We start from the raw sequence: 121,896 nt of genomic DNA on the forward strand, positions 1-121,896 counted from the left end.
CAGAAAATAACCGTTGGGGATGTTGAAATGCCTATAGTTATCCTTGGAGACCCAGCCTACACCTTAATGCCATGGTTCATGAAGCCATACACAGGCAGCCTGGACAGTAGTCAGAAGCTGTTCAACTACAGGGTGAGCAAATGCAGAATGGTGGTAGAATGTGCATTTGGACGTTTAAAGGGTCGCTGGCACACGTTACTGACTCGCTCAGACCTCAGCCAAACCAATATTCCCATTGTTATTGCTGCTTGCTGTGTGCTCCACAATCTCTGTGAGAGTAAGGGGGAGACCTTTATGGCAGGGTGGGAGGCTGAGGCAAATCGCCTGGCCGCTGATTACGTGCAGCCAGACACCAGAGCGATTAGAAGAGCACACCAGGAAGCGCTGTGCATCAGAGAAGCTTTGAAAACCAGTTTCATGACTGGCCAGGCTATGGTGTGAAAGTTCTGTTTGTTGAAAACCCGCCCCCTTGATTGACTCATTCTGTGTAAGCAAACCACCCTCCCCCCTTCAATCACAGCTTGCTTTCAAAGGAAATAAAGTCACTATCGTTTAAAAATCATGTGTTCTTTATTAATTGATTATAAACATAGTGAGAGAACTGACAAGGTAGCCCGGGTGGGGTTTGGGAGGAGGATAGGAGGGAAGGAAAAGGCCACTAAAAAAATTCAAAGTAATGACAGCCTTTTGCTTGGGCTGTCCACTGGGGTGGAGTGGGAGGGTGCACGGAGCCTCTTCCCCCCACGTTTTTACATGTCTGGGTGAGGAGGCTATGGAACATGGTGAGGGGGGAGGGAGGTTATACAGTGGCTGCAGCGGCACTCTGTGATCCTGCTGCCGTTCCTGAAGCTCCACCAGATGCCGGAGCATGTCCGTTTGATCACGCAGCAGCCCCAGCGTTGCAGCCTGCCACCTCTCATCTCGAGCATCCCTCATGGCCTCACATTCACTGGCATCTTTCCTGTACTTTGACACCGTGTCCTTCCACTCATTCAGATGAGCTCTTTCATTGCGGGTGGATTCCATGATTTCAGACAACATTTCGTCTCGCTTCCTTTTTTTTTTGCCGCCTTATCTGAGATAACCTTCGGGACGGAGGAGGGAGGCTTGAAAAATTTGCAGCTGTGGGAGGGAGGGAAAAAAGGTAGAGAAATATTTAAAAAGATACCTTTTACAGAACAATGCTTATACTCTTTCATGGTGAACAACACTATTCACATTACATAGCACATGTGATTTCGGCACAAGGTCGCATTTTGCATCTTAATATTGAGTGCCTGCGGTTTTGGTGTTAGAGAGCACAGACGCAGGTCCGGGCAACAGAATTCGGCTTGCATGCAGCCATGGTAAGCCATTGTCTTTCGGCTTCTGTAGCCTTCAGAAAAGCAGCGCCCTCCTTTCCCACATACCAAGCAAAGCCCATTGAGTGCTGCAGTTTTCCTGTTAACGTGCAGCAGCAGAAACCAAACTAACCTCCCCCCCCCATCCAAGTCTCTGGGATAATCGCTTTACCCCTCCCCCCACCGCATGGCTGGTATCAGGGAAGATCCCTGCTAGCCAAACGCAAAAAGCTCAGCACCAATGATCCCCGCCGCTTGGTTAACTGCAGGGAAGGATTTCTTTTCAGCCACAGGCAAACAGCCCAGTAGGAACGGCCACCTCTGTCCCCTTAATTAAATTCCCGTATTTCAACCAGGTTACCATGAACGATATCACTCTCCTGAGGATAACACAGCGAGATAAAGAACGGATGTTGCTTGAATGCCAGCAAACACCGGGACCATACGCTGTCAGGCTTTGTCATGCAATGATACCAGTTTACTTGCTACTAGCATGGCGTGTTCAAGTGTCCTACCATGGAGGACGGAATAAGGCTGCACTGCCCAGAAACCTTGTGGCAAGGCTTTTGGAGTACCTCCAGGAGAGCTTCATGGAGATGTCCCTGGAGGATTTCCGCTCCATCCCCAGACATGTTAACAGACTTTTCCAGTAGCTGTACTGGCCACGAATGCATCCCAAGTCCTCAGGGCAAATTAATAATTAAAAAACGCTTGTTTTTAAACCATGTTTTATATTTACAAAGGTACACTCACCGGAGGTCCCTTCCATGGCCTCATTGTCTGGGGGTTGGGAGGGTACATCAGTCAGGCTGAGAAAAAGATCCTGGCTGCTGGGGAGAACGGAGTGCTGTGTGCTCTCTGCAAGCTCATCCTCCTCATCATCTTCCCCGTCCGCAGAATCCTCAGGCATGGTTGAGATTACCCCTCCTCGGAATCCACGGTCAGGGGTGGGGTAGTGGTGGCGGCCCCCCCTAGAATTTCATGCAGCTCAGCGTAGAAGCAGCATGTCTGCGGCTCTGCCCCGGACCTTCCATTTGCTTCCTTGGTTTTCTGGTACGCTTGTCTGAGTTCCTTAACTTTCACGTGGCACTGTAGTGAGTCCCTATTGTGGCCTCGCTCCATCATGCCCTTGGAGATTTTTTCAAATGTTTCTTCTTTTGGAACATAGTTCTGCTAGCACGGAATCCTCTCCCCATATAGTGATCAGATCCAGTACCTCCCGTACGGTCCATGCTGGTGCTCTTTTTCGATTCTCGGACTGCATGGTTACCTGTGCTGATGAGCTCTGTGTGGTCACCTGTGCTCTCCTCGCTGGGCAAACAGGAAATGAAATTCAAAAGTTCGTGGGGCTTTTCCTGTCTACCTGGCCAGTGCATCTGAGTTCAGATTGCTGTCCAGAGTGGTCACAATGGTGCACTGTGAGATAGCTCCCGGAGGCCAATAGCGTCGAATTGCGGCCACACTAACCCTAATTCGAAATGGCAATGTCGATTTTGGCGCTACTCCCCTCGTCGGGGAGGAGTACAGAAATCGATTTTAAGAGCCCTTTATTTCGAAGTAAATGGCTTCATTGTGTGGATGGGTGCAGGGTTAATTCGATTTAACGCTGCTAAATTCGAACTAAACTCATAGTATAGACCAGGCCTAAGACGTGACACAACACCACAAGGCAAAACATTATAACCACTGTTTTCTACAATTGAAAATACACATTTATTTCTGCCAACTATAAATTGGGCAATAGTTTATGGAGACAGAGAAATTGTATACAATTATTCGTATGCTAGAGTTTTATACAAATAGAAATTACCTTAGACTACTATAGATTTTTATGTGCAGTTCAGTATGTCAGTGTTGTCTTACTTATTCTTTTCTCTTTAGATTTTACTTTTTAATTTAAAAATTGCATTTATATTCAGCATCAGAAGTTTAAGTTCTCTCTAATGACAGAATACAAGGCGTAGTAGTATTACATGCTTGTGTCCTGCAATATGTCTTTTAGATATAGGCTCCAAGTGCAGCGGATGCATGCCTGATTAGTGCTAAGTGTGATGGTGATTTCTTTGATGTGGACACGTTCACTGAGAGCTAGGCTGGGACAGTGAGTTGTTTCCAACTTTGTAGCGATTTTTCAATTCTATGATGAGATTAATAATAAATATGAAATTCATTAGAATGCTATTGAAGACAATCTACAGTAAGTAGCTTAGCATATAAAAAGTGCTTTTGGTGTCTGGATAGATGATAGGCCAACAGGACGAGATTCGTGAAAGGAGAAAGATGTAAATGTTAAGAATAGGCTCAAAATTTACATCTGTAAATGTACTTAGATCATCTCCATGTTTGGAGGTGTTTGCATCTGAAATTTGGTTTTGAAGCGTCTCTAGAAGATCTTTGTATTTGTTTATTAAAATTTGACTGAAAAAATATAATTCCATTTCTTATTGAATTTACTCTGAAAATGTAATGGATCCTTCTAGTGATACTTAGGGAAATTCTATGTTTAGACAATCACATGTTTAACATTTAGGTAGCATTTTTGTCTTCAAAGCACTTTATAAAACTAATTTATAACTTTATTAGAAAAAAATCAGGCAAGTCCTAAATATTGAATTTTATTTTTATATTCAGTACTTTTATATTCAGCACAATACAGTGATTTTCAATAAACAGTGAAATACATTGATTATTAACATTTAGAAGTGGCTAGGAATACTTTTCTGAACTTGAACTTTATGAAGTCTCAGACTACCCCACCTCTGTGCAACCTTCACAGTCCCCCAGGTTCACCAGTTCATGTTCAAATAAAGTTTTGGATGATGGGTCAAGTCAGTTCCTCTTTTATCCCAAACAGTTTGCTCATTCCTAGACCAACTGGAGAACAAGAGGGGAAGAGGGAAAGAACTATATACATTTCTTCCCTGGGCTACTCCTGAGTTAAGGTTAAGGCACCTTGCTCTTGGCTGAGCCTAATAGCTCAGTTAGCAAATAGAGTTTTATACTATTTGATACTTTGGAGCAATAGGTATTTCAGCATGTGTCCATATATGCAGTAGGAATCAGATCCCGGAAGCATTAGCGTTTCCTGGAAGAAGTAGATTTTTTGGACTATTGGTGGTTCATGTTAGATAGATGTTAGCAGCAGCATTTCTCAGGACAGTGGAAAAAAACTGATAATTAATTGTGGCATCACTATAAAGCTCTTTTATCAATTTCAGTCACCAATCTTTCCATTCACACATGTTCTAACTACTTCAAACAGAACTATTCTTACAAGGCAGAAGAGGAAAGAGACCAAAGGGAGAAGAGGATCATAGATATGCTTTCTTTAGAAATCACACAAATAAAGTTAAATCGTCTGTGACTACCACATTTTTGTCATAATTTTCCCCAATGAAGGTATTATACAATGATGTTATAGTATACTCCTATTATACCATGTTGCTGCTATTTACAATAATTCTATATGCTATATTGGGGGAATGCTATATTAAGAAAGAAGTTTCTGTTTAAATGTTTTTTGTTGTCCAATATCATGAACATGTGTAGTAATAACTCGTGTCATAGAATATTAGGGGGGGAAATGCCAGGATAAGAATACATCATCCCTTTGCTTGTTATTGTTGGTCCTGGTCAGAATTTTCAAATCTGGGTGCCTAAAGTTAGCTTCCTAAATCCATATTTAGGTACTAAGTAGAAGTGGACTGATTTTCAAAGGTGATGAGCAACCCCATATCCCATGGCTATGGGTGCTCAGCACCTCTGAAAATCTGGCCTCTTCTCTTTAGGTGCCTAGTTTATTAGCCTAACTTTAGATACCAGGATTTAAAAATTTTGGCTTCTGATTTCCAGTCTTTCCTTTTGTGATTTTATCATGAATCCCACAATATTTGGTGTTTTCTTAAATCTCCATCTCCTGAAGTCATGTTATTACATGAGAATCTCAGCTTTCTTTTTTTTTTTTTTTTTTTTTAATGTAAGTTTCTAGCCCTCATAGTTGTAGAGGTAAGCTTGAAAATGTGACCACTACAGGCTCAAAATTTTTAAAATAATCTCATGATTTTGGGGGCCGATTCCATTTTTGAATGCTTGTGGTTGGCAGTACTGGATTTCACTTTAGACAGTGTTGCCACATCAACTTATCTTTCAAGTTACAGTGTAAGAAATCACAGCAAAACTTACTAGGACTCAGATCCTTGGGTCTGGTCTATCAGGGCTCAGTGTAGGACAAGTGGGAGGGGAAAGCTACATGCCATCTTTGTGCCTCCTCCCCCAATCTTGGGGCCAGTTTGGATCCCACCAAAATTTAAAGTAGGCCCAGGTTTAGCCTAACTTACAACAGCTTGTAACTGTCAAGAGGCCATTTTGCTGCCCTGCAATTGCTGGAACACAGCAGTGCTCTTGCCATGCCTCCTTTCCTGACGCACAGGAAGGTTCTGGCCCAAAGTGACTTGCCTCAGTCCTGTACATGGTGCAAACTGTCAAACATTTTTTGGCAGCTTGCACTGGTGGTTTATTGGCTGGGGTTTGTTGAAAGCTGATTAGTTCATTATCCTACAGAGTAGTCGGGTATTTCTCACTCTTACATTAGTAATCATGCCTATAATCTTTTGGTCTCTTTTATGGAATGTGGAGATTTTTTTCTGTCTGCCCTAGATGGAGACTCTATATGTAAAACATTTTTACTGATGTGAAAGGTTGGTGATGGATTTGCTACTTCCCAGGATTTTTTAGATGTTATAATCTCATGTCATTTTATATGCAATTTGTGTTGACTAACTACATAACTATTCCATTGAATCTAATTTTTAAAAATTAGAGTTGGATCATTCCATATGCAAATCTCCTACTGATTTCAGTATGAGTTACGAAGGCTTGAGGATCGTGAATAGGAGGTTGTTTTTAGGATAAATAAATGCAAAATAATTATTAAAAATGTACTTAGATTCAAAACAATTTGATAGCTTTTGATTCACAATAGGACCCTAGTTTAAGGCCTATTGAAGTCAACTGAAAAGACTCCCATTAATTTCAATGAGTTCTGGATCAGGCCATAAGTGTTTTAATAACTGATATCTGACGCATACAATTATTACCTTAAAATACTGCTAACATTCTCAGTGGATGGTAATTAAAGTCTTTTCTAGCCTCAGTAGATAAACCCATATTCCTGACTTAATTAAACTATGGATAGGCTGTGACGAAGTGGGAATGTTCTTAATGTTTTCTCTGAGTGCTGTGTGGGTGCCTCAGTTTCTCCTATGCATTTCTCGAATGTCCAGGGGTGTGTGATTGTTGCAGAGCCCTGGGGGGCAGTGTGATGCTGACTTCACAGAGAATGGCCGACACCCTGTCTCCTGGCAACTAATGGCCTGGGATCCTCCTCTGCAAAGGTCCCAACTGAAGGTGTTGGAGAACAAAGAGATCAGGTGACCTCCTGGCCCAGGAAAGAGACAAAGGCAAGAGGAGGGGCTGGAGAGTTTTCAGTTTGGAGCTGGCGGGGGAAGGGGAGGGAAGCCCAGACCTGTGTCTGGGTTCCCTGGCCCCAATATGGACCTGACTGAGGGGGTCCTGTTGTCTGTACCTGCAAGCTCTGTTTTGGACTGTGTTCCTGTTGTCTAAATAAACCTTCTGCTTTACTGGCTGGCTAAGAGTCATGGTGAATTGCAGGAAGCCGGGGGGGCAGGCCTTGTCTCCCCCAAACTCCGTGACATAGGCTAAAGCAAGTATAGTCACTCACTTCCACTTTTGGTTGGAAAGGGAACCTTTTAAAACGTTATGGTGCAAGCACAATAAGGTCTTTCTATCCCATGTAGGTAATATGTCATGTTTAGTACTCTCTGCTGGAACTATTTATACATCTCTTTAATGTAGAAATACGAAGCTTAGATTAATTTTTCTCTTTCATTATCGTTTTATATTTTATTCTACTTCCTGGCTCAGGCCTGAAAACTCAGAATTTTAAATTTTTCTAGCAAGTTGCCAGTAATAGTACACTTCAAAATGTTTGCAGGATTTTCTCCAGACACCTGCTGTCAAGTACCACATGTAAGAGGCTTATACAGTAAATGGCCTCTCACTAGAGAGATTTGCCGTATGCCATCATAAAGAAACCTATTTTCTGCTCTAACTTTTTACTATATTTTTCTCAGGAGTACAAAAGTGCGAATGATTTAATGTTCAGATATGCTCCCAAAATATGATTTTAACAAATATTTATCAACAAAGCGGGACTATTTTCTGTTTGTGAGAGAGCAGTGTCAGTGAGCCACAACGTCCTAAAGGTGATGCTTATTCCAATTTTCGTATTAGCACAGTACACAATGTTACAATGTTCAAAATGTATAAATAGCATCTGCTGACTTGTTTATCTTGAAATACACCATGTTACAGTAAAACCAGTCATGGAATAATCTGAATCCCATCAGAAGAAATTTTGCAAAGTAATCTGACATCAAAAATAGAAATAAATAAACAGGTATTTAAAGAGAACCATAGCTTACATACCAGGGTACAATTCTCTGTTTATTACTTCTGTAAAACATTTTATTCCAGAGTGTTGATGATATCTGGATTGCTTGTAGATTAAGTTATATCAGCCAGATATGGAAAAATGGTCAGCACAAATGTTTATTTCATTGTGCATACAAGAGTAAACATAGACGAGATGCCAATGTCAATGTCCCACTCTCAATAAGGCTGTAGAAAACTCTACTTATAAAGCCAAAAAAGAATAAGAACTGCCATATTGGGTGAGACCAATGTCCATCTAGCCCAGTAGCCGGTCTCCAATAGTGGCCAATACCAGAGCTTCAAGGGAAGTGTGATCCATCCAGTCTTCCCATCCTGGCTTCTGGCCATCAGAAGTTTAGGGTTGCGCCAAACATGGGGCTGCATCCCTAACCATCCTGGCTAATAGCCATTGATAGACCTGTCCTTCATGAACTTATCTAGTTCTTTTTTTAACCCAGTTATACTTTTAGTCATCACAACATCCAATGGCAATGAGTTCCACAGCTTAATTGTGTGTTGTGTGAAAAGGTACTTCCTCTTCCTCTTGTTTGTTTTAAACCTGACACCTATTTATTCATTGGGTGACCCTGGTTTTTGTATTGTGGTCTATTCACTTTTTTCCACACCACTCATGATTTTATAGGCTTCTATCATATCTCCCCTTAGTCATATCTCTTCTCAGCTGAACAGCCCTAATCTTTTTGTCTCACCTCATACACAAGCTGTTCCATATCCATGGTCATCTTTGTTGTCGATCTCCAAACCTTTATCAGTTTCAATATATCATTTTTGAGATAGGGAAACCCAAACTTGATACAGTATTCAAGGTGTGGGTGCACCATGGATTTATATAGTGGCATTATGACATTTTATCTTATTTTTTACCCCTTTCCTAATTGTTCATAAAATTCAGTTAACCTTTTTGACTGCTTTTGTCCACGGTGAACTCCAAGGTCTCTTTCTTGAGTGGTAACAGCTAATTTAGACCCCATCAATATATATTTGTAGTTAGGATTATTTTTTCCAATGTGCATTACTTTGCACTTACTAACATTGAATTTCATCTGCTATTTTGTTGCCCAACCACGCTGTAACTCTTCGCAGTTAGCTTTGGACTTAACTATCTTGAATAATTTTTTATCATCTGCAAACTTTGCCACCTCACTGTTCACTCCCTCTTCCATACCATTAATGAATATGTTGAACAGCACAGGGCTCCAGTACAGATCCTTAGGGTACTCTGCTGTTTACTTCGCTCCATTCTGAAAACTCACCTTTGTTTCCTATCTTTTATTCAGTTACTGATCCATGAGAGGACTATCCCTGTTATCCCATGACTATTCAGTTTATATGGCGATATACCTATCTCATAGAACTGGAAGGGACTTCAAAAAGGTCATTGAGTTTACCCTCCTGCCTTCACTAGCAGGACCAAATACTAATTTTTGCCCCAGATCCCTAAGTGGCTCCCTCAAGGACTGAACTCATAACCCTGGGTTTAGGAAGCCAATGCTCAAACCACTGAGCTATCCCTCCCCCCTGTTTCCTTAAGAGCCTTTGATGAATGACCTTATCAAAGGTTTTCTGAAGTGGGCTGTAGCCCATGAAAGCTTATGCTCTAATAATTTTGTTAGTCTCTAAGATGCCACAAGTACTCCTGTTCTTTTTGCGGATACAGACTAACACAGCTGCTACTCTGAAACCTATAGGGACTGGATCACCCTTATCCACGTTTGTTGACACCCTCAAATAATTGTAATAGATTGGTGAGGCATGACTTTCCTTTACAAAAGCCGTGTTGACTCTTCCCCAGCCAATCATCTTCATCTATGTGTCTGAGAATTCTGTTCATTATTACAGTTTGGATAGTTTGGTACTGAAGTTAGGCTCGCCAGCCTGCAGTTGCCAGAATCACCTCTGGAGCCCTTTCTAAAATTCGGTGTTACGTTACCTACCCTCCAGTCATCTGGTTCAGATGCTTCCAGTTATTCATATTTCACTAATTGTAGAAATCCCACAATGTCTTTTTTAAAAAGACAACTTCTAATACCATTGAAGATGATAAGTACCAACATTCAGTAACCAGTCTGAATCTAATGATGGGAATGGCAGCACGACAATGTGTACATTGTGATTATGTTGTGGGCCCAATTCTGAGCTCTTTTACTCTGTTATAAATCAAGGCTAACTCCACTAAAGTCAGCAGAGTTACACCAGTCTAAACTTGGTGTAAGTGAGAGAAGAATCAGATCTGACGAATCAGGCCTGCAAACACTGCATACAGATATACATATATAGATAGATGTATATATATTTAGAGAGAGATTTATATATGTATAAATGTATGTACATAGGGGTAGTTAGGATGGTGGAAGTGTATCTTTAGACAGATGAAATGAAGAAGCTAGGATAGAAGACATCCTAGAATATTGTTAACGAGAAAAATTGCTCTCTTTAACCTCTGAGGAGGACATGAAGCAATGGGCTTAAATTGCAGCAAGGGCGGTTTAGGTTGGACATTAGGAAAAACTTCCTGTCAGGGTGGTTAAGCACTGGAATAAATTGATTTGGGAGGTTGTGGAATCTCCATCATTGGCGCTTTTTAAGATCAGGTTAGATGAACATCCATCAGGGATGGTCTAGATAATATTCAGTCCTGCCATGAGTGTAGGGGACTGGACTAGATGACCTCTCAAGGTCCCTTCCAGTCCTACAATTCTATGATTAATAGATTTCAAGGCCAGAAGGGACACTGTAGTGGCTTTGAGTGGTTTCTCCCAGTCAGCTTCAGAGGGAGGCCACTCTGCCTCACTACACCACCTAGCTATTGATTGTCAATTGGTAGGGGATTAGCAAAGTATAGTGTCAGTTAACGGTCTAGGGCCCTGGCCCCTCGGACTCTGGTCAGGTAACCAGCAGTCGGTCATTCAACCTCCCTCGCTTGGGAAGATGGCAATCACAGCCAGGTTCTAGCCCTCTGGGCGGGACAGAGCAGTTAGCAATCTTTAGCTCAGCTCCCTGGCTTGGGCAGACAGCAAACACACACAGGCCTTCCAGCCTCAAATGGTTAGGCTGCACTCCCCCTTCCTCATAGAAAATATATACTTGTCTATTAAATTCTTCTATTTTTAAAAAGCTATAGAAAGATTATTAATTTTCAATTAATTTTTTAAGACTTTTCAATATGAATCATGCTCTGATGGACATATTGGACAGATCTTCAGCTGGTGTAAACTGGCATAACTCCATTGAAGTCTCATGATCGGTAATGATTTACACCAGCTGAAGATCTGGCCCACTATGTTGGAATCATTGCTGTCTGGCTCACTTTTTAATTGTCCTGTGTAGATATTCTCTCTCTAGAATCCCACTCACTATCGTACGTATAAAAATGGCATGTGGTAAGCAGTGCAGGTGGATAAACACTAGCACAGGTAAAGCTGTGTACATTTGGCAAAACAACAGTTCAGCTTGTATAGTATCTGCTAACTAGCCAAAAAAGATTCTTTATTTTTGTAGGAGGATCCTCCACAATTATTTCAGAGAAAGTGAGAGCTGTCCCACAGTGAAGCTGTTAGTAATAAGGAAGGGTTGAATTGATTTTGATAAATTAAGAACATACCCTTCACCCAAAGCTCAAACCAAACCCCAGACTGTTCTGTCTGCTGGTTCTATCTTCCCTTCGCTAGCAAGCAGGAAATATTAGAAATCCTTGAGTCAATGGAGCTCCATTGGGAATGGATCACTTGATGATTACCTGTTCTGTTCATTTCCTCTGGAGCACCTGGCACTGGCCACTGTTGGAAGACAGAATACTGGGCTAGATGGACGTTTGCTCTGACCCAGTAGGGCCATTCTTATGTTCTTACATTAATTTATTCTAGCTGAGGATACAGCCTCTCATGAGAAAACCTCTTCATATGATATTTCCAACCCAATTTTGTAGTTCCAAGAACTACTGATAGTCCAGTTAATCAGCAGGGTCCAGTCTCTCAGCTGTGACAGAGAACTTGGTACAACTCAAGAGGAGGGGGAGCAAATATAGCTAAAGAGAAGGCTGTTCAATCTTCCTCCAGATACCAAATGTCCCCCTGAACACCTCCCAACCACACCCTTCCCCTCCCCCCATATCCCTGAAGCAGGATTGAGGGTGGTGATGTAGGAACCACTAAGGTGTCTACAGAACACAGGGATTCCCTCCGTTGGTTGACTGGCTTTAGTGCCTGCACTGCCAGAGTGGTGCAAAGCAGCCTAGAAGCAGCAGAGAACCAGGCCCTATAACTTTGGAATATACATCTAAATGGACCTTTAATGATTTTCCTACTGCTACTGACAGTCTTCCTTCTACAGGACAAGCGCCCTTCTTTATCTTCTTCAAAGACTGTATGTGAAGAGGAGGGGGCAGTCCACCACTGCAGTCTACCAATTCAACAATAGCCAGCTAGTAGCTCAGCTGAGTTTTTTCTACATAATATTAAATAATAAAATAATAACATGTACAGAGAATTTTTTATGATCAGACTCTTTACTAACAATAATTACAGTAATTAGTAATGACAAGCCAAATCTTGCAGGTCTGACTCAGGCAAAATTCCCATTGACTGAGTAAGATGCAAGCATGTAGTAGTCCCAGTTGACTGGGTCTTCTGCAGCACAGAGATGGTCTGCAAGTATTTTAGCTGTGGTACATAGAGCCACCCTACTTGTAAGTGGACAAGCTGGTACACTGATGTTCACAGATAGCCAAATTTGTTTCAAAATTATTTGGGACCCCAGTTGCAAGAAAGAGCACTTGCATCATAAACCAGCAGAAAATGTGGGTTTGCTATTCCAAAGGCCCTCTTAATCAGTCAGTACATGGCTAACCCGCCACGGAGGTTAGGAAGTATGTGCGATCCAAGAAAGTAGGGTGGAGTCCGCTGAGAAGAAATTGTTAGTTGCTCAAAAGTGCAGCTTATGCCAATTCAAGAGGGAAAAAAATAGAATAATTTCCAAAAAAGAGGGAGTATAAGTGAAAGTCCCAGTTTGTGCTTAAATCCATTTACGTGGGATTTTTCATTGCAGCATGTACTGTTGTTTTCTCGGGGTAAGCAGTGATCACCATAGCAATCTCCACATCACATGAGTCCTCTGGAAACGCCGTTTAATAACATGTAGCATGCATTAACCCTGCAATGCACAGTACCATCCTCTAGACAGCTTCACATCACTGTCTGATAGGATTTTTCTTTTGTTATTTTTAGTATTTCCTTCAGAGCAGATAATTGTTTCTCTCAGAGACAGTATTAAGGGGTGTCAGGTGCAGCCCCTAAATCCCTACAGAAGGGTCCTTCTCTACACAAATCTCCATGTTCAGTTATAGGTAGGGACTCAGATTCCACTGCAGCACCATTCCAATTTCCTCTGGACTCCGCGGAGGGTGATCTGTGTGTCTGGTGTCTATGCAGGAGAAGTGGAGGCCAGAGAGATTCACATTATTCTCCTTCTGGCCCAGCAGAGTGCGACAGGGTCTATCAGGCCTTTTCTTCCCCCCGCCACCCCCTCCTGGAGGTTCCCAGAAACCCTCCCTGCTCAGGCTGGGCTACCAATAAGACTTGATTCTCCAGATATCTAGAAGGGCTTAGGGCTAGGAGACACTGACCAATCGGGAGCCAGAAGGCTAGTTAAGAAGACTTGCCTGCCCCTTCCCAGGGGCAGTGTGGGGTGAGACGAAGAGAGAATTGCTCCTCCGTGGTAGTCCAGAACTGCTGGGCCAGACCTGCAACTAAGCACTTGTCTTTGAAGTTTTGTTTGTTTATTTAAAAGTAAAGGCAGCCAATTTCTGATCTTTTTATTTTTATTTAACAGTATCAAGCCTGATGGTGAGCTTACTGTATGGGCCAAGCAAGCAACCAATACTTGCGGACCAAGGCAGGGAGTCCCTGCAGTACCATGCTTGGCCAACATGAGTCACTATAGAGCAGCCTCATCTGTGACAGAGTTTGCAAAGAAGAGGCACGCAGCCTGAGCTACCTCCAGGGTGGAGATTTCCAAGAGGAGGGTCATAGAACTTTTATGGAAGTACAGAGCCTCCATGTGGATACACAGGCCTGGTCTACACTGGGGCGGGGGGGGGGGGGATCGAGCTAAGTTACATTACTTCAGCTACGTGAATAACATAGCTGAAGTTGACGTACTTAGATCTACTTCCCTTGATGTCTTCACTGCGGTAAGTCGACGGTTGACGCTCTCCTGTCAACTCCGCCTATGCCTCTTGCCCTGGTGGAGTACCGGAGTCGACGGAAGAGTGCTCAGCGGTTGATTTATTGCGACTAGACTAGACGCGATAAATTGACCCCCATTGGCTCGATCGCTGCCCATCGATCCAGCGGGTAATGTAGACAAGCCCTTACATGGCCCTGGCCTCTTGCTACACCGCCAAGATCTGTGGGGTTTGTGGTCTGCTCAAAGTGCTCCAACCTAATGGAACAATGTGGAAAAGTCTGCACATCATAGAGTTTTCCTCCTCTGAGCCCCATCCCATCACACAGGACAATCTTACTACTACTATCCTTATTTTAAACTTAATTTCTAACTTAGTTTTAATTCATCATAAAGAAATGTCCTTTTCTCAAGTATCTGAGGGACATCAGAAATTCAGCGGCACAGAATGTCACACTGTCTTTCTCAAATTCACCTATCATCCATGCTGCCACTTGTTTTTAGTTGTGAACTTTCTGCAAAGTTCTATGTTTTTGGCCTCTAATGAACAAAGTGCTGCAGAAATTCCAGCTGTCTCTAGATGGCTTGTTTCCTCAGCAGTATATTTGATTTTATATCGCTTATGTTTTCTCAAATCTCTACCCACTACCTCTCGATTCCCAACTTACCCAGCAATCCTTATGGGGGTGATGGAATAGAATGGTGTCATATTGCCTGACCCTTGCATAAACATTTATTTAAAATACCCATATACAATATTTTTAAAAACTAAATTTTTGATCTTAAACCTTCTTGTGGAACAGTCCAGACACTTATTCTTTAATTAAAGAACTAATTCTTTAATTAAAAAACTAATTTTGCAAGCTTTTTTTTTTTTAGTATTAGCAAAATGTCCTAACAGTGTCCTTACTGTAGTCTTGCATGAAAGTAATCACTTTTCTGTACTTTTCCTATGACAAATTTATTCTTGCTATATGCTTTTATTGGCTGGTTCAGCTGGCACAACTTGACTGACAATGAGCCAGAAGATGTGAGTTTAGGGAAAACTCACGGCTCTCTCAACCGTTGGCACAGTGGAGGATAAGTGCACAGCAGAAGTGATGAATTCAAGCACAGCCCTGGGCATTAATATTGCCTGTCTGCCAGCCAGCCAACGGGTACTGCTGACACTGGATGTAAAGGCAGATATTCACACCCTTGTAAATTAAAGGAAGGTGTTAACAATTAATTGGAGAAGAAAGATGAGGCAAAGTGTTACAGGTATTCTTCAATTGCTAGAGCAAGTGAGCAGCTGTTATCTGATCCCCCTTTTAACAGGTGAAATGAGTTGCTTTACAAATTAAAATAACTCCTGATCCAATTTAAGAATTTTCTTAAAACAGAGCTGTTATTAGGAGGGAAGATTATGGAGTCACTGTGGACAAAATAAAGTAGCTAGATTATCATGATACGGGTGATATTTTATTGAGTGTTTATATCTGTGTAAAAAAGTGTGAGTCTCAGACATCCGTAACTTCATGTGCTACTGTCACCTGGGATCCTATTCTTGAATCATGAGCCACTCCAGCAAAATGTCTGTTAATCACCATTTTAATAATATCTGCTTTTTGCCAGTGTAATATGATGCCACAGGAAATACCAACCCTGTTGGTATTGGGTTGCACAGTTATATCCCACCCCTATTCTTCCTTATCTTCATTCTTCTCCTCTGCTAGCACTCACAATATACTGTAAGTATGGAATAAAAGCACTGGCCACCTTTCTGCAGTAAATATGACTCACTGTGTAACTATAATCTCTAGTGATACTAAACCATAACATTACTGGTCTTACATTCTATGATTCATTGCAGAGAAACATGAAGAAATGAAGTAGATAAAGTAATGAGGGCACGGCAGTCACCACACTTCAAAATTCTCAGACTTTATATTTTGTCATTGTGGTACCACGGTCAATAGACCTTTTCTAAAAATGTCTTGGCCTAAAGTCATTAATATAAATACCCTCAGCATGCAATTCACCCCTTCCAGAGACCCTAGGCACTACTGAAGACCCATGTAAGACCTGCAAGACAAAACTGGGGCTTAAATGGTACACAAGACCCTGTGTTGGTCCTCTGTTCTGGGATATTCAACCCTGCATGAATAAAATATGTCCCCCCGAAAAAATTCTCAGTTAATTCTGAGGTATCACCTAATATAGAGTGTGAAACTGTATCATTAATTACAGCAAGGGAAGATATTTTGAACTAGTGATATTTTTATGCGTTAGAATCATAGAATGTAAGACCGGAAGGGAACAACAGACATTCTAATCTGATCTCCCCTATATCACAGACCACCAACCCCACCCAGCACCCGCACTAAACCCAACAACTGAAATTAGATCAAAGTTATTACAGCTCGCAGGAGATTAGACTATTATAAGAACGGCTATACTGGGTCAGACCAAGGGTCCATCCAGCCCAGCATCCTGTCTGCCAACAGTGGCCAATGCCAGGTGCCCCAGAGGGAGTGAACCTAACAGGCAATGATCAAGTGATCTCTCTCCTGCCATCCAACTCCACCCTCTGACAAACAGGCTAGGGACACCATTCCTTACCAATACGCATTAATGGACTTAACCTCCATGAATTTATCTAGTTCTCTTTTAAACCCTGTTATAGTCCTAGCCTTCACAACCTCCTCAGGTAAGGAATTCCACAGATTGACTGTGTGCTGTCTGAAGAAGAACTTCCTTTTATTTGTTTTAAACCTGCTGCCCATTAATTTCATAGAATATCAGGGTTGGAAGGGACCTCAGGAGGTCATCTAGTCCAACCCCCTGCTCAAAGCAGGACCAATTCCCAGATATTTACCCCAGTTCCCTAGATGGCCCCCTCAAAGATTGAACTCTCAACCCTGGGTTTAGTAGGCCAATGCTCAAACCCCTGAGCTATCCCTCCCCTACTTCTTATATTAAGGGAACAAGTAAATAACTTTTCCATATTCACTTTCTCCACACCACTCATGATTTTATATATCTCTATCATATCCCCCCTTAGTCTCCTCTTTTCCAAGCTGAAAAGTCCTAGCCTCTTTAATCTCTCCTCATATGGGACCCATTCCAAACCCCTAAACATTTTAGTTGCCCTTCTCTGAACCTTTTCTAATGCTACAAGCAGAGAGTAGGAGTGACCGAAGTGCACCAGTGCCCAAGGTCCCTGAAATGTCAGGGAAATTATCAAGTGTGATATACCCAGATAATCCTGACAAGTGACCCACACCCATAGGCTGCAGAGGAAGGCAAAACCCCTCCAAAGTCACTGCCAATTTGACCTATCTATTCTCAATAAATAGATGCAAACTCAAAGGAAAGATCAGATGTGATCCATGGCAGCCTAAATCATCCAGAACCTACCAACAGTGTTGTGGACACAGCCCTTTGTGAAAACTGTGGGAATTCTGCTTCTATAGATCCGAAGTGGCTTCAACCAAGAATGAATCTGAGGATACACAAAGATAATAGTAATAATAATACTTGCTCTAATATAGCACTTTTCATCAGTGGATCTCAAGGCACTTTACAATCTTTAGTGAGATGGCAATCCATATTCAAATCCTTTCTCCAGCTCAGGTGGAGGAGTGACTTGAACCAGGGGTCTCCCACATCCCAGGTGAGTGTCTTAACCACTAAGCTAAAAGTTATAAGGGTGGGCCTCATCTCTGGGGCTGGTCTGTGCAAGTTCACCTATAAGTGCCTAATCCAATAGGTGAACTCTGAGGACACTTACTAGCTCTGGCCCGACAGGGAAGTTAGGCAGAGGAACACCTATCTTCTCCCAGTTCATGAATCATCACAGGGCTTAGGCATCTAGATGCCTGGCATGGATAGCAATGGATGTGTCCAGAAGCAGTAACATAGACACTTTTCAGCAAAAAATGTAGGTGCCAAGTGATTTTTAGCCACCTACAGGGTTTGGCAGCAGCTGAATAGGGGGTTGTGAATCCCAGTGGCAATGATACTGGGATTTAGGCACCTAGAATGGCAGTTAGATGCCTAAATCCTTTTGTGACTCTAGTCCAGAAAGGCTAAGTGGCTTGCCCAGTGTCATGCAGGAAGTCTGTGGAGGAGCGTGGAATTGAACCACAACCTTCATAGATGAAGGAGACACCTGGAAAAGAACCAAGACTTGCACTGACACTGTGAAATGCAAAACAATGATAATGCTAGGTGAAGGGCTAGTGTGATCACTAATAACAATGTATTAACTTATTTACCTATTTAAACAAGATGACTTTTAAATTGTCTGGAAATATCAAGCTGTGCACTAGCCAGCCTACGTAGCATTGTAATCCCATTACTGTTACCCTCATTCCACCCCTCCCTTTCTTTGGATTATTTGCTATAGTCCCTTGTTGTATCTTGTCTTAAATTTGACCGAACTTCATGGCAGAGCCTCTGAGCATTCCTGCAGCACAAATGTACTGTAATGTAATGCCAGCAGATACATTTTCTTTGTATTATCTGTGCTTCAGCAATTGAATACCTCCACCACTCCTGTTACATATGGACTAGTAACTAGGGTAACCAGACAGCACTGCTTGCCTCAGGATAGTACTGGTTTTCAATAATCGTCATAAGAGCAACAAAATCTATTGGGAGAGGGAGTTATATATATTACTCCATATTACCTAAGGAATATTCCAGGTCTAAAGTGTTTATACCAATATCTATACTAGTATCTGACAACATCTACACTAGTATCTCTCCCGTCGGCATAGAGCGACTTCACCAGACGAGCTGCAGCAGCGCAGTTACATCAGTACAGTTGTGCTGCTACAGCGCTGTACGTGTAGACATGCCCTAAGTGTCAGACAGGGTGCAAGAGGTGGAGAAAACAGACAAATGGGTTGAAGGAGGATGGGAGGATAATGTAATAAATGAAAAGAGTTTAGCGGAACAATGGAAGTCTCGGTGGTCCAATTGCCTCACAGGGGTGATTTATAGAGGGATTTAGAGGAGTACTTTGACTTTTCATCTGTGACTATCAGACACTCTAGACTGGGTTTTCTTAAAAAAACACCTCCTCCCTTTCCTAAATAGATCCTAGATATGCTACTGCATTCAGCAGAGCATCCCAGGCAAACACAGGGAATGCTTAAAGCAGGTTTGCTTTTGGTTCTTTGAAGAGGAGGGGGAAAGCCCACCTTCCAAATTAAATGTGAATTCAATTTGAATCAAGAAGTTTGGGTGACACATTGTGTCCATAGTTTTAAAAGGTTTCCAGAAAGAATAGTGGTGTTCAGAACTATATACATTTGATAGGAGAGGGATCAGATATGTAGGCAAGCTATTTAACTGTTTGGGAAATAAAGGCCCTGTCCAGCTCCCATAGAGTCACAGAAACTTTTCATGGACTTCAGTGGGAGTTGTATCAGACCTGAAGTCTATCTCACAGGAGAACAAGAAAATAGATTCTGTGTCCAGAGGCAGGATTTTTTCCAGGAAGTATCAAAGAAGACATGGACAGAGGAACATGTACAGTAAGATCAAAGACATTTTCTCTAGCATCACTGACCACAGGAACCAAAATGAATATGACACACAATTTTGACGTGCATAGGTCTCACGGTACAGGATAATCAGCCAAGAGACTCAAGTTATTTAATAATGTGTATTTAAAATCCACTAATGTGGTTGAAAATGAACGGAGAGGAGGAAAATAAGTGGATCTTCTCCAAATATATTTTCAAATACACAACAAAGTTAAAAGTGGTAAGAATTTTAAAACTAAGCTATTTGTGATATCTTTGAGAAGTGGGAAATGACAAGTAAGTTTTTGTGGTAAGGAGTTTATTTTAATGAAATAGCAGTGAAAGAAATGACACAGTGGAACCATTTTGTGTGGTCCTGTTCATATTTCCATTGGATAGACAGAGTGCTGAGTCCACCATAAGCTTTGATTGACAGCCAAATCTGACCAAATATGATTTTAAGCTAAAATATTTATTCAAAAAATTGTTTATTATTTAAATTTCAAAACAAGCATAGCATTCAGACTAAGAACTAAGCTCTCACCAAATTTTATAGAATATATCCTTACTATGGTTGTAGATTAAGCCTAACTCTAAACATTTTCTCAATGTACTATGTTGAGAAAACAGTTTTATGTTTTTAAATTTTATTTCTTAAAAAATACTAGCACCCATCCCTCAAAAGGTAGCTATTTAGGGGCAAAGCTGTACATTTTACCAAGATGCTGAATACTTTAAGAACTGAAACCTATTAAATATGTAAATAATATATTCAGCCTGATTCTTCTCTCACTAGTTTTACAGTGGTGCAGCTCCATTGATTTCAGTGGAGTTACTCCTGATTTACACCAGCATGAGAAAAGAATTAGGCCCTAAGGCAGGGCAAATGCAAGCTGCTGCATCTGGGGAAAAGAATCCAAATGTAGAAGCCCCGGCATAGGCATCCGGCCCTTCAACTTCTGAAGATTATCGCATGTGGCTCGGAGGGTCAGTAAGTTTGGCCACCCCTGTTACAGTGTTTCTTTATGTGTGTCTGGCAAGACCATGCATACTTTTGTTCAATTCTGGGCATCTCAACATTAGGAAGATATGGGGAAACTGGGGAGAATTAGTGAAAAAGTAGAAAATTTTTAAAAAGTTTCTGTAGGAAGGAAGCTTAAATATGCGCAGCTAAACACGAACACTTGTACTGGAAGATTAGTGGGCTTGGCTAAAAGATGACTAATAGCTGCCTATGAGTATTTGTAAACACCAAGGTCTCGTTTCAGTTTAAGCCGCAGTCCCACACTGGAGGTGGTACAGAGGGACAAAACTCTGCAAGTGCTCACAGAGAGGGCAGCCACTACACCAGTGTGCTTTTTGCAGTGCATGGTCCTTCAAAGAGGGCCACCTCAGAAGGCTGGTGTGTAAAGAAGTAGAACCATGGCCTTCCTCCCTTTACATCTGGATTATTCAAGGTGCTGAATAACTTCTGGAAGTGCTGAGTGCCTTCAATTTACATTGGCTTCAATAGGAATTGAGGGCACTCAGTCTCTCCAGGAGTTGCTCAGCACCTTGCAGAATCAAGCCCTTGGGTCTTGTCCATATGAACACCTAAGCTGGGGTGTAAATCTATGTCACGCTATCCTGCTGCTCACTAAGTGTCAGTGTGGACCCTGATGCCACACTGTAACAGCTCCCTATTATGCTTTGATCTACCCCACTTTAAAACTGAAGTAGATCAAGAGCGCACTGGGGAACTGTTAGTGTGCAGCAGGCTAGTCTGGGGTAGTTTTACTGTTCATGTAGACAAGCCCTTAGAGAAGGTAGTGCCACTGTGGGGTCATTTCTTTCCTGTCCTAAGTGCACAGACTGAAATTGTATGGGCCTTTCTCCATGGATCCAAAGAGTGGAGGGCATAATTTTACCTTAAGGAGGAAGAGGAAATGTTTACAGTTTTGGCCATTAGGATCTACAAGATAAAATTAAGAAAAGGTACATTTAGGCTGAATGTTAGGAACAATTTCTTAATGGTGAGACCTATGACCTGTGGAATAGTTTTGAAAGGGAAACAATAGTTGAAACTCACTGCCTGAAATATTTGAGTCTGGTCTGAGCAATATACAGGAGAATATACTCTAGTGAATCATTCTGCACTGGTAGGTATATGCACTGGATGACTCAATAATCCTCCGTATCTCTAACTTCCATGATTCTTTGTCACAGGAGATGTGTCCTAGCCATAAATACTATCCTATGCGTGATATTGTACCTCTGGAAACATGCCCAAAAGAATACAAGGGTAGTGTTGAAGACATTTGAAATATTTGATTTTGTGGAGTAATTTCCAATATTAGAAGCTCCCCATTAGAGGGTAAGGGTCCTATCCTGCTCCACTGGAGTGAATGGGCACTTGCCACTGACTTGAGTGAGAGCAGGATTGTACCCTGAAGATGCTATATAGAAAAAGGAATACACATCATGCTCTGGGTGGAATTTTTCTTAGATTTGAAAATATTTTTAAAAATTAAAAAAATCCTATGCTACATATCACTTGTTAAAAATCAAATACTTCAAGATTTAACTTTTCAGTGTTCGGTAGTTTTTAGATGTACTTTAATTTTAATCTATTGAATGCAATTGTAAAAGCATTGAGGCCAGATCCTCAATTGGTGTAAATCGGTGTAGCTCTAGTGAATTCAGAGTTGTCATTTCATTGAATTTGCACAGCAGCAGAAGTGAATTTTCAACATGCAGTGCAGATAACTGCATGATATTCACAGTATGAATTTATGTACAGTGCCAAGTGTTTGTTTTCTAGCATAATGTATGTATGTTTTTAGTGTGTGTCTTTCAGATCCACGTCTTAGCTTTTAATGAATATATTTTCTATAGCATTGCATTCTGTAGGCTCTATGTGCTCTCACATATAAAAAATGGCTGGGATTTTCAAAGCCAATATCCTTAACAGTACTTCAGACCCTTACGAAAAATTCATATGAATGTAGTTTACTTTTTACTTGTGAGGGCTCCTCGGGGTTTAAATTGAAAGAAAGCAAGGTGGGCTAAATACAACTGTTCCGTTTTAGTGGAATACACACAAGAACAGAACAGAAGGGAGAATTCTTTCTGTTAAATGATTGCTAATCAAGACCCTAGATTATTACCTTTTCACAAGTTCACTGGTTGTCCTGGAATATGTTATTAAATGTTGTTTCGAGAGGTGGGTAGAAAGAGGTGGGTGGAATGGATATCAAATTATTTTATAGGCTGCTTACTCATCCACTGCTTGTAGGTTGAAAATGAGATCAAACCCCAGTACAGTATATGTGTTTCAGAGAATATTGAAATGAAATAACTATCAACTACATATTTTGTTTGGACAGAATCTGCATTCTATTTTTTGTACTACAGCGGTAATATAGCCAATAATATAGCCTCAAACAACTCTGTACTCAAGAAAACCAGGTAACTCCTTTCTTTAAACATTTTCTGTAGACTTGGTTATCCTGCAATTAAAGAAATGTTTGTTTTTCATTATAAAACCCATTTTGAGGGGTTTTCAGAGGTTTTGAGGGGGTTCAGATAATTGAATTTACATTTTCTTGAAATGTTACAGTTAAACCATTTTCTCTGGTTCTACTTAAAGTATCAAAGAATGCCATTTTCCTGTTTCAAATACTTTTTGATTTCACTCAATAAACATGAATATTTAAAAATACTAAAATTTCTGTTTGCCATAAATGTGATCTGACATGTTTTTCTATTTAAATTTCTATGTAAAAATAAAGTAAAACTCAGTTTTTAACATTAACAAGTACAGAACAGTCTCAGAGTATCTAGAGAATACTACACATTGACATGTTATTCTTGCTCAGATTCTAATAGCACTTAATAAAGCCAGAAACCTAGATTAAATTCTCAGTTAAAATTATGTTAAACCAAGAATACTATTAATGATGATGATGATGATGACTGTAGCACCTAGGAACCCCAGTCATGGACAAGGACCTCACTGTGCTAGGAGCTGTACAAACACAGATCCAAAAGATGGTCCTGACCCAAAGAGCTTACAATCTAATATGATAAGACAAGAGATGACAGATGGATACAGACATATTGGGGAGTACAAGGAAACAATGAGACAGTATTGTCTAAACAGAAAAGATGGACACAGGGGGAGGAAACGGGTAATACACACAGCAAGAGCGAACAATGTGATGGCAGCAAACATCATATTAGTTCCATGATTTATTTTCTTTCTTTTTCTTTGTTCTTTTTTGGAGGGAGGGAATACTTAGGAGGGGATCAGCTAAATCAGGGCTTCTCAAACTGGGAGTTGAGGGGTCACACGTGGGGGTTGCAAACTCTCAGCCTCCACTCCAAACTCTGCTTTGCCTCTGGCATTTACAATAGTGTTCAATATAAAAAAAGGTTTTAATTTATAAGGGAGGGGTCACACTGTGTGCTTTCTGTGTGAAAGGGATCACCAATACAAAGGTTTGAGAACCACTGAGCTAAATGGAAAGAAAAAGGAAGGGATGAGGGAGACCAGGGTAGGGGAGGAGAGGGGCAGGTGTGGCGTAAAGCTGGGGTGAAAAGACTGTGAGGGAGGGGGAAAGTTGGAGCAAACGGCCAATCAGCACAGGGCAGAGAAAGTTTGGACTGGAATTTCCAGAGTCCAAAGGTACCAGCTTTGGCTGCTTCTGGTGGAATCTCTGTCTGACTGCTCTCCTGCAGTTTGCCTGTAAGATCATAGCCCGGGATGGCGAGGAGGCAGTCTAGGTTCTAGTGTCCCTAGATTGGGGAGTCTCTCCTGCATAGTTCTGGGTCCAAGGGGTTCCTGGGAGGAGGGGTGGCCCCAGTGAAAGGCCTAAACACCATTCAAGTCTCATTTGAGACTTCAGAATAAGGCTTACATGGTGCATAGGCCTTCTGCTCTCACTTTAGACAGGGATGAATTTCAGCCTGTGAGTTTAATGAGTATTAGAACCCAGATTTCCAGAGATGAAATGTATTGACCCTTCATGCCCCATGGCATATGTATGGAATTTGCTCCTTATGGAATTTTGTATAGTAAAATGTGCTTTAGAGTGAGATTTTCAAAACGTGCTCAGTGCTGGCCTAACTCTGCTCCCATTTTCATCAGCGGGAATTCTACTACTGACTTCACTGGAAGCAGAGTTGGGTGATGTTTAGCGCTTTTGAAAACGCCATCCTTACTCTCTTTTATCATATGTAATTCTGTCTGGATTTGTGTCCTGTCTTTGATAGGGTTAACAACATTCAATATTAGCACCATTTGCACTGCTTGGATGTTTTTGCTTATATAAAAACATGCTACAGTTATGCACTTCCTGACTGGCTGCTCAGATTGTTCATTCTTCATAGGTATGAAGAAAAGAGAAAACCTGTTACAGGTAATTGTTAGGCTGATTCTTAAGGCAGCTTCTTGAAATGTCAAATGCTACAGCAAGCATATCAGGCAAAGGATTACTTACATTTACTTTATGAAAGAGAGTGTTTAACGAGGCTTTATAAAAACACCTTACAGATCTAAATAGGTATTTTTTTAAGTATTCCACCACAACAGTGGACCACCCAATAACAGTGATTGGAAGCCTCAGCAGACCCATCCTTAGAGGGCTAAGTATATACCCTTAATTTTATAGAGAGTTTAACTGTATTTTAGGTTATTACCTCATGCTCCAGAAAACACCTCAGTATTTAATAAAAATGAGGGTAGAACACTGATGTAGTTAAAGCATTTAGCAAAATCATAAAATAACTATGCTTCACTATAAGTGAGTGTTTAGAGTTCATTTGCCTTAACATGTACTGTTATGTTATAGTATTTCATAACTGTTCACAGAATCAATACTTAATATTCATTTACATATACTGACAAAATATGAGAATGTGAGTCCAAAGGTTGTAACTCTACCAGCCATGAACTGACTGAGTAAGTTAGGCTCCTGAAGCACAGCATCATGCTCTACTTCATCTTACTTCCATTCATTCTGGAGTGCCCAAGCCCTCACTCAGGCAAAAGTGACGATGGAAGCCTTATTCCAAGGGTTCTCAAACTGGGGGTCATGACCCCTCAGGGGGTTACAAGGTTATTACCTGGAGGGTCGGGAGCTGTCAGCCTCCACCCCAAACCCTGCTTCACCTCCCGCATTTATAATAGTGTTAAATATAAAAAAAGTGTTTTTAATTTATAAGGGGGGTTGCACTCAAAGACTTGCTGTGTGAAAGGGGTCACCACTACAAAAATTTGAGAACCACTGCCTTATTCCTTCCATGCTTAGTCACTCAGTTACCCGGGTGTAACTCCAGAGTGACTCCAATGATTTCAAAGGAGTTTGGGGAGTTTTACTTGAGTAATGTCTGAGTAAAGGATTGGACTGTAGGAATTCAGGAGACATATTTAAAAGTAAAATAGATTATCTCCAAAGCAAGACAGGAGCAGCAAATAGTGACTCTCTTTTCCAGAGTTAGGGTTGGGACTAGATTCACAAGGAGAACTTTGGCATCTGCCAGTGTAGGTGCCTAAGGCTGACATTTAGGTGCCACTGGCATTCACAAAACCACCACTCACCTGCTGCTTAATACAGTCACTTATAGTCCCTAGGCTCCTAAGTTTCCACAAGTAAAGTCCTGTAGGTCCCTAAACATCTGCTGGTGGGTATGTACAAATCTGCCTAAATCCTGACACTGCCAAGCAGCTTGGTGACCAACTCCCAGTGGGATTCACAAACTAGACATTCTTCTACCTGCCGGACCTGATCCAGTAGGCATGATCAGAACAGGGACTTGCTCCCAGGACTCCCATCTCCGAGGTGATTACCTAACTACTCAGCTACGTGAGGGTATTCTGTGGTCAGTTTCTCTCACTCTCTGCTGTTGAAGCTGTTCCATTGTGTATGGAATACTTAGTCACTGGGCCAGAAAGAGCATGAAAAAAGATGGTTACTCACCGTTGTAACTGTTGTTCTTCGAGATGTGTTGCTCATATCCATTCCAGTTAGGTGTGTGTGCGCCACGTGCACGATCGTCGGAAGATTTTTACCCTAGCAACACCCGGTGGGTCGGCTGTGGAGCCCCCTGGAGTGGCGCCGTTATGGCGCTGGATATATACCCCAGCCGACCCAGCGCCCCCTCAGTTCCTTCTTGCCGGCTACTCCGACAGTGGGGAAGGGGGGCGGGTTTGGAATGGATATGAGCAACACATCTCGAAGAACAACAGTTACAACGGTGAGTAACCGTCTTTTCTTCTTCGAGTGCTTGCTCATATCCATTCCAGTTAGGTGACTCCCAAGCCCCACCTAGGTGGCGGGGTCGGAGTGAGACATTGCTGTGTGCAGAACCGCTGACCCGAAAGCAGCATCGTCTCTGGATTGTTGCACCAGCGCATAGTGAGTAGCGAATGTGTGGACCGATGACCACACTGCAGCTCTACAAATGTCCTGGATCGGTACTTGAGCCAGGAAGGCAGTCGAGGAGGCCTGGGCCCTCGTGGAATGAGCAGTGAGGCGTGGCGTCGGTACACCGGCCAGGTCGTAGCAAGCACGAATGCAGGACGTAATCCAAGAGGACAGGCACTGTGAAGAGACCGGTGAGCCTTTCATCCGGTCGGCCACCGCAACGAAGAGTTGCGTCGTCTTCCTAAATGGCTTTGTACGGTCAATATAGAAAGCCAGGGCCCTGCGAACGTCCAAAGAATGTAAACGCTGGTCTTGACGAGTAGCGTGCGGTTTCGGATGGAAGACCGGGAGAAATATATCCTGGTTTACGTGGAAAGGTGACACCACCTTCGGAAGAAAGGCAGGGTGGGGGCGAAGCTGCACCTTGTCCTTGTGGAACACCGTGTAAGGGGGCTCGGATGTCAGCGCCCTAAGTTCCGAGACGCGCCGTGCTGAGGTGATGGCTACGAGGAAGGCTGTCTTCCAAGACAAGTACAGGAGTGAGCAGGTCGCCAATGGTTCAAACGGAGGCCCTGTGAGCCTGGAGAGGACGAGGTTGAGGTTCCACGTCGGAACCGGCTGTCGTTGCTGTGGGTACAGCCGGTTTAAGCCCTTGAGGAATCTAACGACCATCGGGTTAGAGAAGACCGAGGACGTGAGTTCTCCTGGGTGGAAAGCGGAAATAGCGGCGAGGTGAACCCTAATTGAGGATGTCGCCAAGCCTTGCTGTCTTAGGGACAGGAGATATTCCAGTATCAAGGGGATAGGAGCCTGCGAGGGAGACGTAGCTCGTTGCTCACACCAACAGGAGAACCTCTTCCACTTGGCTAAATAAGTGGTCCGCGTAGAGGGCTTTCTACTTCCCAGCAGGACCTGTTGGACGGCCTGCGAGCATTGCCGCTCTGAGCGACTCAACCATGAAGCATCCACGCCGTGAGGTGGAGCGACTGCAGGTCGGGGTGACACAACCGGCCGTGGTCCTGAGAGATGAGATCCGGACTCAAGGGGAGCGTGATCGGCCTCTGTACTGACAGCTCTAGCAGTGTGGTGTACCAGTGCTGTCTCGGCCAAGCGGGAGCGACTAGAATTACCCGTGCCTGGTCCCTGCGGATCTTGAGCAGCACCCTGTGGACCAGCGGGAATGGGGGAAAGGCGTAGAACAGATGGTCTTTCCATGCCATGAGGAAGGCGTCTGACCGAGAGCCCGGGGCTCGCCCGTGTAGGGAGCAGAATGCCTGGCACTTCCTGTTGGCCCGAGATGCGAACAGGTCGATCTGGGGAAACCCCCACCTCTGGAAGACGGAATAGATGATGTCCGGGCGAATCGACCACTCGTGCGTCTGGAAGGACCTGCTGAGACGGTCCGCCAGCGTATTCTGGACTCCAGGCAGGAATGACGCCGTGAGATGTATCGAGTGGGCGATGCAGAAGTCCCACAGGCGAATGGCCTCTTGGCATAGGGGAGATGAGCGGGCTCCGCCTTGCTTGTTGATGTAAAACATGGCCGTGGTGTTGTCGGTGAGAATCAGCACGCAACGGCCCTGTAGGAAGTTGAGGAAAGCCTGACAAGCCAGGCGCACCGCCATCAGCTCTCGGACGTTGATGTGCAGGGCTAGTTGGGACGCGGACCACAGGCCTTGGGTATGGTGCTCCCCCAGGTGAGCGCCCCAGCCTAGAGATGAAGCGTCCGTAACTAGGTGGAGGGAGGGCTGTGGGGCGTGAAAGGGCACTCCTGCACAGACCGCCGTGCGATCCGTCCACCAGGCGAGAGAGGCCAACACCGAGGCCGGAACCGTGACCACCATGTTCAGGTCGTCTCGATGAGGACGGTAAACCGATGACACCCAAGTCTGCAGTGGGCGAAGTCGCAGCCTGGCGTGCCTGGTTACGTAGGTACACGAGGCCATGTGGCCCAAAAGGGCAAGGCATGTTCTTATGGTGGTAATTGGGAAGGCCCTGAGTCCTTGAATGACGCTTGAGATGGTATGAAAGCGGCTGTCTGGCAGGATGGCTCGGGCACGTCTGGAGTCCAGGATTGCTCCAATGAACTCTATCCTCTGAGTTGGTACTAGAGTGGACTTCTCTCTGTTGAGTAGAATGCCCAGCTCGTGGAAAGTGTGTGTCACTATGTGGACATGAGCCTGCACTTGGTCTCTGGTGCGGCCGCGTACCAGCCAGTCGTCCAAGTACGGGAACAGCTGTATCCCTTGTCGACGAAGGAAGGCCGCGACGACTGCCAGACACTTTGTGAACACCCTGGGAGCCGAGGACAAGCCGAAGGGAAGGACTGCGAATTGGTAGTGCACCCTGTTTACTACAAATCGCAGGAAGCGTCTGTGGGGCGGATAAATCGCTATATGGAAATAAGCATCCTTCATGTCGAGGGCGGCGAACCAGTCTCCAGGATCCAGTGAAGGGATGATGGTCCCCAATGACACCATGCGGAACTTCAACTTTACTATGAATTTGTTGAGTCCGCGCAAGTCTAAGATGGGCCTTAGACCCCCTTTTGACTTGGGTGTCAGGAAGTAGCGGGAGTAAAACCCCCTGCCCCTTAGCTCCGATGGAACCTCCTCTATGGCCCCCATAGCGAGGAGCCCGAAAACCTCCTGTGTAAGGAGTTGCTCATGAGAAGGGTCCCTGAAGAGGGACGGGGAGGGGGAGTGGGAGGGGGGGGGCGAGGAAAACTGGAGGGCGTATCCCCTCTCCACCGTGCGAAGGACCCAGCGGTCCGATGTTATAACAGACCAAGCACGGTGGAAACGGGAGAGGCGATCCCGGAAGGGGGGAACCGAATCCTGGAAACCGGTTGAGGTGCCGTCCTCGACCGCACCTTCAAAAGGTTTGCCTAGGCCCTGAGGGTGGCCTAGGCTGGCCCTGGTTCTGACCAGGTTGAGGGCCGGTCGACCTTCGCCTACCGCCTCGACCCCGCCTCCTAGCAAAGTCTTGTCTTGGACGAGGCGGGGGAGGGTAGAACCGCTGAGGCTGGGGCCTGAAGGGTCTGCGCTGAGGCCCTGGGACATGCATCCCCAGGGAGCGCATCATTGTCCGGGAGTCTTTGAGATTTTGGAGCCTAGAGTCCGTCTTCTCCGAAAAGAGGCCCTGGCCCTCAAACGGAAGGTCCTGCAGGGTCTGCTGCAGTTCAGGTGGCAAGCCTGACACCTGGAGCCAGGAGATTCGTCGCATTGCTATCCCCGACGCCAGGGTCCTAGCGGCCGAGTCCGCTATATCAAGGGAGGCCTGCAGGGAGGTGCATGCCACCCGCTTGCCCTCCTCTACCAAGGCCCCGAACTCTTCCCTCGATTCCTGGGGAACCAGCTCTTTAAATTTCCCCATCGAGGACCACGTATTAAAGCCGTAGCGGCTCAGGAGCGCCTGCTGATTCGCTGCCCGCAGTTGCAGCCCGCCAGCCAAATAGACCTTGCGTCCGAACAAATCGAAGCGCTTAGCGTCCTTCGATTTGGGCGCAGCAGCCTGCTGGCCATGGCGCTCCCGTGCATTGACTGATGAAACCACCAGTGAGCACGGTTGGGGGTGAGTGTACAAGTACTCATGTTCCTTGGAGGGCACAAAGTACTTCCTCTCAACCCCTCTGGCCGTGGGCGGAATAGAGGCCGGGGTTTGCCAGATGGTGGTGGCGTTCGCCTGAATAGTGCGGATCAGCGGTAATGCCACCCTAGATGGAGCATCCGCTGAAATGATCTGCACAATGGGATCATGGACCTCCGCAATCTCCTCCACCTGGAGGTCCATATTGCGAGCCATGCGGCGCAGCAGGTCCTGGTGGGCCCGAAGGTCTATAGGAGGCGGCCCAATGGCGGATGTGCCCGCTACGGCCTCATCAGGCGAGGACGAGGAGGATGCCCCCGGTGGCAAGGGGTCCAATGGCTGATCCTGCTCCAGGTGTTCCTGGAGTTGGGCATCGCCTGCCCCCTGGTCCAGGGCCTCTGCTGGTGTGGGCACTGGAGCCTCCACGTCCCTTGGAGGAGGGCGGGAGATGGTGGACTCTGGGGCCCTGGGCTCCGAACGGCCCGAGCGGGAGGCAGATAGCAGAGCTCCTTGTGCCTGATGGTAGGCCCAAGGAGTCCAGAAGGACCAATGCGCAGGTCCTTGCATAGGGTCGTCGGTCTCCTGCAGGTGGCCGGCCTCCACTGCATCAGACGAGCGCGACGCCAATCTCGACGGCCACGGCGGTGCCGAGCCCGATGCCGTCGGCACCGGATGGTACGGTGCTGATCGGTGCCGGCCGTAAGGCGATCTGTCCCTGTGCGGTGCCGGAGAGCGGTGCCGGGATCTGGATCGGTGCCGGTAGTCCCTCCGGTGCCGGGATCCCGATCTGGAACGGGACGACGATCGCGAAGAGGCGTGGTACCGGGAGCGGCCCCTCGAGCCCGAGTGGCGCTCATACCGGTGCCGGGAGCTGCGTCTCGAGCCCGATCGGTGCCGGTCGTCGCGACGGTGCCGAGATGTTGAACGGCGCCGCGAAGAGGATCTGGGCCGCGAGTACGACCGGTGCCGAGGTGATATTCGGCGCCGGGACTCCGAGCGGCGTCGGGACCTGCTCCGGGATCTGGAGCGGTGCCGAGAGACTTGAGCTGGCGACGGTGGGCGCATCAGGGCAGGCTTGCCTCTGGACTGTAGCACGCGTGGAGCCACCGGTGCCGGGAGTTGTGACGGCGCCGGCTCCGTGAGGGCGATCAGGTCCCTCGCCGTAGCAAAAGTCTCCGGGGTGGAAGGGAGACAAGGTTCCACCACCAACCTTGGTGGTGAAACAGTCCGCACCGGACTCAACGGCCTCAGTGCCGGAGTCGACGGTGTGGCCGCCTGCCTTTGGCGGTCCAACTGCGGACGCGGCTCTACCCCCGGCACCGGTGGGAGCCGGTATCTTCACGGCGGCAACGTCCCGCGCCTTGCTGGCCTTCTTATGGCCCGGAGAAAGGGATCGGCGCCGAGGCTCTTTAGGCGGGCGTGGTGCCGACGTCGGTCGGTGCCGAGCTGTCTTTTCCGCCGCACCGGTCGGGCCCGCCGGGGCGCTGCGCACCGAAGCGCTCGGTGCCGGGACAGGGCGCGCCGAGGGAGGATCCGGACTCACAGCCGCCTCCATCAGGAGCTGTCGGAGTCTAAAGTCCCGCTCCTTTCTTGTCCTTGGCTTGAAGGCCTTGCAGATAGGGCACTTATCTGCGGGATGAGCCTCCCCAAGGCACTTCAAGCAGGAACTATGCGGGTCGCTGGTTGGCATATGCTTCCCGCAAGACGCGCACGGCTTAAAGCCAGGAGCCTTGGGCATGGGCCCGGCTGTGCGCCGGGGGGGAAAAGGGGAAAACACCCCCTAAACCCCCGATAACAATATTACAACTATATATACACTACACAACTAACTAACTAAGAACTTGAATAACTATATATACAACTAACTATAATAACAATAATGAGAAGCTAGGGATAGTGAATAGCAGCTATGCCGCGGTTCACTGTTCCAACGACCGTCACGGGCGGTAAGAAGGAACTGAGGGGGCGCTGGGTCGGCTGGGGTATATATCCAGCGCCATAACGGCGCCACTCCAGGGGGCTCCACAGCCGACCCACCGGGTGTTGCTAGGGTAAAAATCTTCCGACGATCGTGCACGCGGCGCGCACACACCTAACTGGAATGGATATGAGCAAGCACTCGAAGAAGAATGGCTCTATAACCAGTGGTTAATGCACTCACCTGGAAAGTAGGAGACCTTAGTTCAAGCCCCTGCTCTAAATCCATCAGAGCGGGGATTTGAATTTATGTTTCCCACATCATGTATGAGGGCCTTAACCACTAGGCTATTGGTTATAAAGGGGGAAGGCACCTCCTCCTGGCTGTCTATTTTTGTGGGTTAGGTGTTCTCCAAGTTCAGACACCTTTGGGAGAACTTAGTTAAACTTACTTTTATATTAAGCTGTGCTTGCTTTCACATCAGTATCAAGAGGTGGCCTCTTGGATACTGGCTCAAAGTGACAGTATATTTTCCTTCAGACCGCCCCGTCCCATTCCTACGGCCAATTAAACAAAAGAATCCAACTCTCCATTGCTCCTTCCAAGATGCTCTTTTATGATTGAATTTGACTTGCTCTTTAATGAGGATATCCAAAAAGTCTCTAGGGTTCCTTAAGGTCCACAGCATTGGGTTCTGACTCTTATTCATCTTTGTTGCTTACAGGACATGGTGTGTTTGTGCTGGCATTAATAGGCATTATCTATAACCCAGTTCTACCATCCAGACTCACAACAAATGGTGTCATACCCTGTAACTAGTCCAATTTACTTTATGACATGTTAGTAAAAATGCCTGAGCCTTTTCTACACTGTACATTTAGGACTGACACAGCTGCACCATAGCTGGCTGTGGCTTTAAAACTGATCCTAATTTTTTGAGTGTTGACTCACCTTTATAGTGAGATCTTGATTCTCTCTTAAATTAGATCAGGTTGAGATTATTTGCTGCCACTCATGTGGTGATTAATAGGTAGCTCTCCATGGTGTTCCAGTTTCTTCAGTCACTGATTTACTACATATTGAAATGCTCATGCATTTTACAAGTAGATTTTGGCATTCCAGATACTTGGCTGCTCACAGTCTCTAGCATACAAATTGACCTCAAACCCAAATTCTGCTGCTTCAGGTGCTCCCTCTAAAGTTTCACTTCATAGATGTGTCCATGCTGTAACTCAGAAAAGTATCCTGACAATCACACCTGGCTGAAAGAAAGCAAAACATCCCTTCTTAAAAATCCTAGTGTATTAGTAGACTAGCAAGGAACTAGTATCATATGATGGGCCATTTAACAGGTCTTTCCCTCCCCACACACGTCCTCAAAAAGGAGGTGATATACTGAGTGAAGAAAATAGAAAGAGAAGTAGAACTTTATAGGAAGAGATCCTTGCCCAGATACAAGATTTACTTAACTTTTAAATCCCTCATTATTAACCTGTTTTTTTTCTGGGTCACAGAGCAGACTAATTCTCAGATTAAGCAGAATGTTGCCTGGACATTAACTACTTTGTTAAATCAAATATCTATCTTAGTACTAGGCATAGTGCCTCTCATTTGGGTATGCTACCACTATTCAGTATCCAGAACTAAGACGGCTAGTATGAATGTTTGGTCTGTTCTTCTAGAGTTGTTTGAAGACTGGTTGTGCTTTAATCTTCAGAACTAAATGCTATAATTTAGAACCCTAGGAGAATATTGGAAAGAGAAAAGTTTAATATTAGATACTTTAGTGTTGGATCATGTACTGGGTACTTCTGAGAAGGGACAAAAGTCTGTATATGGTGGAAGGAATTAGAAAAAATGCTATCAGTAACAAAGTTGATAAAAATATATTACATTTTCTGATAGATAAAATAAATACTAGTGAAATGTTCAGTCTGAATTTTAAGAGCAAACACTGAAGTGTGGTTTTCTTCAGTACAGTGATTTTGCTGTTTTATAGATGTTGGATCCTGCAGTCAATGGGAGCTTTGTCCATGTAAAGACTGCATTTGCAGGATCAGGCCTGTTATGAAAGCGATATTGGGTACTAAATTTGGCTGGAAACATCTGTTCAACCAGGCCAAAGAAAAACCAGTTTGTCCCTTCACTTTTCACTATGTTATCAGCAAAGCTGTATTTTAGTAAATATAAAGTATTCACACTGATACCAAAGTAATGCATGCTGTCGCATTAAATTATATTTCATTGTATTATTAAAAATAACAAATTGGTTTTAATCAATCAGATTGAATAAATGGCTGAACATTACACAGACAAAAATTTAAACAGAAAAGCAAGCAAAACATTTCAGGCATTCACAGAGACAGAGTTTCTTCCTTCATACTAGCACCAGATTTTCAAAAACTGGCCTCTGGTTAGAAACGTGCAAGTGCAGTTTTATACTTCTAATTATTTGTGTGTTTAATTAAAGTCCCTTGGCATGTAACTACTTTTAGTTGCACTCAGGTACTGAGACGTCCAAGTGGAGTTAATTATTCCTGAAAAGTTGTCTGTGCGCCCAGTTAAAGCTGGACTGGAAATGTTGCCTGATATCTGAATTACCTAATATTGTAGCAAAATCTATTGAATACTATCTCTGCACTTTGTAAGTTAATACTTAAAGTACTGTGGCTGCGAATCCAGTGGAGGCAGGATTAGTAGAAATGGAGAGATATTGTTTCCAGATCGGACATTAGTTTTGTGCCTTCCTGTGGAAATGCTGATACTGAGCAAACATCTAGTGTGAAAAAAAATCCAAACCTATTCATTTTATCCTATTTCTTCACATAAAGGATTGTTAACCTCATTACTTAAGCATAACACCAATTTGTGGAAGAAGAAATTGAAGTGCTACTCTCTGATACATTCTAAGCATGTCTTAGAAATTGACAGCATGAAAGCAACTGTCGATTGAGGGTGAGGACTTTAAAGCTGAAGGTGGTGGTGAAGATGACTTTTCAACTACATTAATCTCTTCTCCTGGAACTTTGAATATTGATAGCCAGGTTCCTAACACTCCCCATCTCAGTATTCTGCATATTGGTATCCACCATAAGGACCCCTTCCTCTGTTATGCTTGGATGACAAGTATCAGAGCCATTAAACTGTATGAACTTACTTAAGAGTATGTGTGGGCACCACACTTTAGGAAAGATATGGACAAATTGGAGAGTCCAGAAAAGAGCAGCAAAAATATAAAAGATTTAGAAAACATGACCTATGAGGAAAGGTTAAAAAAAAACTCTTGAGAAAAGATGACTGGGGGGGGACCTGGTAACAGTTACACTAACAAATACGTTAAGGGCAGTTACAAAGAGGACAGTGATCAATTGTTCTCCATGTCCAACAAGGCTAAGACAAGAAGTAATCTGCAGCAAGGAAGATTGAGACTAGAAAGTGTCTCCTAATATCTAACTATAAGGATAGTTTAGTACTGGAATAAGTTAACAAGGGAGGTTGTGGAATCCCCATCATCGGATGTTTTTAAGAACTGGTTAGACAAACATCTGTCAGGGATGGTCTAGGTATACTTTGTCCTGCCTCAGAATGGGAGGATGGACTAGATGACCACTCAAGGTCCTTTACGGCCCTACCTTTCCATGATTATTTACATGGCACCACATATATGCAGGGTACTTTAGAGACAACTTTATTTTTTAAAAAAATGATAGCTCTCTGTCCAAGGAATTACAATCTGAAAGCCCAGTTTTACTCTCACTGGCATCAATGAGAGCTTAGAGTTGAGTCCAATGAGAGCTCTAAACTAGACATAGAATACATGGAATGCCAATAAGCAGAGTGGAGGGATGGGGGATGGGAAGGTGTGGGTTCCAACAGTGAAAGACCATGAGATATGCTCTTTGTTACATAAGTATGCCTCTCATTAGTTCCTTTTACTGCACTTGCTGCCACAGCCTGCACCTTTTTTATTCTTAAATGTTCATTAAAATTTGCTAACAGAGTCTGAAAAGAGGACAGGAGTGGATGGCACTCCTGTTATTCTTCTTCACACTTAGTTAATACAATGAAATCTGCAGCTGGAACCCTTCCAATAGGCAATGCTTGTCTTTAGACAATCACTTTCAGGTATCCCCAATGTTTCCTGTACAATTTCATTTGACTTTAAAGACCAGTGTCATGGGGCACTCTACTTACCGCTAGGGGCACCTCCTTGTAGCCACGTCTGGGGTGACCCACCCTTCTGCTGCTAACCCTGCCATCTATTTCTCATTCCCTGTGACTCAAGCTACTCTGTCTTCATGGTTTAGCCCGCCGGCCAGATCACTATACTCTTCTGCTTCCGGGGTGGCTTCGGGTGAACACCCCATCACCCGATGGTAGTAGACCAGCCTCTACTAAGAACTGATTTTTGCTGATAGCTTTGACGTACTCAGCAACACTTTTTATACTGCATTTTAAAATGGCTCTTATTTTTATTTAATAGTTTAGCAGTATTACATTTGATGGGCACAATTGTCCCATCTGTTGGACAACACAAAGTATGGAAAAAAGTGGAATATGCTCTGAGTGCTTAATATAAGTGGGCAAATTATCCAAAAGCAAGAAGTCCTAGTATGCTGTCCCATGAGTAGGCAGTAATGCACAACAGCTGAGCACAAGTCATAATGGCTGAAATTCACCCAAGAGCAGGGAGCTATCTCAGGACCTACGTATCACATCTGAACATGAGCTCCTAGTGCAATGCTGTGGTCAAAAGGGCAATGTGATCCTTGGATGTATAAACACGGGAATACTGAGTAGGGAGGTTATATTAACTCTGTATTTGGCTCTCATGTGACCACTGCTGGAATACTGTGTCCAGTTTTGCTGTCCACACTTCAAGAAGAATGTTGAAAAATGTGAAAGGGTTCAGAGAAGAGGAAAGAGAATGATTAAAGAATTGGAAAACATGCCTTATAGTGACAAACTCAATGAGTTCAATCTGTTTAGCTTATCAAAGAGAAGGTTGAGGAGTGACTTCATCATAGTCTATAAGTACCTACCTGAGTAACAGAACCATGGTAATAGTGAGCCCCTCAATCTAAAAGATTGGAAGTCAATTCAAACTAGAAATAAGGCACCTTTTTTAAGAGTAGTTAACCACTGGAACAATTTTCCAAGGCCTGTAGTGGATTCTCCATCACTGGCATTTTTAAAATCAAGACTGGCTGTTTTTCTAAAATCTATGCTGTAGTTTGAACAGAAATTAATTCAGGAAAGACCTATGGCCTCTGTTATGCAGAAGGTCTGACTGGATGATCAAAATGGTACCTTCTGGCTTTATACTCTATGAATTTATAATCGGAATCCTGCTCATTAGTAGAAGAGAATCTGAACCATGAACACTGGAGCTAGACCTGAACCCCCTCTGCAAGGTTTCAGAGGGTTTGGCTCCATTGTTCAAGTCTATTCATGATCATTAAAAGTTATCATAAAACAGCTTTCAGTTTAGAGTTTCTAATAGAAAAGCAAAGCTTCAAGTTGTTGGTGAAGAAGTAGTGCAATCTACAGGAAAAGAGGGATTAACGAAGTCAGAGAAACGGAAAAATGCAAATAAAATCATTTAAATTGGAAAAAACAAACAAACAAAAACGTTAACTGCTATTTCCTCCTCTCCTGGCCACATTCAATATGAGAAAAAAAGTAATTACCAAAGATAACATTTAACAATTTAACTTTTAACAGGATGACATTTATCAAGAGCCATATATTATAATGGCATTAAGACATTCCAAGGGTGTTTTACTGGTTCATGTATATATTACTCAAGTGGCTGAGGGCACTTGGTTTCATGGTGCATCCAAAGTACGTATTAACAGGGTAGCACAAAGGAGTATCTGAAAGCTACATTTACTGAGTCACTTAATCTACTTTTTGGAGAACAAAAGATCAAGCATATTCCTGTTAAATCATATGTGATATCTTGTCACACAGACCACTTGATATGTATTTTGATGGCCATGGCCCCCAGTTCAGGAAAGCATTTAAGAACATGCTTAAGTCCATCCCTATTCAGCAGAGCACTTAAACACAAGCATGTGCTTAAGTGCATTGGTGTACTGAGATGACCTGCTGAATCGAGGCCTAAAAGATTCATAACTTAACATCATAGAGGAAAGTTCTGTGAGAGTAACATTGTTGTTTCCCATTCCTTAAATGACACTTTTCTCTATAAGGGATGATGTGGACCTAGCTAATTAATTTAACAGAATTCTTTCCAGAAGAATAATACCCAGAATATTTTCACATCTGTAGGAACGTTTCTGAATGGAATAATGAAATAAATAATAATCATTCTTACCACTTAAATAGAACTTAATATTTTCAAATAATTTCACAAATCCCCCGTTCTCTAATTTGTATTAATAACAATGATGATCCAGGCGTGGAGGGCTCTACACAAACGGATCTCTCTCTTTGGAGGATGAGGGTACCATTCCTCTTCCTCCCCGTGCCCCCTCACTCCCCCAACTTTGTGGAGCCCCACAAAACTTACATGGAAAGCTTAATAGAGCCCAGGCTATAGTAACTTTTCCCCAGTTTCAACACCTGGGAAGCCACAGCCAGAAGGGATCCCTGCCAACACCGCTCCACTGAAGTCATATTTACAGAGAGCCAGGAGTACGGATAGTAAGGCTACGTCTTCACTACCCGCCTGAATCGGCGGATAGAAATCGATCTCTCGGGGATCGAATTATCGCGTCTCGTCGGGACGCGACAATCAATCCCCGAATCGACGCTTGTACTCCACCAGCGCAGGTAGGAGTAAGCGCCGTCGACGGGGGAGCCGCGGAGGTCGATTTGCCGCCGTCCTCACAGCGGGGTAAGTCAGCTCGGATACGTCGAATTCAGCTACGCTATTCGCGTAGCTGAATTTGCGTATCTTAAATCGACCCTCCCCGTAGTGAAGACGTAGCCTATTAGTGTGTGTGTGCGGGGGAAGGGGAGGAGGGTATAGTGCCTCTTCACGGCTCCAATTTTGAATGGCTTTTCCACAGAAAGGGTCCAACCACTCCCACAAGATAACACTTGGGAGCAAACTCCAAGAGGGATTCCTTGTGGAATTTTTTACAAAATAAGCTTTTCATTCTGGAGAGGACAATCTGGCCAATAATAATAACACTAAGCACTTACACAGCCCTGAACATCTGACTATCTCAGATACTTCATAAGTATTAGGGTCAACATATTCATAAGGGAGTGCTTAAAGTTCAATTCCTAAGTTCACATTTAGGCACCTAAATAAGTGGCCTGATTTTTAGCAGAGCTGAGCACGGAGCGCTCTAAGTTTGTTATTCCCACCACTGTGATATTTAAGGTCATACTGCTGCTCCCACAAGAATAAAGTTTGCATAATATCCAAAAGGAGTATAAAATGAATGCAGTGTTTTCCCAGTTGTTCTCAGTATGCGAGAGACAAAGTAGGTGAAGTAATATCTTTTACTGGACCAACTTCTGTTGGTGGAAGGTACAAGATTTTGAGCTACACACTTGAAAGCTTGTAACTTCTACCAATAGAAGTTGGTCCAATAAAAGATTTTACCTCACCTACCTTGTCTCTCTCATAAAATAAATGTGATGTAGAGCTCCAGTAACAGATTGGCGCCTCATTGTGGTTTGTTTGTATGTTTGTTTGAAATGCTGTGGTGAAATTACTGGTTAGGAGGAAGTAGGGATAACCAGGATAAGAATAAGTGTTTAAACTGACAACCTTGCTTCAGAAGTGCCTGGAAAAACAATGACGGACAATTCACACTTCAGACAGCTGCAATCCTAAAAGCACTCTTGATCTCAAGAGTGGTGTGAGTTTGCATGTCAAAAGACAGCTTCCTGTGTGGGAAGAAGGGCAGGAAGAAGAGCTCTATCTGCCTTTAAAAATCCCACAGCTGTCTGTAGATAACCAAATGTGTGATGACAGACCTTCTGGAAAGTTTCAGATGCACTAATATCAAACATACCACTTACAGACAGAACTGTTTTTACATATGTTCTAGTCACATTCCTGTTGGCTCTCATGTGCATGAAATACCTCTGCAACAATTACTGAATTACCTTTGTTGGTGTCTTCCTTTCCAAGATTAGATAAATGCTGAAAGTCACAGAAGGAAAAGAAGATGACAACAAACTAAAAATAATATAATATAGTAGTTTCAATTTTTCACTGGTTTGGAGCTGTGAAAGCTTGCTGCCTGTGCTTCCTGTTGTACCTCACTGACCAAGGCTTGCACAGTACTGTAGTGAGGTGGGACAGGGAGGGTTTATACATCTAGAAAAGTAAGGTTTAACAAGAACTATGAGAACTAAATGATGCTAAATGGTAGGTAGGAGTGTCCATATAAAAGAAAAATAAGCAAACGCACATGATACACTCGGAAGAGAATGGATCTATAGGTCAAAGCTAAAACGTAATAGGCTGGAAGTCAAGGAACTTAGAACATGATTTGTCACATGTGCTGAGCATCCTCAACTTCAGCTGACATCCATGGGAACTGAAAATCTGAAAAATCAGGCTTTTCGAACAGGAATGGTCACTCAAGTCTCTGAGGCACTGCAGTTGCCTTTCTTGCTACTGCAAGCTCCCACTTCCCCTCCAATCGCAGTCAACCCATCACATTCCCACCTTCCCGTTTCGCCTCTCCATTAGCACTGCTTTGAACTCTTGCTCTCTATCCCATCTTCCACACCTTGCTCCTGCAGCAACAGACATCTGAGAAGAGCCTCACTCTTATATTGGAAAGCATTACCATGTGCACCTTCAGCCTTAGGGCAAGTACCTCTGTGTGGGCAGAAACTGTGTCTGAAAGCTGTGAAATTCTGACAATTCCCACTGAAGTTGTGTGAGCTCAGCATCAGACCTGTAATCCTTAACAGGGCAGCATGAGTGATAAGCCATCTCACAGTAATGTATTAGACTAATTCACCTACATTTTCATCTTTCTAAAAAGATTCAAATGCTCTCCTGTTTGTCCCAAATGAAAGGAGCAATGTCCACATGAAGGGTATACATTTGTAAGATGCATGTCAAGAATGGACTCCCTGATAGAGCATGCTCTAAGTGTTATAGATGTAGACCCAAACTCTGTTCTGAGTTACACAGGTTTAAATATGCAGGAAACCAGGTGAAGTCAATAAGTTATACCAGTGGTTCCCAAACTTTAACAATCTGTGAACCCCTTTCACTAAAATGTTGTCTCGCGAACCCCCTCTTAAAAATGAATATTTCCAGGGATTTTCTTCTTTACCTGAGTTTAAATTATAAAAGCAGTGATCTTGAAAATATAACTTTTTTATGACATGCTTATTACAGACTATTTATTATTTATCATTACAGTATTTTTACTATATTATGAAAACGGCAACACTCTTCCAAGATCTCGCTTTCATAGCTTGTATCTCTTTGAATAAGCCTGTTATAAGACAAGGCTCCTATGTTTCATCAAGGAGTATCAGATGTGAAACAGCATGAAGGTATTTAAGAAGCCAACTCAGAGTTCCTCCTACACAAGCATTCAGGTCTTGAGCAGTGCAGGCAAACAACGCACACTACAACAAAGCTTAAACTTGTTCTTCATAATAATTTTAAAAACAATACTAGCTGCCTATTTAATTTTAAAAACAGCAAAAAATATCCACCTCCCTTTCCATTTCTTATAAGGAGTCTTGAAGTTTAAATCTCCTCAAGTGTGATAGATATGCTTCCTTTGATCTGCTTAGCTATTGGAAGTCCAGGGGCTCTGGGCTGCTGGCCCCGTGCAGCCCAGGATCCCTAGGGACAGCTCTGTCCGCCATTAGGGAATTTTCTCCCGTGAACCCCCTGTAACATTTCGCGAACCCCCAGGGGTTCACGAACCCCAGTTTGGGAACCACTGAGTTATACTGTTCAAGATTTATTCTAACATAACTAAGATTACAATGTAGGCAACAGTATTTGTTTTAAAGGACCAAAATACAATACAAGAAACACGAAAATAAAATTCATTTTATGTCTGAAACGGAAATATATACTGAAACGGCATTACTGCAAAACTAGCCTTTAGAGTTATAATGTTACTAGAAAATTTATTTCACAGGAAAGAAAGGACTGGGATTTAGGAGATCTGGGTTCAATTTCCAGCTATGCCACAGACTTCCTGTGTACGTTTAAATAGGTCACTTAATCTCCCTGCGCTGCAGCTCACCATCTATAAAACAGGGATAATAACACTTCCTTCCTCCTACTTATAGTCTACCTTTTTTATTTTGGCCATGATCCTGTACAGACTAAATACATGCTTCAGTTTCAGCATGTGAATAGTCCCATTCATTTCAACTGGACTATTCATGTGCTTAAAATGAAGTATGTGTGTAAATCTTTTCAGGATTGGGCCTAAGTAGAAAAGGTAGAGAGAAAGGAAGTAGTATTATTCCTGTTGTACAGCTGGGGAGCTGTAGCAAGACTGTAAGATCTTTAAGGCAGGGACTGTCTCTTACTATGCATTTGTACAGAGCCTAGCACAATGGCATACCAATCGCAGTGGGGCATCTAGGTCAGGGGTGGGCAAGCTTTTTGGCCTGAGGGCCACATCTGGGAATAGAAATTGTATGGCAGGCCATGAATGCTCACGAAATTGGGGTTGGGGTGTGGGAGAGGGCTCTGGTTGGGGGTGCGGACTCTGGGGTGTGGCCAGAAATGAGGAGTTCAGGGTGCGGGAGGGAGCTCCGGCACGGGGCAGGGGAATGGTGTGTGTGTGTGTGGGGGTGAGGGCTCCAGCTGGGGGTGAGGGCTCTGGGGATGAGGGGTTTGGGATGCAGGAGGATGCTCCAGGCTGGGATCGAGGGATTCGGAGGGCAGGATAAGGATCAGGGCTGGGCAGGAGGTTGGGGCGTGGGGAGAGGCTCAGGGGTGCAGGCTCCATGCAGCGCTTACCTCAAGCAGCTCCCGGAAGCAGCAGCACGTCCCTCCTCTGGCTCCTATGTATAGGTGCAGCCAGGTGGCTCTGCATGCTGCCCCCTCCGCAGGCACCGCCCCTGCAGCTCCCATTGGAGCGCCGGAGGGGGCCATTGGAGCGCGTAGGAGCCGGAGGGGGGCCATGCTGCAGCTTTTGGGAGCCATGTTGAGCGGCCCCCGACCCTGTGCCCCGGCTGGAGCAGGGCAAGCCCCAGACCCCGCTCTCCAGCGGGAGCTCAAGGGACGGCTTAAAATGGCTGGCAGGCCGGACCCGACCCACGGGCCATAGTTTGCCCACCCCTGATCTAGATGCTACCATATGATACAAATAATAATGATATAAATAAATTGCTACGTGATTCTCTTTGGACTCTCTATCTATTCCTAATTTGGGTTTTTATAAGGATGTGGGCCCTGACTCTCCATTGCTTTCAAGCTGTGCTCAAGCACAGCAGAGAGTGGAAGACACAGGGAGCCTTAGTGTGGCCCTATATTACTTAGCCACCCAAGCTCAGCAGAAAGTGGAGCAGCACTGACATACGATCTGTAACTCAGCACAAAGCTCCCATAGCAGACAGGAGAATCTAGCCTTTGCTATGAAAGGGCTTATTTTCACTGCAGTGTTAACTCAAATTATAAACTGAGTGTTGCCCAGAACTTGAGTTCCATCCACACACACACAATCCTTTAACTCAAGTGTGTTGGTGCTTTTAACTCATGTTGACTGGTCCATGAGGCGCTATAGTCTATAGCCTGAATTAGCACAACTCATAAGCTGGTAACACAATCACTTTGTGCAGTTTAAGTGCTATTTTGAAGTGTGGCTGCTCCCTCTTGAACTAGACTAATTCAAGGGACGTTAACTCAAATGTAGATAACTCAAGTTAACTGCTGTGGAGATAGGCTAAACACAAGCTGTTTGCCAGTTAAGCTCTCAACTCCAACTCTCTTTGACAAGTGCTAAATCAGGCATCCTCCTGTCAGAATTTACTGATGGTGAGCCTTTAGCTTATTTATGTCTCCCACCTCTGTGGTGTGTGCACAAAAATGAGGTCACTTTTTAGTTAAATTAAAGGATTTTTTACTCAGACCTAGTGGCAGGAAATGTTTTAATAAGAGCTGGTCTGAAAATGCTGATTTGTCAAACCTGAATTGTTTTGTGAAAACAGATTGCATTCACCAATTTTTCATCAATTCACCTGCAAGGTTCCTGGAATCTTGTCTGACAGACATGTTTTTGTCAGAAACAAAACGTTTTTGTGAATTACCTGCTAACTCATCTGGCAGGCTGCTGGGAGCCCAGGCTTCCAGGGTCTATGGTGCATGGTGGGGCTGCTGAAGCACTCCAGGTCCAAGGTTTCCAGATTCCCAGGCCAGCTGTCTCTCTGGGCTACCAACTACCGAGTGAGGAGCCCTAGAAGCCAGCTGGCCTGGAAGTCCTTGTGTCATAGTACTGCCCCAGAGAAGCATACCCTGGGGGTCTGGGCAGCTGCTAAGTGAAATAAACATTCGTCAAAAGAACAGGAGTACTTGTGGCACCTTAGAGACTAACAAATTTATTTCAGCATAAGCTTTCGTGGGCTACAGCTCACTTCTTCAGATGCATAGAGTGGAACACACAGACAGAAGATATTTATACATACAGAGAACATGAAAAGGTGGAAGTACGCATACCAATGGTAAGAGGCCAATCAATTGAGATGAGCTATCAGTAGCAGCAGAAGAAAAAACTTTGAAGTTATGCAAATTAGACAATTAACTTAGGCCTAAACAGAGACTGGGAATGGTTGGGTCATTACACGAATTGAATTTTTCCCCCCCATGTTAAGTTCTCCTCACACCTTCTATGGGTCATCTCGATTATCACTTCGAAGTTTTTTCTTCTGCTGCTACTGATAGCTCATCTCAATTGATTGGCCTCTTACAATTGGTATACGTACTTCCACCTTTTCATGTTCTCTGTATGTATAAATATCTTCTGTCTGTGTGTTCCACTCTATGCATCTGAAGAAGTGAGCTGTAGCCCACGAAAGCTTATGCTGAAATAAATTTGTTAGTCTCTAAGGTGCCACAAGTACTCCTGTTCTTTTTGGGGATACAGACTAACACAGCTGCTACTTTGTAACCAAACATTCGTCAGTTTCACACCTGCATCTGCATAGCAGCAGTGAAACTGACAAGAATGTCAGTCAGCTGTTGCCATGGTTCTGGGGAACTGATTTCCATGTGTCTATATTTCCAAAACAATTTTTATTTTAAAAAAATTGGTTTAATTCCAAATTGTAATGAAAAAGTTTGAATTATTAAAATTCCCATCAATTGGAAATCCCTAGTTTTGGCCAGCTCTAGTTTTAACTTTTAGGATATTTCACAAGAGGCAATAAATTAATTAAGGGCTCCTTTTCATTTGAATTCAAGAGATTCTTAGGACTTGGGCTAATGATTTCTTAGGACAGCTGAAGCTTATGTCTTTCCTTCCAGTGTTACCTTAAATTTCCAATCTTACAATAGTACCCAAAATGTGCTCACTTCTTTCCCGATACAATATCTGTCCTGACCAATATAAATTCTGAGATGACGAAAGCTAAGTGAAGGGTGAAGGAAAGGAGTAACAGATACAGGAACAGTGGTCAAGGTGATGACTGGCATACAAAATTTATTAGAGTATATGTAAAGTACCCCCTACCGCTCCCTATGGTTTTTCCATTTGCTCTATTAACTGCCATTATTTTTGTTCACTTTGTTTTTAATTTTTTTAACTGTTTCCTGCTTTCAATAAGAAATAAAATAAAGACTCCAGCTAAAATTACAAAAAAGCCATACCTTTGTTACAGTTTAGTCTGAAGAATGGCATCATCAAAAAACATAACTCCCACCAATATTCCTTAGCGATTCTGTAAACTGCTTAGAATACTGTAACCTAACCTTAATTTCAGGATTTGTTTTTGATACCTTGCCTCAGATAGAAAATTTCCAGCTTTTCAGCCATAATGGAATCTCTGATCACTCTCTCATTGTACATGAAGAAAGTGCACTAGCACAAAATAACATGTTTTTAAAAATCATTATTTCTTTAGATGTGAAGCATCAATCTAATTTTGTGTGGTCAACATGAAATTTACAGCAGAACTATGAGGCCTACTTAATGTATCTAAAACTACGTTTCCCAGCCACGAATGCAACCATATTTGAAAAACCAGACTTCAAGTTTATGGCAAAAAAATGAATGAAACACAAATAAAAATGTATGTTCACTCTATGAAGCTGAAGGGCCTGATCCAAAGCCCAGTGAATACAATCTGTTTTTCCATTGATTTCAGTGGGCTTTAATAAGGTCCACATGTAGCAAATTACTAGACAGTATTTTTTAAAAAGCAAAACATGTTTATACATGGGGTTTTATCTTGTTTGACTTCACCATTTTTTCTATATTGTTTCATTAACAAATCAACAAAATAAAGAGCAGTTTGTTCACCTTTTACAAATGAATCAGTACAGATCCTTCCCTCCACTTTCTACTCATATATATTAATCACCGGGGATGATAGAATATCAGATGCTCTGACTGGGCTGCAATAGATCATCATGCAACACAGGTGGCCTCCTGGCTCCACCTCCTGTCCCTGACAGTATTACTCTGGGCATCTACTTAACATATGATTCTTTAAAATGTTATAACACTTGAAAAACAAACAGCTGGCTGAACTCCTTGCTTCAGTTTCTTGGACAGCATTCTACTTGGTAAGTGATCAGATTTTGATACTGCTACAGTAATAACAGGAAATCATCTGTTAAAATCTTGGTCTCCAGTTGGAGAGGAGTGCCAGTGTAAAGAGGATATCTGGCTTTATAGCAAAGGCCTGTAAAAACAGTTTGGGGTTATTTATGGGCCTACAGGGAAGGCTTTGTGATTGGAGCTGAATATAAGAAACCTAAATATGGAGATACAATGCATTTGTGCAAAACCTTCACAATGACACTTGCGAGATAGCTAGTCAGACTACTAAATGATCATCTGTGTAGAAAGAAATGTTACTGTTGAACCAAGATGTCTGCTCCCTAATCAAAATGACTGACTATAAGAAAGCAACCAAAGCTTGATATGTGGGGATACACCTATAAAATATTGCTTAAAATATTAGAGAAAAGCATAAATTAGTCAAGAATGACTTAGTGTAGAATATTAGCCCATTATTGAATGTTAGATGGAATATTTAGCACAATTCATTGTTAGACACATCACTTTTATAAAGATGCTATCAATGTTTGAGTAGCCTCACTCCGTAAAATTGGCTCTCCATAAACCTATAAAACAGTGGTCCCAAAACTGCGGGGTGCGCCACCCTAGCGGGCATGGAGGAACATTTGGGGGGAGATGGTGAGGGCCCGGGCCAGCCACCACAGGTGGCAGGGATGGAGCACCACCCAGCCCCGCTCTACCCCCACCTGCATCCCCACCCCGCCTCCAACTACGGCCCCAGCCTCAGACCCATGGCTCCACTCCCAGCCCCAAACCTGCTCCCAGCCGCGGCCCTGGCCTCTCCGCCTGGCTCCCAGGCTTGCTGCGGCTCCAGCCCCAGCCTCGGCCCCGATCGTGGCTCCAGCACCAGCCCTGGCTCCCAACCATGGCTGCTGGGGTAGGGAGAGAAGGCACAGACAGGAGTGTTCTGTGTGAGTGTTCTGCACTGTTCTTTGTAGGATACACCTTTGTGAGTTTTTTGGTCTTTTTATAACCCTCTATCTCCCAGGTACCAAAGTTATTTAAGACCAACGATCACTATATTTCATCATCTGAACTTTTGGGCATGCTGTTTGTTTTGGAGGTTTTCAGCTATAGCAAGCCAAACACTGATCTAACAATATTATGGTTTACAGTGTAGTATCATTACTTCTAGAATACACCACACAGTAAGTTCTGTAAATGTTTATGTTGTTGGTCATTTTAAAGTAACAAACACCACACAGCAGGAGAAGCGGTTTATTGACCAGCCTGTTGGTGAAGTATGTTTGTCCACAAAATTAAATAAGAAATAATATTTTGAGCTAGCAAATTATCTCCCATTATCAATTCTGTTTAAAATGTCCAATATCGCCTTGTAAGGAAAACACAGCCAGTTGTTGACTTTCTCCCTTTGTTGATGCAATTCTGTATTCCAGTTTTTTCAATGAAAGGTCACAGAAGACAACTAAGAGGCATGATACTTATGCCTACAGCACAGATGAGTGTCTGGAGTAAAAAAATGTTATCCCTATTATTAGTTTTTACCCAATTATACAAATTCAAATTCATTAGTAGGCAACATAAAAAACTGTAGAAACAATTTCTAATATTGCTCAATACCTATTGTGTGCTCCTAACATCCTAATTAGGTTTGTCCGAGAACATGAGACTGTTGATGCCTTTTTGGATGGTTGGTTATGAAAAAAGAAAAAAAAAATTACACGTGTACCCTATCAAACCTTGCCATTTTCATATCTACAGAACAGAACGGTGGTTTGTGTTTATTTCAAAATAAATAAAGGGGCACCCAGTAGGAAGACACTTGGGGACCTAAGATAAATAAAACCAATCCAGTACCAATCAAAACACCACAACAGACCCCTCTGTTTGGAAGCCAGTTTCCTCAGAAGCCAATCTGCAGCAAGTCAGTATGCTTACATTAACTATAATACATTAAAGATTTAAACATGTACTGACCTTATAAGAAGGGTTTAGAATGGTCATTTGCATTTGTTTGCCCTGATGCTGCATATCAAAGAGCAAGAAAAAATATTTGTAATTTATAATCATAATATTCTTGCATCTATACAAGGGCTTTCAGCCTATAGATCCCAGATCACCTCAAACTTCTACTAAAGTATTGTATAAACTTTACACAGAGAGTTACACAAACCACCACCATGTAAGTGCAGCCAGTGCAAAGAGTGAAATTTAACATTACAGTTTAGCACAGGTATCAAAAGATATTACATCCAACTGAACCTGCAAAAGGTACAAAGGGTGGCAGGATAATCAACAAAGTTGGACTCTGGCTAAGACACCAAGGCTGATGCCGCATTCCACTGTTGCATGAATAAAAGTTTTCCATTGTGGGGGTAAATCCTGCTACTTATGTGTTATGGAACCAGGGCTTACCCTCTGCAGCTCCAAGGACATGTCTGGCTGTGGCAATGCACGAGCATATGAAACAGGACTGGGCTGTTAGATTTGATACTACAGAGTCTACTGGCCACTGCCCTCTGTTGAGCAGGAATACAAGCTTCTGCAGCCTAAAGCCAGAAGGGTGTGATTTTCAAAAGTGTGCTAGTTAGGAGCACAAGTCCCATTGAGTTTCACTGGAATTTGTGTTCCTAGTTCACTTAGGCACCTTTGAAAAAATCTCACCCATATCTCATCCAGGCTCATCACAGTGCTCACATCTGCAGCCATGAAGTTGCTCTACAACCCATGGGGATGATTTATACAGTCAGTTCTGATTTTCAGAATTTGTCCCTTTTTGAATGGGAATTAAGACAGTGGGGAAAGACATATATTACTGATGTACATAATAAAACATAACTTTGTATGACTCTAATACACTGCAGAATGCTGCAAAGGAAGTTCCCTGAAGCTAAAGAACTGTAAGTATTGCAGAACACGGGTTCATGATTACCTTTAATGGAGCTGTGAGGCCAAGAAGGGTGGCTTTATAGCACATAGCAAGGATGCATTGTGCACTCTAATTTATTTTCCATAAATTTTTTCAAGAGTTTATGAAATATTTTAAGGGCAGTGCATTTTAAATAAATATATACCTTTCTCTTGACAACTATTAATTAGCTGTTATTGTTAATAAAATAACTGGATAAGTTTGCCTAATATATGAGAGAAAAAGTAATCTGTAGAATAAGAAAATGGAAAGAAAAAAAAAGTATGTTGCATCCCACAGTATGTTATTTGGCATCTTTGATTAACAGAACTGAATAGGGGTGTAGAGCAAGTATTTGACACTAAATGTAATTATGTCACTGGCTGAAACTTGGTGAATGATAATAGTACCTCATCTACCTACCACTGAAATTAATGGGAGTTTTATCTTTGTCCAAATCCAGTTTTCTCCTGAAGTCAATAATAATTATTTTCTTTTCTTGTCCATGGTTTGCATCCAATCTACTACTAAATAAATGACAGGACTTATGGTTGTGAACACCAGCTGGGTTCTTTAGTAGGAATAGCAGCCTGAATTCAGGACTGGGGTTTCTAAATTACTGTCCATGTCATCCTTTGGGATATTAGGTTCTTTTGGTTTTCAACACACATGCCTCTTGCCTATCATTATTTGTTGAGTAAAGAGCTAGACATGTCACAGAAGAAGGAAGTATCCCTACGTAAGGGACTGCATATTTTAAAACGGCCATCTCCTGCAAACACCTACTATGAAGCATGAAATCAAAAGGACTCCTCATAGCAGTTAGCACCAAAATCCATAGTACATGTTTGCAGTAACATAAAGCACATAAAAGCCCTACTTTGAGTCCCACACTAACCTTTGGGAGTTATTGCTCTCAGAAAAGAAAATGTATTTTGTATAAGACAATAGCAAAAGGGAAAAACAGTTATCAACAAGAATACTGAGCTTCCCTCTATACAAAAAGCTATAATTTTGTCAAGATATTCTAGGAAAATCAGAACCCACAAGTGGAATTATAGATCTTAGGTCTAATCCAAAACCCACTGAAATCAATGAGTATCTTTCGACTGATTCTAGTGGGCTTGGGATCAGGTCCGTAATGGGGAAAATTAATTCCTAATGTTACTGCACTAAAGGCAGTAGAGTTCAACCAGAGATGAATTTGCACATTTATGGTAGCACATTATTTAATGTAATATACAGTTACATAAAATTGATCTCAGTGTTACATTTCTGATCCTCCTTTTTTTTAAACCTCCCTGCTCCCGTCACTCCTGTGCCTTCTTTTCCTCCTCTGCCCTTCCTCTAGTCTTCACCCATGTTTTCTTAGCCTCTTCTCACATGGCCTTGCCCATGTTTTAATTATGCTTCCCAATTTTAATTATTTGCAGTGTGATTTTCAAATTTTTTGTCCTAATTTTGCTCCCATTGCAATCAATAGGAATTTACCAGTGTGTTCTGGTTTTTTTGGAGGGGTGGACAGAGTTAGATAAATGATGACTGCTTTTTAAAATTCCACCCATATATATCAGATTTTAAAAGAAAGATTGTTAGTTTTCTGGTCTTGCTTTTTTTAATCACAGTGTAACCACTGAACAATAAGAATGCAAAAACCCATTAAAAAATAAGATTAAGTGCTTCCATTAGTTATAAACAGGCCATGCGCAAGTTTCTTGTTTGCCTTGTGGTGGTTTTTATTTCAAAATGGCTTATCTTTTTTCTTCTAAGAAACTCCATAACTTAAGTATAACATTGCTCAGATTTATACAGATTTTTATTTGAATTCTTACTATTTTATGTGATCCATGGGACTTCAAAGGGTGCCAGGAAGCAATGCTAAGGAATGTTGCCTGTGCATTCCTGGCATGTCTATTGTTACATTAGAATGATGTAATGGTTACATTATATCTGTAATGACAGGACAATATAAAATACAGTTAGAAATATTCACTTTCCTTCTAGATTTCAATTCTTTTTCCGTTATACAGAAAAATGAAACCTACATCGAGACCTATTAGAATAAAAACCCAGTTAAATACATTTCTCACCAGAAACAAGACATGCACAATACCACAGTGGAGTCATTTCAAAGACATAAAGAACCCTCTTAAAAGAATGAACATCCCATACCCAGAAAAAAATACAGTAGTAATAATTCATTAAAAATACACCTAATTAAAACACAGCTTTTTTGGACTGACCCAACCAAAATATGCAGTCATGCCATGAAGTATTCTAATGCATTATCAACAACAAATGGAGAAACCACCTGGAAAAAAAGAATATACATGTTATGTGAACCACGGTTATCCATTTCGTAGCAAAGCAAAGAGAAAGTTCTTTTATACATGTTTTGAAAATCTAAAAACTTCCTACAGCCTTTGTAAATACAATTAACAGAAAATGTGACTATCGAAAGCAGATTAGAAATCAAAAAACAGCGCAACTAAAACAGGTTAAAGTTACACACAAAAAAGTTAAAGTATATAGAGAGACAATTCCACAAGAATAAGTCCTGTCACTTTTTTAATAGGAAAAGATATTTGAAATAAAATTGATAACAAAATCACTTTTATTCTTTCTTCATAAGAAGATTCATCTTATAGAGCGATACATCATGAAATCAATTGTTGTACATCTAGGAAATTTACCAATAGAGCTTTCTTCCACTGGGGTGTACACTTTAATTTGTCTCATGTGAGTGTCTCTTCCATTCTGATGATTGGCTAAAACAGCAATCTGAATCATAAATGTGCGAATGGGCTTCTTATGAGAATCAGTTAAAGGAACATGAATCCACCCACTCGGTTCCACTAATTCAAGTTGCTACAAAAAAAAAAAAAGAAAAAAAAAGTTTTAATCCACTTAACATGAATTACCACAAATATTTAAAAAATCTGCTCTATACAACATGTCAGATTTAGCTACATTCTTAAAAACCAATTTGAAGAAATGCAGTTGAATAGTTCAAGCTAAATTCCCTGCTGGTGTAAATAGGTGCAACTCTATTGATTTCACTGGATTTGTGTATGCATTCCCCAGCTGCAATTTGCCCTTTAGTTGATGTTTTGCTAACTTAAAAACAAAAATAAATTGAAAATATCAGTAGAAAGATGGATATAAAGTTATTAGTTAACATAGTAAAAATGTTAAATTAAAGCAACATGGTTCTAATCCTCACATGTAATACATGTATCAGAAAGAAATTGGGACTAATGTCAACCTATAAAGTTTCTTTCTATTTGTTTTAAAATTTTGATCCAACCAATCTGAAGTCTCAAAGGATGGAATGAATACATTATTTGGATTTTTACATAAATCCACAAGAAGTAAGGATTCCAAAATTCCACAGATTTTTGTGGGGAGGGAAGTACAGCAGAGATTGAGGATAGGTGGAGGATTTCATGATGACATGTAATGTGCTATCTGCCAAGTTCCATGACTGGTGTCTCAGCATTCCAATGTAGCCAGTTAATCAGATCTTGGTATGACAGCCTCCATTTTAACTTGGCATTGACAAAAAATGGAGTAAAGTGCAGTATAGTCATTTTTCCTCTAATCCTACAAAAATTGATGTCAAAGTGTGCAGAGTTATAATCAAAGTCTAAACCACGTCATCTGTGGTCAACATGTGGAAATGGGGCAAAATGCTATGTAAAAAGTTGGGGAACAACTTATCTTGTAGCTACCCATCCTCAACAAAGCACAACTAAGATACATTGTTTGTGAAACACTCACATGCTACAGTGCTGAGACCCATTAAAACCCATGAGGAAATTAGAAGAAAACAAATTATTAAACAGCTGTCATTAATTGACCACGATCCATTCTGTGCACTGAATGAGACAGGAGTCCTGTGGGAAAAACAGTGCACAAGAGGGCCAAATTAAAGTTGCACAAAAAACCTTCATTCTGGCATTTCCTAACTTTTCAGCATTTGACTTTGCAACCTTAGGGACGGAGGGATAGCTCAGTGGTTTGAGCATTGGCCTGCTAAACCCAGGGTTGTGAGTTCATTCCTTGAGGGGGCCACTTAGGGATCTGGGGCAAAAATCAGTACTTGGTCCTGGTAGTGAAGGCAGGGGGCTGGACTCAATGACCTATCAAGGTCCCTTCCAGTTCTAGGAGATAGGATATCTCCATTAATTAATTTATTTTATTTAACATGCTTCTAATGCAACTTTGTGTGTGTAGTGTTGTACAGTTTTTTAAAAACAAACACTGACATTCACATGAGTCGTCAGGATTGGAACAGGCATCACAGACTTCTGTCACTTGCACTAAGGGAATAACTGATAGCAATACTAGGTTGTTATTCGATATGTGGACCAGCACTATAGAGGGACATGTTGCTACTCGGTTCCACAGATATTTGCTGACAGCATAGGAATGGTAAGACTCCAGAATCCTGGGTCCCATTCCAGGTTTTGGATGGGAGTGTGCTCTGCTGGGAAATGATACTTTTCCCCATTTCTCTAGCATGACCCCTTTGGCCCCATCTCTCCCCATCTGTCCTTATCCTGTCTCTTGTCCACCTTGGCTCTTTGTCCTGGTCCCATTCTCTGCATCTGCCCATACATCTGGCCAAAATTCAGGGATTTCCGTTTGCTAGAAATTTTGGTATTTTCTCATTTGCCTTCATTCTGACTAGGAACAAAAGCAAATTTACTGAAAATTCTCAGCGAACTGGAGATCCCTGAAAACTATTTCAGAAATATCAAAATATGGTGTTCCTGATTTGATATTTTTGTCAGTTTCACAACTGCTATTGGGTGAATAGGAGCTGTCAAATTGACAAGAATGTCAATTTCAATTCAACACTCAGTGCTAGGGAGCCTGCCAGCTCTGGGTAGCCCTGGCTGGAGCTGTGGCTCTCCGGGCTGCTAGACTCCTTGCTTGAGCCCCACGGTCAGGGAACCCCATGGATTCAAGACTCCTGTGCCTACAGGCTGCCCACTTGGGGGGCGGGGAGGGAGGGGTAGGACAGTGTGCATGGCATGCCTGCTCCAGACCCGGGGGCCCTGGAAGCCAGTCCTAGGACTCACAAGCTCCCAGCACTGCAGGAAGGACCCTGGAAGTCCTGAGAGCCATGGCTTGAGCTATCATACAGAGCCCCAGCAACCTCCTTGCTGCAGACCAGAGAAACTAACAGCCTAGAGTCCCAGCTCCAACCAGTATGACCCGGGCTACTTCTATGGAGTGAGCAGATCTGACAGCCCCATGACTCCCTGCCACAGAGCCTAGCAACATTGGGAGTTTCAGTTCCAGCAGGGGTTCCTAGGGCAGCTGCCACAGAGCAGGGAACCTGCCAGAAACATGGAACCTGAAACAGAGAGGTTCACCATGGAAACCTGCCTGTGTTTCAACTAAAGTTTTGTCAAATCTCTAACAGATTAGACTAAACATTTTGCTTCAGCAAACTGATGTCTCATTAGTCAGAAAATTTCTCACCAGTTCTACCCAGCCAGTCCCAATCTCCACTCCTCAGGCCTCTCATTCCAGTCTCAGTCTCCTTGCCCAGCAAGTCTTAGACTCCCCCTCTGGACTTCCCATCCCAATTTCCTCACTGCTCCAAGTCCCAGTCTCCTTGCCTAACTGTTCTCAGTTCCCACCCCACCAGCTCCTTGTCCAACTAGTCCCAGTCCAATCCCCCACAAGTTCCTCATTAGATCTGTTTTCCCCCACCATTTTAGCCTACAGTCACCTTCCCTGTCCCCAACCTCTTTCTCTGTTCCCACTGACTATGTCCCTATCTCCCTCCCCAGGCTCCTCATTGACAATCTCATTAACCCACCCCCTTGTCCCAGTCTCTTGGTCCAGCCAGTTCCAGGCTTCCCAAACACCCCAACTTCCAGTCCCAATTTCTCTCTCCCCCACCCATCAGGCTCCAGTCCCAGTCTCTTCCCTGCTCCCCCAGGGTCCTTGTCCAAGTCTCCTCTCCTCCTCCTCTTAGGTTCAGATCTTGACCCCTTTGCAGTCCAATCAGGCAGCTTTTTCTTCCATGCTGCCTGGCGCCCAACAGGCTCTCAGGTCAGGTGCCTGAACCCAAACTCAGCATGGCACACCAGCCCAGAGCTGTGATTGCAGGAAAATCCTTCTAAATCCCAGGCTGGAGCATGCCTAGTGCAGACAGAATCTTCAGGGAATTTAGCTGCTAAAAATCTAAGAAGCCTCTACTGAGCATGTGCTTACTACTATTTTTCACAGGCTCATAACTTGTCCAAACTTGGACAAATTTTCATGAGGACAAGAAAAGGCTCAACCTTGGCACCAGTGCACCCCCATAACAAACTTCAAAGCCCTGCACCAAAGCTTGGAGGTGCTAGAACTTCTCAGTGAAGTGGCTGTAAAATTTTTGTTAAAAAAAGGAAAAAAAAAAAAAAAAAAAAGGGCATTTTCCCCTAATCTTGTTCTTAAAAACAGTTTAACTATTTTAGCTGAAACTTTCTGCACACACAAAAATTCAGCCTGAGGAAATACCTACCATAGACAATTTTAGGCCAAATGGTTAAAGTTTGGCAAAAGTTATGAGAAACTGAAAACTGGCTCTTATAATGCTATATAATAAGTAATATAATATAATAATAATAATAATATAATATAAGAAGTATCAGGAAACCTTAACTATAGGTGGCGCTAAAGCTCCGCCTATAAGAAGAATGTATAGCTGTTAACCTGTCTCAAATGACTTCATTGTCAACTGTATTATATGTGAGCAATAAACACCTATTCATATGTTCTATTTCAAATCAATTGTGCCAAGATTATAATTCCCTGGGAACCACTGAGTCACCAGCAAAAGTCCTTTATAAATGGCATTGTTGTATTTTAAGTGACTTCCTATAATTTTTTCTCCAGATGCAGGCCATTCACTAAATCAGGTTTAAACAGCTTTTCATCACAATTAAATGCCCTGGGCAATTTTAAAATGTCTGCCAGAATGACTAATTACGTAACAGATTAAAAAGAACAAAAGTTAAATCTGATTTTAAATCTATTTAGGTGTGTCTCATTAAAAGATAAAATAAAAAGAAATGAAAAAAGGTGCAGTTACAAATGTTGATTTTAAATATTTTTAATTCAGGGCATCTCCTCCATCTCTTTCTAACCTGGTCTACAGCGTAAAGATTGAAAAGATCATTGTATTGAATTTTAAATATTAAAATTTTTGAGATGGTTGGCAGTTGAGAAGGTATAAAAGATAAGAACTAAAATAAAAACACAATACAAAGTTAAAAAAGTTAAAATGGAGGGTCAATCTCACTGCTTTTGCCCTTTTGTGTTCTGCTCTATGACCTGATCAGTCTGTCTCTTCTGTCATCTCTGCTTTCAGGCCACCTCTGATTTTTCCCATCCACCTGCTCACCTCTGCCTACACTTTAGAGACATACGTATGTAATAGCAAAAAAAAAAAAAAAAATTTTTTTAAATACATCAGAAGCAAGAAGCCTGCTAAACAATTAGTGGGGCCACAGGACAACTGAGATGCTAAAGGAGCACTCAAGGATGATAAGGCCATTGCGGAGAAACTAAATGAATTCTTTGTATCGGTCTTCACAGATGACGATGTGAGGGAGATTCCCAAACCTGAGCCATTCTTTTTAGGTGATAAATCTGAGGAACTGTTCCAGATTGAGATGTCATTAGAGGGTTTTGGAAGAAATTGATAAACTAAACACTAATAGGTCACCAGAATCAGAATGTATTCACCCAAGAGTTCTGAAGAACTCAAATGTGAAATTGCAGGACTACTAACTGTAGTCTGTAACATAACATTTAAATCAGCTTCTGTACCAAATGACTGGAGGATAGCTAATGTGACGCCAATTTTTAAAAAGGGCTCCAGAGTTGATCCCTGCAATTACAGGCCAGTAAGCCTAACTTCAGTACTGGGCAAACTGGTTGAAACGACAGTAAAGAACAAAATTGTCAGACACAGAGATTAACACAATTTGTTGGGGAATAGTCAACATGGTTTTTGTAAAGGGAAATCATGCCTCACCAATCTACTAGAATTCTGCGAGGGGGTCAACAAGCATGTGGACAAGGGGGAACCAGTGGATACAGTGTATTTGGGATTTTCAGAAAGCCTTCGACAAGGTTCCTCACCAAAGGCTATTAAGCAAAGTAAGCAATCATGGGATAAGAGGGAAGGTCCTCTCATGGATGGGTAACTGGTTAAAAGATAGGAAACAAAGGGTAGGAATAAATGGTCAGTTTTCAGAATGGAGAGAGGTAAATAGTGGTGTCCCCCAGAGGTCTGTACTGGGCGCAGTCCTATTCAACATATTCATAAATGATCTGGAAAAAGGGGTAAACAGTGAGGTGGCAAATTTGCAGATGATACAAAACTACTCAAGATAGTTAAGTCCCAGGCAGACTGCGAAGAGGTACAAAAGGATCTCTCAAAATTGGGTGACTGAGCAACAAAATGGCAGATGAAATTCAATGTTGATAAATGCAAAATAATGCACACTGGAAAACATAATCCCAACTATACATATAAAATGAAATTAGCTGTAACGACTCAAGAAAAATCTTGGAGTCATTGTGAATAGTTCTCTGAAAACATCCACTCAATGTGCAGCAGCAGTCAAAAAAGCGAACAGGATGTTGGTAATCATTAAGAAAGGGATAGATAGTAAGACAGAAAATATCATATTTCCTCTATATAAATCCATGGTACGCCCACATCTTGAATACTGCGTGTAGATGTGGTCGCCCCATCTCAAAAAAGATATATTGGAATTGGAAATGGTTCAGAAAAGGGCAACAAAAAATGATTAGGGGTATGGAGCATCTGCCATACGAGGAGAGATTAATAAGACTGGGACTATTCAGTTTGGAAAAAAGACGACTAAGGGAGTATATGATAGAAGTCTATACAATCATGACTTGTGTGGAGAAAGTAAATAAGGAAGTATTATTTACTCCTTCTCATAACACAAGAACTAGGGGTCACCAAATGAAATTAATAGGCAGCAGGTTTAAAACAAACAAAAGGAAATATTTTTTCACACAACACACAGTCAACCTGTGTAACGCCTTGCCAGAGGATGTTGTGAAGGCCAAGACTACAACAGGGTTCAAAAAAGAACTTAGATAAATTCATGGAGGATAGGTCCATCAATAGCTATTAGCCAGGATGGGCAGGAATGGTGTCCCTAGCCTCTGGTTTGCCTGAATCTGGGAATGGGCGACAGGGGATGGATCACTTGATGATTATCTGTTCTGTTCATTCCCTCCGGGGCACCTCGCATTGGCCACTGTCGGATGACAGGATACTGGGCTAGATGGACCTTTGGTCTGACCCAGTATGGCCATTCTTATGTACTCTCACACTACACTAATCCATGTTATAATTTTATATTTGCAAATCAAAACACAAACTATATAAAAGGACAATGAAATTGTATTTTCCAAAACCTAATTAACCTGATTCTTCACTGTCTTGCACATTCCATAGTTATTTACAATTGTGTCAAATGTTTCTGAAATGCTACCACTGTAATTTATTGCTGTTCTCCACCCAGCTAGAACTGGTGTAAGTGATGATTAAATGTGTGTGAGGTACTGCAGAATTAGGCTCAATATACTGTTAAATGTTTTAGTTTAAATTCTACAAAGATGATGAGATGTAATATTCTAAGGGCAATGTGTTCTATATTGGCTTTGCTGACCTCCTTCTGCGCTAAAAAATCCAACCTATATTAATCTCTTTGATTTAAGAAGAGCATTACTACAATAATTTTCCCTCCAGAGACAACACCACTTAATTAAACCTATCAACATTAACCTCTTAATTCCAAATTTACTTTGTTTAATTTGGGAATGGAGTCAGAGAGAAAGGGGAGTCCTTGAGCAACTGGAAATTGAGGAAGAGCTGAGCAGGTGGAGTGTGAAGTGGAGAGGAGATGACAGTGGAAGAGGAATTAGGGAAGGGCAAATGGAAGCTGTCAACAAGCAGCAGCATGCCAACTGGTAGGGACAAAGAGGAGTTACTCTCTGGTCAGATTTTGTGGCCAAAAAAATTTCAAAGGAGTGCTACGGATATTTCCATCTCAGCTGGTTCCAACACATGGGATTAAGCTGTTTTACTGCTTCCTGTTGTGACTTATTTGACCTATTAGCTAGTTTCTTTGGGTGACAATTATCCAATTCCCAATTACTCTGATATGTGTAACACACTAAATTAGGGCAGGGGCCGGATGGAATCCAACTCCCATCCCAGAGAGAGATTTGTAGGCTATAACACAGCCCCTCCATGGTCACTACTCCAGCACTGATACTGGAACAGCAGCCACCACTGCAAGCACTAGTGCCATTGGATTTGCATAGTCATTGATCCCATACTTCCTTTCTACCTTGTTCCCAAACCTCCCTCCCTTTGTGTTGGCTTGTTAAAGACACTGCACAAGTCTCAACTCCATTCTTGTGATTGTGACAGGGGTGCAGTTGCTACAGTTCAGGGCTCAAGCAGTACAGAGCATACCTTATAACAGTAGTCTGTACCAGGGTTATTTTCATCCTATAGATCCCATCGCACAGTCCTTTCTCAGGCAAAATGCCTATGAACTACAGGAGATCCTATGTAAGTGAACCCCTTCTTTTGTACTTGACCCCTATTTAACTTAAACACTAGGAAAAGGGAAGAAAATTATCTCATCGCCATGCTTCATATATACTATCTATGATCACTTCAGAATGTTGCACCAATGAAATTGCTACATTTGCTTCCTCTTTTCTGGTGTACCATCTATTTGTTTACCTTATTTTGGGTAATTAATATCCTTGAGCCACTGAACTATTCCTGTTCCCATTTGTGGACCCCTTCCATTTCTATTAAGAGTATCAACAGCACATAACAGCTGTGGTAACCACACTTTTCAGATACTGAGACACAAACTGGATGCTATAAGCATTCTAGAGTGATTTTATGCTATATCAAAGTAACACAGACATGACACTATGGGTACCTTAAAAACAACTTTGAAACTTTGTTCAATTTTTCTGAGAGAGACTTGATTTTGCTTTCAATAATCTGCTTCATAAAGCTGTCAAAATGGCAGCTTCCTAAATGGCAGCTTCTTTATTATATTCTGACACTTGCACTATTTTAGTGATTTACCTATCTTTAAAATTAGATGTAGCTGTTAGAGTGATCTATATTAATTGATCTTGCCTTTTTATATGCTATTGCTACCAGGGAACTTTTAAAAAAATCCAAGCTCTTCAAAGTAGCAGGCGTTCTCAATCAATAAAGCATTCTTAAAAAAAAAAAAAGGAAAATTAAAAGTCAATCCCAGAGGGAATAAATCCTACTTTCGGAAATATAAGGTATTTATCAATGTACAGAATCTCTCAAATATGACAGTGATCAAATATGGAAAAAATTCCTTTTCTATTTATCTGTGATTTCCTGTTACAGTGCATATAGCTCTCCATAATAAGTGGCAGGGAAAAAAAGAGCCCAGTCCCAAAAAAGGTGATTTCCTCCTTTCCCCTCCTCCCCCCCCAATAACTGCCATGCACCACAATGTAGCTACCAGGGTTTAACTTCAGCAGGCTTCTGCATAATTCCAGTACTGGAACTGTCAACACATGAAGTAGCAGATTCTGGGCTTCAGCCATCTCTTCACTTAGGAAGGAAGAGAACCAGTTAACAGCAATGATGCACCAGTTCCAGCAAACAGTGAAGCAGATCCAAGAGAAACTTCAGAAGTTCCAAGTGAGTCAAAGGAGGGACACCACAAGAGCAACTTAACAAGCAACACAGAATCATAGTCAGTCAAAGAGCCTACTGTGAAAAGCAAGCTCTTTTGCTCTAGTGAAGCAACGACCACCTAAGGAGGTGACTTTGTGGTCATCATCAGTCACCTCCCTTAAAATGATCAAGACATCTCACTTCAGTCCATTAGGTCAGAGGAGCTTTCTATTCACTCAGGCCAGAGTTCCTGAAGAGTCATGGGGAAAGCAGTCCTGTTCCAAAGAAGTTTCAGTAGTGTCTTTAGCAGCAGTTAAAAAAGAACCTACATTAGCTGCACTAAAAACTGAAAACAAAAGTGCCAGATTTAAAAAAACAAACAGATTTGAACAACTTCAGAAGAGTAGAAAGAAAGAAGAGTTGAAGAAAACAGAACATGCTGGAGAAGTAAGAAGGCTGAAAGAATGAAGAAAAAGCATTCTTGATAAAAATTTCTAATGACTGTCTCTTCCTTCAAACCACAGACTATTCAAATGCAGGTTAAAGCACTGCCAAGAAGCACCAGTGCCTATCTACCAAAAAGTTATGTCTAATTGGAATAAATAATGACAAAATATATAAACAGAATGGCAAGTGGTCAATGAAGTTGACTGATATAACGTACTGTAACATATTTGGCACAAAAATAATGAACACAAGGCCAAAGAGGTATGAAGGTTAACTAGACCAAGGAGACTTTATCTTACAGTTAAAGTGAACTCAAAAATGTGCTTATATTATGGAGAAGATATTCAAAATGCCAAACAGCTTGTACATACTGTTTCTGTAACTTTGGGCATGCAAATCACTTGCAGAGTTTTTGCCCCTATCACTTCCCCACACAAACAGTAATAGCTCAGAACCACTTACACTGCACTACATTTACTTCTTTATAAGTACACAGTGTACCTGTACAGTGCATTTAAAAAACTGCGTGCAGACTGACTCAGTATCAATGTATAAGAAGCTTCTTAGCTCACTAAAACAAAGACTTCCACAAGTTCTCACTCATCTCCACTCCAGTCAGAAAAAAATCTCAGGAAATTAGACATTCCTTGTTACGTGCCCAGAAGATCAACATCTCTAGTTCAGTCAGAGCAGAGGACAAAGCTCATTCCAGACTTGAGGGCCTTTCACTGTGAACCCTCAGCCAAGAGGCAGACACATCTAAAGATTCTGTGCCAGATTCTCAACTGGTGTAAAATGACAGTTTCCATTAAGTCAGTAATGATTTACTTCAGCTGAGGATCTGGTTCTTTAAGCCACCCTCTGACTGGTTATAGCAGGACAGCAACAGTCTCTAAAGTAAACAGGATTCAAACCATACAGGGCTTTATGGATCAATACTCCATGAATGGTACAAAGAAATTGAATCAGGATAGTGTAAGCTCAGGAACAAAGATAATTATATAAGCTCCCTATAGAGGCATCACTAAATAAGCTTCAAAGTGAATTTTGCACATGTAAGTCATATAATTTGTGTGCATAAGCTGTAATAGAGAGAAAATTGCATTAAGAACAGTTACTTACAGGACAGTAACTGTGGTTCATGGAGATACTGTTAGTGTGGATTCCAGTATAGACATGCATGCACTTCATGCACGTGAAATTGGATATTTTTAAATTGCAGAGTCTGTCAGGTTTGCACACATGCCCTCTGGTTCCTCATGCTCTTTTGTAGGTGCATAAAAGGTGATGCGGCTCCCTTGCTAGCTGGAGAGTCTGAAAAATAAGGATGAAGGCAGTTTGTGGGATACATACATACTAACTCCAACATCTGGAAGAACCACAATTACTGTGGAGTAAGTAACCACTCTTCCTTCTTTGAGTATGTGTCATGTGAATCCCCACTGCAGTGACTGGTAAACAGTACCTCTTCTGAACAGTGGGATGAGGAGTATCAGCTGCATCAGTCAAACAGAGATTATAATACTGCTCTCCCAAATTTAGCAGCCAGGGCAGATGCCAAGTCCATTGTATAATGCAAATGTTAGTGGGTTACTCCATGTCACTGTCTTGCAGCTCAAGGAAATTGGCTCATTTCTGAAGCAGTCAGAGGATGTTGCTTGAGCTCTGGTGCAGCAAGCCTTGATGTTCAGTGGGAGAGGTACACCAGCCAACTTGTAACGAGACACACATTGTGATGAGATGGTCTGACCTTCAGAACTCCCAGTTATAGTCAGAAATACTGGAGAGACAACCTGAACAGTTTGGTTCTGTCAATATAGTAAAGTTCTGCAAATGTCCAGTGTACGTAACTTCTCTCCTGACATAGTGTGGGGCCTTGGGAAGACAACAGGCAGGTTAACTGATTGATTCAGATGGAACTGTGAGATCAGCTTGGGGATTAATTTAGGGTGAGATTTCACCACCACCTTGTCCCTATGAAACATCATGTAGGGAGGGTGATCTATAAGTGCTTGGAACTCATTCACTCTCTTTCTCAGCCAAAGAGATAGCAAAGGAAGACAGTCTTGAAAGTGAGGTGAAGTAGGGAGTATTCTGAAAAAGGCTCAAAGGGAGACCTCAGGAGTCTCAAGAGGACAATGCTGAGGTCCCAGGCAGAAGCAGGTTCTCTGACTGCTGGTTAAGTATGTCACAGACCTTTAAGGAACTTCAACACTATCAGGTGGGAGAAGATGGAGCATAACTGAACAGGTGGATGACATGCAGAGATTGCTATGAGGTGGACCTTAATGGAGTTGAATGAAAGGCCAATGTATTTCAAATGCAGGAAGTAGTCAAGGATCTTAAGTCTGCATAGGGTTCAGGTTATGCTGGACTGCTATTATAGAACCTCTTCCATTTAGACAAATAAGTCTTTCTAGTGGATACCTTCCAGCTCTGTATCAGGATCTCCTGAACTTGTCTGGAACAGTCCCTGTCCGTGGTACTTAACCAGCAACATCCAGGCTGTCAGATTCAGGAACTTTGGATATGGAAGAAGTAATCTGATTGTGGTGCTGTGAAATCAGGTTCAGGCAGTCTGGGAGCTGAGTAGGTATATGAATGGATATCTACGACAAGTGTGTCAGTCAAAATTGCCTTGGCCAGTAAAGAGCTATAAGAATGATCATGGCTCTGTCTCATTTGATTTTGGATATCACACTAGGGATCAGAAGACTTGGTTGAAAGAAGTAAAGGGGGTCTTGATTTCGCTGCAAAAGGAAAGTGTCTGGTAGCAATCCCACACTCCTGGCCCTTCTGGAACAAAAGTTCTGACATCAGGCATTGTCCTTAGTAATAAACAGGTCTATCACCCAAATCCCCCAACAATGAAATATCAACTCGATGATGAACCTCCACAGGAACCATTCATGACTGGTCACAGATTGTCTGCTCAGGAAGTCCACGGAGTTGTTGCTGACTCTCAGAAAATGAAGAGGCTTATCCTGTGCTGGTTGCACCATGTCCAAATTTTGTTGGCCTCCATAGAGGGGGGCAATGAGCAGGCACCTCCTTGCTTGTTTATATAATGCATCACAGATGTTTTGTTCATCAGGATCTGCACTGTAGAATGTCATACAGGATAGTCTGATGGCTCTGAGTTCTATGACATTTATGTTAAATCCTATGACTTCCAGAGACTAGGTCCCTTGCATTTGTAGGTGGTCCAGATGGGCTCCCGACCCTGTATCTGACACATCTCTGTGATTTAAGTTCTTGTTGGGGGAGGGGCTGAGAATGGTACCTTCTTGGATGTTTTGGGGTTCTACTCACAATGTCAGTTCTGAGAGGATATGAAGTGGAACAGAGACCTTCCTGTCCTCTGGCAGCTCACCAGAGGGTAGACTGACCTGAGCCAGGAGAAGTCTTGCAAGTAGCCTCATGTAAGTGTATGCAGACATATGGCCTAATACTCTGAGGCAAATCCATACAGTCGTAGCCAGGTTTGATTTTAAGTTGAGCAGAAGCTGTCCTCGTGTAGGTACGCGCTCTCCAACCTGGAATTTATTGTAGCTCCTATGAGCACTAGTGTTTGTGATGGGATGCAAGACTATTTTTGTAGTTCACTCGAGGCCCAGCTGGGCGAATATAGTAAACATATTCCACCGTCTTCTGCTGAGAGCTGTATCTGATTAGTCAGTGGTCCAGATAAGGGTTAACTTTAAGGCCCTGTGTTCTCAGGTGAGCCCCTAGCACACTGCATTTTGTGAAGACTCATTACCATAGAGAATCAGAATGGCAGTATCTTGTACTGATAGTGAGTTGGCCCCACTGTGAATCTCAGACACTTCTTGTGGGTCATGTGGATGACTATATGGAAGTACGCATCCTGTAAGCTGAGAGCAATGAACCAGTTTTAGGCCTGCATAGATGGATTGAGGGAGGTAAGCATTATCATCCTGAATCTTGAGACGCTGAATATATTTGTCATATTCTAGACCTGAGGAAACTGAACAAAGGCTCCCTTTTTCCTTTGGATAAGGAAGTATGGGGAGTAGAACCTCTTCTCCCCATGTACTCCGAAGGAGCCTCCTCTATGGCTCTTGCAAAAAGCCCCGAGGCCACTTTTTGTAACAGAGTCTCATGGAAAAGGTTCCTCAAGAGGGATAGGGAAGTGGGTTGGGTAGGTGATAAGGTAAACACAGGCGATGATGTCCAACATCCACTTGTCCAATGCGATAGTGGACCAAGACCTTTACTCTGATGCCACTGGGTGAGCAATGAAGGCCAACGATGGGACTCTCTTGGGATACTGGGATCTTTTCCTTGGCAGGTACTCATGTTGTTGACCCTAATGGTAGGACAGTGTCCTCTGCGAGGACTGGCACTTACATTGCTTTCTGTAGGGTTCTGGTGCATAAATCCCTGGCAACTGTAGCCGATGAATTTTTCAGGGAATGGAGCTTTTCATCCCTTCTTTTGCTAAATAGTTCTATCCCTTTGAAGGGCAGGTCCTCGATAGTGGCTTGCACTTCTTTTGGTATTCTGGGCACTAAAAGGCAAGGGGACCATCTCAAAATGAGAGTCATGACCATTGACCTTGCTGCCATGTTGGCTGCAACTATGGCTGGCTAAAATGCTATTCTAGTGACCCTCTGGTCTTGTGACCTTTTTCGAGGAGAGAAAGGCCCTGGACCTGGATTTCTCCTGCACTGCTGATACCACCAGGGACCATGGATTTGGAGTGTGTGTGGGCAGAAATGATCAAAGCCCTGTGGGGGCACTTGGTATCTTTTTCCCTATTCATTGAGATGTGGAAGAAACAGTGGTCAAGGTTTGCCAAAATTCCTTTGCCAGCCCCAGTATGCCCTCATGGATTGGGGGGGGGGGGGGGATCAATTCTGGCTGGAGTCGTAGAACTTAGTATATAAAAAAGCTTGTGGGACTTCTCCTGTATGGCTATGGTTTCAACATCCAGGGTCTCTACAATGTGGGATAGGAGATCATGGAACACCTTGAAGTCATCAATCACTGGAGATGGGGCTAGTGTCACTTGCCTCATTGGACAATGAAGACTAGTCCATCAGTGGAAACAGCAGTTGTTCCTCCACTATCTCCAGATGTGGGGCCTAATGTCAGGCTCTGGTGTTGATGACCTGCCTAACGACGACACTGGAGAGTGGGATTTCATCATCTTCCTGAATGCACAAGAGGGGCATCTTCTCTGGGACACCTGTGATGGTGGTCTCCAATAAGACCAAGATGGCAAGCTGTAGGGGTACTGGTCTGAGGTAGGCTGTCCCAGTGCCATTTATGCCTCACCTGGGGCAGAGCTCTTAGTGAGAGCCCTCTTGTACCATTCTTGGGGTCATTCTCTGAAGCACCCCTAGTTGCCACAGGTAAAAACGAGTAGCCTGGGCAAGGGTGAAGAGGAGCAGATCTCTTCAAATAGTGGTGTAATTGAATGACATGGCCTCTGTACTGGTTCTGGTGCTGGTTGCCACTTCAGTGAGGAGGATGTCCCTGAAGGGGACACTGATAACTCTGTGAGGACATATCTCAGGTTCTCGATCAATTCTGCCATTTACAGCAGTACTGGTGCTGGAACTCCTTTCTCCTGTGCCAATCCCATTTTGGCAGAGGACGTGGAAGCTCTGTTTTTGGAGGAGTGATATTTTATGTCCTTTTAGGATGATCCTGTGTAGTGTTAGGAGCTATGTTCATACTCAGTCTGGCTCTGGCTCTCAGCGTCACTTTTCTGTGTCCAGGGCAGCTTCTTTGCTGCCTTCTTTTCACTACATAATCCTAGTGCATGCTGCCTGCTCAGGGGAGTCATGGAGCAATGCTGACTCTTTTGTCTCTGCTTTGATGGTGATTGTTTCCTCTGAATCTGAAGTGACCTGCATGGATAATTCAAGGAGATGTAAACTGAGCCAAGCAGCATCCCTAAACGTGCAGGTCCTTCAGAAAAACAACCAGCACACCAAGCACCTGTTTGGGTTCTCGCTCTCCCTCAAGAGGAAGAGGCATCAGGTTTGTCCATCAGTTAGGGGGATCAGCCCATCACACGACTGGTAATGTTTGAACCCTGATGCTTTTGAGCTCAACATGAAGTGTGGTGGTTGGTGTGAAGTGCTTCGCTCCATTGTAATGGAGTGTATTGGAGAGTCTTCCACTTTTCGGGCCGGGGGGGGGGGGGGGGGGGGGGGGGGGGGGGGAATATAACATTTGGGGGAGGGGGGGGGGGGGGGGAGATGGACGTGAGATTTCTTCACTAAATTATTTGAAAACAATTAAAGTAGTAGGCTGGACACTTGCTGGGTTCTTGCTCATTTCCACACGTGATAAGAGGGCACAGGAACATGAGGAGACACAGGATGCAGGCATGGCCCCAACTAACATTACTATTCAAAAGACTATGATCTCACATGCATGAGGCACATGCACACCTACCATAGGATCTAAGCAGAGACATACTCAAAGCAGAAGCAAGTGATTTTCATGTGTACAAAGAGGCCATGTCAGAAGGTAATATATAAGAGTACACTATCAAGCTCTGGTTTATTTCATGTGCTCTTAGTTTCTTTGGGAGATGGAGGGGGAGAGAGAAAGGTAGGGGTGAGAACTAGTGCAACAAGATTTTATGCCCGTTCCTCAAAGTATAACCTATAATAATAAAAAAGAGAAAAATATGCAAACAAAATATATTTTGACAATTTTTTAAAAGACTACTAGCAAACTGAATTTAGTATTTCTTCACCATTATACATGGTAACAAATGAAAAAAAGTGACAGATTTTTGCAAAAAATGAAACAATTACTATAAAAACAGTATTGCATGCATTTTTAGGGGACAGACATTTGTAAAGGGGGGGGGGGGAAAAACAAAAGTTGGCAGCCACAACACATTTTGTATAACTTAAAATAGCATCGCAAGTCACCTCACTATGGACTATCTTTTAAAACTGTAAAACTGACAGCCATCTGAAAGGAGACCTAACAAGCACCAGGGGAACAGTTAGTTACCAGACCTGAGCAACAAAAATCTGTCGTAGTAGTGCTGACTGTGTGCCATAAATCAAGATTACAACAAGGTCTCTGAAGAGAGTGCATAAGAAGCAGAATTCGGACATAAACTCAGAGTGGAACTTTCCTGGGTGGCCATTCTGAAAACTCCTTTAAAGCTCACTCCGTAAAATCTCCTAGCTTTGTGGTTCTCTCATCTGGAGAGTTCAGGAAGCAACATTCATGACCTGCCAAGAGATGCTGACATATATGTTATGTCAGTGGATGTGTAGGACTTTATCCCAACTTTAAGAGTTTATTTATCTAGAAAGTAGGTGTGTAAACATGCCAAATATGTTTTAAAGAAGTATTTCCTTGAGTATTCTCAAGTCACTTTTGCCCAATTAAGGGACAGAGATGTGGAGACAGATATAAAAATATAATCTAATAACTTCAATATTCTAATTTTCATAGTTCATTCCAATAAGCCACCCTCTTCTCGTCCCACACGTGAATGTTTTAATTACTGAACATTTCCTTAGTATACAGCATTAGAAGCCAACACACCAATAGGTGGATCAGGATTTTCAAAGCTTCCTGAGGGAGTTGAACTCCAAATTCCCAATAAATTAATGAGATTAGGATATTAAAATCTCCTAGATGTCATTGAAAATCTCAGATGCAACGTCCTGCATTTTGCACAGGAAATTCAAATCCTCTTTACATTATTTCTCATGTTGGGCAGTAGGTTAGATTAGAAAAGACACGCGTCTGTATTGGAAAAGAAAGCTGTTTTCATCACCAACCTTAGCAGCAAGTTCATACTGCATGATTCAGGTCCACTTTGGGGAAAAAGAGAAAATGTGTACTTAATCTCTGCCATCACGCATCTATAACATATTGCCACATACTGTGCGTATACAAGCATGGTACACACAGGTAGATTGTGGCCTACTAGGGTATGTCTATATAGCCTGTGGAAGTGAAATTCACAGCCCGGGTCAACAGACTTATGCTAGTAGAACTTGTGCTTTAAAAATAACTTTGCAGACAGTGCTTTGAAATTGCGGCTCAGGCTCTGAAGCCTAGGGAAGAGGGTGGGCTTCACAGAGGACTGAAGAGATATGGAGAAAGAATGGGACTGGAGTAGTTACCTATCCTCCATGATTAGTTATGGAGGGGGACTGAATGGCATGCACCCTAGAATATAGGGGAAGATAAGTGGAGTCCCTGTGGGCAGTAAATAGGGAAGCCTTTATTTTTATGTATTTGGTGATTGATTTTCAACAAAATGTGATTTTTGTCTTAAAATGAGATTTTTTTTAAACAATCATGATTTTTTGGAAGGGGAAAGGAGTCTGACTTACCATTTTTGATTGCTTGGGATAGGAAGTTCCTTACCTCAGGAACTAGGACTGACAGCAAAATCTCAAGCTTCAGGTTCTACTGTTCTAGTTAGGAATCTATGCATTAGCAATATTCACATCGCATTTCCAAAGACTGCAAGATAAGTTATTTCCCAGCAATATTTTCTGTTATTTTCTGAAGTAAAGGTTTGCAAAATCGTTGAAAAAACTGCACTTTATTTCCTATGTCTGCAATTTCCATTTGTTCTGTTTCTAACATATATAATGGAAACATTCTGTTTATGAAAGTGCAAAAAAAGTCAGCTCATAATTTTCTTTCAAAATTGTTTAGCCATACCCAGGAAATCTGTCTAGACATAGCTAAGGTTAAAATATACAACATGAACATTTGAAATATTGAATTATGCAATATTAAAGGGTTTTTTTAGTGCATAAAAATCTAGCAGTATTGAATTAAATCCTACTGCAGATCAATTAAAAAAATACAAGTGGAGAGCACATAGAACCTTCATTTATATAGCACCTTTCATCTAAAAGGATCCCAAAGTGCTTCACAAATAATAAAACAGAGCATCACTGAAATGATGCAGCCACTTCTGGGGTGGAAGGCAGCAACAAATTCAGCAGGCAAGAGAAGGGGAAGATCTGAACTAGAACAGCAGAGTGAACCTCTGTTCTTACTAACTGTGCTTGAGATCCATACAGAGTAGAAAGCAGCTTGATATTTTTCCTCTTCAAAAAGATATGCACACACAAACTACTTGGTACTCAGTTTTCTCTTCTGGAAGGATGAAGCTTTAGAATGATCTTGCTGGGATTCAGTCAGACTTCTGACCAGTTTAATTATAAGCATTTTGTGAAATTTCTTTAAATTATAGTAAGTGACATTTGAATGCTGCCAAGTCAACCAGCCTACTAGTGTAGAGGCAATATGCCATTCTGTTTTGCAAAAACTGGATTCTGAAGCAAAGGATTTCTAATTCCCTGGGCAAACACAGGACTGACATTTCCTAAAGGAGCTTCACTTGTTCTAAAGGGGGTTTACTTGGGAGTTTTATCGCTTTTCACAACTTCTCCTACCAGATGAAAGCCCAAAAAATGACTACATAAAGAGCTTGAGCCATATTCATTATTGGCATAAGCAGGTGCATTTCCACAGAAGTTAGAGTTGTTCTGATTACACCAGTAGTAAAGTATATTTATGTCTAGATGAAAGACATGGAGTCAGCTGCTGGTAACAGAGATATGGAGATTCAGCTGGGATGGTTGGAAAGACTGATGAACTCTGCAAGTACCCAAATTACTTGTAGGGAGGGAGGGTCTATGCCAACTCTGAATAAGCAGATGCGGAGAAGGGGAATTATAGGTGGGTCAAGGCAGGTGGCACTAAATCTGCATTTACTTGAATCCAGTGTTCATGATCTCCTGCATGTGCACTGCAGAATGGCCATGGAGAGGCTATGCTCTGGTCACAGAGGTATCATGCTGCAACCCCACCAACAGGATTAAATTTCATTTGCTCAAACTCTATATACCTCTGCCAAGTCACAGATTCTGTCACCTTTACTTTGAAGAACAAGCATAATTTCTCCTACTGTAGAGCACAGGTAATTTCCCCTAACAAAATAAACCTGATTCTTGGATGTAAATTTCCATTTCTATTCTGGATGATCGAATTGTCTTGAACTGAATTCACTAAGAACTGAAACCTTGTTTCTGTAACATCACCTGTTTTCAGTTACAATCATCTTTCTCCTTTGTTAACATGCTTCTGAGATGAGACCTTGTATATAATATGATTCATCATCAGCCTAGGCCCATGATTGACTGTCTTGGCACCATACTTATCATAAATCCATGATACTCCAGAAACTATATCATAATGGTAAATTCTCAGAATGGGGGAGGGTAACTAGTAGTGTTCCCCAAGGGTCAGTCCTAGGACCAATCCTGTTCAACTTATTCATAAATGATCTGGAGAAAGGGGTAAAAAGAGAGGTGGCAAAGTTCGCAGATGATACTAAACTGCTCAAGATAGTTAAGACCAAAGCACACTGTGAAGAACTTCAAAAAAATCTCACAAAACTAAGTGATTGGGTAACAAAATGGAAAATGAAATTTAATGTGGATAAATGTAAAGTAATGCACATTAGAAAAAATAACTGCAACTATACATACAATATGATGGGGGCTAATTTAGCTACAACGAATCAGGAAAAAGATCTTGGAGTCATCGTGGCTAGTTCTCTGAAGACGTCCACGCAGTGTGCAGAGGCGGTCAAAAAAGCAAACAGGATGTTAGGAATCATTAAAAAGAGGATAGAGAATAAGAAGGAGAATATATTATTGCCCTTATATAAATCGATGGTACGCCCACATCTTGAATACTGCATACAGATGTGGCCTCCTCATCTCAAAAAAGATATACTGGCACTAGAAAAGGTTCGGAGAAGGGCAACTAAAATGATTAGGGGTTTGGAACGGGTCCCATATGAGGAGAGATTAAAGAGGTTAGGACTTTTCAGCTTGGAAAAGAGGAGACTAAGGGGGGATATGATAGAGGTATATAAAATCATGAGTGATGTGGAGAAAGTAGATAAGGAAAAGTTATTTACTTATTCCCATAATACAAGAACTAGGGGTCACCAAATGAAATTAATAGGCAGCAGGTTTAAAACAAATAAAAGGAAGTTCTTCTTCACACAGCTCACAGTCAACTTGTGGAATGCCTTACCTGAGGAGGTTGTGAAGGCTAGGACTATAACAGCATTTAAAAGAGAACTGGATAAATTCATGGAGCTTAAGTCCATTAATGGCTATTAGCCAGGATGGGTAAGGAATGGTGTCCCTAGACTCTGTTTGTCAGAGGGTGGAGATGGATGGCAGGAGAGAGATCACTTGATCATTACCTGTTAGGTTCACTCCCTCTGGGGCACCTGGCATTGGCCACTGTCGGTAGGCAGGATACTGGACTAGATGGACCTTTGGTCTGACCTGGTACGGCCGTTCTTATGTTCTGTATTTGTTTCGGTTCTTTTGCTGTGTGTACAGTAGAATTTTCCAGAAAGAGACAAGAGTGAATTTCCCTTACTGTGATCCTGAAATAGATCCTGGGAACACTTGTCAAATCAAATGGTAGCATTCCTCCCACTTCCCCAACTCCGATCATTACCATCCATAGGCAAAGCAAGTCTGTGGAAATATAAATGGGAATATAAAAACAAACCTATTTTAGAAATCTATTTAGATGTGTCAGATGGAACTGTGCTCTGCTTGTTACTGCTTCTCTGATGCTAGAAATAGGACAGAGAGCAATCTTTGATGGGAAAGAAGGTAAATTGCTCTGATTTGAAGTAGATAATTCATATCCTGTTATTTCCATTAGCTGATTGGGAATGGGACAAAACTGTGCCTGTGATCCTTGCACGACTCCATATAGTATCCTCCCTGGATAATGTCCAGTGACCTCATTTTGATCAAATCTGTTGGTAGCCATTTGCTCCTAAACTGAAAGAGCATGACGCCAGCTGGGGGTGGGGAGGGGAGAGAGAGTCCAACTTCAGATAGGGTTGAGCTACTGACCTTGTCTCAGCACTCTGGCTTGGTTCCAGCTATCACCTGCAAAGTGGTTTTCTATCTTGTACTTCAGGGACTGTTTCAACATGCCATATGACCTGTAGTCCCTTCTATAGTGTCTGGCAGGAACAAGGATTGTAAAACCACTTTTCTGAGGACTCTGAATAGCCTCTGCTTTTTATAAAGTTTCTCCCTGTAGCACTGAGAGAGCTGGGAAGTGATTTGCCTGCACCTTTGATATCAATACTAAGGCCCCATATACCCACATGAAACAGATTTATGTCACACACTTTCGAGGAGAAACCCTTAGTCTTCTTTTATATTGAGAGGATCATACTTACAATACTGACCACTCATGCCAACACTGCTTGTGAAAGCATATGGACCGTGTCAAGTATATTTCATACATTTATTTTTGTGATAAGGCTGATGTTTACAGGGCTTTCATGCCCTGGCTGCTTGTGAAGGGCCTGTATAGTGAGGAAGTCACTCTTCCAGGTTTAAAAAAAACCCCTCCCTCAACAGAAACCCTGAGTCTCTGGCCACCAAGGAAGACAGACACATTCACGTTTGGTAGCCACACCAGGCTGAAACTGGACTAGTAGACATTGACAAACTTTATGTCCTTATAGCATGGAGGCCGGGGGAGCTAGAAAGAGGTAAACGGTGGGCCAAGAGACCCCTTACTGCTTGCTTGTTCTGCCACATCTGGGCTGTGTTGCCACTTCATGGTCAGACACTGCAGGGGGGATGTGAAGTTGATGGTGAGGCTTGGCTACCTTAAGCAGCAGCTGGGAACAATAAACTGGATATTAGGGGATAGTGATAGGCAGATACTTTCCTAGTCTGTTAGGGAAGGCAGGAAATCTCCACTCCTTTCATCTTCCCAGAGAAGGGATAAACCACTACAGCTTGTCTAGGACAGCCAAAGACATCCTAAACACAGTTACACACTACTCTGCTTGAAAGTCTATCGTCTCTATATCTGACCTCCCGCCCCCTTAACTCTGATTTGGACAGCTGGCTTTCCTCCTTAAAAGGAGGAAGAATTCCGAGGATGGGTGAGTAACCACGCCCAGAGGAATCAGCACTAGTCTTTAGTTTGGCTTTTTCTGTGTTAATGTGCCACTCTGCACTCTGAGAAAGTGAGCAGGGGAATTGGATACTGAGGATTAGCTGCCATGCTGAACTCACTGAAGCTGAGCAGGGGAACCAGTGCTGATTATATTTATATCCCCTTTGGGAGTTTGTCCCTATGAGCTTGCGTCAGAGATGGCAGTTGCTGATGCTACAGGGATCAAAGTGAGATTTCCCATTTGGCATGCTTCCATTTGGCACCACTGCTCCAGTGCAGATGGGGAAGGAGCTGCTTGCCCCTGGAGGCAGTTTTTCCAATTGCCTTCCTCTGTTGCCAGTACCTTACAGGTTTGGTTCTGCCCCCAATCTGCATGGTGTCTGAAGTACCCATTTTAATATATCTGTGGACCTTACCACAGAAGAGTAAGATGCACGTACAGGTGTCAACAGCATAGCTAAAGAGGTTGTGAACATATAATAGTGTCAGTGTAGTCACTGCGTTGCATACATCGACTGTTGCTGCTTTTCAGAAGCCGTCCCAAAATGCCCCATACTGACAGTTAAGTCGGTGCAAGCGCTCCTGGTGACGACATGCAAAAGCAATTTAATTACTAAGGTGGCTGTACATCCATGTAACTTAAGTCAACTTTATTTTGTAGTGTAGACTTGTCCTAATATCCTGGGACCAACACAGCTACAACAACACTGCATACAATCATTTGACTTTGGCAGCTAAGCTACTAAGATGACATCAGCAACATTTAGTCAGTCAGAAAAATGGATTGACTATAAGACCTTGAGCAGCAAGTTAAATCTGCTTTACCTAGCTTGAACCTAGTGTTCTCAATTACCTGTGAGACAGTTTTTCTATTTGATATTTTATGAACCTGAGTAGAAATCCAGAATCTGCCAACATACTGCATTGAGTAGTTTGGCTGCCAATGTCTCTAACAATATGCTAAAGAGTGTAATAACACAAAAATGAAAACAGGCATACACAAAGACTAAAATGCTTCAATTTTAAAATAAACTTTATTATAAGTGTCTTGGAAACTACAATTGGGTCAGATCTGACCAAATCTGGGGTTGATCTGATCCAAACAATATTATAGAAGTCATTCTATTTGAGCCTGAATGCAAGAACCAAGTAACAGTTGCAATACCAGATGCATTCATGTTATTTTAAAATATCATCTACCACGATACACTTTACCTAAAAAAATTGAAATGAGATTTGACATATTCAATTGGTAAGAGTTAATATTTAAATCTCTCTTTTCCTGACATGCCCACAGCCCCACTCCCCACATACACACACTTCCACGTTCTCTTTTCAAGCAGAAAAGTGAGGGACATCTGGCCCTTTTCTAATATATTTATTTATATCACAATTGATACAACTTTTATTTATATCACACAAAAAACTCTCTACTCACTTCTTTACTTTTGAAGTGTTAATGATAATCTGTGGAAAGAATCTTGTGAGCCTACCCTAGTAAACTGTAATCCAGAAATCCCTACAACTTTTAAGACACAGGGACTAACAAATATCCTATCCCACTTCACTCTGCAAATACACAGAGCCTTTATTCCAAGAAGAACTTTCAGTAAAAAATGATGTGTGAACAGCAGACACTGATGTTCACACAAGCATACTGCATACAACCCAGCAGGCGATTTTTCTGTTTTTTTTGGATTATACTCTGAAGGTGCTGGCACAATGGAATTTCAATACCATAACTGCTTATTTGTCTATGTGCCAGCTTCTGAAATAACAGGTAAAAACAAAACAAAACAAAAACCCACAAAAAACACAAAATAAAACCCCCTCTCTTTATAAATTTATGGGAATCACAAAATGTTTTTAATTCTCCAGTTCAAATGATGTAATTTATAACCATGACACAAACAGAGAAGCAGCACAAAAGAAGGGAAAATACAGAAATAACATAATGTTCCCAAGGTTCAGTTTACAAGGACCTCACACAAAGTTGTTTTTTTTTTTTTTTTTTTTTTTTTGCAACTCTTACTAGAAACAGTATTATTTGCTAAAAATGAAGTAGCTGCCAAAGCTATGATCCATCTAAAGCAAACATGTTTAAGATGGAAATAGAGTGTTAATGCTGAAGAAAGGCAGAATTGAGTATACAAATTTTCTCTAAAAACTGTTGGAGACGGCACTACACTAAGTTTGTTTTTTCAGCTTTTTGATTGAAAACTGATTGCATTTACAGATAGAATTCTTAAATTATATAGCTACCTTAAAACAATAACAGAAGCAATCAAATCTCAAACTTTCTAATTAAACCTTTATTCCTTCAGTAGGTTATTGGGAATTCAGCACTAGTCTTGGTTCACATGATAGAACAATGGGAAAATTTTCCGAATGGTTGAACGCTAACTCTGACAAGTGTGGAGAGCCAACTACAATACATTATATGGTAGCATAACCTGCCACCCACATTGCTGAGAGAACAGCTTTCAAACACATGCATTGAGCTGTAAAACCACAAAATCCCTTATTACATATTGTCTCTTACTTTAGGTGAAATATACCATCTTTTCCCCCCATTTACAGATCTGCGGGGGGGTTTTAAAACTGTCATCTGTTAAGTTTATTCAATAGTTAAAACAGTCTTTTACAAACTGTTTCACAAATGCTATCTTGCCTGTTTTGTTTTTACACAGGCAAACAAATTATCAGTGTCTTACAGTATACAATGAAGTCTGACATGTCTTCCACAGTTTCCCACAGCTTATTTAGCTATCTGGTGCTGTTTCTTTCCATGTGACATTAACCAACCTTCCGTAAAATGACAAAAGTCTAACGTAGGTGGCATCTGTATAAAACAGATTTAATTTTTGAAGACTTATTTCTGGGATGAAATGTTTGTGGGCTTTCTGACATTTTAATGAAAAATACATGATCAACAGTCATAAAAAGTCATACTCAAGATTATGTTTTTGATAGGAAATGTAGATGTACTGTATTTACTGTGATTATTTTCTATTTCTATCCAATACAAATGGATTCTGGGGATTATATTGTCATAGGACGTATGGTTCTGGATATTGGTACACTCATGTAAATAGTCAGCACTGCAGAATGACAAACATACTCCACCCTCATTACAACACACCGTGATTCCCAGCCAAGAATTCTTGTCTTGTCAGAAAAGGGTGCATTACAATAAAAAGCAATCCAACAAGCCAAATTACACAAGAGGACTCAAGCCACAGCAATGTTAACTACAATTGTTAGGATATATAGCTCTGACTGGGGAAAGTGAGATATTTAACGATTTTATGAATGTAAATGACTTCCTCGCTACAAGAAAGATCACTTAAATTTTTGCTGTGTACAAACCCTGCTCAGTTAATGATTTTGCCCCATGTTTGCTGATTGAATAATAGCATTCCAAGATAGTTAGAGAATATACAGTTTCTTCTGGGGTTTTCATTTGCAACTTTGTTGGCAGGGGAATTTTATTTGCAAGTGTTTCTATTATACTGACAGGGTCAATTAATCCAGTGAACTATTGGTCATTCTGTCTGATAGCTCAGTGGACTATTCAAGCGGGCACTTTCATAACTCACAACTGAATGCAGCCAGTTACCCTGGTAAACATTACAGCACTGACTGTCCATGGGGATTTAAGCATGTTTATTTTGGTCACGTACAAAGGTAATGTGATTTTTTTCACATTTTGACACAATACTAATATAATTGGAGATTAATTTTAAATGCTTTTTAAAACAATATTGATTGGCTCCTTTAGATTTAATAGGAAAAGGTTCAAGTATGTGGATGCTTGGATACAAAAGCATTTATTGGTCTTCCTTGGAGTGCCAGGAGGTGGCCAACATTGTCAAGGAAAGCTAAAAACAATGTTCTTGGTCCATCTTAGTGATGAAATTAAATGAGAGGCACTTTCAAGGACTCAAAAACATGTTGGATGTAGTAGAAAGGATTAAAAGCTACAGATAAAGCCCCTGAAGATGTATGCCTTAACTGAGTAGCAGATACACAAGAAGAAAATACAGAGAATAAGGGGAGGAGGGAGGAAGTAGTACAGAGAACAAAACAGGGTGATACATAACAGAAATACATAACCAAAATAAAGACATTTTAACTACATGGGGCAAATTCATCCCTGGTGTAAAGAAAAGGTTACCTACCACCTTCCGTAACTGGAGTTCTTCATGATGTGTGGTTCCTATCTGTATTCCACTGTGGGTATGCATGTACTCCATGCACTTGAGACCAGAACATTCTTACAAGTAGCATAGGCATGGACCAATGGACACGCTTTCCCTTCTCTGCTCTGAGTGTGTGTGTGTGTGTGTGTGTGTGTGTACGTACACTCTCCAGTTCCTTCTCTATCATGAATCAAGTGTCTTGATCCAAAACAGGGGGGGAGGAGGACAGGTCATGGAATACAGATTGGGACTACACATCTTGAAGAACTCTAGTTACAGAAGACAGGTAACCGTTCGTTTTCTTCAAGTGATGGTCCGCGTGTGTATTACACTGTGTGTTACTGACAAGCAGTATTCATAGAGGAGGGTGAGAGGACTTCTGTCATATTTATGATTGTAGGACAGCTGACACAAAGGATCCATCAGTTGAGTAGGCTTACGCTAGGGCATGGTACCTTGTGATGGTCTGAATAGAACTCCACATCTCTGCTTTACAGATATCAAGGAGTGGTACCTGCCAAAGCAGTTACCAAAGCAGCCTTTGCTCTGGTGGAGTGGCCCTTCACTCTGCAAGGTGGAAGCAAATCAGATAACTGGTAACAGAGCAAGACAGAGCCCAAAATCCACTTGAATAGTCTTTGTAAATAAAGATCATGATTACCTTTTATATGTTCCACTAGGCCTACACAGAGCCCAGGCTAAAAAAGCTTTGCTCTTTGAAGATAGAACGCCAATTCCCAACGTGTGTCCAGGGAATGGAGACTGATCCTCAATGGTGGTATGAGGTTTAGGAATAAACAGTCACAAACTGGGACATAGGTAATCTGGCCTAGCAGTCAGAGCTGGAATCATGGGTGGTGCAACTCCTGCATTTGGGGAGGCTAGGCCTGAGTGCCTGAAGCTCCCTAGAAGTGGAGGAAGCCCCCACTGGCACCCAGACCGTGGCCCTACCCACTGCTCCACCCCAAGGCTCGCCCCCACTCAGCCTCCTCCCCCAAAGCCCCGCCCATGCTCCACCTCCACTCCACCCCAGGCCTCACTCCCATTCTGCCCCCTCCCCTGAGACTGCACTGAAGTATGTCCCAAAAGTAATGTCGGACTTCTACATTAATTAGACGATATGCCTCACTGTATGTCAGGAATCAGGACCTGCAGCTGGGTCTGGGACTAGTTAGCTGCCTGTGATGGGGTATATCTACCCTGCACTGACCCAGTTGGGGTTAATCACACACTGGAATGAAGAGGCAATGCCCCTTTGCCCCTGCTGGACATGCTCAAACTGGAGACAGGATATAAAAGAGTGTGGCCCAGCTCAGTCTGGGCTGGCTCAGGAGGATAGCAGATGCATGCTGCAGGCTCCTGCCAGGGAGTTGCTAGAGCTACAGGCTGCAGAGGCCCGGCCTCCCCAAATGCAGACATTGAGGTGCAGAAGGTCTAATACCGGTCTGCATTAGCCTTTCTTCTTGGAGATGAGGAATTATTATGAATAAAATCCCTTTCCTCGATGTTGAAGTAGTACTGACTCAATGGCACTTATTAGAAAGAGGAAGTCTACCTCCCGTAAGAGTCGCCTCTCGTGACAGTGGTCCCAGAAAAGGGACTAGGACACTATGGTGTAACCAAAGTGGACAGTATTGAGAACCTATCTGTCCATTGTTATTCTCTAATATACGTGCAAAAATTGAGCAAAGCAGCCACTAAAACAGATCTTGGAAGTGGGAGGACCTTGGGTAAATTCCCATCAAAAGTACTATTTGACAGGCAGTTGTAGCTGGAAAGAGGTGGCACACTCTCCTTGTTCTGCTGCACCCTCTGACACTTAAATCGGGATTCATACCCTCTGGTGAAAGAAGGGCTGTGTGTTGGTTTAGGCTGAAAAGGTTGGTTTGTGTATTTCCTTTTGGGCGCTGAGGTGTATATCCTCAGAAAACAGGGGTCTGCCCTTGAATCATTTAATGACTACAATGACTCATCAGTCTGTTGATTTAACAAGCAGTCCCCTTGAAAAGGAAGGCTCCACAGTGGATTGTACTTCCCTGGGGAAACCTGAGGAATAAAGCCAGGACTCCCTGCATATAACATTGGTAGTTGCTATATCCGCATAGTATACTGCAGCTTGAAGAGACGATCTGGCTATCAGACTACCCTTGTCAATAGGGACTTGGAATTGCACTCTGTCCTCCTGAGGGAGTTTGTCACTAAATTCCAAAGCCTTGAAGTAGTCGCTGAAATCATACTTTGCAATAGTACTTGGCTATTTAGAATTGTAGGCTGTAGATGTAAATACTTTTCTCCCTAGAAAGTCCAAGCATTTGGCCTCCTTATCTGAGTAAATCTTGTGTGTTGTCATCTACTCCTTTCTGTATAGCCTGACCAACCAGGGAGTTGGGGACACAATGTGTGAAAAGAAACTCTGCTCCCTTAGTAGGAAAGAAGTACCTTTTTTCTGCTCTCTTACGAGTGGGTCTCTTGTTGCTGGGGTGTTCCACGCCACTTTGGCAGATTCTAGTATAGTATTGTTGACCACGAATACTATTGCAGTAGGTCCTGTACTCTGCAGAACATCCAGGAGTTTGTGGAATGACTCAGACTTCCTCCAGGGGAATCTGAAAGGCATCAGCAAATTTCTTAACTGCTCCTGAAACTGTTTGTGATTGTCCAGTGAAGATAGTGATGCTGCTGCAACCGCCTCATCAGGAGAAGACGACCATATGTCTGATTGTACCAGCGGTACTGAGAGAGCCAGCTGTTGTTTTTTCTTCCTCCATAGGCTCTGGAAAGAGTTTAGGTGGGTCCCCTGATTTAGAGGGATGGCGAGAGTTTTGGTAAAAGGATCCAGCATGGGCTGAGGTAGACCTCGTGGCATAGGATACCACCCAACCCAGGGGAGCACATCATCTTATATCATCATATTGTGCCTCAGGAAATTCTGGAACCTCTATCAGGGCTGATGACTTTTGGAGGAGGCAATGGTGGTCCTTCCACAACAGGATCGCGTAACTAAGAAAATGCGGGCTCCATCTCCAAAGGTGGCGCGGTTGGAACCATCAGTGAGGAAATACCCCAACCAGTACAGGGAACAGGAGAACTATTTCTTTAATAACGTTCATGAACAGATATTGTCACAATCTCCCTTGTAAGAATTAGTTCTGATAGGATGGAAGATTCTGGATCCAGCGGGACAGTCATGTCCTCCAACGTGGGACATTTGCCGCCATAAGGCATCCTCTCCCTGTGAACTTTCAGTGTCTGCTCAGAAGTGTATGTCGGTGCCGACGGTGTCTGGAATGGTCATCTGTCCTTCGCTGGTACCGACTGTCATACTGGTCTAAGCTCATGCCCCTTTACTAAACAGTGATGGTCCCACTGCTGCCAACGTTGCCAAAATGGAGGTACTCCTAGTTTTGGCAGCCTGCAGTTCGGTACCATGATCTCGATGGGTTTTTGAGCTTCCCTGCACCAGACATGAAGAGTCTCCAGACCTTGAGGTTGTAGGGGAACCAGAACCTCCTCTTAGAAGTGGATCTAGAGGGGGATTTTTCCAAGCCTCAGGGTGAGCCTGACACAAGGAGTCCTCGGCTCTACCTTTGCCTGCTCCTGTATCTGAAGTTGTAGTGCTGGGCAGCACATTCCTCAATGCCACTGCCCGCTGGATGTGGGGGGGTCTGCCCAACCCAGATGCAACTTGGGCCTGATAGCGCACTCGATGATATGTTTCCTAAGCCGTAACTCCCACGCTTGATGGGTTCAGGGTGGGAAGAGGTGACTGGTACTTCACTTAGTGCAGACACGAGCTTCTCCGAGGCAGTAGAGCAGGGGTCCCCAACACGGCGCCCGCGGGCGCCATGGCACCCGCCGGGGCATCTAAGTGAGCCCGCATACTGGCCGGCGGACGAGCATCCGCTGAAATGCCACCAAGAAGCAGTGTCATCCAGAGGCATCACAGCCAAAATGCCGCCGATTTTCAGCGGCATTTCAGCGGCAACACCTATTGACGTTGCCGCTTGTCGGTGGCATTTCAGCGGATGCATGTCCGCTGCCACGGTCCTCTGTGGCTCATCGTCTGGCGGACGCCAGACGAAAAAGGTTGGAGACCAGTGTAATAGAGACACCTCTTGTGGTCATCGCTGATCAGGAAGGAATGAGGGCAAGAGAAAGTTCTTGATGCCTGGAATTCTGGGCATAATCAGAATCCCACAACAGGAAGGGTATGTGTGGGGAGCAGATTTCTCTTGAAATCTAAGAATTTTTATATGCAAGATTTACATTTTATAATATTTAGAGGTTGGATATAGGGGGGTGAGCACTGTGGACACTGGAGAGTTCTGTCTCAGACCATGTGGAGGTAAGAAGGAAATGGAGAAAGTCAGTCTGCGCTGATCTTTATGCCCTCAGGTTGGCGCACAAGAAGGGAAAAAAGCACAGGCATGGACCAGTGGACATTACTAGCAAGAATCTTCCTGACTCAGGTGCATGGAAAACATGCATGCATACAGAGGAATACACATAGGGATCAGCACTCGAAAAACTAGGATTTCTCTGGAGTTTCATTCCTACTGTATCTCACTGACTATGTAGCAGTCTGCTACATAAACTGTAACAATGATGGTCTCCCAAGTCCCTGCAGTCTCAAGTATTAAACAAAGAAATTAGCCTTATTTGGTTTCATAGTTTATACATTTGATTTCTTGATTTTCTTGGACCAAGCTCATTGACAGCAAAGGGGAATAAGTCACAGCTGCTGGTGCCCAAGTGTACAATACAGGTTGACACAGTCCCAGATGAATTAGTATTATCTGCCAATATGCATTTGCTGTGTCCATTTTCACAATCTCCTGAATTGATACAGATGGTAGTCTGCTCTATAGTTTTACGTTGCAGCCACCAGCCAGAGGACGCAGGCTTCCAACTGCATACTTTGGGGGTTGATTCCACCCTTACTTAGCTGGCTTCATGCCATGATAAAGTCATTGCCTTTGACCAATGTGAGAAAAAGAATTAGATCCTTTTTTCTTCTTGCTTTGTTTCCTTCAAGTTTCCCATTATGCATGTCTGAAAATTAAGTGCTCCATTCTGCAAATTTCCAGAGAGGCCATTGGTATAGTGGAAGGTCCAACCTTCTTACCATGAAGGCTTAACCCCTTTTGGGGAAATTCCCTCCTGCCCTCCCCCCAAAAGCCTCAGCTGCAAAAGGTTGTGGAGCAACACGAAGCGGAGGAGATCTCATGGACATAAGCTCCTAGAGCAGTTGCCTAGTCTAGATTTGAAGTATTTCTCCTTGTGGAGCCATGCAGTCTGTAAAAGTTACTACAGCTCCCATGATAATGTCTTGAGAGGTGTGGGAGATGAAAGGAAAAAGACCAAGATCTCAGTTCCAGACAATTTTTTATTAAAAGTCTCCAACACTACATACGGGTCTTAACTACCCAAAGAAAGTGATAGCTGGAGATAACCCTGGATCAACCACCTCACTAACCTCTTTTCCACCATTTGAGGGCTCACTTCTTGGAAATGGGGAGGGAAAGAGGAACTTCCTCTTCCTGCCCATCAACTATTTCTGGGAAGGCTTAGTCTATAAGCACCTTGCCCCTCATTTTCTGAGCCATTATTGCAAGTCTAAGGAGCATTTAAAGCAGGTTAAGCAAAGTAAATGCTGACTCGGCCTTGGGAACGTGGCAATCTTCTGTAGCCATATGCTGCCAGTTTCAGCATTATATAGGTGCTACAAATATTGAATTACCCAACCATCCCCACTTAGATTCTGCAGCTGTACAGCTCAGGGAACAAGTGGGGTCAGCAGTCACAGAGGGAGCTTGGGCTAGATAAAGCCTTAAGTATGGTGAATAATGCAGAAGTGTAACAAGACTGCATTAAAATCATTGAATGTGAATAGAATTCATGGCCAGTTAAAGTACTACTGAAACCCAAGTGATTAGAAAAGAAGAAATACTATGTCTTTTCAGCCAAATAAGTTAGATATTGTCTACATGAGAAAGTTGAACTGGTATTTACACTGACACAATGAAACTAACACAAAAGGATGTGTAGATACTATTTTGATTTAGTTTAAGTTGATGAAGAACATGTTTAACTAATCAAAATAAGCCACTTTTACATTGAAATAAGTGTGTCCACAAAGCCTTTTGCATCAGTATTATATTGGTTTAAAAGCTAACTCAAATAGGTGCAACTTTCTCACGTAGCCAAACCCCTATAGAAAAAAAAAATCTATTAAAACCAGTGTCTAATAATAAAAAGTCAAGAGCTCACAAATAAACAGTCAATTTATAAAAACGTTACTAACAAAGTCCAATTAAACAGTGATTACTCTTCAATTAGTGGGATGTTGCATAGAAAAATCCCTCAAACAACAAGGTAGCAGCTAATTTATAGTACAAAATAACTGTTTGGTGCTTTGTGTAATGAAATAATATAATGCCTCTGTTATATTTGCAAATAAATTGTTAATTTTTAAACATAACTGATAGCAAGTTCACCTTGGTTAGTTTTCAACAATCCCCGAATTAATAGCCTGCTTGGTTTAGGAACACTTTGTCAGGCAATGGACAACTTTTGGTAGTAACCAATATCCAGATATCCATCTCCAAGAGCTGAAGATGGGAGGGTAGTGCCCCACTCCAGTATGAAAGTATTTTACCTACCAGCGCTGCTATAAGCACACTTAATTCTAGACAATTTCACTTGCAACAGGTACACAAGAGAAAATATCTACATGCAGAACAGTGCTACCTTTCATTTCCAGTTGCCAGCCTGAAATAGTAGAAGGGGAGAAAGAAGGAAGAGAATGTGAATGCAGTGTTGTCTAGGGATTGGAGCACGGGGGCCTCATGTCATGACTCAGTATGTGACCTTGAACAAGTCACTCAACCTATTTGCAAACCATTTAGCCCACCTTTAAAATGGCTACAATACATTCACTCTGCATAATTCAAAGGAGTGTTGAGAGCTGCTACACTATACAGACTATCAAAATTTGCATTTGACTGCCCATTGAGCTAACAAGCAACTGTTTTTTGTTTGTTTTTTGAGATTACAAGTGTGTTTCATAAAGGTAATCGTGTTGATGTACTATACTTCTGTAAGGCATTTGCCATCATATCACATGATATATTAATTAAGAAAGCAGAACAATACAAAAATAATATGGCACAGATTAAACACTGGTTAATTGAGCAGTCTCAAAATGTAATTGTGAATGGGGAATTAGATCTCATGGAGATTAGAGAGGCTACAAAAAGAGAAAACCCAATAATAATGAGGGATTTCAACTATCCCCATATTTACTGGGAACATGGCACCATAGGCAAGATGCAGAGATAAAATTTCTAGACACCATTAATGACTGCTTCTAGGAGCAGCTAGTCCTGGAACCAATGAGGGGAGAGGCAATTCTTGATTTAGTCCTAAGTGGCTCACAGCATCTGGTCCAAGAGGTGAATATAGCTGAATCGCTTGTAATAGCAGCCATAACATAAATAAATTTAACATCTTTGTAATGGAGAAAATACCAAAGAAATCCACCACAGTAGCATTTAACTTCAAAGTGGGGAACTACACAAATATGAGGAGACCAGTTAAACAGAAGTTAAAACAAACAGTCACAAGAGTGAAATGCCTGCAACCAGCGTGATACAGGCTTAAATTAAATGTATAACCCAAATAAAAAAAGCAATAAGAGGACAAAAAACATGGCCACGTGGCTAAACAGAGTAAAAGAGGTGGTTAGAGACAAGCTGACAATTGGAAGACAAATCTTACTGAGTAAAATAGAAAGGAGAATAAATTCTGGCAAGTCTAATGTAAAAGTATAATTAGGCAGGCCAAAAAAGAATTTGAAGAACAACTTGCAAAAGACACAAAAACTACCAGCAAAATTGCGTTTAAGCACATCAGAAACAGGAAGTCTGCCAAACAATTAAGTGGAGCCACTGGACGACTGAAGTTCTATAGAAGCACTGAAGGAAGACAAGGACATTGCAGAGAAACTAAATGAATTTTTGTGTGACAAATCTGAGGAACTGTCTCAGACAGAGGTGTTGATAGAGGAGGTTTTGGAACAAACTGATAAATTTAACAATAAGTCGCCGGAACCAGGTGGGATTCACCCAAGTGTCCTGAAGGAACTCAAATATGAAATTGCAGAACTACTAACTTATTGCTTAAATCAGCCTCTGTACCAGATGACTGGCAAATAGCTAATACGATGATGATTTTTTAAAAAGGCTCTAGAGGCGATCCTGGGAATCACAGGCCAGTGAGCCTAACTTCAGTACCAGACAAATTGGCTGAAACTATATAAAGAACAGAATTATTAAACACACATACATGAACCTGATATGTTGAGTCAACACAGCTTTTACAAAGAGAAATCATACCTCACCAATTAGAATTCCTTGAGGGGGTCAACAAACATGTGGACAAAAGTGTTCCAGTTGATATAGTGTACTTGGACTTTCAGAAAGCCTTTGGCAGGGTCACACACCAAAGCCTTTCAGCAAAGTAAGCAGTCATGTGATAAGAAGGAAGGTCCAATAACTGGTTAAAAGATAGGAAACAAGGGATAGGAATAAATGGTCAGTTTTCACAATGGAAAGCAGTAAATAGAGGGGTCTCCCAAGGATCTCTACTTGGACCAGTGCTCATCAGCACATTCATAAATGAGCTGGAAAAAGGGTAACAGAGAAGTGGCAAAGTTTGCAGATGACACTAAATTACTCAAGATAGTTAAGTCCAAAGCAGACTGTGAAGAGTTACAAAGGGATCTCACAAAACCAGGCAACAAAATGGCAGATGAAATTCAATGTTGATAAATGCAAAGTAATACACATTAGAAAACAATCCCAACTGTATATAGAAAATGATGAGGTCTAAATTAGCTGTTACCACTCCAGAAAGAGATTGTGAAGTAATTGTGGATAGTTCTCTGAAAACAGCTGCTCAATGTGCAGCAACAGTCAAAAAAGCTAATAATTAGGGCTGTCGATTAATTGCAGTTAACTCATGTGATTAACTCAAAAAAATTAATCACAATTAATCGCACTGTTAAACAACAGAATACCAACTGAAATGTATTACATATTTTGGATGTTTTTCTACATTTTCAAATATATTGATTTCTATTACAACATAGAATAGAATTTGTTTTTTACAGTGCAAATATTTGTAATAAAAATAAATATAAAGTGAGCACTGTACAATTTGTATTGTGTTGTAATTGAAATCAATATATTTGAAAATGTAGAAAATATCCCAAAATATTTAAATAAATGGTATTTATTATTGTTTAATCACATATTTAATTGTGCTTAATTTTTTTAATCGCTTGACAGCCCTACTAATAATGTTAGGATAATAAAACAGAAAATATAATTTCATTATATAAATCCCTGGTACACTCACACTGAATATTGTGCACCATTCCGGTCATCTCATCTCAAAAAGATATATTATAATTGGAAAAAGTACAGAGAAGGGCAACAAAAATTATTAGGGGTATGGAACAGCTGCTATATGAGAGATTAAAAAGACTGGGACTGTTCAACTCAGAGAATAAACAACTGAGGGGAGATAAGATAGAGGTCTATAAAATCATGAACAGTGAGGAGAAAGTGAGTAAGGAAGTGTTATTTACCTGTTCATGTGTTATGTGAAGCAGGCATCACCCAATGAAATTAATAGGCAACAGGTTTAAAACAAACACAAGGAAGTACTTCTTCACACAAGGCACAATCAATCTGTGGAATTCATTATCAGGGGATGTTGTGAAGCCAAAACTATAACTGGTTTCAAAAAGAATTAGATAATTCATGGAGGATAGATCCATCAATAGCAATTAGCATAGATAGTCAGGGACACAACTGCACGCTCTGGGTGTCCCTAAACCTACAACTGCTAGAAGCTTGGACTGGACAACAGGAGGTGGATCATTTGATAAATTGCTCTGTTCTGTTCACTCCCTCTGAAGCATCTGGCACCACCAATTGTGGGAAGACAGGATACTTGGCTAGATGGACCATTGACCTGACTCATTATGACCGTTCTTATGGAATCATCATCAAGAGGCTGTACAGTAACTCCTCACTTAAAGTCGTCCCGGTTAATGTTGTTACGTTGCTGATTAGGGAACATGCTCATTTAAAGTTGTGTAATGCTCCCTTCTAACGTCATTTGGCAGCCGCCTGATTTGTCTACTGCTTGCAGAAAGAGCAGCCCCTTGCAGCTAGCTGGTGGGGGCTTGGAACCAGGGTGGACCAGCAGCCCCCCTATCAGCTCCCCCTAAGTTCCCTGTGCAGCAGCTGCCCAGCAGGCCAGCAATTGCAGCTCTCCCTCCCCCCCACTGCCATATGCTACTCCTGCCCTCTGCCTTGGAGCTGCTCCCCGAGACTCCTGCTTGCTGTGCGGGGGGGAGGGGGAAGGGAAGGAAGAGGGGAGCTAATGTCAGGGTATCCCCCTCCCCCCACTCCTGCACCCCACTTACCCCATCTTCCATAGAGCAGGGGGGACACACCAGGGCTCAGGATGGAGGGAGCTTGCAGCAGCTGCAATCTCAGCAAGCTGATCTAATTAACAAGGCAGTGTACTTAAAGGGGAAATGCGCATATCTCCCTCCATTCCTGCTGCCTTGTAGAGAGAGAGTTAACCCTTGAGGGTTCAGCCAATTGCCAGTTCATCATTTAGCAGTAAGGGAAATACTCCACCCTCTGACTCCTCCACCTCAACCAAGCTTCACAATCACCATCACGGTGTACCAGTATTAAATTGTTTGTTTAAAACTTATAGTGTGTGTGTGTGTGTGTAGGTAGTCTTTTGTCTGGTGAAAAAAAATTCTCTGGAACCAACCCTCGCATTTACATTAATTCTTATGGGGAAACTGGATTCACTTAACATCGTTTCGCTTAAAGTCGCATTTTTCAGAAACAAAACTACAACGTTAAGTGAGGAGTTACTGTATTTCTATTGTGGTCCTCTAGGATCAGCTCTTGGCCCTTAACTATTTAACGTTTTTATCAATGACCTGGAAGAAAAAATCATTACTGATAAAGTTTGCTAATAACACAAGGATTGGGGAAATAGTAAATAATAAAGAGAAAAGGTCACTAATACAGAGCAATCTAGATTGATTGATAAGCTGGGTGAAAGTTTTTGTTCTCTGTTTGTACAGCGCCTAGCATAGTGGGGTCCTGGTACATGCCTAGGCACACACTATCACAAATAAAATATTCATTTAAATTCAGCTAAATGTAAAGTCACATCTATGAATAAAGAATGTAGGTAACATTAATAGACTGGGGGGGGGGGGGCTCTATCCTGCAAAGCAGTGATGTTGGAAGAGTCTTAGGAGTTATGGTGGATAATCAGCTAACCATGAGCTCCCAGTACTGTGGCCAAAAGAGCTAATGTCATCTTGGATATGTAAACAGGAGAATATCAAGTGGAAGCAAGGAGGTTATTTTACCTCTATGTTTGACGCTGGACACAGTAGTAAGTAGTGGTCATGCCAGTTCTGGCATCCACATTTCAAGAAGGATGTTGACAAACTGGAGAGGGTTCTGAGATCTTTCTTTGATAGGATAATGAGTCTTGTGGATAAGGGAGAAGCTGTGGATGTGGTATACCTAGACTTTAATAAGGCATTTGATACGGTCTCGCATGATATTCTTATCGATAAACTAGGCAAATACAATTTGGATGGGGCTACTATAAGGTGGGTGCATAACTGGCTGGATAACCGTACTCAGAGAGTTGTTATTAATGGTTCCCAATCCTGCTGGAAAGGCATAACGAGTGGGGTTCCGTAGGGGTCTGTTTTGGGACCGGCTCTGTTCAATATCTTCATCAACGACTTAGATACTGGCATAGAAAGTACGCTTATTAAGTTTGCGGATGATACCAAACTGGGAGGGATTGCAACTGCTTTGGAGGACAGGGTCATAATTCAAAATGATCTGGACAAATTGGAGAAATGGTCTGAGTTAAACAGGATGAAGTTTAACAAAGACAAATGCAAAGTGCTCCACTTAGGAAGAAAAAATCAGTTTCACACATACAGAATGGGAAGAGACTGTCTAGGAAGGAGTACGGCAGAAAGGGATCTAGGGGTTATAGTGGACCACAAGCTAAATATGAGAACAGTGTGATGCTGTTGCAAAAAAAGCAAACATGATTCTGGGATGTATTAACAGGTGTGTTGTGAGCAAGACACGAGAAGTCATTCTTCCGCTCTACTCTGCTCTGGTTAGGCCTCAGCTGGAGTATTGTGTCCAGTTCTGGGCACCACATTTCAAAAAAGATGTGGAGAAATTGGAAAGGGTCCAGAGAAGAGCAACAAGAATGATTAAAGGTCTTGAGAACATGACCTATGAAGGAAGGCTGAAAGAATTGGGTTTGTTTAGTTGGAAAAGAGAAGACTGAGAGGGGACATGATAGCAGTTTTCAGGTATCTAAAAGGGTGTCTTAAGGAGGAGGGAGAAAACTTGTTCACCTTAGCCTCTAAGGATAGAACAAGAAGCAATGGGCTTAAACTGCAGCAAGGGAGGTCTAGGTTGGACATTAGGAAAAAGTTACTAACTGTCAGGGTGGTTAAATACTGGAATAAATTGCCTAGGGAGGTTGTGGAATCTCCCTCTCTGGAGATATTTAAGAGTAGGTTAGATAAATGTCTATCAGGGATGGTCTAGACAGTATTTGGTCCTGCCATGCGGGCAAGGGACTGGACTCGATGACCTCTCGAGGTCCCTTCCAGTCCTAGAATCTATGAAGAGCCATGAGAATAACTATAAGGCATATTTTCCAACAATGACAGATCCAAAGAGCTCAATCTATTTATTTTATCAAAAAGAAGGTTAAGGGGTGACTTGATCATAGTTTATAACTACCTACATGGAAACAAAAATTTGACTATGGACTACTGAATCTAGTAGACAAAGGTTTAACAAGATCCGAGGACAAGGTGAAGCTAGACAAGTTTAGACTAGAAATAAAATGCAACTTTCTAAGTTTGAGGATAATTAATCATTGGAACAACTTACCAAAGTCTGTGGTGGATTCTCCATTACTGACAATTTTTAAATCAAAATCAGATATTTTTCTTAAAAATATGGTCTAGTTCAAACCACAAATTAACTCAGGAAAGTTCTATGGCCTCTTATGCAGGTCAGACTAGGTTATCACAATGCTTCCTTCTGGCCTTATACTTAGGGCTCTTTGTTTTCAGTTTTTATTTTATTTAATTTTTCCCAGGAATTTATTAGTGTTTATTACCACAACAACAAAAACAGATGAAAGTCAGTGCAAAAACTAAATATTTATTTTGGTAGATGGAAAGACGGGAGGAAGTATTGAGTAGATTAATGCTTTGAATTACCATTCATCAATGTGGTTTGCTCCAGAACTAAAAGAACTGAAAATACACCTCTACCCCGATATAACGCTGTCCTCGGGAGCCAAAAAATCTTACCACGTTATATCGAACTTGCTTTGATCCGCTGGAGTGCGCAGCCCCGCCCCCCCGGAGCACTGCTTTACCACATTATATCCGAATTTGTGTTATATCGGGTTAGAGGTGTACAATGCCACCCCTCTATAAGAAAACAATATATCTTTAATCCCCAAATAAAACTTTTAATTTGAATAAACAGTTTACTGTTGTAGACTTAGAACTATTAGCCTATAAATATTTACATTTAATAATTGGGCCACACCATTTGCAGTGCAACTACATCCTTTTCTCCTGTTTTTGTTTTTTTCAAAATTTTGGATACTTCCTTGTGTTCTGAAACTTATTCTGATACAGATTTTCCTTTTCTTCCCATTTTAGTATGTCAAATCTTTAAAGTTATCTGCTAGCAGCTTGAAAGGTGTACGTGGTGGGCGTGAGATTCATCAGTACGTTCAGATGTGAACTTCAGAGCTTGTGAGTGTGCCCGTTTGTTCATTTTGTGCAGCTTCTGGACTAATATATAGCCTTACTTCAACAGGCAGCTTTGCACATACACACAGACTAATGTATTATCGTAATACATGTACCTCGTGCAATGTACTGTATTTTCCTAATAAAACAAGTTATTTCATATATATTTGAATGATACAAAAGTAGGGTGAAAAAAATCAGAAAAAATGAATACTACTTTTTGTAAAACCTGGGAAATTTTTGGTAAAAACTGGTTTAAACTGAAAACAAAGGGGCTTACTTATAATACTCTATGGATCAACGAGTACAGCTCTACATTACCATTATGAAAAAGTTAGGAAAAAATGTACTGTGTTCTTGCTCTTTACGGGCCCAATCCTGTAGTACTTATACAGATAAAATTCTCATTAAAGTCAGTGGGAGTTATAGCTACACAAGGGCTGCAGGATTTGTCCCCTAGATTCTGCTACTCAGCCTAAAATACCGAATATATTATCATGTTTCCATATTGATTTAAGAAACTTTGAGAAAACAAACCTAACTTTAAATTTAGGAACGGGGTCTCATCCAGTATGGAAACTCCTGAAGTCCATCTAGTCCAGTATCCTGGCTCCAACAGTGGCCAGTAGCAGAAGCTTCAGAGGAACAAAGAAATTTGTTCATAGTGCAGATACAGACAGGTATTGGAGTATCCATGTACTTCTGTAACCATTACGGACGGCTGGTCAGAGCTCAGGACAGAGTCATGAGATCTAGATTCTAATTCTGACTTCCACTAGCTCACTGCGTAACCTTCGACCATTCACTACCCCATCTCCTGTGCCTCAATTTCTTCATCAGTAAAAAGTGAGAATGTGTCCACAAAATGCTTTGAGATACACGGATGAAAAACTAATATAAGTATTTGAGACTCCACTCCTAGCTGGATGCATCCAACATTTTTTCTAGAAGACTAACATAGTAGGGATTGGAATTATGGCTATGATGTGCTGGAGCAGGCTCACAGCAACCTTTGTTAAAATTCCTCCATCAAATTGAAGGGTTGGGGGTTTCCCTGGCTCTGATGGAGCATGTTCTTCATCTAGATACTGCTAATCATCCATGCCAGAGATATCTTAATGAAACCCAGAGGAAGGGGAAAAAAAGATTTTCTAAAAAGAAAGCCTTCTCTATTTGGGAATGCAGAAAACCCAACAAAGTATGAGGTATCTTGATTCAGTTTCATTGGGGGAGGCAGAGAAGATCCCCTCAGGCTCTCATACAAAATCTTAATGCACATACTCCAGTTGAAACCATAGAACTTGAGCACAGCTACTCTATCAGTATATCTGATCTATTTTACTGGAATAGAGTACCAACATTTACAGCGTGCATGCTTGAATATGTAGAATCTGGTTGCCAAGTGGTATTGCCTTCGTTCTTGGTTAGGAGAAAGCATTTTTGTTGAAAATGGGAAAGCACATTCATTCCCCAGTTCCTCACCCCTTCTGGCACGTACACAGAGCCCTGGTAACAAGGATTTTTTTGCAGATTAAAAGGAAACATTTTCATGGGAGCTGCTTGTTAAACATTGGCAGCATATCACTAAGTCAATATTGATATATCAGTTTTTAAATGCTCTATTGATGTTCACATTTGTATATCTTTGCTAACTGTTCCCAAGGCAAATTCAGAATCCCCCGTGACACAAAATTTTTAATAAATCTGTGGGATTTGACCCCAAGTAATAAGGACAAATTTTGAAAGATGTTTCAATGTGGCCTCTGTACAGGCACGTGCTTGAGTCACCAGTAGATGCAATTTTTGAGCATTATTGCTGGTGTACAAAGTGGTGAAGTTTACATACGCAAATTCTATACTTGTATACTCAAGCGCTCAAAAGTTGCATCCATGCAAACAAGGGGCACAATTCAAAATCTGGACCATAGTGACCATTACTTGAAATTGTCCACCAGCTTTCCAGAAGGCTTCTTATTTCTAACATAATAAAGCTATAAAAGCAGCCCCACAAATAGTTATATACAAAAACAAGTCATGTCCAAAGTCACTTGCACAAGTGCACCTTAAAAATGTCTCTCTATTACTTGGGATCCTTCCCATCTCCACTGAACTAATACAGAGACTTACACTAACTACTCCTGCAGCCTTACAATTCAAGTATGAACAGCTTTAAATTACCTGCTAGAACTTTTAAAACTATGCAATATTTCTGATTCTTTTAATTTTTTTTAAAAACAGGAAGGCTGTGCTTCATATTGATGTAGTAAATTAATATAGGATATGAGAAATTAAAATAAAAATATGAATTTATACAAGTTGTGTAATGGCTTATTAACTCCATTTGTATTTAGCAGATGACAAGATGTTTAGCTAAGTCTATAGTATCTAGTAAGTGAACTAAATGTATTTGTCTCATTCAAAAAGTAAATAACCATATAGCAAGTCACATATGTTGATTTGTTCACATGAAAAATAAAATGTCTGGATCTTATTTAAGTCTTCTGTTTGGTTTCAGGAAGACAGCAGAATGACCGATGAAGTTCTGAAACCGCTTTGGGAATTAGTTTTAGGTGAGGCCATACCATCACTGTGTCTCTATGGAATATTGTTTATGGGGGCTCAGCCATAAATGCCTGAAGTTCACTCACATTTCCAGCCAATGCAATAACAACTAGGCAGACCATATTCAGACTGAAGTGATGTAAAGAGCATTCTGAGAGAGGTTCAAATGGAATCTCCATGAGTTTCATGACTATACAGAAATCTGAGGCAGGAGTAGGTTCTCTGACCTGCGGGAAGTGTGTAATAGCCCTTTGAGAATCAACAACAAACATGGGATGAGAAAAGAAAGTATGACTGTGCAGGCAGTCAGCAGGCTGAATTCACCACAAGATTAAAAAGGGCAGTCTTTGTTCAGCCCTAATAAAGTGCAATAAGTTGTCAAGGACCTTCGGTATCAAGATCTGGACTGGGTCCAGAACATTTTGGGCTGCCCATATCAAGAACCTCTTCCATTTAAAAGACTAACTCCTTCTGGTAAATGTTTTCTTGTTCTGTATCAGGATTTCCTGGACCCCAAGGGAGCAGTCTCTGTCCGTGGTACTCAGCTAACCAACAGCCATGCCATTAGCTTCAGCAACTTTGGTCTGGATGAAATATCTGTCCATGATGCTGTCAGATCAGAACCGGGTGGTCTGGAAGCTAGATCAGAGGCTGACTGGACATATGGAGATCTGTCAGCCAAACTGCCTTGGCCAGTACAGAGCTACAAGAACTATCGTGGCTTTGTCCCTCAATCTTGGAAATTACCCTGGGAATCAGTAGAAAGGCATAAAGCAGGCCTCTGTTCCATTGCAGGAGGAAGGTGTCTGACAACAATCTTGAACTCAGGCTTCCTCTGAAACAATAATTCTGACACTTGGCTATGTCTATACTACATTTCACCGGCAGCGGCGTGTAACGTAGGTGTAGCTGCACACCACAGCGAAAACCAGGCTGCATCTATAGTGTGGTGCGTAGCTATACATATTAGCGAAAGGCTTTGGCATAGGGGAGGCAGTGGGGAAAGGCTGACTTTCCCCAATGCCTCCCCCCGACTGGAGACTTCCCCTGCTGCTTCCCTCCTGCCAGAGCCTTTTCTTATGGAAGGGGAAAGCTCCAGCAGCAGGAAGCTGACAGATCCTTTCCCTGCTGCTAGAGCCTTTCCCTGGGGTGGGGAAAGGCTCTGCGGCAGGGAAGACTAGACTGATCTGAGCCAGAGTTGAAAGGACCACAGATGAACTCTGGCAAGCAAGGTCAAATACCAACATGTGGCCTAACACTGCAAGGCATGTCCATATCTTTGTAGCCCATTTTGATACTAAATGGAGTATGAATGCTTGTAACAACTGGAACCTGTCCTGGGGCAGACATACTTTTTCTGATCTGAAGTGGAACACAGCTCTTATGAACTCTATTCTCCGTGATGGGGTGAGTGATGATTTTTCGTAGATCACTGGGAGAGCCAGCCCCGTAAATAGAGATGGGGCACATTCCAGGTTTGTTGCTACCCTCCACTGGATTCTGCCTCTGATCAGCCAGTTGTAGGGGTGGACACAAATGCCTTGCCATCTCAGGTATGCCACTATCACTACTAGACATTTTGTAATAAATTCTCAGTGCTGCGGAGGGTCTGAATGGCAGTACCTTGTAGTGGTAATGGTTTGGGCTCATGGTGAATCTCAGGTATTTCCTGTGCCCAGGTGGACAGCTATTTAGAAATGCACGCCCTGCAAATTGAGAGTCATGAACCAACCTTTGGACTGAAGAGATGGAATGATGGAGGCAAGTATTACTATCCTGAATCTGAGGTGAAGTCCAGCTTTTTGGGGTCTTTGTCTTTTAGTATGCCTTTTGTTGATTTTGACTTTTCCTGCACTACTGCAATCACCAAGGCATATGTAAGGCAAGGAATAACCCTTTCCACATTTTAATATAACATAGATTCATTGCTTTAAGCAGAAAAAAAATTTGCTGGTCTTGCAGTCTAGTTGTGTGTTGTGCTGCCAAGACAAGAAAGCAGTTCCTGGGATATTTGTGAAAGCAGCACACTCAACCTCCTAATGAGGAAATTCCTCACATTTCTCTCCAGACATCTCCTCTGACCAATGGAGCACAAGTAGCATTGACAGGCTTCAGAAGCAGTCATGTATAGCTTTCCTCCATTACAGAGAGGATTGCTGGGTCTTGGAGTACATACAGAGCCGCTCTACTCCAAGAAGTGATTCTGTTAAAATGGTATTGCATATTTATATCTGTGGTTTCCAGATCAAACTGTGCTGCAACTACTGTTAGAAGACGCTTTTCTAACTGCCCGTGCCACAGGCTTAACCCGGAATCAGAGACAAGCTGCATAAAGGAGAAATGCTGTCCGACACTGGAGGGAGTGCTTTGTCATGCAGTACCGCTTAAAATAAAGGGTCTAAAGGCCTAATTATGCTCTCCGTTACATCCATGCAACCCCACTGTCTTCAGCTCATTTGCACAGGTGTAAATTGGAGCTTAACAAACAATACTGTTGATGTACAAGAAACAAAAGATTCCATCTTACTAACTCTCAGCTGCAAGGCTCCGTAGTGTTATCAGAAGTAAAAGTTTAAAATTAGTCACTAAAGGAAGCAGATAGGACTCTGACAAATTGGGAGAAGATCTTCTGAAGAAGTTGTAATTTTTACATACTCACCTTTCAAAATAGAACCATACCTTCGAAAATCACTTGCAAATATTTTATGATCTAAAAGACTAAAGAAGGACTTGGAATGTGATTAACAGTTTTGAACATTTTTTTCTATAAGTGTTTTACCCTTTCGGAGATAAATACAAATGGGCTTGATGTACAGTTGCAATTCCTAGCTTGGTACACTTCAATAATACTCTGTATAAGCAATATGGAAGAATGTATGTGCATTTACATATATTACATCTTAATACATTAAGATTATGCTAATCTAAAGAAGAATTCTTTAGAGTTTACAAAAGTACGCCTATTAAGCAATGCTTGTTTGCTGGCTAACTACAACAGATTTAAGAATGTGAAGAAGCTGTTTTCAGATCATTCAAGTAAGGTGCGGAGTATGAATGTGGAATAGTAACGGATTTTGGTGCGTTAACAGGAAAAATGGTGGCTATTTTCTAAATTTGCAAGCCTGCTGAAATCTGGATTCCTTACTAGAAAAAAGCAGAAAAATAAATTAAATTTACACTATTTGAATGAATTGCCAGTTTTAATGAAAGATGTTTTTATGAACTTTATTTATGAAAAAAAATTTCTCGCATCCCTAAATATAGGGATTAATGATTTCACCAGTCACATTCCCTACTAGTGATAGGATTGGGTAAGAAGACATAACCAATACTGGAATATAGTTTCCTTTATGTGCACAGTTTCAAATGTTAAATACAGAAAAGGGGCTAGATTCACTCCTGTTAGAGCAAATGGGTGTAAGTCGCATCTCTTTGCTGCAGTAGGGCCAGGTGCACGTGAAGGAGAGATTCATCCATAAGGGAGAGCAGGGAGTACATCACTACCTTCTTTTCTTGAGTGGCTCTATTATGCAAGAACGGCTTTAGTTTTCTGACTGAACTCCACTGGAGGCTTCCTAGGTGATGCAATGAATCAATAACATTGTCCAGGCAATCTGGCCCACCTCTTTTCCCTCTGGCCTTGTATCAGGCAGTTTTAGGCCTTTGGGTAAAACAGGCCTTGGAGACATCTTGCTCTCCCTCTGGCTGGGTTTTCCATCACCAGGTATACACAGATAAAATAGAAGAAAGAGGCTGAATATAACCTGATATTCAGCCTGCACTTAGCATTGTAACACTTCTTAATAGATAACTTTTCATAGTTTAAATATCTTGGTGTGGGGAGAGGGTGATATGATGAATAATCGGTAGAGACCAGAAACCCAGCATAAAATTTTACTCAGATCATTCACATTTTGACTATTTTCACATCACAGGGAAGTGTAACATCTTGAACCATGCACTGAAGTCTGGCTCCTATCCCAAAAATGCCTCTGTGGGCTGGCCCAGTAGTATTGTCTGCACTGCTGCATGCGAGAACTCTGCTTCATTTCCAGTCTCAATTTCTTGCTCCCTAGGCTGGAGTGGAATGATGCAAAGAAATCAGTGCACTTAACCCCTGGAGAGGAGGGATTACCTCACATCTCCCAACACTGGTTCCTGCAGCTGAGTAAGGGAGTAATGCTTCCAGACTCCAAAGGGAATCCGGTCCTCCTCAGCTTGAAGGACAGTAGTGGTGATGTATTCCTCAGAAGAAGGGAATGTACTGAGGGGGGATTAAATAAACATTTAATCTTTATGACTCTAAAAAGGTGCACCTGGGTCTCAAAATATCCACCCTAGGGTAGGGAAATGCTTAATTATTAAAAAAAAAAAAAAAAAAAAAGGCTAACAATGTTTTATTCTTTTGAAAACTCTGATTGTTGTCAGTAGAAAGAAAACACATGAAGGCATCATAGGATTTTCATTAAACTCCATGAACTGGGCAAGTATCCATGGAAAAATATAAAAAGATTTAGTTGGATTTTCCACAGAGTTAATCAGTCCTGAAACCAAAGGAATCATTGTATAATGAAGTGGCTTTTGCTTTAAAGATCTTGTAATAGTTCACACTGCTTTAACCACTTACTTCTGAGTCAGAGAAGCTGAAGATAACAAAAAACAAAACTCAGTTTTATCACTGATGAAGAATTTAAAAAAAAGTAAAACTACCTTTTGAGAAAAATTTATTACAGTTCCCTTACAATACCTAAAAACTTTAAATATCAAAAAGAAAATTATAAACTGTAGCACTTGATGCCAATATTTCACCTGGACAGCCCAAGGAATTAGCTATTAATCTTTTACAGCATAAAAGTGTTGCACTTCATTAATTAGCAGTCTGAAGGCTACATGTTCTTCCCAGATTTGCAGTAAGGAAATGTATGTACACCTGGCATGTATAAGAATTATTGGTCTCATGTGAGATAATATCTTTAATATTAGTGAGTAGGTACTAAAACACCTCTTAATATAAAAAGGGAAGCAAAAGCTGTTTTGTGTGTAATTACTTTTTTCTCTACAAAATTTTAAAAGGAAAGATTTTATATGAAAAATATACAAAGGGAAAGGTGGAAAAATACTCCAGATTAGCCTGAGAAACAGCGGATGACAACAATCCAGTATATAATTAACAGCATTTGTGTCTAAGACAGTAAAAAGATAAGTCTCAAATTGTCTATGAAGTACTAATATAAACACACACAACCTCAAAAGTGGAGTTTACTGCTTTACTTAGGTTGTATGTAGATTATATTATATTAAAACATACCATTATAAAAAGATAATTACTGGAAGAATGGATTTTAGGATATGAATCCAGGATAGTAATTACAGACAACAGTGACATCTAGTGGATACTTCGGAAATGAAACAAACTAAAATTACAACCAACGTAAAAATTCAACTCCCACTTTGATATAGTAGAGGGGTCGGCAACCTTTGGGAAGTGGTGTGCCAAGTCTTCATTAATTTAAGGTTTCGCGTGCCAGACCAGCAGCGTGGGCGGCAGACGGAACCTCAGACCGGCAGCGGGCTGAGTGGCTCATCCTGCTGCCAGTCTGGGGTCCCGGCCGCCGGCCCCACTTAGCCCGCTGCCGGCCTGGGTTCCATCCATCCAGGCCAACAGCGGGCTGAGCGGGGCCGGCAGCTGGGACCCCAGCTGGCAAGGGGCCAGCGGCCAGGACCCCAGACCGGCAGCAGGCTGAGTGGCTCATTCCGCTGCTGGTCTGGGGTTCCATAATCCAGGCCGGCAGCGGGCTGAGCGGGGCTGGCGGCCAGGACCCCGGCTGGCAGTAGCGTGCCACTAAAAATTGGCACTTGTGCCGCAGGTTGCTGACCCCTGTTATAGTATATAGCACTCTCAAGCTGCTGTGACATAAATGCATGAAAAAGATCCAAAAAGAGACCAACAAGAGTGGCAGAGGAAGTGAATTTTAAAATGATGTGGGATTCATTTCTTTAAAAAACAGGAATAAAGTTTTTGTAACCTCACTTCAGGATTCAACATTCAGGATGGAAATATGGTACCTTAGGATTTATGTTAATAAACTGAGAGATAACCACGTGGTTTAAAGGGGATGGATATAAATGTGGTGCCAGGATGAGATGCACTAGAGTTGAAAGCTATTCTGGGGCAACAAGTTTATCACTTATCTCCCCCCTCTCTGTTTCTGCACACCAATATTTATGAGGTTTTTTTTGTTCGTTTTCTTTTTTAAATCATTTAGGATTTCCTACCCCACTGGAGCAGCTACCACAATGCAGGACAGCTGAGGTCTCCCACTGTATCAACCAGCAGCTGATGATGAGGCATTTTAATTAGCAGGTTAAAGTGAATTGAACAATTTATGATATCTACTCCTGAGTAGTCCAACTGCTTTATTTTCTTTTTGGTCAGCTTATTTGAGACCAAGAATTGTCTCAAATTTGCTTTTACTATTTGCCAAAAAGACTTTGTATTCAAAATGCAAGCTATCACTTAGAAACTACATTGGGGGCAGAAAATTATTCAATAGCATCATAGGGGTAGCTCAGTGGTTTGAGCATTGGCCTGCTAAACCCAGGTTTGTGAGTTCAATCCTTGAGGGGGCCACTTAGGGATCTGGGGCAAAATCAGTACTTGGTCTGCTAGTGAAGGCAGGGGGCTGGACTCGATGACCTTTCAAGGTCCCTTCCAGTTCTAGGAGATAGGATATCTCCATTAATTTATTTTTTATTTATTTATAAACCGTTCAGACTTGTCATAGGCTTCATGACAAAAAATTTTATCACTAAATGCCAATATGGAGTTTAAAAAGCAAGATTTGGGGAATTAATGATGTAATGATTTAACAAAGCCAGCAACTTTACAAAACATTCCATACTCAATTTTGACTATGACTTTCTCAAGGCCTTAGGCATAAGCCTTTATTTTCATGGAATTAAATGGAAAATGAGTTTCTAGTTTTGAGAAGTATTTTTGACAAATATAAGATTTTTCAACATATATTTGCATTATACCCACGTGTATGCCCAACACAGTTGCTGGCCAGTGCAAGAGAAGTATAAAGGAAGAGGTCACGAGTTCCATTAAGAAATAAAGAAATAAAGAAATAAATAAAAAAAAGTATGAATACCCAAAAGCAAAGTAGTATTTACCAGCATACCTGTCTGTTTTTCGACGTACTTTTACTGATAGTCTTCAATTGTAACCTAATCCAAGCATTTTTGATCTCACATAGTTTTGAAGTACTTCAATTTTTGGAAGAGTTAGTACTGTGATTTTCCCCTCTGCAATGACTATTGATTACAGTGTAGTCAGCAGTTGGTAACTATGAAATGCCCCTTTATACTGGCAGAACAGTGCAAAGGGGCCTTAAAGTAAATGAGATTTAGACCTTATTTTTGGAATTTGACAGTAGCTATAATCGCCTGATCCAAAGCTCATTGGAGGCAGTGAGTCTTACCATTGGCTTCAATGGGATTTGGATCAGATCCCAATTCACCAGTGCAGCTCTAGCTTCCTAGAAGTAAGAAACATCTGATTGCAAAGAATATTTATGTAGCACTGTACACCTGTACCACCCACCAAAATTCTTCTTCCTAAATTCTTAAACCCTTATCTCTAGTTAGGCACCAGAATGTCTTAATTGCCCATTTGTTTCATAAAGAAATTAAGAAAGGTGATTCATGGTTGACATTACCACCTCTGCTAGTTTTCAGTCTAACACTACAAAAGCATTTAAAACCAGAGCCTCCACATCACAGTACAAGTACACTTTAGGTGGTAAAACCACCATTGACTTCAATGGGAACAGCTAAACCAATACTGAACACTTTTGAAAATCCCATCCCTTATAAGATCTACATATTTAGGCCTTGTCTACACTGGCAAGTTTCTGCACAGTGAAGCAGCTTTCTGCACTGTAACTCCCGAGGTCTACACACTGCCAAGCCACTTAGTGAGCAGAAACTGCGCAGTTGCAGCGCTGTAAAAAAAGAAAAAAAAAAAAAAAAAAGAAAAAAGAAAGACACCCCATCGAGAGGCGTACAGCTTTCTGTGCTGGGGCTACCGCGCCGCGGTGCCAGTGTAGACACCCTGATCAATTACAGCACTGCAACTGGCCTCCGGGAAGTGTCCCATAATGCCTGTTCTCACCCCTCTGGTCATCGGTTTGAACTCTACTGCCCTGCTCTCAGGTGACCAACTGTGAGCTCCACCCTGTAAATTCCTTGGTAATTTTGAAAGTCCCCTTCCTGTTTGCTCAGTGACACGTGCAGTGGTCTCAGCCCATCTTTCCAGGTGACCATGCCTGCTCACGCACCAGCCGATCCCTCACTTGGAGCAATGCCGAGCTGCTGGACCTCATCAGCATTTGGATAGAGGAGGCTGTCCAGTCCCAGCTGCACTCCAGACATAGGAATCATAATTCCTACAGACAGGTTTCACGATGCATGACAAAAAGGGGCCATGACCGAGACACACTGCAGTGCAGGAGCTGCAGAATGCCTACCACAAGGCGCGGGAGGCAAACCACTATTCCGGTGCTGAGCCCATGAGCTGCCGGTTCTACAAAGAGCTGGATACGATACTTGATGGCGACCCCACCTCCACTGCAAAGGCCACTGTGGATACTTCGGTGGCTCACGTGCCAGTCGAGAGTGGACCAAGCCCGGAGGAGGAAATCTTGGACGAGGATGTGGATGATGCAGAGGATGACTCGGAGGTCAGAGATGCATGCAGCCAGGAACTCTTCTCTACCCCGGAGGAGGCTAGTCAGTCACAGCTGTCAGAGCTTGGTGAAGTGCAAAACAGGAGAGGAGGCCCCTGGTAAGTGGCTTTGATTTGGGGAATTGCTGAAGCGAGTTGTTGGGGGCAGGAGGGTTGCAGAAAGCAGGCTTGTGTCTGTATGATGAGCACACCACCACATGCCTAGTCTGAGCGGCAGAACAGGGTGTTGATTGATTCCCTCTTCACAGGAATCTGCCGCAGAGATCTCCACAAAACTCTCATGGAGATACTGGGCAATCCGCTGCCACAAGTTCTTTGGCAGACTTGCTTTGGTTTTTGCCCCACTAAGGGTAACTTTCCCAAGCCACTCTGCCATTCCGCCGGGGGGGGGAGGGGGAGAGGACACACGCCATTGCTGCACACAGGCAAGCGGCATAAGGGCCAGGGTTTGAAAGCAATATTTATTTCATTAATTGAAAGTAAACAGAGCCCTACAAAGCAACAGGCAATTTTCTTAAACCTTCACAGTGCATCGTATGCACCAATCACAATTACCTCCTAGCATTACAAGCACTGCACTCCCGAGCATAGCAACAAATATTAGTGGCTTTCAGCTTCAAATTGCTGCCTCCAGGCATCCCTGATCTTTATGGCACCGTGCTGCACCCCTCGAATAGCCCTGGTCTCTGGCTGTTCAAATTCAGCCTCCAGGCGCTGAGCCTCAGTGGTCCCGCCCTGAGTGAAGCTTTCACCCTTCCCTTCACAAATATTATGGAGCGTACAGCACGCAGCTATAAGCATAGGAATATTGTCATCGGCCAGGTCCAGCCTCCCATATAGGCAGCACCAGCGGGCCTTTAAATGGCTAAAAGCACACAACAGTCATTCTGCACTTGCTCAGCCTTTTGTCGAGCCGCTCCTTGCTGCTGTCAAGGTTCCCCATGTATGACTTCATAAGCCATGTCACTAAAGGTTAGGCAGGGTCTCCCAGGATCACAAGGGACATTTCGACTTCCCCTACGGTGATCTTCTGGTCTGGGAAGAAAGTACCTGCTTGCAGCTTCCGAAGAGGCCAGTGTTCCGAAAGATGCGTGCATCATGCACCTTTCTGGATCAGCCTGCGTTAATGTCCGTGAAATGCCCACGGTTATCCACAAGCGTCCAGAGAACCATAGAGAAATATCCCTTCAGATTAACGTACTCTGTGGCTAGGTCATCTGGTGCCAGAATTGGAATATGAGTGCCACCTATTCCCCCCCACCCCGTTAGGGAAGCCCATTTGTGCAAAGCCATCCACAATGTCACGCACATTGCCCAGAGTCACGGTCTTTCAGAGCAAGTCCAACAGTCGAACTGATTAGCGACCGATCGGTAGCAGTCTGGAGTAGCCAGCTTCCACAGTGCAATCACCATGCACTTCTCCAACAACAGGGCAGCTCTCATTCTCGTGTCCTTGTGCTGAAGGGCTGGTGACAGCTCATCACACAGTCTCATGAATGTGGCTTTCCTCATCCGAAAGTTCTGCAGCCACTGCTCGTCATCCCAGACGTGCATCACAATGTGATCCCACCACTCCTCAGTGCTTGTTTCCCGAGCCCAAAAGCGGCATTCCACTGTGGTCAGCACCTCCGTGAACGCCAGAAGAAATCTCGTGTCGTAGCTACTACGCGTGGCGAGATCAATGTCACACTCCTCTTGCCTTTGTAGTTTAAGGAATAACTCCACTGCCACTTGTGACGTTTAGTGAGAGCGAGCAGCATATTGGTCAACAGTGCGGGATCCATTCCTGCAGACCGAAGAGGCAGAGCGCACAGTACACAAACCGTTGAAAGATGACACCAAATGCAGACAAAAGGACAGGGATTGCTGTGATGCGAAGAAATGCATCACGGGTCATTAGGACAGGACCCAGGATGCCCCACAACCCCGTCCGCCTTCCCACAACAGTTAGTAGCAGAAAAGGAAGAGAGGCTCTGTTGGATAGCTGCCCAGAATGCACTGGTCCAAATACCGATGCAAGTACTGTAAGTGTGAACACGGTATTGCGCCGGCAACTGACAGTGTGAACACACAACAGCATTTCCCTTCAGCATGCTCTGAGCGGCAATGTTGCTGCCGGCGCTATAGCTCTGCCAGTGTAGACATGCCCTTAGAGTTATAGAGCTTTATGAGGAGAATGTAAATAATGGCATTGGATATTGCTGGGATCTAATTTAGGGAAGTATTTACATATTCCAAGACTACAAGAAATTACCAAAATAAAAAACCCACATTCCCTGCAAAGGCAAAGCAAAGTTTCTGACAACATATAACGATGGCCCACTTGGTGGTAATGCATTGTCCCACTATGTGAAAGACCTGGGTTTAAGAGCAAACTCTTGCAACTCCTATCCCCAAAGCCAGTGACACATGGTGAAACATACAATTCTGAAAATAAATAAGGTCATGAAAAAATTATATACAAGTTCGCATTTGACATCTCACGTTTCTAATTTTCTCTGAAATTCTATTACTGCCGTAGAAATGGTGACAATGTCTTCTTAAAAAAAAAAAAGATAAATCATAATTATCAGATGAAGAATCACTGACCTACCCGGATTTCCTGAAGGTTGTGGAAGTTATTTCCTACTCTGACAGAGATCTTGCTTGGGGTGTAGCTTTCATCAGATTTGTAATCTGCATAAATACACAATGTCTTCACTGTTGTTTTTCTTCTGTAAGCGAGAAGCAGCAAAGGCTAAGTAAGCATCCTAAGGGAAAATTATCCAAGGAAGGGTTTCTTGAGATTTTGTCAAGAATGAGATTTAAATATTTTAAAACTTGATACAAAATGTGACACTGCTGATTTTAGGACCCCTAATGCAGTAGCAGCTAGGAATTTACATATAATTTTTATAAAGTACATACATATAAAACAACTTACAATGAATAGCAAACTACACATGCCTACAGAAACGTTAGCAACCACACTGTCAACACGTCAAACAAAAAAACCCAACACAACATAAAAATTAAACAGAAGCCAATGCAAATATATCTCATCATGCACTATGGTGCCCTGTTAAGGAAAGCAGTTCTGTGAGGGAATCAACAGAGAACAGGACTCAACTGCAGAAGTCCTGACCTCAGTCTTGGGAGAAGTCAACCACGTTAATGGAGTGCAAGAGTCTTGTAGCCAGTCGTATCTGCTACAATGGAATACAGCATGAAAAGGTGTCCCAGCTTTAATTGGCAGTTAAATCAGGGCACTAAATATCATCACGCATATCTTGAACTGTAGCCAAAAGCAAACAAAAACTAGTGCAGACATATCACCCTATCTTAGAGGCTGTGATACTGTAGAGATATCCCAGCACAACACTCACCTGGCAAATGCTTAATTGGTCATTTGCTACAATAAAACTGTAAGAGTATTTATAAAACAGATTTTGCAAATGAAGTAATCTAACTGGCTCCTACCCATGTTACTAAGAGAGAGCTCAATTCTGCATTCCTTGTCAATCAGAATTTTGAATGCACTTTCTTGAGAGTTGTAATCACAATTTATTAGCCTTATCATATGCAACAAATCACACAAATATTTAGTACCTAAACTGGATGTTCACCAAATGAGGCTGTGACCCATCAGATTGCCAGTAAGTTTCTAGATTATCATCTCGTAACTGGTCCACTCCGAAGCCTAATGGAAAGAAAAAGGTTTACAGTCTCCTGTATTGTATTCCACTGCTGCTGGTATTACACAAATCATTTCAGCAGGATGGCTACCATGACCCTTGTAACGCAAGTTCACACATGTGAGAAGTACTTCTAGCCATTCAAGTTTTCAGATCTCTTTATTAAGCAAAATGCATGCAGAAGAGCTTATTCTTATAAACCCAATCCCAAATTGTGCTGAGCATCCTCAACTCTTATTGAAACCAATGGGAATTTAAAAAATTCAGCATATCCCTGAATTAAGTCCCAAATCTGCAGATTACTGTTCTATTTTTTCCAACATCCAGAATTGTGCTAAACCTTTTACAGAACATAATAAAAGAGGAGGTCTGTCTGGCAAAGATTATAAACAATACTGTAAAGTTCTATTTGCAAAACAGAACTTGGAACTCTTAGCCACAAGCTTCACTAAAACTCAGTGAGAGTTTAAAAAAAAAAAAATATGGTGTTAGTTGTCACTTCCATTCACATTTCCAAAGAAAGATGCCAGAATTCTGATAAACCAAGTAAGATCTGCAACAAAGATTAATGTAAAGCACTTGGCCCACTTTTGTTGTTAGAACTCTCCTTGTAAATTTCTGATATGTTCCCAGCTGTGCTCTGCAAGTATTTTGCAGACAGGCTCTTATATTCTGTAGTACTTTACATGGGGGGGGGGGGGGGGGAAGATAATCTAATTTTAACATTATAATCAGTTAAAATATTTTTAAGGGATCCTTATATTTAGGGCCTTTTTTATTTGAAAAAGCCTGAAACACTCTGTAAAAGCAATAACACTTTAATAGTGCAGTTATACTGGATACCTGTGCTGCTTGGGTGGTGGAAGGTGTGTGGCCAGACTGCACCCAAAGTATGCTATTATGAAACACACAACACTTGATATGTTTTAACAAGCTGTAAGTGTCCTGGTTATTCGTGTTCTCTATCCCAAGGCTCCACCTTGAAAAGTAAGAGGATCTGACTAAGGAATAACCTCACTGGGGACATCCACTACAGTTCCTGTGGCTGTATTTGGGTTTAGAGTAAGACAGAAAGGTGCTATAGAAGAACAATTATTACGGTTATCCTTGGCCACTTTAACCTCCCTCCTTCATATTACTCTCCTCCTGGCCCCCGTATTTTGTTGTTTTATAAATACACCTCTACCCCGATATAACGCTGTCCTCGGGAGCCAAAAAATCTTACTGCGTTATAGGTGAAACCGCGTTATATTGAACTTGCTTTGATCCGCCGGAGCGTGCAGCTTTACCGCGTTATATCTGAATTCGTGTTATATAGGGTCGCGTTATATCGGGGTAGAGGTGTAGTAGGTATTTCTGAGGTAGTGGGCCAAAATTACTTTAAATTGTTGTTTATTATGGGTCTGATCCTAAAAACCCTGAGTGGAATAGTACCAATAAAGTCAAAGGGAGTACCCATGTAAATGAGTGACAACTACATGCATGAATGCTTACAGGATTGAGCTCTATACACGTATAATACACCAGATACAATTACATAAAGGAACCATTGTAAAACTAACATAAAACAGAATAGTTTGCCATGTTACTATACCTGATTTTTCAGGTCATTCATCTATTTTGTAATCAAAAGGCTAACCTTTACTTAATCATTATTTTAAGTAATGATAATATACTTTATAATAATAAAATGCCAGACAAACAACTTTAATACTTAACTATATAATATTTTTAAAAATAAAGAAACTTTACTCTTTTGGATAAGCTGTCTACTGAATGAAAGTACACAACTGGGAGACTCCTCAAGTACACGTTTCTCTGGCAATACTTTTATTCACTGACATTATCTCTTAAATGAAGGAAGTCTAAATCTTATGATTTTTGTTTTATACCAGTCATGATTATTTGTCCCTTACCATTGCCAACCCTTTGCTACTCTTTCCCTCTTTTACTGCCATTCAACCTATTAACTTCATCCCCTTTGCTACTCCCCCACATTAGCTACAGTTCAGTTAGTTAGTGTTAGTAGCTCCATCTGCAATAAATAGTGAATATTAATAATCCAAATCTAAAAGTACATTGTGTTAACCAAAACAGAAATATATATGTGGACATCCGATCAGGAATGCTCAACCTGAGCACAGTCTCATAACCTACAATGACCCCTGTTCCCACACCTGTTGAAAATTGATTTAATTATTTTCTGACAGATATCTATGTAGCAGGGACTTGAATATGTCCAACAAACACAATATGGTCAAAGAGCTACTCTTGCTTGGGAGACATGGTCAAAACCATTGTATCTCCATTGAAGATTATTGTTTTATCTTGCTCATAGCATTTAGAGTACCGCACTATAATGGCACGCCTACCCTTAAGTGTTGCTGCTATGTCAGCTGGGGATAGTTTTTTTTTTTTAAATTACATAGCTATGTTGGCAAAAGCCCCAATGTTGACACAATAATACTGGCAAAATACACCTCTACCTCAATATAACGCTGTCCTCGGGAACCAAAAAATCTTACCGCGTTATAGGTGAAACCGCGTTCTATCGAACTTGCTTTGATCCACCGGAGTGTGCAGCCCTCCCCAGAGCACTGCTTTACCGCGTTATATCCGAATTCGTGTTATATCGGGTCGCGTTATATTGGAGTAGAGGTGTACTACTTTTGACAGTAGAGTTTATTTCATTCTCTGAACAGGTATAAGCTATACTTGGAAAAGCACATTTCTGCCAGAATAACTGTCTACACTAGGAGGGTTTTTTGGGTATAGCTATCCTAGCAAACTATTTCTACGTTAGACTAGACCCAAGTTATTTCTAATGGACTGTAATACAATGTATGCTTAATTCATTTTTATGTCACTTTTATGTATTCTTTATTCACTTGAAGATAAGAAACAGAGGAAATAACAGTGATCATTTGCTGATTTATCTAGTTTATAAATTAATACTAGCTTATTTATGTGCAATTTCATCATCATACAATTTTAGCAAGGTCAAAAAGATTTTATTCTCCTCAAAGGAAAAAACCCTCCCTGAATTTCACAATTATTTGTTTGTTTTGTTGTGTTTTACAATTTACCTGGCTTACAGGATGAAAGGGACCAAACAGCTTGAGAGCCTATTTCCCGAACAGTACCAGTCCTTTCCAACTGCTTGGGATCAGCACCTGGTGGTGTCTTGTTAGGTGTGGTCATTTCCCACTAATAAAAGAAGAAAAGATGGAGCATAAGATTATAAGGTTCTCTCTCGTGCTCATCTTGATGAGAAAAATAGATTTTGAGCCGCTCAGCTAAGAGTTTTACACTGTCAGTTCCTAGAAATACACATAAGAATAAGGTTTATTTCTTTAACAACCTTCATGGAGCATGCAAAAGTCTCATGTTCATAAGAATATTTATCAAATGCCATTTTATGTGCATTATCTGTCTCTTCATCTCTCTTGTTGAAGTTATTCCACTTTGTATAAAATACCTAGATAGTCACCGGGCCAGAGAACAAGAATGACTATTACATGTGGGAGGTGGGAGACCCAAGTTCAAGTCCCTGCTCCAATGAATATTTATACAAAGCCAAACAAAAGCTTCAAAAACAGGAGAGACGGAGAAACACACACCCCAGAATACCCTCTATGCCTAGGTCTCCCACATCTAGAGTAGAGATCTGAACCCAAGTCTCCCCTCTCCCAAGTGAGTGCCCTAACCACAGGGCTACACATTGTAAGGTGGGCGCCACCACCATCTCCCCTACTTTGTGGAACTACCTTTTAAAAATACCTGGAAAGAAAATGTTTTGGTTGAATGATGTGTTTTGAAAACAGACTTTTTCAATTGAGGGAAATTATTTGGAAGTTTTGTATTTGGTTTAGGTCAAACCGCATATGATTTTTTGGAACCATCAGCGAATCAAAAAATCAGTTGTTCGCCCAGCTCTACTAATGACCACAGTAAATACCTTTATTTCACAGGCACAATAACATCTACGGTTAAAGGTGGCATGAACATCTCTCTTCTAAGGAGTCAATTTCAATTGCTTCTAATTTTATTATCATCTTTTGGTAGGCTTGTTCTGAGCCCAGGAGGGGACCTTTTTGAAAATCTAAGCAAAGAGTTCATCCGTATTTGAGAATAAAAAGCATGGTGGACAAAATGCATCTTATGTGCTGCAACTTTTTCTTAAAAAGAGTAAAAGGAAATCTTCCCTCCTCCCCATAGCAGCTCACCAGTCTGATGTAGAAATCTAAAGTTAGGCAAGGAGGTAGTCTAGATCACAGATGTGCCTTTTCATGGTCTGTGCAAACGAGGTTATTTTGTAAATGGTTATTTGGGGGCGGGGGGGATGGGGTGAAAAGGACTTTTTGCATGCATACTCAATTTTGTAACGTGATCCCTTAACAGAGTATCAATATTCTATTGGTTCTAAGCGGGCATCTGTAGATTAGGAAAATTCATAAAGGTATACTGCCTTCTCCCATATAAGAGCATAAGAATGGCCCTACTGGGTCAGACCAAGGGTCCATCTAGCCCAGTATCCTGTCTTCCGACAGTGGACAGTGCCAGGTTCCCCAGAGGGAATGAACAGAACAGGTAATCACCAAGTGATCCATCCCCTGTCGTTCATTCCCAGCTTCTGGCAAACAGAGGCTAGGGACATCATTCCTGGCCATCCTGGCTAATAGCCATTGATGGACCTATCCTCCATGAATTTATCTAGTTCTTTTTTGAAACCTGTTATGGTCTTGGCCTTCATAACATCCTCTGGCAAAGAGTTCCACAGGTTGACTGTGCATTGTGTGAAGAAATACTTCCTTTTGTTCGTTTTAAACCTGCTGCCTATTCATTTGGTGACCCCCTAGTTCTTGTTATGAGAAGTAGTAAACACCACTTCCTTATCTACTTTCTGTACACCAGTCATGATTTTATAGACCTCAATCATATCACCCCATGTCTCTTTTCCAAGCTGAAAAGTCCCAGTCTTATTAATCTCGCCTCATATGGAAGCCGTTCCATACTGCTAATAATTTTTGTTGCCCTTTTCTGAACCTTTTCCAATTCCAAGGTATCTGTTTTGAGATGGGGCGACCACATCTGCACACAGTATTCAAGATGTGGGCGTACCATGAATTTATATAGAGGCAACATGATATTATCTGTCATATTATCTATTCTTTCTTAATTACTCCCAGCATTCTGTTCACTTTTTTGACTGCCGCTGCACACTGAGTGGATGTTTTCAGAGAACTATCCACAAGGACTCCAAGATCACTTTCTTGAGCGGTAACGCCATCATTTTATATGTATAGTTGGGATTATGCTTTCCAATGTGCATTACTTTGCATTTATCAACATTAAATTTAATCTGCCATTTTGTTGCCCAGTCACCCAGTTTTGAGAGATCCTTTTGTAGCTCTTCACAGTCTGCCTGGGTTTTAACGGTCTTTAGTAATTTTGTATCATCTGCAAATTTTGCCACCTCACTATTTACCCCTTTTTCCAGTTCATTTATGAACATGTTGAATAGGACTGGTCCCAGAACAGACCCCTGGGGGACACCTTTACCTCTCTCTATTCTGAAAACTGACATTTATACCTACCCTTTATTTCCTATCTTTCAACCAGTTACCAATCCATGAGAGGACCTTCCCTCTTATCCCATGGCAGCTTACTTTGCGTAAGAGCCTTTGGTGAGGGACCTTGTCAAAGGCTTTCTGAAAATATAAGTTCACTATATCCACTGATGCATGCAAGGCTGTGCATGAAATGGCACATATGCAGCTGCCTTGTTATCTACACATACTGAACAGGTACTTATTCGCCCCATCACTATAGTATCTGAACTCACAATCTTTAATCTATTTATCCTCAACATCCCAGTGAGGTAGGGAATTGCTATTAACCCTAATTTGCAGATAGGTCAGAGACAGGAAGTGACTTGCCCAAGATTATACAGCAAGTCTGTTGCAGAGGATGGAACTGAAGAAACCAGGTCTCTCAAGTCTTAAGCTAATGCCCTGTGATTCCACTCACTCACTCACTCTCTCTCTCTCTCTCTCACACACACACACACACACACCCCTTTCAACTTTTATCTGTTTTAATTGCTTCCTTTTCCCTCATGTTAACTTTTATTGTAGTTCAATTCCCTCAAACGTTCCTATATTAGATACTAATGCAGTTTATAATTTGCTCACCAACAGATCAAACGATTATATTACCTCTGTTTTTTAACTTTGTCATTATTTGTTTAAAACAGCTACTTTAAAAGTAATATCTAGTTTTTCCCTACTGCTTCAGTAACCATAACAATTTTAAGAATCATTTGCTGGGATTAATTATCTAATTATAGCAGAATGGAAAAAAATTGACGGAGACCTTTAAGTTGCATTAATTACCATCACTGGAATAATTTTTAATCTAATGAAAGCAAAAAAAATTTCCAATTCCTCAGATCTTGTTTCCAAATTGTTTGATGGTTTTGAAGATTTTAGCCAGTCCTGAAGAATTACAGGATATCTGTGGTCTGCGACCAATAGTTTTTCTTTTTACTAATCATAAATTGAATTTTTGATTCTTACACATTGATGGAAGAGAGAAGTTTTTCCTGGCTTCATGAATCTTGAATAATGTACTGTCTACTAACTAGACCAAGGTCACAGAACATTTAGTTGCTTGTGTCACGGCAAAAAATATAGTAGATGAAATTTTAAATACACTTTGCAGATTCTCACATTTATACAGAGACCAACCTTGCCACCCTCTCCCACCTAGTCACAATTAATGTAACAGTTTGGGACACAACACAGCTTCGCTCCACCAAAGAAAATTATATCAGTGTACTCCAATTTACAAGAGCTATTATCATGTTAGCTTTAAACATAGTCTCTAACAAAACCTCACATTCTTAATTTTTTTAATAATAAGTTCCCTTCTTGAAGTAAAAGGAAACCCCATAGTTTCCACAGGCAAATCTCCACTTGTACAGATACCTTTGCTTTTCCTTCCAGTGGTCATGTTTTCTGTTTAAAAGTGAGCTATAAACCCCTTAAACAAGCAGAAGAAATCACTTTGCAAATGTGGACTATTTCAAGGAGACGGATAAACATATTCCAGACACTCATTCATTCTAGAGACTTTCCAGCAGAATTCTAAAGTACGGTATTTAAAAATCACTTCTTCCTGAAATTTTCCCAGAGTTTGTTGTTGATGTCTGAAATTACATTACAATCTCAAAGCCACAACTTTGAAATTTCTCACAAGACTCAGACTACAGAAAACCCCAAAACAAGGTAACATTGAAAACTAAAAAAGCAATTATTTGGCTATATTTTCATAAGAATTTATGTTTATCATCTACTGTGGCCCTGACCTAGCAAAGGCATACTTTACACATTGTGAGTAGTCCCATTGACTTTGGCCTTGGCTACATTTGCGAGTTACAGCGCTGTAAAGCCACCCCCAGCGCTGTAACTCACTCCCCGTGCACACTGGCAAAGCATTTGCAGCGCTGTATCTCCGGGGTTGCAGCGCTGCATGTACTCCACGTCCCCGAGAGGAATAGCGAGTATTGTGCTGCCGCTGCAGTGCTGCGGTGCCAGTGTGGGACAGTGTTCAGTGTAGGTGCCCCCTGAAGCTGTTGGCTCTCCCCAAGGCACAGAAACCCAGAGGACAGTGCAGCCCTGAAACAATCAGTCCCCCTTACTCACCATTTTGAGGCTCCCGTGGGATGTGTGTGCTCTGTTTCGGATGGGAAAATTATGCTATTGTGTAGACCCTGTGTGTTTTCTACTCCTTAAGTGCGGGGGGAACCATTACTCTGTCTGGTATAAACAATGCTGCCTCTGTTAAGTGTTGCATTTTGCCTATACAGCTGCATCAACCTTGAGACCTCAGCCGTCCCTCTTATCGCCTGCTCAGAGACTGCAAAGACTCAGGAAGAGACTGCGAAAAAGCAAAGACATGCTGCAAGAAGTGATGCGGCAATCTATTAAAGAGAATGAGAAAGCACAGGACTGGAGGGAGAGAGAAAGCAGGATCCGCCAGGAAAATGCAGCGCACCGGCAGCAAAGCACCGAGCACCGGCAGCAAAGCACAGATCGGCTCATAAGCATCCTGGAGCGCCAAGCAGACGCTATCCAGGAGCTCATAGCCATGCAAAAACAGGAGCAGTACCGCAAACGCGACACACCCCCCCTACAGCCCTTGTCCCAAAACTCTTTCCGTTGTGCCCCACTGTCACCTCCAACCCACTTTCCCCAACTTCCGTGTTCTTCACGCCACCCGCTGCCTCCAACACCAGTATCTTCACCACCCAGCCCTGAAAACCACGACCCTTACCCTCTGCACTCAACCCCCGTCACCATGCAGTATAGCTATCCTGAAGTGCAGCACTCACTGCACAGCACACCAGACAGGACATACGCGAATCTGTTCTGCAGCCACTGCTCGTCATCCCAGACTTCCATGACGATGTGATCCCACTACTCGGTGCTTGTTTCCCGAGACCAAAAGCGGCGTTCCATGGTGCTGAGCATGTCTGTGAATGCCACAAGCAATTTCGTGTCGTACGAGTTATGCGGCTCGATAGCATCGTCGGATTCCTCACTCTCATTTTGGATCTTAAGGAATAGTTCGACAGCCAAACGTGACGTGCTGGCGAGACTCGTCAGCATACGCCTCAACAGTTTGGGCTCCATTTCCCGCAGACAGATCGCGCTGCACAGAAACTGTTGAAAGTTGGCGCCAAAGGTGGACGGAAACAAAGGGATTTCTGGGATGTGAAGCGATGAATCACGGGGTGTTGGGACAGGACCCAGAATGCCCGGCACCTACGCCCCCTTCCCACAACCCACGGCGCCAGAATGGGAAGAGGTGCTCTGTGGGATAGCTGCCCATAATGCACCGCTCCCAATAGCGCTGCAATTGCCGCAAATGTGGCCACGACAGCGCGCTGGGCAGCTGTCAGTGTGGACAGACTGCAGCACTTTCCCTACTCAGCTGCACGAAGTCAGGTTTAACTCACAGTGCTGTACATCTGCAAGTGTAGCCAAGGCCTTTGATGCATAAGTCTTGGCAGGATTGGAGCATGAAAAGTCAGACACAACTTCTATTTTCCCCCCTGCCCCCCCATCTCCCCTCCAGATCTGCTACAGCCCTTTCCAGCTCCTAACCCTATATATCTTGACATCTTTATGAAGAGAGGACTGCAGAATATAAAATTCCAAGTTGCTTAAAATACCATGCAAGAATATGCAGAAAGATAGGACCAAGAAAGCTTTACCATTTACTCAGACAAGAGGTATGGGTGAACTGCTCAGGTGCAATTATCCTAAACTTCTGAGGTATGGGTGTTCAGCACCCTAAGTGAAAAAGAATTAACACCCAATACAGATCTAAAGCATATTGTGAAAGATCAAAGGTTCTTCTGCAACCACCAGAATACTAAAGATTGGTTGTCTGAAAAACAATTGATGCCCAAGCCTCCCAAGAACACTTGGTAAAAGTCTCAAAAAAGACTCTCTACATTTTCAACCAATAAGTATGATATTTGCAGTGACAATGAGGAAGATTTTGATCAAACATATTTTACACAAGGGGTTCTGAAGAGAGACATCAAATTTACAAAAGCAATTAAAGATTTCAAAGCAGGATTATCAGATGATAGTACAATGGCAATATTGTTGCATTCTCAGTAAAGATCTGGCTTGATCTAATTAATAAACAACTGGAGCCACACAAGTATAAAATATAAAATAATAGCCATTCAGAGAAGCTATGGAACTTTTCCCAAAACTAAGCCAGCATGATTGACCCCAAATACAAAGGTTAGGGTCAGAAAATGAAGAAGAGGCTAAAATGTGGCCATTGCAATATAAACCTGAATGACTTCCCTTCTAGCACAAAGGGTTGTTGAAGACCCAGATGTCCAAATCTAGGATTGCAAAAGAGATTGCCACAGTCCACTGCACTAAAATGGTGAGAAAATATACCGGAAAATCATTGACAATAGAATGGCTGAATTCAGAATGTTGTCACTTTTTATGAGCTGCATTCTGTCCAACCAGTTCAGCATCTATACAGCACATTTTTAATCACATTCTGATTGGTTTGTTTGGAGCTTCATAATAGGGTAGGTGCCTGAAAAGTAATCAAGTGGTAAGAGCACATTAGTGTGTAAAGGCAAATACAAAAGAGTTGTAGGCCTGCAAAGTGAAAACTTGATTAATGGGTTCTTGTATTTTATTTACAGATTTGCAAGTTATTCATTGTGAGTAATGTGCGTCTATTTCTGAATAATAAATATTCTTACCAAGTGATGTTTTCAGATCAAATGTTTTAAGAAACCATCATAATTCTTTTGGGGTGAGGGAAAATCGCAAGGTAAGAGTAATTTCCACTTCTTTCTTCCCTGGGTTATGGAAAAATCACAATTAATCTGGCTGGAAATCGCTTCCTCTCCTCTCCCTGTATGGCTCAGACCTTAGCAAAAGGGAGGAGGGGAATGCTTCCAGCTGAAATTTCTAGGGAGGCATCTTCTCCATCTAGCAAACCCCTAATACCACCAGATCATCTTTAAGTTTCTAGTGATAGCATTACAACCTTGAAATTTAACAATTTAGCTTCTAAATGGCATTAAACTGTACATAAAAGGATTTTTTCCGTACAACACCACCCCCTCCACCTCTCATTTCCTCCCTTTGTGCTATTCCACAGCAACCTGATGGCAACACAATTCACCGGGGGAAAAAACAACAAGGAGTCTGGTGGCACCTTAAAGACTAACAGATTTATTTGGGCATAAGCTTTCATGGGTAAAAAACCATGGACTCCATGCATCTGAAGAAGTGGGTTTTTTACCCACGAAAGCTTATGCCCAAATAAATCTGTTAGTCTTTAAGGTGCCACCAGACTCCTTGTTGTTTTTGTAGATACAGACTAACACGGCTACCCCCGATACTTGACACCGGGGGAAAGACACCTCGGTGTACTCTTGGCCAAGACTAAGAAGGGTATGTATTTTCCAGAAACTTGTAAAGTCTAAGGAGAGGGCTGAAGGGTAAAGGAGTTCTCTTCTCTTTGGGATGTCTCCATGAAGTTACCCAAACAGCAGTAATCTTAATAAATATGAGATTTATTAACAAAGAAAATGGAATTAAAATAAAATGAATGGCTTAACATATCTAGACTTATACTTTTCATAAGATAAACTAGATAAGGCATTCTTAGCTTAGCTACAGAGGACAAAGGGAAAAAAAGGAAAGAATACTTTGACTACTCTAGTCTGCCCATCAGACCATACTGCTGTCTACAGACAGATGTATCTCTCTTGATACTCATTGTCAAGCCCCAATCAGATATAGGGATAATAACTGTTTTCCCAAATAATTTTCTCCTCTTACAACCCCATCCCAACCCAGAGTTTTGAACTCACTGCTTTCTCCAAGAGTTTGTCTACACACTGCTTTTATACTACTTCAAATACATTAGTCTGAAACCTATATAGTTAAAGTGGTTCAACCATCTAGTGTTGACACAGTTATATCATTATGCAGTGCTTATACCACTATCGTTTATTCCCCTAAACGTAAAGGAATAAGCTATACTGCTGTAATTGCTTGTACATTAGGGGTTGTACCAATAATTATTTTGGTTAAAATTAAATACATACACTCCTGACCAAAACTTAAAATCAGTGCAAGAATTGCAAACTTATATTAGGCCTAAGAGATAGGCCACTGAAAACAAAGGGATCACGTACACTGCCCTGTAGTTTGGACTACCTTGATGTGAAAAGCAGTGCATACCAAAGTGCTGCACTGTAACTCCCCTGTGTGGAAGGAAACTGAAAGGTTTCTAGTACAGTCCTCCTCAAAAAGGACTATGTTAATATGAACTAGGAGCCTTTTAGTTCATGCCTGCAGCATTCCACACAGGGAAGTTACACTTTGTTGTGCACTGCTGTTCACTGTAGTTTCAACTGCGGGGCAGCAGAGACATAGCAAAAATCTCATTAACAACAATTCACAATAGGCTTAACAACCTAGCACAGGCTTAAAGGCCTAAAGGCTTAACAACCTAGCACAGATACCAGTTTTGAGGGACCACTCTGGCCAGTCATATCTAGTTTAGGTCAGGCTTCTTTACAACTCCACCAAGATACTATTTACTTTACTAAAAAATATAATTATGGGTGGGTCCCCAGGCCCTCCATCACATTCATGATAAGGGGATTTGAAATTAAATAGTTTAGCCAATCTTCAAGCCATATCAGGTTTGTGGATTCCTGACAGCCTGACCATGTTTCGCTCCTACACGCAATCTGGCAAAGTTACTAAGATAAAAACTACGCCACATTTTGGGAAGTGTAAAAATAGTACCAATATACAAAATAAACCCCTAAATCTAGTCAACACAGCCAATTAACTGTATCCAAACTCAGCTGTGCAAAGGGAGCGGGGAGGGACAGTTTGTTCAGGTGATGTAACCAGACTCGCATACTTTTGGCTTAAGAGAGAGGACTGATATGTAGATACAGACTTTCTGACCCTAACCCCATGTCAGTGGTTTATGAAATATAAGGGTCCCCTCAGAGCGGAGTCTGACACACCGAGAGGTGCACCTAGCAAAAGCCACCCTGTACGGGGGTGCTTGCTGGCGGATCCGAGAAAGGCCTGAACGAGCCATGGAGAAGGGGCTTCGCTCTCACTCCAGTCAGCGGGGTCTCAGGCCGGCGGCCCCGTGCGGGGAAGCGGGCACTGCCCGTACCTGTGCAGTAGCCAGACAGAGGCGCAGGTGCCGGCTGTGGCGGTGCCAGGTCTCAGCACCACTAGGGCCCCTGAGAAACCAGGAGCGATGAATTCACCTTCCAAACAGAGACTCTCGGGGCTCGGGCCACCAGCTGCCACCGCTCCCTGCTGGGCCCCGCTGGCCACAGCACATGGACCCCGCCACCGCCTGCTCCGCGCGCGCCCTGCTGCGGGGCCCGCCCCTTGCTACGGAGCGGGAGGGGGAATATGGGAGACAATCTGCCCGGAGGAGAAGGAGGAGGGGACACTCACGTTACAGCCTCCCCGCCCACTCCGCAGCTCACTTTCCGCTCCGTCCCCCAGCGATGACGTCACACAACAGCCGCGTCCTGAAGCGTCTCCGAAACTATCTTAGCCACGCCCTTGCCCTGAGGCGTCGCGCTCTTTTAGCGCCCACCTGTTCTCTATGGTGAGCGTCTCTTCCCCTCCCTCCTCGCGTCTCTATGGTTAGTAGCTCTAGCTCCTCTCTGGGGGTGGCGGCCATTTTGGCCGGGTGGCAGTAGGAGCACGTTGTGTGTCTGCCTGCGAGTGACGGGACCAGGCTCGTCCCCTACCCACCTACTCGCCCTGGCCGTTTGGTTTCCTTCCCGCCCTCAGGTAAGTGGAGTCAATAGCGGGGCTGGGGGGTGCGGCACGAGCCCTGGGGAGACCCATTCCCCGGCCAGGGCCAGGCGGCGCCGAGTCCTTGCACCAGCTGGTAC

The 121,896-nt window shown here is 42.2% G+C and overlaps 1 protein-coding gene across 6 annotated transcripts; it reads right to left on the reverse strand.

Annotated features, from left to right (window-relative positions):
* Positions 1–51,875: 51,875 nt before the first annotated feature.
* Positions 51,876–121,437, reverse strand: ANAPC10 (anaphase promoting complex subunit 10). 6 transcript variants are annotated; one of them, XM_024207607.3, is made up of 6 exons: positions 121,252–121,434; positions 118,699–118,797; positions 111,476–111,596; positions 108,304–108,394; positions 107,309–107,429; positions 51,876–52,945 (listed from the first exon to the last, which is right to left on the reverse strand). In XM_024207607.3, the coding sequence occupies exons 3-6, from the start codon at positions 111,588–111,590 to the stop codon at positions 52,715–52,717; spliced, it is 558 nt and encodes a 185-aa protein (XP_024063375.1). In that variant the 5' UTR covers positions 111,591–111,596; positions 118,699–118,797; positions 121,252–121,434; the 3' UTR covers positions 51,876–52,714. The 6 variants fall into 6 exon arrangements, 5 of the variants coding, with proteins under 5 accessions (XP_024063375.1, XP_024063373.2, XP_024063379.2 ...); XR_002908540.3 differs by lacking the exon at positions 118,699–118,797 and adding an exon at positions 63,393–63,584 and having other exon boundaries at positions 52,871–52,945; positions 121,252–121,437; XM_024207605.3 differs by lacking the exon at positions 118,699–118,797 and having other exon boundaries at positions 121,252–121,433.
* Between the last annotated feature and the right edge of the window lie 459 nt (positions 121,438–121,896).

This window comes from Terrapene carolina, unplaced genomic scaffold (assembly GCF_002925995.2).
Source record: "Terrapene carolina triunguis isolate 2854851 unplaced genomic scaffold, T_m_triunguis-2.0 Scaffold66, whole genome shotgun sequence".
NCBI classification, from domain to species: Eukaryota; Metazoa; Chordata; order Testudines; family Emydidae; genus Terrapene; species Terrapene triunguis.

What these genes read in the sequence shown, in the direction of transcription:
- ANAPC10 (XM_024207607.3), bottom strand. Translation starts at nt 111,590, where the DNA reads ATGACCACACCTAACAAGACACCACCAGGTGCTGATCCCAAGCAGTTG. An exon ending in TTGGTGAACATCCAGTTTAG is followed by an intron (nt 107,430 to 108,303) that starts GTACTAAATATT and finishes TCTCGCTTACAG; the next exon opens with AAGAAAAACAACAGTGAAGA. An exon ending in ACAACCTTCAGGAAATCCGG is followed by an intron (nt 52,946 to 107,308) that starts GTAGGTCAGTGA and finishes TTTTTTTTGTAG; the next exon opens with CAACTTGAATTAGTGGAACC.